Source organism: Lampetra fluviatilis, chromosome 11, assembly GCF_964198595.1.
Source record: "Lampetra fluviatilis chromosome 11, kcLamFluv1.1, whole genome shotgun sequence".
Classification (NCBI taxonomy): domain Eukaryota; kingdom Metazoa; phylum Chordata; class Hyperoartia; order Petromyzontiformes; family Petromyzontidae; genus Lampetra; species Lampetra fluviatilis.
This window is the reverse complement of record NC_136285.1, coordinates 2,138,195-2,275,420: the sequence shown is the minus strand read 5'-3', so window position 1 is coordinate 2,275,420 and position 137,226 is coordinate 2,138,195. Positions and strand designations below refer to the sequence as shown.

At 46.7% G+C, this 137,226-nt stretch overlaps 1 protein-coding gene across 5 annotated transcripts; it reads left to right on the top strand.

The window, feature by feature from the left end:
• The first annotated feature begins 27,617 nt into the window (after positions 1 to 27,617).
• AASS (aminoadipate-semialdehyde synthase) lies at positions 27,618 to 84,747 on the top strand. Of its 5 annotated transcripts, none has more exons than XM_078860789.1 (25): positions 27,618 to 28,223; positions 29,069 to 29,107; positions 36,133 to 36,363; positions 38,815 to 38,991; positions 40,032 to 40,116; positions 41,584 to 41,651; positions 42,347 to 42,493; positions 42,918 to 42,996; positions 44,422 to 44,549; positions 45,983 to 46,146; positions 47,523 to 47,645; positions 49,429 to 49,540; positions 53,150 to 53,212; positions 54,148 to 54,215; positions 59,032 to 59,153; positions 68,246 to 68,375; positions 69,153 to 69,263; positions 72,195 to 72,303; positions 75,162 to 75,302; positions 75,688 to 75,855; positions 76,497 to 76,592; positions 78,772 to 78,881; positions 80,176 to 80,264; positions 81,140 to 81,316; positions 82,523 to 84,747. In XM_078860789.1, the coding sequence occupies exons 3-25, from the start codon at positions 36,151 to 36,153 to the stop codon at positions 82,636 to 82,638; spliced, it is 2,796 nt and encodes a 931-aa protein (XP_078716915.1). In that variant the 5' UTR covers positions 27,618 to 28,223; positions 29,069 to 29,107; positions 36,133 to 36,150; the 3' UTR covers positions 82,639 to 84,747. The 5 variants fall into 5 exon arrangements, with proteins under 5 accessions (XP_078716915.1, XP_078716916.1, XP_078716918.1 ...); XM_078860790.1 differs by having other exon boundaries at positions 29,069 to 29,206; XM_078860792.1 differs by lacking the exon at positions 29,069 to 29,107.
• The last annotated feature ends 52,479 nt before the right edge of the window (positions 84,748 to 137,226 follow it).

Below are 137,226 nucleotides of genomic sequence, written 5' to 3'. Positions count from 1 at the left end.
AATCCCAATGCTGAAAAATTATTGGAAAATGCTCAATTGGGATTCCACACAGCAGCATTACCACCCCCCCCACTGAGAAAAAACTTTGCAGGACCTCCTGAACAAGAGTCTTGAGACTCGGATAAACTTTCCCAGGGTTAAAAAAGCATAATATGTAAATCTACGAAGAGATGTACTGATATATTCTTTAAATAGGGCCTTAATGAAGAAATTGTATTATGGCCCAATACATGACAAACGTAAGTGTGCACTGAACACATTGAGAAAATAATTTTCTCTTTACATCTGCCATCATTGATGGTAGCAATGGTATCTGTATGTCACGTACAGTTAATATAATACTTTTTTTCAACGTACGGCAAGATTTCCCAACACAGGTGTGCTGCTCACAAACAGCAGGAAGGCACGACTTGCATCATCCCGTGCGTGCACATCGTCTAATCAACACAGCGCAGGTACAATTCTCTCAGCCATTTCGAGACCACCAGCTCAATAGCTGAATGAATGTGGTCGTATTGTAGTGTCATCGCATGACATGCATGCAAGGTATGTTGAGAGGCGTTCTGCTGTTTGTAAGCAGCACAGTTTTGCGTGATGTTAAATATATTTCTTTTCAGCCTGCACGACGCATTTATTTTCCGAACATGCAAACAAACATTCTCTGATAACACTGGTCTAAAATTTCTTAGACGTCGTCTGCTTCAGAGATGAAATGTGCTGTTTATTATGTATTTTGACGTGCTGAATTCAAACATGACAACGGAAACAACTGATTGGCTACTGTTCCCAATGTATTTACGTTTTTAAATTTTACGTCTATGTATATTGTGTAGATAGTAGAGTTTTACTCATAAATTGTAAACCTATGTCTTTTTATGTGTTTATGGTTGCTTTACATGATAATGTCACCTGTCCTGTTAATGTAACACTTAAAAAAATCAGTTAAAGGGTTATATAAATAACATGTATTATTAAAGAAAAGACAAACAACAATTATGTATAAATAAGTGCATAGTTTAGTTCTTATTCAGTGTCTTCTCGGCGCTTCTTGTCTTGTTTCTTGTATGTTGTGTGACATTGAATGAGTCACTGTAGCGCGTGGCGCTGGGAGATTGGTAGACAATGGAATTATGGGTAGAAGCCCGTTCTACCAGTTGGGCCCGTGGGCCAAGCCCGGATCCTTCTGGGGGATCCAGAAGGGTGCGTGGCCGAGGGCGGAGCCTGGCCATGCTGGGGAGAATAAAAGGCGAGCTCCAACTCATAGTAGGGGCTGCTGCCGTTAGGAGTGGAATTTGTCGTGCTGCTGTTGACGTGGTCCCGACCCAGTATGGAGTTATCCCCTATGGCTGTGAGAGCCGGAATAAACAATAGGGATAATGCCTCCTACTAGTGTCTCTGAATTAGTACACTACATATGCATTAAATGGAGCATCTCTTGTCACTGTCCAGCAATAGTCTGCAAGCATTGATGGGCTCCATTTGCCCTGAAAGCGTTTCTTCATTGTTGCAATATCCTGATGAAATTGCTTGCCATGCTCGTCGCTCACTGCTCCGCAGTTCGGTGGGAAAAAATCGAGATGAGAGTGCAAAAATGTATCTTTAGTGGCATGTTGCAACCAAAGCTTTTGTATGCCTTGAGGAGTTTTCCACCAACTCCTTGCAGTTGTCTGCCTTGTTGTTTTCAAGAAAAACTGTTGCCACTAACTGGAAGGCTTTTCCATGCTGCCTTTTCCTTGTCACGCAGTGCGCTGTCAAATGCATAATCTCGAAGAAGTTCACGAATCTGAAGACCAACTAAAACACCTTACTTTATCTTAGCTTCACTTAACCTTAGACATTTTCCACGGAGGTACTTGAAAGCTGCTTGTGTTTTGTCAATGGCTTTGACAAATTTCTTCATCAGACCCAGCTTGATGTGTAAGGGTGGTAACAAAATCTTCCTTGATTCAACAAGTGGTGGATGCTGAACACTTTTCCTCCCAGGCTCCAAAGACTGTTGGAGTGGCTAATCTATCTTAATGTAGTGGGAATCTCTCGCATGACTATCCCATTCACAGAGAAAACAGCAGTCCTTTGTGTATCCAGTCTGCAGACCAAGCAAGAGAGCAACAATCTTAAAATCGCCACAAAGCTGCCACTGATGTTGGTCATAGTTTATGCACCTCAAAATTTGTTTCATGTTGTCATATGTTTGCTTCATATGGACTGCATGACCAGCTGGAATTGATGGCAAAACATTGCCATTATGCAGCAAAACAGCTTTAAGACTCATCTTCGATGAATCAATGAACAGTCTCCACTGATGTGGATCATGAACGATGTTGAGGGCTGCCATCACACCGTTGATGTTGTTGCAGGCTACAAGATCACCTTCCATGAAGAATAATGGGATAAGATCCTTTTGACAGTCACGAAACATGGAAACCCAAACATCACCTGCCAGGAGATGCCACTGCTGCAGTCTGGAGCCCAACAGCTCTGCCTTACACTTGGGTAGTTCCAAATCCCTGGCAAGGTCTTTCAGTTCAGCATGTGTTATGAGGTGTGGTTCAGAGGAGGAGGATGGGAGAAAATCGGGGGCATGTGACCTTGATGGTTCAAGACCAGAAGTGTCATCCTCTTCCTCGTCTGACTCAAGTGAGAATGATTCTGGTGCATTAGGAACCGGCAGTCCTTCTCGGTGGAGTACTGGGCGTATAGCTGATGGCATTTTTGGATAATGCACAGTCCACTTTTTTTTCTTTGACATACCTATCCCAATTGGAGGCACCATGCAGAAGTATCAATTGCTGATTTAATCTGTTGGCTCTCTCCAAATCATTGGCACTGCAAAAGGCATATATTTCCTTTTCCTCTTCAACCACTGGTGAATATTTGTTGCACAAGTGTTGCAGAATATGCGTGGGGCCCACATCTTGTCCTGATCTCCAAATTTGCAGCCAATAACCATAGTGGTTATACTGTGCTTTTGAGATGCAAAAGTCACTTAACCACAAACATAGCAGAAGTTATCTGCTTTGTTCACACCAGTACGAAGCATCTCTGCTCACTTTGGCTCAACAGAAATGTGTCTCTTTGCAAAATCAAACACTGATATATAAGAGAGCACGACACTGCATGATTTCTAGAGCTGATATAAGGCAATTTATTCAGCAGAGGGAAGTAAGCCTAGTTATGATTGCATCATCCATAACTTCTAGGAATAATCCATAATGTATGATGCAATAGCAGGTCCAGATTGCATCCTTCATTGTTTTGCTTAAAAAGCAAGTACTGTCCAAACCCAGTCATATATTTATTCATAGATCCAGTGAAATATTTATTTTTGTCATCTCTGGTTTAAACTGAGATCCCTTCCTTTTAGAATTCACTTATCCTCCGCCATTCCCAAGCCAAGGGTCGTATATACTGACCCAGCAGCATATCTTGAAAACTAGAGCCAATAACTAATTTTAAGCATCATTTTCATTCTCAGTGACCCAGAATTAGTAAAGTTGGACTACATTTATTTCGGAAGAATTTTGGCTGTCGACCAGTGTAACATATGCATTGGTCTTTGAAACTAATTGGCTTACACCAGAGATAGACAGCCTTTTGAGACTGGCAAAAAAGTCCCATATATATACAGAGAGTGTTGGATTTTAAATAAATGTACTGCGATTTTAGATGCACACAAGATACAAAACCTGTCCAACCTGAAACTAATACTCGTTAATGACTCTGAAAAAAAGATGCAATCGTTGTAATGATTTGCATACATTTTTCAAAGTTTTAATACAAATGCTTAAACAAATTTTTTCAAGTCCACAGCATTTGAGGAAAAGTTATTTCATTTCTATACGCTTATGCTATTGTTCATAATCAGAAGCACAGCAAGTAAGCTGATTACCTATATCCACTTGGATTTTTAAAAATAATTCTTCTCATATATGTTTTTTTTTCTCAGGAACTTCACTTTCATCCGACAACCTATGGTCGGAACTTTGCGTGCCACCGATACATATGTAATAACACAGCACTAACTGCTGTCCAGCAGAAGCAACTGCGGTGGACAGTGATTGCAGAACGTTTAGAAAAATCAGTCCAAAGACAAGCAGCATTTTTGTATTCTTCATATCCTTGTGGCAGTGATTGCCAGTGAATTCCAATTCATATTTTTGATGGTGAGATCGTTTTCATCGGCCTCTTTCTCAGCTCGTGATTGTTCCAGCTGCATCAGATCCTCATTTGAGAGGTCCTCACCATGGCACTCAAGCGATTCCACCGCGTTGTCGAGTCCAGTTTCCCTCCGCCACGTGGAGGGATTTCCCTGCAAAAAATGGCTCAAGGACGTCAATAGAGGTGAATAATATTATTCCATTATTTGTTTGAATACGGAGACAGTTGGAATTTTCTTGTTAATACATATTTATTTTTGGATGCCATGCTCCTCTTGCAATTTTCTTCAGCAGATATTAGTTCCACTGGAACAAAATAATATTGGTATTTACCATTACCTGCGTTAAGTGGCAGCAAATCTGTTTTTGGCAGGGACACCAAATCCCTCCAGGAGTGTTGAAACAGCCGGGAAATTCAATAAATTATTTATAGTAAGAAGAAATTGCCCTAAAGGCATTTTTTACCTGCTGCTTTTTCTCAGCTGGTGTCTAATACAGGATTTTTTTTGAAGGCACCATCGAGAGGAGACTTGAGGAAGAAATAAACGCATAGGTTCATCAAATTATTTGATTGCTGGGAAGAGCTTTGTGATGTCATCAGCATCGGTTGCGTCACGCTGGGTGTAGCTTATAGAGGGTTTCCCACCTTGAGGCAGAATGTCGGGGCAATCTCTATTTTAAAAGGGACTGAGTAATTGGGCCATTTAATCCGAGAAATGACCACGTTTTCCTCATTATTATATACCTTTATTTGTTCATAAATGGGCAATGGTTAATTAAGATAATCATGCTAGCTATCTAACTTTTTACTTTCGGGGCAGGTTCAGGCAAGGAACCTTTCAGTGGGTAGTGATACTATAGTGAAGGGGAGAGGCAGACTTCATCAAGCGGCTCGGCAGACAGTGGTGTAGTGGATACGCGGGGAGCCAATGATGAGGAGCCAGAGTGGAAACTGGCCAAGCGGCCGGCGAGATACCAACAGGTGGCTGAGTAAGTGGTGGCTGAGGTTTGGCAACTGCTCCTAAATTCATGGTTTGCTTATACAAATATTTTTACTACTTTAGTCAAGGTCAACTGCATAATTTTATCTCAAACGAAAACACTTCATCCTGTGGTCATTATAAACACATGTTTTTTCGAATAAGAAAAAAAGTTAAGTTATAAGCCCTGCTGGCAATTGCTTGCTCACTCCACTGCTGGTGGAAGGACCTTCACTCGAGTGGTTTAGACTGTTCCAGGGGGCATTTTGACCTCAAATTCAATGTCGACCACACATTCTGGGAAGAGGTGGGTGTACCCATGCTTTACTCATCCACATGCGGTATCTGCCAATCGACTGTGGTATACCCGTTTATATTGCTGGTTGGACCGAGGTGGAATAAACATTCCCATTGTTTCAACTGCCACGCCATGAAATAATCTGGAAACCTTTGGGTCGCAAGTCGTGAGGGCTCGGTTATTACACTCCTCAGATAATTGAGTTTCACCCACACACCAGCCCTAACAGAGATGCCCCCAGACAAAACATAAATAAATGAGCCAGCACAAGGATTTTGAAAATGTACTCAATACATTTTCGCCCGTGAAAAATGCTGAAGTTTAAAAAGGCGAGACGATAGAAAATAAGAAATGTAACTAGATACCTTTTGTAACAACTGAACAATACACTTAATTTAACCAGGACCAGACTAGCCCGTATTGGAGGAGTACTTTTATTCTAGATAAAGAAAAAAGACAACATGGTCCTGTATGACACACGCATCACGTACGTAGAGTCCCAAAACCACCAGGCACAATGTGGGAGGCCCCCACAAGTCTTTCCAGTGCTTTCCAGAATATCGATGCACATTTTGGATACTCCAACAGGGGCTCAGCACAAGATCATCGGACCCGTGCAAAGTCTCATCCTCAGCACTTCCAAGAATGCAGCTTGGGGTAAGTAGATCACGTGGACAGGGCTGAGCTCTGGCTGATCAGACCCTGAAAAAAGACAGTGCTTTTCACATCACTCACGGGTCATACATGTGGGACTCCGCACAAGCTGATCAGACTGCCAGGGCAGCTCTCCTCCAGTTTTCCTGTGCCTTGTTCAAGATAAACTGGAAACACAAGTTGAAAGAAGATCCAGGAACACTCCAAATGGAACCACCGATCAAGGAGTGGGCAGGGGTATTATAAGACAACTAGGAGCGAGCCATCCTTACCCCAGGTCCCCTCCCGTTTGTCACCGTCCTGTGCCTGTTTCAGTTGAGCTGCAAAGCAGTCCCAGAGACTCAAGAAACAAAGTCTCCACTGGAGTGAATAATAAAGTGATATGACTCAAACCTGGCCCTGTTTAAATGCTAAATGTGTCAAATCCTGCTACACCAATGAAAACTGCATGAGCCGAGTTAATATGGAACACATTCAATATTGGCCTGATTACTCTGAGCCAAGGCCTTGCTCTGAACCAAAGGAAAATGTACAAAGATCCTAAAACAGAATATAATCTAGGTATCTACCTGATACAAAGTGTATTAACAAGAAAGTATTATTGCTGTCTACCTGATTCTCTGAACAAGGGAAATGTTACAGGGTAAGTCAATACAAACTATTCTCCAGGGCTGCCTAACACTCTAAACCGTGAATTAATACAAGTTGAGTTCTCATGGACTATTGTCCAGAGCTGCCTGACACTGATCCGGGATTCAATACAACACGAGTCCACACCGGACTATTCTCCAGGTCTGCCTGATAGTTTGAACTGGAAATTAATACAAAGTGAGTCCACATGTACTATTCCGTGGTGGTAAGATGTTAACTACCTCGTCTGGTATACAGGAGGTCGCGGGTTCAATACCAACCCTGACGCCTGTATATTTAAAGTTTCCAAGTTCTCCCCGTGGTTGTGTAGACTTTCTTCCGGGTCCTACCGTTTTTCCCTCCACATTTAGATTCAGCGACTTTGTTGAGCTATCATTTTAGACCAGGAAAATGCATTTGACTCAGTAAACACTGATGCACTCATTCAAGCTTTGACAAACCAAGGACTGATCCAAACCATTTATAATCTTGGAACTGCATCATGCGCTTGATATGGAACTGACTCACCAGAGTTGGTAAATTAAGCACCAACTTTTTGGGAAGTCAAAATTGCATGAACCATCCCATAGGAAGGTAAAATTTCTTCCACTCTGCTCTTTGGAGCAGACGATGTCCCCAATTTTCGTCCAGGTGATATATTTTTTCCCCCAAAAAATGTGTCGCATCAAACATCTTGTAGCCTTTGAGTTTTTTTTTAATATTTTGTCAAGATATAATTTTGGCCCTCTGACTTTTGGCGATTGATACTCCGGTACACCGTTTCCAGATACTGTACCGAATTAACGTTCTCTGAAGTTTATGACAGCAATGCCCCCACATGGTGAAACCTTTGCACTACATAATCCTGGACAATAATGTGAAACAAAACCAATCGTTGGTGATGCCTCGTTGGCAGTGGAGCACAGGAACAGTAAAAAAACACTCCAATAACACTGCCTTAAAATAAAATATAATATGCAACGTTTTGGGCAATTAACATTCCTTTCTCTTTAGTTGTGCAACACTCCTGAAGGACCCTGTCGTTGCTCTGCCTGCTGCATTTTGTTGTTGATACGCTCACGCAGCATGCATCCTCCCGTGTAAAATAGTCGAGCAACTGGCGAAACGGGAGCATCCATGTAACAAAAAAAATAACTTGAAATCTACGTGACATGTCCATTCTCAAAGATGCCGGTGACCATGACCTTACATTTAGCCCTGCCCATGATATTATTCCAGAACTTAATAAGCTGTCTTCAGATTTTTGTACCGTTCATTTTCCCAGTCAAAACAACAAATTCAGTCTTGTTTTCTCATTACATGTCCAAGAAATCGAACTTGACTTTTTTTTTGGTTCTTTCGATAAAGTCACGTGGAAAGAAATAAAATAATAATAGAATACGAAGTTTCGATTGCAACACAAGCAACCATCAGGTACAAATGAATGAGAAAACAAACATAGTAAACTTGGAAATATAATGCAATACAACACAGAGAGTCGGCCAACAAAACAGTCAATACCCCACCTGGTTGATTACGTTCTTCTAAAGATTGCTAAATTTGAGAGAGAGACAAAACATAGACACGGAGACACACATACAGACACAAGCAGAGAGAGACTCACATAGAGACAGAAACAGAGAGACACATACATAGGCACACGGAAAGACAACTTCTCTGTGTCGAGGTCTTAAATAAAGCAAAGCATTGAAATAAAAATGATGAACGAAGCAAAGTGCCGACTACACCGACCATCTTCTTGTTTACTCTGATCGTAAAAAAAGACAGAGGGGGAAGGGCAGAGGGGGAGTTGTGTGGAATTCCTGCCCATAGGGGACGGACGAGCTGAACAATGGACTGCGAAACAAACAAGCACGGAGCGTTGTGTGGAATTACTGCCCATAGCGGCTGGAGGAGAGAATGGACTTATAAACAAGCACGGTCGAAAGCAAATTTAGTAAAATTAGGAAGTGTAATGCAATGCAACACATAGAGTCGGTTAGCACACAGTTAACGCATAGCCTGGTTGATTACGTTCATCCAATAGCTAAATTAGAAGTTAAGCGTGAAACAAACAAGCACGGCAAACCCTCCCCGTAGAGGTGGTTCAAACTAGATTCAAAGCTTTCGTGACTGCAGAAATTACTCTTTGCATTATATTTCCAAGTTTACTATGTTTGTTTTCTCATTCATTTGTACCTGATGGTTGCTTGTGTTGCAATCGAAGCGTAATATTCTATTATTATTTTATTTATTTCCACGTGACTTTACCGAAAGAATCAAAGAGTAATTCCTGCAGTCACGAAAGCTTCGAATCTAGTTTGTCTATTTTTGTTAATTTACTTTTTGTACCTGCTATCCGCAATACATTTGTGTTACTCATCATTTGTGTTACTCCTCCATGGCATTTTTACATCCTTCTTAAAAGCACATTTCTGTTTATTCTGTTTATTGTCCAGCTTTCACATCCACTCAGAACACACAATATGTAACCGCAGTATTCTCATTCTAGTCGTGAATAATTTATTGTTTTTGGAATATGGATTCCATTTTCTGAATTACATATTTGCCAGTGCTATTCTGTTTCTCTCTGACACACCTGTTATCTCCTGTTTTCATGCGACCTATGAGTCATTTCTCTTGGCTTTCTGACATTTTTTTATCCACCAGGTTTTGAAAAACATTTAGAGTGTGATATTCATATAATTGAACGTGCATATCTTAGGTCATTTATAGTATGCCCACCAACCTATATTTCATGGAACTCTATCTCTCCGAAATTTTAGGGGGGCCGCATGGGTATAGAGTGCACGAGGGAGGGGCTTAATGTTTTTGCGGTACATTTGCGGTGGTTTGTGGTAATTGGGAATTCTCTTTCCGGTTCAGTGTGCCACGAATATCGAGCAAGCTTTAATGTGTGCATTGGAGTGAAAAGAAAATATGCATTGCTTTATCGGACACTGCAAAATAGTCCTGAAGAGAGCTTGCTGTCTGTCTGTCTTGCAGCATTCCTCCTCTCACATTTACTCTCTCCTAAATAGATGAATAACTTTCAATTGGTTGTAAAATATCCACTGCCTTTTCATCTAACTTCACTCAGTCCTAAAATATTTATCTCAAGTCTTGTCATTTTGTGCTTTGGTATAGAGTTCTTACATTCCAAGTTTATGTGCTAGGAGTGATTTTTGTTGCAGACAGTTGCAGGATAAAAGTAAAATGTCACCTGCAGCTCATGCCAGTGTTTATCGGATGAGGTGTTGTCACTCTGTGAAACTCCATCTCTCCCCTCGGGGACATTACCGGTAATACTTCTAGCTCTGGACATGAGTTCCTTAGCAATTACAGCAGTAGCTTTCTGCTGTAATTTAGGCTTTACTACCATGGCCTTTGTGTCACAACTTATCCCACAAGGCGACAGGCAGTGTCAAGGGGATTTACCCATTGCCCTAAATGTACAAGGTGGTCCAGATGTCTTGTGCCCCCCCCCCCGATTAATATCTCTAACATTTGATTTCTTTTCATATTGATTTTTTATTTAAATAAACCTTTCTTTAAAAATATGACGTTTTAGAGAATTAAATGGGGGGGGGGGTCACAAGCCATCTGGACTACACTGTAGATTACCTAAAAAGGATGCAATCATAACCACGTGGTTTCCGGCAGGTGGGGACTGTCAAAAATCATTGTGTAAACAGAAAACGTTCGGTACCCTGCCGACCATGGTGCACCCCGCAAGGCAGCGCTCACAGGCTCCACACCTGGGTAGGCCTCATGGGCGTTCGGGAAGCTGTGAACGATGGTAGACTGTATCATGGGACCTCCTTTGCCAGTACCCAAATATGAGAATAGGTTTCCCCATTTTTCTGGCAACAAAACAGGTGTTGAGATGTTAAAACACCAAACTGAAAACTTTTACAAGGAATCATGTCTGCATTAACCACAAAACTTGTGGTCAGAATGCAAACAAAAAACATACTCTCATAATATATGCATTGTCTTTGAAACTGATTGGTCCACACCAGAGACAGCTTTTTTTTGCCTAGTCCCAAATGGTGTTAGACCAGAGGACGCCAAAAAGGTGCCTTTGTTGTAATTACTGGCGAAACGTCGTACTCAGATTGTAAAGTTGTGGCTTGGCTCCCCAACACACCGGTGTACTGTACTAGTGACGAATTGGCATGTTTTGTTTACGTGACAACTAGCTTACTAGTTGGCTGTGTCGGGTGGTGGCGAGTTTAATGACACATTTATATATTTACACGATCTAACCCAAAAAAACTATTATTGGTAAAATGTTTTAGTTAATAAAATGACGGATATCTAAACAAAAATGCACAACTCAGTACATAAAAAGAGATGTAAACATGTTTTATTAGCAAAAGAAAGCCAAAGAGAAAAGACACTATCAGCAGAACCATCAACCAAATGCACCAGGATCTCTCCATTGATAAAGTTAGAACAAATCCTGCAGACTGAGCAGCTTTTGCCCCTGTGCCTCCCCTTTCTGGTTTACGCCCACTCTGGGCCCTAACTCCCTGATTTGTTACCGATAGGGGAGCGGTCGTACGGGGTTCGCCAGCGCCATTTACGTGACCCCGACTTTCCCGTTTCACCCCTCCCCACCTCCCTCACACGCCCGCTGTCAACTTTTGAGTGACTCCCAGCGTGAAGCGGTCGTTCACACGGGCTTGGGCACTGCCATTTCCATACTTCTGCTGGGGACCGCCACCTATTCGATCACATTGAACCTCGTACATTAGGAAAACACATAGTCAGGCCTCCAACTTGGAGTGAATTGACCAAAAAACCTTTGAACGGCGGTCCTAGTGAATTGACATCAGGGATGTCACTGTATGGTGCCGGCCTGTGAGGGCCACGGCACGCGATGCACTGTCATTGCGTACACCCCGTAGGAGGGGTGTAATACCAGCCCTAGCGGGGCTTGGCGTGTGCTGGGATAGCGCGGGCACCATGCATAGCGTGTAGTGCGGGTTTCCACAGGGGGGAGTAGGAGAGGGTCAGCCCAGGGGCAGGGTTGCCCCGGGCCATTGCACTCTGGTTGACCCCGCAGACACGTGATCTGGAGTTTCCACAGAGAGGCCCCCAGGTGGGGCAACTAGGGGGTGGTCACATGTCCGGAGAGAGCTCTCAAGAGGGATTGAGAGGGAACTAGAAGGCTCCAGAAGGCAGGCGGGGCCGAGGGCGTAACAGCCCCCACCCGTGGGGGGATATAAGGCGGGTCCCTGAGAGGGACCGGGGTCGCTGCATTCTACAAGCTGAAGCTCTACGTCCTACAAGCTGGCAGCTCTACAGGCATCAACACGTGGTCGGGACCCGAGTGAGGGTCAGACTCTTCGTAGCTGTAACTCCACCGTATAGGCTAGTTAGCTGGGTGGTCACCACCCTAGGTTGTATCTGGTGAAGGGGCAGTTACCCCTTTGTGTTACGTGTTGATGCTACAATAAATGTGTTGCCTCTAAAGAACCACGTCTGCGACTCAGTTTAACTCACTACACTAACATTAACACACAGAGGGAGAGAAAGAGTGAGATAGAAAGCGACCCACAAACAACATATCTCCCACATTCCACTTATCCCTCCGTAGTCCGAGGTTCCTTTGTCCCCTGCCATACCGTGTACCCATTTAAATTTGTGTGGCTACGATAGCAGCTATGGGTGTGCACATAACCTCTTATGGCTTATGTTAATATTCTACCGCTGCCACCCCCTGGCTGCCTGCCCCACCCATATCAGCAAGTAACGTGCAGGGTTTAGCACAAGGCTTCACGCATATCGGCTTTGGGGGTGCTGGCAAAACATCATGACATACGTTATGACCTGCTGGTGCAAACATCACATTTCCATTTGGAGTACAGTGTTGGCAGGGATAATTCATTTTGCAGTGAATAGTAAAGTAATATCCCTATATCTGTGACCATCACGAGAATAATTGGCAGTAAATAACAATACAGGCTTTATATAATGTACCGTAGCACCAAATGGACACCATTATTCGTTCAACAATGAAATTTGAACCAGTTTGTGAAACATTTTATGTAATTATGTATCTCTGTAGCTGATCGCATGTAGTCATACACATGCAACTACTTGGGGGGGGGGGGGGTGGAAGTTACTGTACAGTACTGTACTTCGAAACAGTATTGTTTTTTTATGTTTCTAATGAACGACATTTGTGCATTTTGGGGCCAACTTAAGTGTAAAGGCAGCAGAAGCATCAGCAGGGCCAGGAGGAATTGTAAAAGCACACAGATCAATGTCGACTCTCGTAGCACAGCTGACCAGGAACAACTTCCACTCGACTCTTTCCTGACCAGTTCATTTTCCCACTTGATTTTACAAAATAATAACTTATCCTGACACATTTCCAGGTAATCGGATCCATTATGAGAAACCAATAGCTTTCTAGCAGACCAGGTTCCGATCCTCATTGCGATCACCATTAATTAATTATCACAATTTAAATGAATTGTCACAATTCAGAGTTGCAATTCGATTCATTATTTTAGTATTGCCACCCTGTAAAATAATGAATCGAATTGGAACTCTGAATTGTGAAAATTCATTTAAATTGTGAAAATTAATTCATGGTGATCATACATTTTAAAATGCAAAATTCAACTAAACTATTTTATTTTACCAGATAAGCTGGTAAAATGATAGCTCAATGAAGTGATAGCTCAACGAAGTGGCTCATGATGTGGACATTTCTAGCAGCAAAATACTCTTAAATGTAATTCCACATGGCTTCTTATGCAAGACCAAAAGTGACATTGCATATGGCCATCCATATGGAGTGAACAGCATATTGATTATACTGTGTAACACAAAACAAATTTGTTCGTGGGTAGTAAGTGTTATTTCTTAATTGCTTATGCCTCAAAAGTACAGAAAATGGCTATTATTCCCCACAAACTTTGCTTTTGTGACCAGGACAGATATATGTTTAAATGTACCTATGTTCCAGAACATTGCAGATTCAGTGCTGAGTAAACTAGTAACTTTTAGAACATTCTAGACCTTTCCAGTAATATAAATAGTTCAGTTTAGTTCCAACTGCCTAAGTGGATACATATCTGCATTTTTTCTGAGATGGCATCAAGAGACGGCAAGCATCCAGCAGACGCATTTTGCTATGTCTGCGGCCAATTTATCAAGACAAGAGTGAAAAAGTACTCTGTGGAAGCATCTGCTAGATGTGTGAGGCCTACAAGGCATATTTCGGCATGTCTGTCGGGGATCAAGACAAACCCTGGGCACCTCATTTCACCTGCGAGAAATGCCAACAAACTCTGGAAGGTAAGATGGACAATTGTTGCTTGGAATTTTACGTTATAAAATTTGTTAATATATTTCAAATTGAAAAAGTTTCTAATCTTAAAATGTTTTACAATTTTCAATGTTATTGAAAAAATATATCATGCTGTGAGAATCTCTTACACATTAGTCATGGGTGAAATACAGTTATTTTTGTAGGATGGTACAGAGGGGAAAAGATAGCCATGAAGTTTGCGATCTCAAGAATTTGGCGGGAACCCACTGACCACACAAGCAACTGCTACTTCTGCATGGTGAACCCTTCTAGCAAGAATGCACCTGGTATCACGTATCCGGACCTTCCTTCATCCATCGCTCCGGTGCCACACTGCCATGAGCTCCCCGTACCCATTCCTTCGGAGAGAGAACAGCCGTCTTTAGAAGAGAGCAGCAACTCAGAGAGCGAGGAAGACGTCGATCCAGATGACAATTTCAGAGGTGGTGCTGAAGAGAGAAACCCATACTACCCCAACCAAAAAGACCTCAACGACTTGATCAGAGATCTTGGTCTCACCAAGTCCAATGCCGAGCTGTTGATGTCTAGGTTCAAGCAGTGGAACTTGTTGGATGAAAGTGTGCAAGTCGCAGATCAGAGGAAGCGTCACCAACCCTTTTGCAGCTTCTTCACCCGTCAAGATGGGCTCTGCTTCTGCCACAATGTAACCAGTCTCTTCGAGGCAATAGGAATCGCCTGTGTAGTGGTGGTGTTGACGCGCGCCGACTGTGACAGTGATGGATCACGGGGCGGCACGGGGTGCGGGGTTGGGCACGCGTTGTGGGCGTGGTATGGACGCGCGCGCCGGGAGTGACGGATGACGGGGCGGTGCGGCGTGGGTGGTGAGGCACGCTGAGATGTGGGAAAACAGGATTGTAGCCAGCGCCCAGTGATTGGTCAAATAGGATGGGTGCTCTCAGCGACGTCCGCAGGTGGGGTATAAAGGGGGACACGCGAGAGCACTCGGGGTTGTTGACCAGTTGAAGATCGAAGACGGAGTTGAAGACATAGTGCCCCGAGACCCCTAGTCCCGCTGTCCTTGTAGGGACCGGGGCCCTGTGTGGCTCGGAGGCGAGACTGTGGGACCCGTGGTCCGACGCCCACGTGGGTCGGGACTGGGGGACCCACAGTCGAGACGGACACCCCGGCAGGGTGTGTCCCGAGTAGCTCAGTGGGCGTTAGTCGCCAGAGTAGCTAAGTGGGTGTTGGTCACCCGAGTAGCTCAGTGGGCGTTAGTCGCCAGAGTAGCTAAGTGGGTGTTGGTCACCCGAGTAGCTCAGTGGGCGTTAGTCGCCAGAGTAGCTAAGTGGGTGTTGGTCACCCGAGTAGCTCAGTGGGTGGTTATACCCGAGTAGCTCAGTGGGTGTTAGTCGCCCGAGTAGCGGAGTGGGTGTTGGTCACCCGAGATACTACAGTGGGTGTTAGTCACCTGTGAAACGAAGTTGGTGAAATAAAGAGTGTGCTACCCGTGAAGTCGTCTCCCGCCGAGTTACTACTTTACAACTGGCGTCAGAAGTAAACCTGTCTTCAAGAAGAATGGATACTAGGAAGACTACCCGTACCCACGAGCGAGATCGGGAAGACGACAGCGTACCGGAGACACCAACCTCGGGAGGAGAGGACGAGGAGTTGCCGCCGATGCAGCACTTCGCGGCGATGGCCGACGCTCAGCTCGCCTCCGACACCAGCCTACAGGACGCGCACTCCCGCCTGGCGGAGTTGCTGCTCGCCGCCGCTGCAGTTTTGGCGGAGATCTCCGTTCCAGCGGGCGGAGGGACGGCTGCGGGGTTGGAGGAGGCGGCGCGGCTGGAGGGTTCCCGCCAGAAGGCGCTTCGCGCCAAAAGTTTTGAGGTTGGCGCCGTTTTTGAGGGACCGCCATTGTTTGGCGGGAAGCGGGGACACCACGTGGCCGGAGATCTCCACTCAGCGCGGCCCGCGTCATCGGCGCGCGCCGGAGCTCTCCAGGGTGCGACTGCTGACAGAGCCGACATTTTGTACAACCACAGTGGCGCGGGGGAAAATCGTTCCGACGACGACGACGACCGAGTCCTCCAGCAACGATTGCCCGCGCTGTCGGCGTTCAAGGCAGACGGAGGCGACTGGGGAGCCTTCCACCGAAGGTTCCTCGCACATCAAGAAATGTCGGGGTGGTCCGACACCACTGCCCTGCGCGCTCTGCCAGCGATGCTCGACGACGACGCGCTTGCAGCCTTCACATTGGCCCCAAGGTCGTCTCGCTCAGCGCTCCAGGCCGCGCTACACCTGATGGCTAAGGTGTTCGGCCCGCCCTCGACCTGCCGCCACCAATTCTACGATCGGCGGAAGGTGGTTGGGGAAACAACGCTCGCCTATCGCACGGCGCTGCTCGCCTTGGCGGACGCAGCTTTTCCCCGCATGGACAAGGAGGGGAAGGACGCCATGGTGACGGAGCAGCTGCTGGCATTGGCCCACGAGTTGGGAGTCCCCATCAATGTGGCGGACGAAATGGATATCTGCTCCCTGGCGATCGCCACGAGTATTCACGCGTACGAGGTCCTCAAGCGAAAGCCGACGGTCGTCTGCAAATTGGCGGGGAACGCGGCATTGGCCGCCACGATCGCCGAGCCTCAGCCAGCTGCGGATCGGGAGCAGGCCTTCGCTGTATCGCGTCCGGGGGAGTGGAGAACGGGAGGTCGTTCACCCACACGTTCATCCCGCAAGCTGGAGCAACCGAAACCTACGACGTCCCTCGTCGTCTGCTACAACTGCGGCCTTCGGGGTCACGTCGCAGCCGGGTGCCGGGCCCCGCGTCAGCGCGCCACGGGACCACGTCGGGACGACGACTAGGCCCACAAGTCATCCCAACTAAACCCGGCAAGTCGCGGCACCTCACACGCCCGGTCCACATACGCGGCACGTTCGGGTCGCCGCTTGGCGGTGGGGGGTCCGCGGCTGGGTGCCGGGGGTTCACTTCGGCGGGGGGGGTCCGTACACGGCCCGCAAGCAGTCGAATGGTCCGAATTGGCCCACAGGATAGTGGCTGCGTTGGCCGGGTCGTCCGTGGTAACGGGGTTTATTGACGGGGTTGAGGTCCGGGTGCTTGTGGACACGGGTGCGTTCGCCACTATCATTTCGGACCTTATTTATAACATTCTTCCCGTCCAAAGTCGACCCCTTCTGCCTGTGGACGTGCCATTTTATGCGGCGAATGGGGGATCCCTGGGGATCATCGGCCAGATTCGGGCGACTATTTGCATTGGTGACATCAAATTGGTGGGCCCTATTTTTGTATCATCATCGCTGGCCATTCCTTGTTTGCTAGGTACGGACTTTTTGTCCAAAATGCCCATCAAAATTCTCATAGATCAGGCCTGCATTGAGCTTCCGTCGGGACGGCGGGTTGCGTTCTTGACAAGCCCTACCAAAATACGCACGGTTTGTGCGACGGTGCAGGCGCTGGCAACTCAGACTGTACGGGTGCCCCCGGGATCGCAAATGTTGGTACCCCTTCGGTTGAGGAAACCACTCGGGGTGGGTGCGGGGGCACAGGGAGTACTGTTGGGGCCGTCTAACAGGGCCAAAAGGGGCCTCGACTTGGCGGTAGCTCAAACCATGGTGAGAGGGGACAGTGAGCCGTTCGTAATGGTCCTGAATACGGGGTCGCGGCCGGCCATAATTGCGCAGGGAACGGTGCTGGCTCACGCCGCGCCGCTACCCGTTGAGGAACAGCTCGTTGCTCACGCCGATTTCAGTGTCGAGTCGCATCCTCCAAGTGATGAGGGGACAGAGTGGTTGGACTCGTTGTGTGCCGGGTCTGCTAACTTGTCCAAGGTGCAATTGGGAGCATTGAGGGGTTTGCTACTCGAGTTTGCTGACGTGTTCAGCAGACATAAGTACGATATCGGCTGCACAGACCTGTTGCGCCACCACATAGCTACGGGGGACGCGGCCCCTATTCGACAGAATCCCTTCCGGCTCAGCCCAGCCGAGAAGGAGCATGTGCAGTCAGCGGTTAATGATATGTTGGCGGCCGATATGATTTCGCCCTCTTCTAGTCCGTGGGGTGCTCCTATTGTCCTAGTTAAAAAACAGGACGGGTCTTTGCGGTTCTGTGTCGATTTCCGCCGCTTAAACAAAATCTCGATGGCGGATGCGTATCCGCTCCCCAGAATGGATGAGTCGCTGGATGCCTTGGCGGGAGCACAGTTTTTTTCCACACTCGATCTGCTTTCCGGATTTTGGCAATTGCCCCTCGATAACGAATCTAAACCTAAAACCGCTTTCCGGACACCTGGTGGCCTATTTGAATTCAACCGTTTGCCCATGGGCTTACATTCCGCTCCCGCCACGTTCCAGAGGCTCATGGAATTGGTTTTGTCGGGCCTCCAATGGGACACCTGTTTGATTTATCTCGACGATATCATCGTTTTCAGCCGGACTTTTGAGGAGCACCTCCAGCGACTGAGAGCGGTGTTCCTCAGGATGCGTTCCGCTAAGCTTAAATTTAAACTGGCTAAATGTTTTCTGCTTCGGGAATCGGTCAGGTATTTGGGCCATATCGTGAGTCGTTCAGGGATCTCGACAGACCCTGCTAAGACGCACTGCGTCGGCTCATGGCCAACGCCAACCTCGGTCACGGAGGTTCGCAGCTTTATTGGATTCGCCTCCTATTACCGTCGTTTTGTCAAGCAGTTTGCCACCATAGCCAGGCCCCTGCACGCTTTGACGGCTAAGGGTGTGCGGTTTCACTGGGGGGCGGAAGAGGAGGCTGCGTTCTGCTCCCTTCGTGACGCCTTGGTGCAGGCTCCCCCCTTGTGTTACCCCGATTTCACACAACCTTTTTTGCTTGACACGGATGCCAGCAACACGGGTATCGGGGGAGTGCTCTCACAGGTGGTCGGGGGGGTTGAACGGGTGGTCGCCTACGGTAGTAGAGTTCTTTCCCCCGCCGAACAACGCTATTGCGTGACTCGCCGTGAATTGTTAGCGATTGTGTTTTTTACACAGCAATTCAGGCCGTATCTTTACGGCCGTCATTTTACGGTTCGTACGGACCATGCGGCTCTCCAATACGCTATGCGGGTGGCACAGCCATCGGGCCAATTGTCCCGATGGTTGGAGGTCCTTCAGGACTACCAATTCACAACGATTTACCGCAAGGGATTACGACACTCAAATGCGGACGCCTTGTCGCGGTTGCCACCGCGCACGGACTGCGCATGTTTGCTGGGATCGGCGCGGTGTAAACCCCCGGTCGCCGACCCCGCGGGAGTTGCGCTCGCCGCCACTGACACCGCGGGTGTCGACGCTCCCACGGGGAGGGACTCGCTGTTATCGTTGCCCCTCATTGAGTGGGGCCGTCTCCAAATGTCCGACAGCTCCCTACTTACGCTACGTCGAAAAGTTGACGCTCCCGAGGTAGGGGATGCGCGGGTCGGTTCCTGGGTGTGCAGACAGGGCCTCTTGATGAAGTGGGACAACATGTCCCTGCGTCACGTGCTCGTTGTGCCTGTTGCTATGCGGGGTAGGGTCGTTCTGGCTGCTCATGAACGACTCATGCATCTGGGTTTTCACAAAACGCTCGCCCTAATCCAGCGAGACTATTATTGGCCGGGGATGGGTAACGACGTGGCGAACATTCTTAAGGGATGCGTAGGGTGCGCCCAAAGAAAACCGCCACCATTGGCGGCTAATCCACCGCTGCAATCCATTCAAGTTTCGCGCACAAACGAATTGGTTGCGTTAGACATCTTGGGGCCCTTTCCTGCTACACCGAGGGGAAATAGGTTCCTGCTGGTTGGCGTAGAGTACTTCACCCGATGGCCCATGGCATGGCCACTCGCCAACCAGTCGGCTGCAGCGGTGGCGGACGCCTTCGTCCAGGGTTATGTTTTGGACAAGGGCGCCCCCGAACGCTTGCTGACGGATCAAGGAAAGAATTTTTAGAGCGTTTTGTTGTGCGAGGTGTGCGACCTGTTGGGTACAAAGAAAGTGCGTACTTCCCCGTACCACCCGCAGACTGACGGGATGGTTGAGCGTCTGAACAGGACGATTACGTCTATGCTGTGCCAACAGGTCTGCGACGATCAGGTTGATTGGGACTTACAGGTGCCGGGGGTACTCGCGGCCTATCGAATGGCCCCTCATGCGGCGATGGGGTTTTCCCCATTTTTTCTTATGTATGGGCGGGAGGCCGATCCGGCCATGGACGTCCAACTGGGGATTTCCCAGCCACGTGCAAAATCAAAATTGGCAGACCACATCAAATTTAATATCGCCAAATTGACTGAAGCGCGGGAGGCGGCGAGATTGAATTCGCGGTCTCGGCAAATCGCGAACGAGAGATTGCATGGATGGAGGGTGCATACGCACAATTGGAAACCAGGCGATAAGGCCTGGCTGCATTGTCCACATGCACCGTTGGCTACGTCCCCCAAATTGTTGAGACCTTGGAGGGGACCGGTGGAAATTGTGCGGGTTGCACGACCCCAGAGTATACAGATTAAATGGGGAAAACGCCGTTGGTACGTGCACCCCTCCCGACTGAAGCCCTATGCGGCACCGTGTGACCCCGTTCTGTGCCGTAACGACCGGGCGTGTGATGTGACCGTCGACTCGGGGAGGGATGTGTCACAGGCTGATCCTCACGTGTCTCCACCTGACCCACCCCCAGGTGTCTCGGGCCTGACGGCGGCTGACCGTCGGGAACCGGAACCCCGCGGCACGCGCGGGTCCCCGATGCCTGGCCAATGTCTTCCTGAACTGCCGGCACCACTGGACGGTCAACCGCGTCTGGTGCCGTACGACGGACCGGCAAGGCGGACTCGGGCTAGGGCACAACACTTTTCAGGAAAACATTTTTCAACACCGAGCTCGCCCGGTGTTCCCCCTCTGCCGGGGTAATGTCCCGTTCTAGGGACGCTCGGAAAGAATGGGACGCTGCACGAGTCGGAAGAAAAAAAAAAAATGGGGAAAAAAAAAAAAAATTATTTTTCTTTTCTGCATACACATTTGGTATTGTCACTCGCCGGATTGTATATATTGTTCTGTTGTTGTAGTGGCATTGGTTGATGGTTGCGGATGGCAGTGTTCGCGTTGTGTTGTGTTGTTACGTTGGTTGTTGTTCTTGTTGTTGTGTTACGGGGCACACAGGGGGGAGAGGGTGTTGTATATTTTTATAGCAGCCGGGTCGGCTGCGAGCTTTGTGGTAGGGGGTGATGTAGTGGTGGTGTTGACGCGCGCCGACTGTGACAGTGATGGATCACGGGGCGGCACGGGGTGCGGGGTTGGGCACGCGTTGTGGGCGTGGTATGGACGCGCGCGCCGGGAGTGACGGATGACGGGGCGGCGCGGCGTGGGTGGTGAGGCACGCTGAGATGTGGGAAAACAGGATCGTAGCCAGCGCCCAGTGATTGGTCAAATAGGATGGGTGCTCTCAGCGACGTCCGCAGGTGGGGTATAAAGGGGGACGCGCGAGAGCACTCGGGGTTGTTAACCAGTTGAAGATCGAAGACGGAGTTGAAGACATAGTGCCCCGAGACCCCTAGTCCCGCTGTCCTTGTAGGGACCGGGGCCCTGTGTGGCTCGGAGGCGAGACTGTGGGACCCGTGGTCCGACGCCCACGTGGGTCGGGACTGGGGGACCCACAGTCGAGACGGACACCCCGGCAGGGTGTGTCCCGAGTAGCTCAGTGGGCGTTAGTCGCCAGAGTAGCTAAGTGGGTGTTGGTCACCCGAGTAGCTCAGTGGGCGTTAGTCGCCAGAGTAGCTAAGTGGGTGTTAGTCACCCGAGTAGCTCAGTGGGCGTTAGTCGCCAGAGTAGCTAAGTGGGTGTTGGTCACCCGAGTAGCTCAGTGGGTGGTTGTCACCCGAGTAGCTCAGTGGGCGTTAGTCGCCCGAGTAGCGGAGTGGGTGTTGGTCACCCGAGATACTACAGTGGGTGTTAGTCACCTGTGAAACGAAGTTGGTGAAATAAAGAGTGTGCTACCCGTGAAGTCGTCTCCCGCCGAGTTACTACTTTACACCTGTAACTAGAATGAGTGGCGCCACTTCATTGACAGTTCATCCAGGAGCCTCAAAGTCGTGCTGCTCCATAATGGTAACAAGTACCCGTCTCTTCCCCTGGCTCACTCGGTGCACCTCAAAGAGGATTACAATAGCATCAAGACCTTGCTGGATGCCTTGAAGTATGATGAGTACTGCTGGGAGGTCATCGGATACTTCAAAATGGTGGCATTCGTGATGGGTCTCCAAGGCGGTTTTACCAAGTTTCCCTGCTATCTTTGCCTTTGGGACTGCAGGGACACCAAGGCACACTACCACAGGCGGGACTGGCCACAGCGGACCGAGTTCTCTGTGTGGGATGAACAACATCAAGTGGGAGCCACTGGTGGACCCCCGGAAGGTGCTGATGCCACCACTGCACATCAAATTGGGCCTTATGAAACAATTTGTCAGAGCTGTAGATAAGGAGTCGGCAGCCTTCAATTACCTTCAAGACTTCTTCCCTAAGCTGTCTGAGGCAAAGGTCAAAGCTGGTGTCTTCGTCGGACCACAGATAAAGAAGATCCTGGAGAGCAATGAATTCCCCCAAGAAATTCACTAGTAAGGAGAAAGCGATTGGAACAGCTTTGTCGCAGTGGTTCGTGGCTTCCTGGGCAATCACAAGGTCGAAAACTATGTAGAGCTGTATTATTTGGGTCTTTCGGTAAAGTCACGTATATAGGTTAAAAAAAACTCTTCCCGATGATGAACGCTTGTGTTGCAATCGAAACGTCGTAGTTTTTTGTTATTTTCTTTGAACCTATCTACGTGACTTTACCGAAAGACCCAAAGAATATGAATTCCTGCAGTCACAAAAGCTTTAAGTCAAGATTTATGTTTAAGCTGGTTGAGACTCTGGTGAAGAACTACGGCACAAAGGGCTGTAGGATATCCCTTAAAGTCCATATCCTTGATGCTCATTTTGATCAATTCAAGAACATGGGAGCATACTCGGAGGAGCACGGCAAGCGCTTCCACCAAGATATACTGGACTTTAAACGCCGCTACCTAGGACAGTATAACGAGAACATGATGGGAGACTACATTTGGGGGCTGATTCGTGAAAGTGATTTACAGTATAATCGTTAATCTCGAATAACTACTTCTAAATCTTTTGTAGTAATTTTGTATTACTTTACTATAAATACATGTTAATTTTGATTCATATGTTATTTTCTGACTTTATGTGAACGAAAAAACACGCAGAGCACAGTATAAAATGGCCATTGTACTGCACTTCTATGCCCCCATGTCTGCAATTCCCATCTTCAATCTGCACTGACCAGCATGGTGATGGATAGGAATGGCATGTGTGGCATGGGGATCTAGGTCTGGTTAATTTTGGATATTTAGGGGTTTATCAAAGACCTTTTTTTCCAAAATCATAAGAAACAATATATAGGACACCAAAACCACTATCAGGCAACCAGGTAATGTCTTTCATCTAAATATTTTATTACATGAGAATATCAATACGAATTAGTGCTGCAGGTCATTACTTGGTAGCAAACTTTTTACAACAGAAACGTTAAGCAAAAGGCACCCGACCAACGCAAAGAAAACACTGCACCCACAGAGGAGGCGAAGGTTACGTAAGCATTCACTTAAGAGTGGCTTTATATACCTTGGTAATGAGCATCAAATGTGCTTTCTTCATTAAAAGTTCTAAGCTTCATTCTCATCATGTAATATGAGCTACTGAGACAATATACTTAGCGCAGTTCGTGCACCGATTCCACATCCGCGATGATTATGATGCCGGTTATGCAGCCAAATTGCACATTGCAGCTTTTCATCTCTCTCTTGATGTGCTGGCTTTATTCGCCAAGGTGCGGCCCCAAGACCCCCCGGCACGCGGTCGAGTGGAGGACTCCTCTTTGGCGCAGATGGTCTGCTCGTCGCACGCATCTTCACCTTCAGATATCTTGCCGTTGTCGTTCTCGGTGCCTCGCACAAAGATGACTTCATTGCACGAGAACTCTTGCCATGTCACCTCTCTTCATGTTAGTATGTACGTTTACGATACACTTGTTAAGCATACGTCTGCCATTTACTTCAAAATTGCTTTGTAAAAAAGTTACCATGGCGATAATTAAGGTCGCATGGTCCAAAAACAATATAAAGCAATATCAAAACGAAAAGCTAGCCAATCCTCTAAATAAATTTAAAAACATACAGGTTAACAAATATCCAGGATCCTTATTTATTTCACAAATAAATATCTCTAAGCACATTCTTAAAGTACGTAATGCAGGCATGGTACTTTCAAAACTGCTTTCAACTTTTAAAGCAGTACTCATTTCACAAACCACCATGTGTATGGAACACACTAAGAATCAATGCTTTTACGACTTAATGAGGCAGAAGTTGCAACATATGTGGTTTAGCTATATTAGGATATAAAATGTCTGATAAATGATCTTGCCTTAGTACAAAGCAAGGCCGTAATTACAATTTATTGGAGGGGATACATCCCCCCAATATTCAAATATATTGCTATAGAAAATATTTAAAAATAATAATTGCTATGCTATGTAAATAAAAACAACAATTTGCTAAACCTTGCCCACAATATCTGGACTTGTCTACATGTAACAATGCATAGATTTATTTTTTTATTATTATTGTGGTTATGGTTGTAATCTCTTCATCCCTAATCTCTGCCATCCCATACAATGAAACAAGAAAAGGTAAAAAAAAAGAAAAAACAGAGCAATGTAATACAATACACTATTAGACATTATTGTCAAAAATTAGCAAAAAGTCCATCCCATGTGTTAGTGCATTTTTAAATATTTTAGGCACGAAATGGGTGGAAATGTGTTTTCAAATTTAGATAATAATTTTTTTTTCTGGGGGGGACCCCCAGATCCCCTGAAAGATTTGGTCCCCCCCAATGTTGACTCCATGGCTACGGCCTTGGTACAAAGGACTGTTGTGCCCACTGAGCCTGCAGTATTATTGGTTTAATGTAGTAACTTGGCGGGAGACGACTTTACGGGTAGCACACTCTTTATTAACACCAACTTATATTACACGGGTGGCTAACTGCAGCCTAACCCACGTAGTTCCCCTGGCTACACCCACACGGGCTCTTACACCCGTAGCTTCTCGGAACCCACCCGGCTGGGGTGTCAGTCTCGACTCTGGGTCCCACAGCCTCGTCCCACATGGACGTCAGACCACGGGTCCCATAGTCTCGCCTCTGAGCCGCACAGGGTCCCGGCCCTTACAAGGACAGCGGGACTAGGGGTCTCAGGGCCCTACCTCTTCAACTCCGTCTTCGATCTTCAACTGGTTATTAACTCCCCGAGTGCTCCCGCGCGTCCCCCTTTATAGTCCTCCATGCGGACGTCGCTGAGAGCACCCACCCCAGTTGACCAATCACTGCGCGCTGCCCACGATCCTATTTCCCACATTGTGTCAGCGCGCACAACCACGCACCCCGCGCCGCCCCGTGATCCATCACTGTCGGCGCGCGTCAACACCACCACACTCGATGTAGTCACACCCGGCGCGCTCACACACACGCCCCCCCCTTGTCAGCGCGTACCGCCACTACATTGGCAATATATGTTGCACGTTGAATCCTCCTTCATTCTATTGACTACTTATAATCCATTATTGAAACTCACGAAACATTCAGATTATCTGAGTTTTAGCTTAATTTCATTACACTTAAGAGATTTTCTTCCATCTACCAAAAAAGTCGACAATTATGACCTTGATGACGATACCAGGCCTGGGAGGAAACTCAACTCGTGTTACAAGGAATGCAAAGATTTTTTGAATGCGCCTGTTTTCCAGAGAGTATTTTTTCCACAAGTAACATTTTTATTAAGACATCACTTATTGCACGTTTTAACTGTGTACACCATCTGAATGTATTCTTGACGTATATGCTTAACTAGACTCACTTAACTCCAACTAAATTACAGCATTGAATGAATGTTCAAGCACCCATATTACAGCGAGGCCATCACCCAGCAGTGGATTGACAAAAGGACTGTACATGTACATGCTTTTTCTTTCTTATGGATTCATAACAGCAGATGAGAGATGTCTCGCATAGACGAACCAAGGGGCCGATGGATCGGCTCGCCTGGCCCTGAGAAGGACTTTTGTTGCCAGGCTTGTTATTTCTGCTGTAACCCGGAGGTCAACTGGCAACGTACGGTTTCCTTAGCGATGTCATTCGTATGAACTTCGTTGTAAACTTCGTTCGTCCACCCCATGTACATGCTGTTTAGAGTGCACTGTCTATCATATTACTTAATCACACTCTTTGTTCTGGTGACCACCCATCCCGAATGACAGTGCGGCCCTTGAGCGGGACCTCTACCCCCATAGTTTCCCAACTCCACATAACACATTTATACATTTCCATGTGGGACTGGGTTCGAGGGCACCCTGCGGGCAACTCTACATTTAAAATGAGAGAAGTCACTAAAGTACTTAATTAGCTGTACGGTGCGAAACATTCATTTTCCCATTTAGAATATCCAGGCAAACTCACATTCCCCAACTTGCTTTTTTGAATGAGCACCCTGCTGTTAGTGTTGATGCTTCTTCTCTTTCACAGCATTCATTCTTTAATTTACTAAATAAACATCACCACGATGAAGTTGGTGCATCCCGTCGTGGACCCCCCGGTAACCCCGTTTCGCCGTCCTAGATTGCGATTTCTGTTCGCCGCGCTGCGGCGCTCGAACAATGGTCGAGATGATTCACCACAGTGGCGAGATGTTCTTGCCCTCGGCTGGTACGCAGGAGCGCGTCTGTTCGATCCCGACCCTGACGCTTGCTGGATATTACTTTGGAGTGCACGTTTTCTCTCTCTCTCTGTGTGGGGAGCGGTAGTGCAGCGGTTAGCGCAATGCGCTACGAACCTGGCGACCCAAGTTCGACTCCCGCTCACGGCCAACACCGGTGACGATCTGAACCGGTCCTGGGCCTCCCCTAGGTCGACTCAACCTCAAATAAGTACCTGGTGTGATGTATGAGCATCGGCACTTGGGAGTCAAAGGCGGCCGGCCGTGGTGCTGGCCACCCACCCCCTCGTGTCCCGTGCATGCCTTCATAATAGGTGCTCGCTAACAGCACTTGTCCCAATAGTTTGTTAATACTATACGGGGACCTTTGTCTCTCTCCCAGTGGTCGTGTGGATTTTCTCCGGGTCCTCCGAGTTTTCCCCTCCACAATCATAAACATTCGACTCCAGTGTTTGAGAGTTATAAACATACGTTTAAAACATTTAAGTTATAAACACGCGTTTAGAGTCTTTGGCTCCTGTAAATGCCCACGTGATAAGCCACTTCGGTGAGCAATCGTGTGGCCAGATCGCTTCTAAAACAAAAAGGAGAGCTATATAACTCAGTGGGCCTCGACCGGGTAAGATAAAAACATCGCTTTGGTTTATTTATGATTCGCGTGTCCCCTGGGAGGCGACGAGTACGACAGAGACGCGGCCACCCAAAGCCGTCGTGAACAAGGGGCGGGTACACGACCGCCACTGGCCATTGGACACGCGTCTGGCAGTGGGCAAGGGCAGTGGGCAATGACAAAGAGAGCAAGGGCATTGATTAAGGGCAGCACCACGGGCAGGATGGCGGGGATGAGCGGCGCTGTGAAAACAAAGAGTGAGTGTAAGAGCTTGTATGTACGTCGAACTTCTTTCGCACCATACGTAGCCAACTGCGCTTAATCGGAGGTGCGGGGTAAGGACAACACAACCGGCTTGGTGGACACGTCTCGGGGTTGTGGATCGTGTGGAGTAAGACTGGTTGAGCGTGGTCAGTGTCATTGAAGACTGTCAAGGTGGCGCAGCTCACCCGGCCGCAACAGCCTCCTCCACCCAGAGCCTCATCCCCCGCCACCCTCAACCACCCTCGCCCGACTCCTCGCCGAGCCACGGAGTCGAGCTCGAGCCGCGCGCCTCCCACTCGCCAGCCCCGAGCCAAGCCCCCCGCAGCCGCCTATCGCGGCCGAGTGCCGCCGCCACCTCCTCCCAACCCTCCCACGGGGAGCTGAGTCCCCGCCCCACGCCCCCAGCCCCACGCTCCCAGCCGCGCGGGGCCACGGCGAGGGAGAGGAGGAGAGAACGAGGGAGCCGAGGAGGAGCCGAGGGGGTTCCAGCGTGGCCGATCACGCGCGGTGAGGATGGAGCCGCGTGGCTGTCCGTGGTTCGGGTTGGTGGGACGGGCGCAGCTCCTGTGCAGGAGGAGTGAGGACGTCTTCGGTGTGGCTGTGGTGTCAACATCGGGGGGAGGGGGGTTGTTTTTGCATTACCGGTAACCGAATGGGAGCAAAGAAAACTGATTACGGCGAACTCGCATGTCGTGAGTTGTGCCTGCGAGGGGAGTCGGTGTGAACATTGTGTGCCGAGAGCGGAGCTGTAAGTGCTGTATTTGTTTAATTTAGAATGTTCCATAGATAATCCTGTGAGATGGGGGTCGGGGTCTCGTGAGATGAGGCTCTCGTGAGATGGGGGGGGGGTCCCATGACATTGGGGGTCCCATGAGATTGGGGGTCCCGTAAGATGGGACACTTCGCTCGCCAGGCAGGGGGTGCAGGGACGAGGCGCCTGGTTCTGGGTACCCTGTGTGACCCGTGTGGAGCAATCGGCAGCAGCAGCAGCGCCTGGTTGCCAATCCACTGCCGCTCCTGCGCGCAGAGTACAGTGATAGCGGGGACCGTTCATAGACAAACGCCTTCTAGGCCGGCAGTACATCGGGTGAGACTCGTTCTCGCACTCGACGCACGTGCGCCTTGACATTCTCTGCACGGGGGCTGCTGGGGCTATATTTAGCCTCCACAGTGCGTGTGGAGGCACCGCGGAGCGAGTGTGACGATGTGTGGAGGAGGAGATACATATGTGGAGTATGTGACGATGTGCGGGAGGGTGATGATGTGTGGAGTGTGATGTTGAGCGTCATTGGTGAACCGTGCTGTGCTCTTCTCGCCTCCTCTGCCGTTCCACCCTTGTCATCTCTCCACAGGTTGAGAGCTGTGTGCGTTCCCTGATCCTTTAAACAGAGGTAGGGGAGCACTGCCCTCGCCAGTAGCTAGCACACGCACACACAGCAGCCACTTAAGCCGCAGCAAAAGGAGGGGGACCCCTCCTTGCATTGACGGAGGTGACTGAGCGCACACAAACATGCAAAAAACGCCGATTTTCCCGGTCAAAACGATTGCCCTGTAGTTCCCGATCAGTGCAGCTCAGGTGCTTGTTGGTGGAGGATAAAATATCGTTTGTGGGACGCTTTGAAGTGGTGGGTCTCGTGTGCCAAATAAATGAATGTCGGGTTCGTTCCCCATTGATTGCCTTTCGATACGTTTGGTGTGTGATGAGTGATTACATGTGTAGGGGTGTTAGAGAGAGAGCCTGTTATGCATGGCAGCTTATGGCAAACAAACACAGTGGGCGGGGCTACGTGAGTGCACGGGGAGGTGCTCTCTACGACGTCCGCGCCAGGCACCCCGGGGGGGGTTGATTCGGAGTTATGATCCCCCGGGGCCCCACCCCTCAAGGGGGGGGTTGGGTATAAAAGGGGATGTGTCGGAGGGCTCGAGGAGAATGTTAAGCTAACCAGTGAAGACTGAAGACGTCTTAGCTAGAGCCCTGGACTCCCCTGGTTCGCCGTCCTTATCAGGGCCGAACAGGACCGAGCCAGCGGCGTGGTCCCGAGATCCAGAGCCGGTGCTCCTGTCAGAGCTGGTCTGGGACTCAGGGTACCGGGCCCGACTTACCAGTGTCGGGCCAGATAGCCTCCCCTAGCCCGTTAGTGGAGGACTAGGAGGCAGGCTAGGAGTAGCTAGCGCATGTATCCCCAGCTAGCCGGGTGAGGGGGCCGATACCCCCTCTAGTGTTGTATGCCACAACCGTGCTGTGTGAAATAAACCCGTGTGCCTCCAACTCCGGCGTCCAAGAGTCGTGAACTCTACTACACATGAAACCGGCGGGACAGCATTCCTACAGGGTGTTGTATGTACGTGAAATTCCACCGTAGACACCGCGCAGTGTGCACGGTGTACATGAGCGAGCAACAGGGACCATTCTTGCCAGCATCAGAATATAAGAATTGGTTTTACTCTTTCTGAAGAGAAAACAGCGAATGGTAAGTCGACTTATCACTTGCTGTTTTCTCTTCTCTTAGTGTTTCATTCACTTTATGTCAGTGTCTTGTTCAGCTATAACTACAGCATGTTTAACATCAACTTCCACTATCAAACGATTCGTACATGTCCACCGAGAATGCTTCGTTTCACAATTCCCGTGGGTAATTTGCCTGATCCCACATATATTTCGACCTCGGTCAGCTGGCAACCATTGCATGCATGCCTAGTTAACCATCAAACATTGAATAAGTAACTATGTATTAAAAGGGTTAAATCACGATGTGCCCCTCTGCAAGGACCATGTGTATTGCACCCTGCTCGACATGGATTTGCGGAACAAATCAGCTGGCAAACATGGCACATATGCCAAATGTTATTGGTATTAAAAAAAAAGAAACATATATTTTTTGTAGTTAAGGGGTTATATCTCTTTGAGCCCTCTGATTTCCTATGAGTTGGTCATAAATGTAAGCAGATCGCGTACACAAGTCAACTCTCCATCTGGCCGCTGCTTGCTGCACATTTTCACTTTACAACCTCTCACCTCACCTCTCAGACCTCCACCCAGGTTTCAGTGAAAGAGGCCCAATTGATTGCTATCGATGTGTAACCTTCGAATAAGCAATCAAATACCTTGTGCAACTTTCTAATCGCTCCTTTACTGCATATGAAGATATATCATGCATACATATTCACAATTCGTACTCTTTTCTTATTCAGTTTGAATTTTCCCATTATAGGGACTCAAATTTAAAACGTTTCCCTTGACCTCTGTTATTTATACTACTTTGTATATCCAACTGCACATTTTATATGATTTGTTTTGGGTACAATATATGTAAGCAGGTCGTGAGCAATAAACCATGTAACATGACTACAATTTACTGCACAATTATTATTTTTAACTGCCTTAAAAATGATTTGATTTAACCAACTGAAATTTTATTGGCCCTTGTGTTGAATTCATAGCTATTTACATATTAACCAATAAATGCAAAAAGAGCTCAACAGGACGTGGGCATTTGAGAACACGAGTAACACCGGAGTTATTGTGTCTGTGTGTGTCTTCGTGTATGTATATGTCTTTTGTCTGTGTGTGTCTTCGTGTATGTATATGTCTTCTGTCTCTGTGTATGTCTCTCCGTGTCTTCTCCATGTCGTGCACCACCATGTATGTGTGTCGTGTCTCCGTGTCCATACATTTGTGTCTTTGTGTGTCAAATATCGGAGGAAGAAGCCACCCCCTGTGAGTGGGTGGCTGATGTGCCATCTGTTGAGGAACACGAAGATTAGTCCAGAGTCTGAGACCAGGAAAGTTCCAGGCAGAGTTGATCTCCCAAGTGAATTGCTGAGGGAGGGTGGCTATTCTGCACATCCTGCTCTAAATGACAGTTACAACTGTCTGGACCACAAGATGGATTCTGCAGGATTGGAAGGGTTCCCTGGTGGTCCCCCTCTTGAAGATGGGGGCTGCACTGATTACAACAACTACCAGATCATCCCCCTCCTCAGTGTGCCGGGAAAGGTCCTGGCAATTATTCAACATTGTCTTGACAAGCACGCTGAGGATAGATGTGTGGAGCCCCAATGTGGTTCCAAATCTTGGGCTGTCCTACAATGATGTCATATTCTCCGTTCGTCTGCTACAGCAGGGGTGTATGGAATTTTAACAGAAATTACATCTCTGCTTTATTGACCTGGTCACTGCCTATAATTATATCAATAAGCAAGGGCTCTGGGTTATTCATGCTGTTGGGGTCACGGATTCCCTGCTCACGATCATTAAGGATCTTCATGGTGGTGGTCAGGTCCAGAGCACTTCCTATTCACCATACCCCTACGCTATTTAACATATTATTTGATCAAATATTTCAAAACTCTTTCCATGGCTCTACCGGAGAAATTACCATCTGCTACGGTTTCAATGGAAGATTGGAAAAATTAAGATGGAAGATTGTGATTGATGCCCAGGTGCGATCAAGGAATGGCAAAATATACACATCCCTTATAGATGGCTACCCTGTTTAGATATGTTCAGAGAAGTGGCCCAATGCAAATGAATACTTTCAAATGCAACGCTCATTGTTAAAATTACATTGATACGTTGGCACGTGTAGCATCTTTGCCAGTTGCTTTGACTTCCAAATCCACGTTGGACTGTACAAAATACACGTGGACCTTGTAGAAGAAACGTCCCTGGTTTTCACATGTACATACAAATAAGTGGCCCAATGTGATTTAAACCCTTCAATTACAAAGTTACTTGTGCAACTTTTAATCAATAGAATGGCATTTGCGCCATGTTTGCCAGTTGATGGCACCCTCAAATGTCTGTTGTCAGGCAAATTATGCATGTAACCTGTAGAGTGAATCATTCTCTATGGGTATGTAGGATTCACTTGATGGTGGAAGTTGGGTTTAGCCTTAAATGTGTGGTGTAGTTGAGGCTGAATAATACACTGAAAAAAGAAGAAACAGTGAATAAATAAGAAGCCAACTTGAGCCTCATGATAAGCAGTTTCTTTTTAATGCCTTTGCTGTACGGTACTTGTGCTAAACTGTTTATGCCTCTTGATGAAGATACATTGTCTTAACATGGCTCTTTCCCAGTTTTAAAGGACCTGTATCTGTCAGCATCTTCCTGTCTGTATCTCTCTGTCATCTTTCCCTCCCCATCTTTGTGTTGCTATGTCTTTGCTTCTGGCTCTCTCTGTGTCTGTCTGTCTCTGTAATCTCTCTCAGTGTCTCACTCTTTGTCTCATTCCATCCATTGGCGGAGCCAGGATTTTTAGGTAGGGGGGGGCAACCCCTCCAGCAATGAAACATGATAGGAGTTGTTAGTAAGTAAGGACTTGTCCCTTGCTTTTTATTCGATGCGTGTGTGGCGATGGCGCAGCCATCGATCGAGGGTCGAATTCGAACCGCGTCGTGTGATCGGCATCGCGCTCGCTGAAGGTGAATGCCTTCAGGGAAGTCGTTTACTGTATACGCAACTGCGCACAATTATGTGAGTCACTTATAACTGCTTTGCCGTTACTTATTGCCAATTATGGACTCAGACTATTGTCCTATCATCTCAGAGTCCCTGGCACATAGTAATATGCTACACAGTGGCAGTGGGGATCGCAAAATGCCAATTTATTACTAATAAACCCCAATGATCCGATCGAAATTACGGATTTCGATCGTATGGTTTTGCTTTTTGCATTGAACTATTGTCCGTTGTCTAATAGAGGGGGTCCTTGTCCCTGTACACCTGGCAGTTCGCCAGCATTGGTTTAAACGGGCCTGGTTCTGCTGGTGGTGGACACTCGATGTTAAGGCCGGTCTAGAGTTTACTTCTATTAGGCCAATATGCTGCTGAACAAAGTGACTCAGAAGGCTGTGTGGTTGACGGGATGTGTCAAAGACATTTTTATCTTGTGGAGAAACCGTTATGGAAAGGAAGCTTATTGTCTGCTTATTTATTTGTTTTTTCTTTGCAACGATCTGCAACAACATAAATTCATATAATAAATATCCTGCAATAAAGATGGAGGAACTCATTCCTAACCACCGTTATGAGCGGAGTGTTAGCAAAGCTTATGGTAACACGCCAGTGTCCAGCTTACGTGCCAAGAACTGCTCGAGGTTGCAATGCTACAGCTTTTAGTGAACACAGCCCACCAAGTGGGTGACGAATCATGTCACTTTCCTTCCATGGCACCATGGCACCATATCCACAGCTTAGTGAATTCGAACAATGTGTGAAGGACACAGTTCAACCAAACAGCCAGAAACAGGGTTGTGTACTGTGACATTAGACTCACCTGAATAACAACAACTATATTATGTACCTCTGAGGCAGGTACTGTACTAAAAGGTTAAGTCAAATACGGGAGCTATTAATGCAATTGTGGGTATTTATATATTTTTTTCAGGCTCCTTGAAGAAGAAGGGTCACATCCAAAACGTTGAGATTAATTTTTTCTCAGCGACAGTGAAGACTTCGTTATTGTGTTCATTTATTTATTTTGATATGAACCCAACCGGACAGTCTTTACAGGGGTACCGTATTTTCCCGCATATAACCCGTGGGGTATACCACTTTGTACAAACAAAACAAGACCCTGTGGGGTATATGGAGGTGTGGGCTATCCCTTAAATATTTTACACGTGTGACATGTCATAACTCGTTTAATGTTTTCATGGTAGGACTATCCATTATGCAATACTTACCTTTGACTAAAGCACTGCTGAATAAACCACTCACACTAAAATTGCACATGTTATTACGTTTTTAATGATTCGAATTGTTTGTACAATGAAACGACAATGTTTGAAGTGGGCGCACTTTGTTTACCGTAATACTTTCAGTGGCTGTAGGGGGGTGCGAAAGTTTCAGCTGAGGCTATGGATTGCACAATGGGAAGGGCCTTAGCAACCGTCTACCAGACGTGGAATCATAATTGCTGAGTCCCTTAGACCGCTGCTATAAGCTGAGCACTATACAGTCGCGACCATAAGCTTTGTTCCAAACTTCCAATGGCCTTGTTGCCAGGAGGCAATGGCGTTACTGTAGTGCCGCTGTTGTCTGCGCAGTGCGCAATCTACCAGTGCTAAAACTGTACAGGGGTAACAACCGGTCCAGTAGCTGTAATATGGTGAGGTCGAATGCTGGTAAGCCTAACAGTACGCTTACGGTACTTATCTACCAGTTATGTGTTACTTATTTATTGGATATTTACTTTTGTTACTTATTTACTGTTTTAAGTTCACTCGTATCCGGTTAGTTTGTTTTCTTTGTGCATGTTATGATTTTAATGTTAACAATTGATAGTGGAATGTATTACATATGTAAACTTCGTATTAATATGATGGAATTAAGCTGCGGTAACGACGTTAAAGATATGAATGCATGTGGGGTATATGGAGGTGCGGGCTATCTGAAATTTGTTTTACACAAAACTCTATTTTTGCGGGGTATATGCGTCTGCGGGTTATATGCGTCTGCGGGTTATATGCGTATACGGGCTATATGCGGGAAAATACGGCATATGTGAGAAGCAAACGCGCAACGAACCAAAGTATTGCGTGTTTGGGTATGATACCTTTAGGGGGAGGTTTGATCCACCATCCCGCCCCCGTGGGGGCGGCAATCGTGTGTCGCGGATTTATCAGAATTAGATATTTATTTATACTGGAGGAATAATAGATCACGACGTTGCGATCACAACACAAGCAATCGTCATCAGGTGGGACAACCACAGCAAGACAAAACTGGTGAAGTCGGCCAAAACTGCCTACTGCCTACTTCAGCAGTTTTGTCTTGCTGTGGTTGTCCCACCTGATGACGATTGCTTGTGTAGCGATCGAAACGTCGTGATCTATTATTTTTATACCTACGTGACTTTGCCGAAAGAACCAAAGAGTATGGATTCCTGAAGTCACGAAAGCTTCAAATCAAGAGTATACTGGAGGAATACGATGAGCTATAAAGCTCTTTTTCACAAATGTTCTGTAGGGGCGAGTCAGAACGTTACATGTAAAAGGAGGAAGAGGGAAGAAAGGCAGGGGGGTGGGGGAGATAATATAATCCAACAAAATCGAAAAATAAAGGAACAAACGCGATGTCTCGGTCTACCAACAAGTTTTCCCTTGGGAGCAACGATCATTATGCATTTGCGTGAATATGGTTGGGTATGAAGTCCGTCCCCCACCCCGTTTGTCTGGCTATTCATTGAGCCTTGAAAACCTCGTTATTGATCAACTGTATATTGATTGTCATTTATTTAGACATAACGTACATGTGCAATTCGAACGTTCAGCGGATGAATTTGGGGTATTAATTTAGAATTGTGCGGCACGGATTATTTCAGTTCGTAGATGATTAATATAACTTTGCAAGATGGTTTTTGGATTTACATTGACTGCATCTCCACACACTCCTGATTCGCCTTTGCAGCAGAAACCAGGGGTGAAGATGTGGCGCAGTCTCCAGTTTGTCAATGGCACTGGTGGCCGGCGCCTTCTCTCCCAGCAAACGCGGCACCAGCCCGTGTTGGCGATTCGCCGGGAAGATGTCAACGTGTGGGAGAGGCGAGCGCCCCTGGCTCCCAATCACGTGGAAATGTTGACTGCCGCCGGCTATACAGTGTTGGTACAACCTTCTAACCGCCGGGCCATACATGCCAATGTGAGTTTACGTGATTTTCCTCTGTGAGTTTGAACGTGTGGAGTGTTGTCATCGAAGATATGGAACATCGCCACTTACATCGTCACTCCAATACATTGCTAATTGTTATGCCCGGTAAATATGTTTTTGTGTCCACGTATCCTAGGACGCATCATAATCTTTTACACTGTTCATTGCGAAACTCGCCACACAGCTCACAAATAAGCGTGCCCAGATCTGTGTAACTGTAGTGCAAGATTCGAAATGATTTTTTTTAGGTTTAATTGAAAAATAAGCTGAGCTCAATAGACATTACCAAAAATAAACTTACTAAGAATAAAGAAATGTTAATGTGTCCCTGCATACTACTACAATGAGTGTCCTTGAATTAGATTAAATGAGTACCACTTTGTGAGGAAGGAAAAGGAGTGGTTGTCCCTTTGAGAGTCTTCGTTCCTCAACTGTCGCCTGATATGATTTGTTGGTGGGTGTTCTCAGCAGTGACGTCTATAAATATAACTTTGGTGTGGTGCCAAACCAGCTCTCTAAACTGCTGTCATATTTTGAGGTGGTCAGGTGGCTCAGAGGTCATAATTCAAAGCTGATAGCACCGAGATTCTGTGTTCGAATTAGGCCTCGGCAAGGTAAGGTAATTTACCCTTTTTACCGGGTAAAAGGGTAAAGGTGTCGACATGCCAAGGGGTAAGGTAAAGGGTAGGGTAAAGGTATCTTGGAAGAATTACCCGGTAGGGTAAAGGTAGTGCGAAGTATTACCCGGTAAATACGGTACCTTGTTTACCGCTAAAAGCTCCGTGGCGCAGTCCGTGGCCTCCATTTAATAAGTAATATTTTTTAAAACTTTTTTTTAAACACGCTTTTATGAAATGTACGAGTAATGGCAGAACTCCACGACTCCAGGAAGTGGCCCCCGAAACTTGCCATAACGTAAGGGACCGTGGTGATTTACAGCCAACGTCAGTTGAGCGTGGACAATTAGACCCAAGCCGAAACATAACATATAAAAAATAATGTTTAAAAATATAGATTTTTAATTATAGAATATAGTATTGCCATCAGTATGACATAATTATACCAAGTTTGCAGTCGATACCACATTAGGAAGTGAGTTAAAATTGAGTTACAAGATTTGAGGATACGACGATGACGACAACAACGACAACAACAATGACAACAACGACAAGCATGTAAAATTGGAATCATCGAGAGTATTCTATATGAATAAAGCGCTCTACCTAGCATTTACCATTGTAAACCTTTTTCATGTGTAGTAGTACCCTAGTAATTACCAGAGGTGTGGACTCGAGTCATGTGACTTGGACTCGAGTCAGACTCGAGTCATGAATTTGATGACTTGCGACTCGACTTGGACTTGCATAACAATGACTTTGTCCCACCTATGAGATGTGGACTCTAGTCATGTGACTTGGACTCGAGTCAGACTCGAGTCATGAATTTGATGACTTGCGACTCGACTTGGACTTGCATAACAATGACTTTGTCCCACCTCTGGTAATTACCCTGTAATCGGGTAATTTGTATGGGGTAAGGGTAAAAGGTAGGGTAAAGGTAAGCTCGTTGCTTTTTACCTTTTACCTTACCTGCTAAAGGGTAAAAGGTAGGGTAGAGTGATTGTATTGTGGTAAGGTAAAAGGTAGGGTAAAGGTAGGCTCGTTGTTTTTACCTTTTAACTTTTACCTTACCTTGCCAAGGCCTAGCTCGAATTCAGGCAGCCAAGCAATGTTTTAAGTACCCTGAGAGTGCCCTGTAATCTGAGAACTCATGGCTCGGCATAAGAATTTTGGGAGAGAAAATTCTGGTGAGAGGTCGAATCATCCCTCCTGGATCGATAACATTTGTAACATTTTATGGGAAGTCCACAGTGCGAGTCACACCCCTTCAATAGACATGTCGACGACTGGCTCATGGATTTAAATAGTAGATGCAAACCGCCCCAGTTTATCTTTTTCCCTTAATTGCAGCTTGTTGCATTTGAATCCTCACCCGATGCTCCTTATATTTCACAGTCAGCCCCTGTGCATCTCTCTCTGTCTCTCATCGATGGCTCTTTTAAAATGTTCCCGTGGTGCTTCTGGTTCTGCTTGAGCTTCGCTAAGGTTTACAATAGGTGAAACCCTTCCCCCAATGTTGACCTAAAGACATTTATCTTACTTTTAAAGTCCTCAAATTTGTTTTCAGTGTTCACTTCCATCTCTAATTTCGTTTTACTTCGCAGCTTTTCTCTCCATTTTCGAACATATGCTCTGGACTCTTCTGTATATAAATAATTCAAGTCCCAGTCTTAGAATTTGATGACATTCATGTCATTTTTTATCAAGTTTTCTGTTGGAACTGGACATTAACATGCTTAAAAGAACACGTTTTTTTGTGCAGATGGGGAGTCTCGCAATCGTTGGTCATTGTAACTGTCTCCACATATCTCTGTCCCTCCAGGATTATGTGAAGGCTGGAGCCATTCTGCAGGAGGACATCTCGGACGCGACCTTGATCCTGGGAGTAAAGAGGCCCCCGGATGGCAAGCTGATCCCTCACAAGACCTACGCTTTTTTCTCCCACACAATCAAGGCGCAGGAGGCCAACATGGGACTGCTGGAGGAGGTGGTTGCAAAGGTAAGAAACGATCAATTCACAAAGGGAGGAAAAGGTGCAGGCCTGAAATATCTTGCACATGCACCTGCTGCCAGAAGGGCCTCCAGCTCTATAAACCAACTCTAGAGGGTATTTTGCCTACATTTTCACGCTGGCCAGATGTCTTGGAAGAGGCAAGGTGTACCCACACTTCACCCCACCACACGCCTTGGCTGTACCCATTGAACATATTGGCAGTACACCGGCATAAAAAAAAATCAAATTTTGGCAATAAATATTTACCTGCGATTTGCAACCCTGGTCAGAAAATTTTGCGGGGTGCGTCAAAATCAGTTCTCGTGATGTAGAAGCAGTCGAAAGATAAATGCTACGAGTGGCTGAACACAAAGCTTCACAGTCTGTTGCCGTGTAGCACCCAGCCTGATGACAATTGGCTGCTCCGTGTTCCAAAGGCGAGATTTGACTCGTGCCCTAGACATGGTCGGACTTGTTCCTCGATTCATTTCCGAAATAATTTCTTGGTGGCATCAAAAGATTACGACTCCTGGTGCCACACGTTCAAATGGGAAAGCAGCTGCAACTTCTGATGGAGAGTCTGCAGCTCACTCAAGGGCAACAGCGACATCGTCGGACTATTTTACGAGGACCGGTCTGTTGTTATGCTGCAACGATGTACCGCCAATATGTCCATTTACACTGCTGGGTAAATACAGGCGGTGGGGGGGGCATTAAAGAAGCTTCCCCCCCCCCCTTGTTTCAACTGCAACGTCAGGAAAACGAACCAGCGACCTCTGGATGGCAAGTCCGGTGTGCTCACTGTTCGTTAGACCAGAGTAGAACCTCGAAAAGGCGCTTTGCACAAAATTGGGGACGTGGTGAACACCGACAGAGTATTGGGAAGTGATGTCTGTGAGACACATAGCAGGTAGGAGTGATACAAATTAGGGAAGTTTCGAGCGATGTGCCCACCACCATCTCTTCTAGCGATGTGCCCACCACCATCTCTTCTTGCGACGTGCCCTACTCAGACCATAATATAATGATGTGGTTTCGCTTTGCAGGGCATCCGCTTGATTGATTACGAGAAGATGGTGGACACCAAAGGAGTGCGTGTTGTGGCCTTCGGCAAGTGGGCTGGATTCACAGGTAACGCCCATTGCGGAGATTTTTTTATGCACACCCATCTCATTTACCTTGAGGACTTTACGAAACGGATTTCAGTCTTTTCATGCTCAGCGTGTCTCGACAGGGTGAACGTGATTGTTTTTTATTGTATCTGCATCTTTTCTTTGTCGGATTGGATTGGGGGACTTGGAATGACTGCAGATCTAAATCATCAGATCGTGGCCCAAATCAGATTGATTTGCTGCAAGGAATTTTAATTCATATTGGAGAGTAAAGAATGTAATGTTTGTTTGGGAAGATGATATTTAATTTGAAAAATTATTTTTTTACCCTTTCTGGCAATAAAACAGGTGTCAAAATTCTTGCTCTTTGTCTAGATGTTCAAACACCAAATAGATACATTTTTCAAGGAATCAAGACTGTATTAACTGCACGTGTTTATGGTGAACATGCAAATAAGCATGCTCTGAAAATATATGCATTGTCTTGAAACGGTCTGGCCTACACCAGAGACAGCCTTCTTTATGGCCTAGTCTCACCAGTATCAGACCAGAGAACACCAAAATGCAAACATTTAGAAGACAATGCACGTATCAGAGCATTTATATCATGAGTTGAGTAGTTATATCATGGGATACTGTGTCATTAGGGTGATTTGAAATTTACCGTGGTTTTCTGTATTGTGAAGCTGCCTATGATGTAATCGCCAACCGACTAAATCTGCTGTTTTGCTTTTATGATCAAAAATTATAATGTCAAAATGTGTCCCGTGTGCGTGCCACCTGGGCATGTGACAACTGGGTATGTGCCACCAGCACGCCATCGTGCCTAAACCCCTCCCACCAAGTTCAAGTTCAAGTTCATTTATTAGGTATAGCCCTGTGAGCCATTCAGCTCTTGAATCGGGTGCAACCGCAACAAACAAAAAACAAAAACATGAACAAAAAACATCTTAAACCCGCAACTCTGCTCCACCACCACGCCTTCCCCTCCTAATAACTCTCCAATTACCTGCCCCCCCCTCATTGTTCTTCCCCACCTGGCATCACTCTATTAATTAGCGACATATCTCCATGCAGCTTCTGTCCCATCGCCCTGCCGTTCAACAATTGTGCGCTCGAGATTTCCTTACTTTATTCTGCACACACTTCTATTTTCCTTGCGCCCCAACTGTCTTCATAATTTTCTTCGCCTGCCTATTATCCCAATTACTCATACCCCTCGCTGCAATGTGGTGAAACGCTTGCATTGCTATGTGTATATATTTTATTATTGTACAGAATTTTCTATTGTGACCCACCCCTACTGGGCATCTATGAAAAATAGCTTCATAGCTAATCGGATTCCTCCAGGATAAATAAAGATTCTGATTCAATGTTTAAGTTTAAGTAGTAATGTGATGGCGCTTTGAGTGGCAGATTTGTGCCAGAAAGCCGTAACGTGTGTAAGTAGAAATAAAATTGACTTGACTTGTTGTTTGTGCACCAGGCATGATCAACATCCTGCATGGCCTGGGCCTGCGCCTGCTTGCTCTGGGACACCACACGCCCTTCATCGTGAGAATGTTGCACACGCACACACCGCTCAGTAATCTGGGTACAGGAGAGGGGATTTTGAATATTGGCATGCACATGTGGTCATGGAACAGACCAGCACCAGTGCTTTCACTTGTCGATCCTGGATGGAGCAGTTAAAATATACCCACAAATATACCCACAACCTGAGGATCATATATAGGAAGAGCGGGTTGATTTAATCTATAAACAAATAGTGCCAGGCATCAATAAAACGAAATCATTATTGGTGAGGTCAAGAAGAACATTCTTGGGAATTTGTTTCCGAATTATGAATGAGTAGGTACAACTTTAAAAAAAATCTAAATTCCACTATTAACTTGTAATAAAGAGAACTTTACTTTATTGTGGTTGAGCTCACTCATTTTAGAATCAATGAAATGCATTATTTGGTCATACTGCTGCATTCGTAGTGGTGCACAAGCAACCAAAGACTCAACACATAGTTCCTAACTTAAAACATATATAACATGCAACGTTTCTAGCAATGACCCTTCTTCATAGCACATCAACGGAAATGCAGGTTTTCTTGCATCAAGAATCGCACTATTGATGTCACGACAACGGTAATGTCACATGCGGAGCGATCGTACTTGTGTGCTGGGGGAATGCATGTTGTTTTAGCGCAAGCCCCTGCATTGATGTCGATGTTGTGTGTCGCCTTGTGTCTGAGACAGCACATTGGCATGGCGCACAACTACAGGAACAGCAACCAGGCCATCCAGGCAGTGCGTGACGCCGGTTACGAGATCGCGCTGGGGCTCATGCCCAAATCAATCGGCCCCATCACGTTCGTGTTCACCGGCACCGGCAACGTCTCTCGGGTGCGACGCACATCCCAGCATCTCGTTCCTCTTTGTTTCAAGTGTGCTTTGATGGGTGGTCACATATTTATATATATACAGTTGATCATCGATTAATTATTCGGCGTGCAATTATCCGGCTTACAACATTATCTGGCGGTCCCGGGCCGATCTGGCGAAATCGGCAAAACCGCTCCAAAGGCTGTAACCAGTCCGGCGATCAGCACCACGCGCGTGACAAATAAAGTATCTATGATTGATTTCGTTGTCCAATATTACATGCAGTTCATTTTACACACTACATACAACAACTTAAACAATGAAAATACTGCACTATGTACATTTTTCATGAATATTAACTACAGTAATAAAAACAGAAAATATATACAGCGCGATCCGCGCCGTGCGTTCATTGGTTGGTGCTGGCATCGGTTCCGTTTTGCAGGGAGCCCAGGAGATCTTTAACGAGCTGCCGTTCGAGTACGTGGAGCCCTACGACCTGAAGCACGTGTCTCTCAAAGGAGGTGCGAGGCGGATGGGCGACGATAGCGATGTCGCTGCTTTCCGTTGCACTTGACGATGTGTGATGCCGCCCTTCCCGTTCTGTGACTGCGAACCTTCGATTATCTCACTTGCAAAAGACATGACGCGGGAGAGTAACAGCGGTAGTGTGAGGGAGTAACAGAAAGATGCTGTAAATGTTTGTGTATCCACCGCAATGTGAACACTTGGTGCTGAAGATCGTAACTTGGCAAGACTTGTTATAGACAGAACGGGTCTCCGACTTGGGTGTCGGATCGCAATCGTCTCTTTTGGTAGTTTTAAGCCAGTTGAGGAAATTCCACATTGCTTATAGAGGGAATCATTCTTTCCCAACGATAGCCACTGTTCACCTCGAACAAAATGGTACTTATTTTATTAACCTTGAGTCGACTGCTCAACTGGGATGTAAACTCACAACCCTGCGAGTCACATGTTCCCTTTCCCCCCCCCCTCCCCAGGGGGAAAGGGAACCTTTCCCCTTACACGGTCCCCCTTCCTGCGCTCCGTCTTCCGTGCCACAGTTAACTCGAGAATAAAGAACCCCACCGCACCTCCTTCACATCTTCCGTGCTGCCGCATAAGTTTTGTTACTCTGCAACGAGTGTAAATTAGTATTACTTTATTATTATTGTAGTACAAAAAGCAATAGCGCAACATAGAAGTGTTTTAAAATGTAATTATTTTCTAAATATGACGGACTTTGGTTCCTAATGGCACATACCTCCTAAGGGCATATTTACTACGTGTGCACGGGCATATGTGAGAACCTGCTTGACAATTGTTTTCTAGGACTCGCACTCGTTGACATTCTAATGCAAATTATATCACGGTGGCTTTAATGTGCATTATATAATACATTAGTGCTTTACTAAAGCCTCAACGTCTAACCAAGCCTTATGGTGTATAAAACAAGAAATCGGGATGAGGTTTGCATGCTGGAATGAGAGGTGTGATGGCCACTCGGAATTGTGGGAATCCCATGCTGCCCTGCGACTGTTACCGATGTTGTACGTGCAGAGTGGCCTGCTCTAACTGGCCGCCGTTAATGAATCAAAGAACGGCCTTTACAGATTTCATGGCAGTGATGCAACATTGCAAAGTCATGGATTTTACCCTCATCAGAGGTCATCAGCCCGGTGTCGCTGTGCTATCCCGCTGCTCCAGGTTGTGCAGCACCTGTTGCGCAGTGTACCCAATTGGAATTGCATTTGCAAATGGATTGCTGTTAGCAGATGATGCTGCTCACTGAAGGGTCCACACATTTGGCCTCGGTTGGGAAAAAAAATGCATTTTACAGCATTTCAAAATATAGGTATCGCTGACGCAGTGCAGTAAGTGATGTCCACGTTGTTTCAACAAGGAACTTCTACATGTGGCCAATTTCTGCTCGTTTGTGCACGTGGCAGATTCACGCAAGGTGTATGGAACAGTGCTGAGCCGACACCACCACCTGGTGCGCAAGACGGACGACATCTACGATGCCCAGGAGTACGACATCTACCCAAAGCGCTACACCTCCCGCTTCAACCAGCAGGTATGGGCACCGCAGTGGCGAGATGTTAACTACCTCGGGAGGTCGTCGGTTTGATCCCGACCCTGATGCCTGCTGTATATTTGGAGTTTGCATGTTCTCCCCATGGTCACGTGACTATTTCTTCAGGTCTTCCGGTTTTTCCATCCATATTTATAAAAATGCGTATTAGAGTATTTGGCTGCTATATATTTCCACGTGATAAACCACTTCGTTGGGCTATCATTTGTGGCCAGGTCGCTTCCGAAAAAGAGCTATATAGCTCAGTCAGCATTGCCTGATAAAATAAAAAAAATAGTTGAGTTCAAAAATGCCCACAACCTTTACATGAGAATGCCTCCACCAAGACTTGGACATGTGAAGACCTGCAACCTGGCCACAAATGATAGCTCAATGTAGTGGCTTATCATGTGGAAATTTATAGCAGCCAGATACTCTAAACGCATGATGATTCTAAATGTGGAGGGAAAAAACAGAGGACCCGGAGGAAAATTCATGCGACCATGGGGAGAACATGAAAACTCCAAATATACAGGCTCAGTGAGCATTGCCTGGTAAAATAAAAAAATAGTTTAGTTAAAAAATGCCCACAACCTAGACTTTACATGAGAACGCCTCCACCAAGACTTGGACATGTGAAGACCTGCAACCTGGCCACAAATGATAGCTCAATGTAGTGGCTTATCATGTGGAAATTTATAGCAGCCAGATACTCTAAACGCATGATGATTCTAAATGTGGAGGGAAAAAACAGAGGACCCGGAGGAAAATTAATGCGACCATGGGGGGAACATGAAAACTCCAAATATACAGGCATCAGGGTTGGGATCGAACCCACGACATCCTGTGTATACAAGGCGAGGTAGTAAATATCTCGCTACCGGGTGGCACCCTTGCTGGGGTTAGGGTTGCTTTCGCATTGAGTCTGAGGGTAAGGAGCTCTTCTTGTGTTTCACTCGAGTTTTCAAGGAACTATCTTGGCAGAGGTAGTGGTGGATCACACCATGAGCACGGCTACCCGAGTTTCATTCCCAGCCACAGCTAACAAATGGCGCTTGATACCTGAACTGGTCCTGGGTTTCCTCTCCACCAAACCACAGAGACCAACAGGCCTTGATCCAACAGTGGATTGACAAAGTTTATTGTTATTACGATTATTATTACCTTGGCAATTCGGGGCCAAGATGGTGGGGAGAACACCTCACAAGGCGAGGGCGCTCGGAGCTTTGGTGAAGCAGTTTGCAACAACAGGCACGGAAAAAAGAGAGGCACTTTCAGTGAGCTCAGGAGGTGGATGACCAGATGGGAACTGGGATCGATGGATTAAGATGAGCGTGCAAAAGGACACCGCGGGAGAAGGGGAGTCGTGGTTGCTGTAGCGTCACTGGGGAAGAGTTGTCCTTGTCGACGTCACCACTGTGGGTTGACCTTCCCAGATTGCCCCGTACACGACGTGCCTGGTGAATGGGATCTACTGGGACCCGGACACCCCTCGGCTGCTCAGCAAGGAGGATGCCCAGCGCCTCATGACCCCCATGCACCTGGCAGAGGGCTCCGAGGCGGACACCTTTGTCAAGGGCTGCCCCTACCTCCCGCACAGGCACGGACGCGGCAGCACATCCGCACGCAGCATGAGTGCCGAGCGGCGCGGTGACTTCGAGGCACCCCAGGGGTGGATGGATGGAGCCACGGCACTGGTGTTTTTACTGTCAGGTTTTGCGTTGACCTGCAATTCACGACGTCTGTTCGCCCCTAACTCAGCGATCAACCGCCACAGAACCTGGCAGCTAGACGTGGCCGATTCATCGATTTAAAATACAGGTAGTCCCCGACTTACGATGGAGATGTGTTACGACGACCCCATCGTAAGTCGAAAATATCGTAAGTCGAAAATGGCCTAGCCTACCCAGGAGTCTTAAAGAATGGTGATAATTTAGCAAAACAGAGCAATTTACAGTACTGTACTGTATAAACTAAACACTGTATGTATTTATTAATTACAATACTGTATTGCACAGTAAATTTTAAAGTAAAAAACAAGGTAAATTCTTAGCCTACCTATATGAACTGCAATTTCATAGAAAGTTTTTTCAAGAAACAATCCTATCTGCTATAAAAACTTTTAACATGCATTGAACACCGAGACAACTTAACTCCGTCGACCACTGGTGAGAGTGAGGCATCACACAAGGCAGGAGATGCGTACAGTACATCCCGGCAGCGTCCCAACGTACAGTGTCGTACCTCATACGCTGCTGCGTTTGCCTGCCGCGCGAAATGTAAAATATGTTACAATTTTGTCATATCGCCATCGTAAGATCGAAATATCGTAAGTCGGACCATCATAAGTCGGGGACTACCTGTATATAATTTACACTTACGATGCATGCGTCATAATCACGCCTGTGATAAATGTTCGTTTCTCTCTCCAAAAAGAAGCCAGGGCCCATGTCGCCATATTGAGAATCCTCTGCAGAAGGTGGGAGATAGCCTCTGCGAGTGAGACCAAAGGAACCTAAAGGGGGGCGCACAACCAGAGCGTGGGGTAGTGACGCTGGGAGTAATTGTGAACTTCTTCCCTGGCACTAGTTCCTATAATGATGAGATGCTCTCTGTGTGACGAGGTACAGTGAGGGTTTCTCTTTGCCTCATTCTTTGGGCAAATGTAACAGTCTGAATGGTGTATATCAACAGTCATCCATGACTTAGGTAAGGAAGCCTCAACAATTGTTCTCGAGTCCTACATTTCCATTTTTGGCAATTTTTGGCATTTTTATTAGTGTTTTTGCACGTACAAGGACAGTGGATTTACCAGAGAAAATCCATGCATGGGGGAGGTGACACTAAAAATGCACAATTTTGGACCTGTCATCTGAGAGGGCAGTGATATAGTATGCTATTGATTTAGATATTTCTGTCCAAGGCATTGTCTGAGGGTGCTATGAGGCAGTGACCGAGTGTCCTGTCGGCCGGCAGGTTCCTGGCCATCTGTGACATCTCAGCGGACCCCGGCGGCTCCATTGAGTTCATGACCGAGTGCACCACCATCGACGCGCCCTTCTGCATGTACGACGCTAACCAAAATTTCCACCACAACAGGTCAGTGCTTATTTTTTTTATTATTATCATGCTTGCTTAATTCCAGCAAAGCCTCACCGAGTCTCAACACTCTGCTTCAGGATGGTCGTGCCAAGTTTTTCTTATAGGGATGCGATGTTTCTGTGTGTAGTCCTAATTGAGTAATTTGCAGGTAATATTTCAGCATTGGGATTTTTGGCCAACACCAGTTACAGTGTACTTTTTTTTTAGCTATGGGAGGAAACCGGAGAACCTGGAGGAAAATGATACAAAGGCAGGGAAACAACATACAGACTTCACACACAAAAGGCACCCGAGTTAGGATTCAATACCTTGCTGGTTTCGTCAAGGAACATGAACCATCACGCGTACTCCGGTAATCCTTGCAGCGGGTTTTGGCTAGCCATTGAACAAAGACGGTCACCGCATCGCGCGCTTTCGGATGCGCTTCTGCGGGCATCTGGAAAGCTCTTCCTTCTGATATTAGAAAGCCACTGGGAGCTATGCGCTTTTAAATCTAGATTAAAAACTCATTTTTTTATAACTGCTTTTTGAGTTTAGTGTGTTGTCCTTCCCCTGCACCTCCGATTAACACGGTTGGCTACGTACGGTGCGAAAGAAGTTCAACATACATGGGTGGCAGCAACCAGCGCTCAGGCATGGAAGGAGTTTCGTACAATCCTGAGAGATAACGGCCTCAGTTCTTGGTCTTTGCATTGATTTCAGGCCTCACATATTTTCCTGCCCATGGCATTGTGGTTTCCAGTTGAATTGGCCATCCTGGCCACACCTTGCTGATAAAATGCAGTCAAAGTGTAAACCAGTCCAAGCAAGTGCTACACTAGGAGGGCATTAATCTTGACTGCCCACCAACCAATATATTCAATGTTACTCGCCTTTAATGGTGCAAGAGTGATTGCTAAAATTATTTAATGCAAACAACAAATCAAGTTCCTAGCTCTATATGATATGTATTGTAGCAGACTGCAAAAAAGTGGAGCATGTCATTCCTTGGGAACTTAATTATTTGTCCTCAGGGCTTTTAACGATGCGTGGTTTAATGTGACTTGCTCTGGAAAAAAACAGTCAACATTTTCTGTCATGATCTCTCTACGCCTAGCAGAATATCCACAGCTGGGTTGAGAACTTACATGCACAAATTATTTCCACCACAAATAATATGTTGCCTGTGGCCATGAGTGGAATGTTTAGCGTAGGCGTGCCATGATAACAGCAGAGCTCATTAGTCACACGGATGAGGAATAACGCCGTGAGTGCTTAATTGAAATCCGTACTTCCATATAGGTTAGAGAAAGGCTGATAGTCTGTTCGCCCACTGCTAGATGAAGGCATCCCCACACGATGCCATTTATGCGGATTGTTTGACCATACTTTTCACAGTAGGCGGAGATGTTGCTTTGTGTTATCCAAATTGAGTACATTTTGTATGATTTTTACAATTTAGCAAATTTTCACAATGACGTCGCACAAGGACGGCCTCTTCGTTCATAAATGACGTCACGGGATCTTTAACACCATTAAGCAGACGGGGCGCACTGCTTATGGTTAACAAGATGCAGTAAAAACCAGGGGCAGTCTGTCGCATTGGAACCGCGAACTCTGCAACAAACGGCGAACGCGACACCGCTGGCCCACACCACCGCTGGCGCCCCACGAGCCATGCACCACTGAGTGCTGAATGTTACGACTTGACATCAGATCACACTGCGTGTGCTGCGCGTGCCGGGTACTGAACGGTACGACTCGACGTGAGATCACGCTGTGCTGTGCGTGTTGGGTGCAGTGTGAATGAGGATGGAATCCTCATCTGCTCCATCGACCAGCTGCCTGCACAGATGCCCGTGGAGGCGACGGAGTACTTCGGAGACCGGCTATATCCGTACATTTTCCAGATGGTAATTATTATTATTTTTTCACACAAGTGCTGAGCACAGGGCCAAAAACGTCAAGCGTTCAGCAACAAACCGCCAGATCAAAGTTGTAAACAGATAAGAGTGTAACACGTTTCTTGAATTGAGCAAGGTTATTGTTATAAAAGCTTGGAAAAATTGACGACGGGAGGAGGGAATTCTAAAGTGGAGCAGTGTGAGGGAAGAAGCAGAATGAGAAGTTTTGTGATGTGCAGTGTGGTGAGTGAGTGTGTAGGTGAATGTGTAGGTGAGTGAGTGTGTTCTCAACATGGGTGGAAGAATCGATTAGTGAAGTTCACGGGAATGGTAACCATGGTAGTAGCTACATAAGAGTGATAAGGTGGTAACTGATCACCGGTGAGAGTGTGGCTGAAGTGAATTGGTGAGTGCTGGATCATCAGTCACCTTTGACTGCTGATTTGCTGAGTGCAGCTGGGTGCTCCGTCCCAGGCAAGGTACAATACCACCCTTACATAACAGCATTGCAGCAGCTCTCACCAAGAACCTATTTGCTTGGTATGGCGTTCACAAGCAGAGGCACCAGTGGACATGTAACGTGTGCACTGATGCCTCTTAATTGTCACTTTGCGAGGTAATGATTTGATTCATCAATCGATCCATTCTCATCTCTTTTGTATCGTTGCTCATGTTTTCTGTATCATGTTCATTGTTTTGTCTGATTCATTAGCCTAGATATAATGTTACCGTAAAGTTTGCATCAATTTCAAACAATTATCAATTTTAATAGATGGATGGACGAATGGTTACATTCCTGGTCCTCACAATAATGTTGATATCGTTGTCTACATATCTAGTGAGTCCAACTGAGTCGCAGACGGTGTCTTGGGAACAGCACGTTTTATTAAACTCATAGCACAACATACTCCAGGCTATAAACACAACATACTCCAGGGCTATTAACACAACACACTTTTGGGTGGTGACCACCCAACTAACCACGCTACGGCAGAACTAGACACGGTTCCACTATCCCGGTCCGGACCACAAGCTGGGTTCCGGACCGCTGGGCTGGAGGCTTCTTCAAGCTTGACGTGGATCTCCTGCCTCTCCAACAGTAAGAACCCAGAGCCCCTCTCAGGGCCCCCCTTATATCAGGCCAGGCTGGGGCTGGCTCTGCCTCTCGCCCAGCCCACCTTCTCGATCTCTCTCGCCCTTGCCCGAGGGCTCTCGAGAGTTCTTCTTGGACCATGTAACCACCCATTGGCCCCCTCCACCGGTGCCCCCCCTCCAGTATCATCCAGTCACATATCCTCAGATCAGCCAGAGTATCATGCCCCCAACATAACCCTAGCTGGCTGACACTCTGTCGCTCAACGGGAGCCCGCACCGCACGCTGTGCGTGGTGCCACCGCACTTAACCAGCGCTCACCCAAGCCCCCACTAGGGCTGGTACTACACCCCGTGTCCGGGGTGTACACACAACAGTATACAATAGACATCCCGCCGTGGCCTCGCAAGCCCGGCACCACAAAGTGACATTCCCAGTCACTACACCTACACACTGAGATATATAACCAGACAAGCGTTCATTGCAACCAGAAGTCTTTTTCAGAGGAGCCCTCCAGTTAAATAAGTACAACAGATAGTCTGCAAGCTCCATCTCGTAAACAAAATTCTAAAATTGCCATTTAACATAAATGTGAAGCACAATTAAGAATAGATATAAAAAATTGTAATTAGATACAATTCGTACATTATATGGGTGTCTACATTTTTTTAGGCAATGTTCCCATTCGTAATCACCAAATGATATTTCAGACTGGGGTGGTAATGTTTTTCAAGTTTCAAGTTACATTTTGTGTAACCCAGGTGTCAGCTCATGAAACAGGCATCTATAGACTCATTTGCAAGAGTGGTGACCTCAGTCGCCAACATGACAAGAGCAGTAACGTTAGAACCAAGTACAACAACAAAGGAAGCAAATAGAAATCGAAGCAAAAACCGCCCGCTTTACAGAAGAACTCAGAAAAAGGGTGCACAAACATAACACTAGATCAAATGTATTTGTAGTGACAAACGTTGGCTCGGACAAATTACTTGAAACAAAACCTTTCATAGTAAAATTCATTTACAGTAACATTCAAATATTGCTTGCGGTAATTATTGCATGAGTAGGTAAACACGCAGGAATTTGTGACTTTGTGAATGTCTTTGTTAAACATTTAAAACATTTCAGGCTCTCTTTTTTTGATCAAAAAGGAAAAGAAAGCTAGACGTTAAAAGTTCACATTCAGGGGCAGAGTCGTTTTTGGTCAGGAATGAAAAGAGCTGTGTACGCTATGTTGTGTGAATACATTCTAAACTGTATATATCGTTGGGAGTCTGGGCGGTAGCCAACTGCAATGCTTGCTGTGCCAGCTCTGAGCAAAAGGCATTTCCTCCCTTGGCATTTACCCAAGGACCAGGAGGAATGAAGCATCAAATAAATATGTGGAATGCGTTATATTTTAACACCGTGTATTTTACACTCAAGTGGTTTATATAGCAGCAGACTTTGCAAGCTCGGTTAAACTTGTTTTGTGCGAAACGGAAGGGTGTACGCAGGCTGGTGGCCGCGTTCTTGTGCCAGGATCTACTGCGGGTACCCGGCCGCCTGTCCTCTTACCCCAAGAAGCAAAGTTTGAGCATTAATGGGCTCTTTGCACGGGGTGAATATATGGCCTGGACCATGCGCCGAGGCAGAAATGGAGCTGTGTTTCCCCAAATACTGCTCTCCAAGGCGGCACCGAGCAATTTGCCAACCCTCAATGCTACTTCCTGATTTCTGAAAAAGAAATAACTGCTAGGAAAGCAGCCAAAATTCCAGCAAGATGAGTGGTACTAGTTAAAGAGCCGGGCTTGTTTAGAAAAATATATATAATTTAATATAAGGGAGTTTCATATTTATTTTTTGTCTAATCACATTACTGTTACACTTTTGCATCAGTTAGTTTCACAGTAAAGTAATCCGCCTTTCAGTAATGTCACGTATGTATGTATTTTGACTTCTTTCGCACCTTACGCAGCCAACCGTGCTAATCGGACGTGCGGGGAAAGGACAACAAACTAAATACAAAAAGCAGTTTTAAGGAAATGAGTTTTCAATCGGAATTAATGTTCTTGTGAGTTACATTACTGGTTCATGGCACATGTACATTCTTAAACCTGTTAATGGAGATATCTCATTGGGCATATGTTGTAATTTGTTCTTATTACCGTTTTACAAATAAGAAGACGATGACGATTATGTTGATTTAGTGGCGAAAGTTTTAAGCTTATTGTGTGCAGACAGGTGAGAGATCAAGAGGCCATTCATGAGTCTCATTTGCGAGAATGACCCAGGTCACCAAAATGATAAAAGGCAAAAAAACTAAATAAAATACACCAACAGTGCAAACATAAAAATCAGAACAGAAAACACAAACGTGTCTCATGATGAATCACAAACACTGTACAAAGACAGACCACACTGGTTTTTCCAGTGGTCTGTCTTTTACAAACAAAGGTATTGGCTGTCAAGGTGGAGCGTGAGTGCGGTAGGCTGCTACTATGTGCTCGCTGATCCTGGTGCCGTGCCTCTCTTGTCTTCGACAGCTGGCTTCGGACGCTAACAAGCCCCTGGAAAAACAGACGGAATTCTCTCCTGCAGTGCGAGATGTGAGTAGCTTCTCATGCCATGACATGCTGATGAGCCGGAATGAGTGAGAAGACTATGTTGTCTCCATTTCCAAAAGGCCCGTTGCCTCAATAAAAAAACAACTCCCCAATATTTGTCATTGATTGAAGCCAGCGGTTCTCAATTTGTGGGGCGCGCCTCCTTGGGGGCACACAGGCTGCAGCATGGATACCGTGCAGGAGTGATTTAAAATGTAAACTTATTTTATCAGGTAAGGTCCACTGAGCTACATAGCTATTTTTCAGGAGCGACCTGGCCACAAATTATAGCTCAACGAAGTGGCTCATCACGTGGACATTTATAACAGCCAGATACTCTAAACGCACGTTTTTAAATGTGGAGGAAAAAAACAGAGAACCTGGAGAAAAATCCACGTGACCACAGGGAGAACATGCAAACTCCAAATAAACATGCGTTGGAGTCGGGATCCAACCCTCAACCTGTATACCAGGTAAGGTGGTTAACATCTCGCCACCGTGCACAGGGGACTTTAGCACCACATTGTGGCAACAAAACACACCCTGATATACAACATGAAACACATACCATTTGAACAGCGCATTGACGTGTCATCTCTCTGTGTATTGTGACCTTAGCTACTTGGGGAAAGGGGGGGCGTGGGGGCATGGGACCACAACCTGCTTCCGTTCCTCCCTTAAAACCAATCTCTTCTACCTAGCCCGAGGGGTTGGGAACCTGCGGCTCCGGAGCCCCATGCGGCTCTCTAATGACTGCTTAATGACGTTAGTCACACGCACACATGGGTTACCGGATGTTGCCATTAACACTCCACGAACCTTGTCTTTCTCTTCCAGGTTAAAACAAAGAGCGCGCAGCTTAACCTTGAATCATTGTGGAATAATTACACTTGAGCTACAAGGCCGTTTTGGCCTAACTTGTTTTGTCTCATTTCCAGGCTGTCATTGCGTCAAACAACAAGCTGACACCTAAATTTGAATACATAGAGAAGCTACGAGACAGCAGGTGAGCGTTGGGTCACCACCCGTCCGTCCCAACATCGGTGCCCAAATTGTGGGAACTGGTTCTGGCAAATTTCCCTGCTTGTCTGTGGTTTTCTGTGCCCTCCGTGCAGAAACTGCCAGCGTTGCAAACTCCACAGAATGTTCAGATGTGATTTGCATGGCTGGCACTATTTAAAAATAAGACCATCATTATCGTGGTTATCACCTCCTTTCTAGAATGCACTTTCCTGTTGATTGTTCTGACACAGAGCAGGCTCCATTAAGTGCCAATTGGTTTTCCTCATTTAAGTGATGCGTCACATTTTCACACATTGCTGTTCTGTTGGTGAAGTCGTGACAAAGCAAAGCTGGAGAGAGGCAGATGCACAGCTGGGTGGTCGTCACACTTAATTATTTTTACAATGACTTCCTGTAGCAGTGACTGTGTAAAGCAGAGGTCTCAAACTCAAATTACCTGGGGGCCGCTGGAGGCAGTATCTGGGTGAGGCTGGGCCGCATCAGGTATTCCACAAAAAAAACTTTGCTAAAAAAATCCAAACTTCTCAAATGTCATTACTAACAGTTATTTAACTTCAATGGGTTCTTCTGAACATGAATAGAATATTGAAGAACATGAACGGTTCTTCTGAACATGGCTTCTCTTGCCTACTTCTTGCTGCCAGAGACCTGGCAGCGCTTCCTCTCACATAGCTGAGCCACATTTGGCTTGAGGGAGGAAGCAGTTGAGACCCTCAGTATGGCTTGAAGATGATCATCAGTAAGTCTGGACCTGTACTTGGACTTATTGAAGTTCAAGGTGGAGAAGAGCTTTTCACACAAAATGTGCTCCCAAAAAGGCACATGGTCCGCTTGAACATTCGGGAAAGCTCAGGGAAGCTGGGGTTCAATTCTCGCAAAAATTGCCCAAGCTTGTCTTCTTTTCCACTCACCTCCCTGAACTTGGCTTTGAGGTCAGAGTTGCACTGCAGGTCAATGAGCTCCATTTGAAGCACAGGAGGGGCATCTTGCACATCAAAGGAGAAGGGATCCGCAAAAATTTTAAAAGTGGCTCTGTGCGTCTTGAAGTCTGCAAATCTGTGATCAAATTCCTCCTGTAGCCTCAAAATGGCATCAACATACTTCTCACCACTGAATGGTGTGCCTGCATTCAGGAGGGCCTTGCATGCTGGGAAATGGCAAAGGTTTGTCTGAGAGAGCTGGGCTTTCCATAACACAAGTTTTGTGGAGAATGCTCTCACGTTGTCATAGGCAGCACTGACGAGCTGCCCCTGGCCTTGTAACTTCTTGTTCAGTACATTCAGCTCATGCGTGATGTCAACAAGAAAAGCTAAGTCCATGAGCCATTTGGGATCACTTAGCACAGGAACAGCCACCCCATCCTTCTCCATGAAGGCTTTCACTTCTGTTTTCAACTCAAAAAATCTCTTCAAGACGTTTCCCCTGCTGAGCCAACGTACCTCGGTGAAGTAGAGCACATCCTCATATTCTGACTCAATTTCCTCTAAAAAAGTACGGAAAATCCGGTGCTTTAAGCCCCTGGATCTGATTTGGTTGATGCATTTCACAACAACAGACATCACATTGTCAAACTTCAGGCATTTGCTGCAAAGGGCTTGCTGATGGATGATGCAGTGCAGAGCAATGGCCTTCTCCACACCCTCCTCTTCTAGTTTTCTTTGAACAAGTGCCACCAGTCCATTTTTCCTCCCTGTCATTGATGGCGCTCCGTCGGTTGTTATTCCAACAAACTTCTTCCATGGCAAACCGGCATTCACAATGGCATCACACAGCTGGCAAAATATCTCCTGAGCGGTGGTGTGGCCATGCATTGGAATTACTGTGAGCAACTCCTCCATCACTTCAAAATTGTCATCAACACCACGGACATATATTGTGAGCTGGGCAGTGTCAGTGATGTCTGAACTCTCGTCAAGAGCGACTGAGTATGCATTGAAAAATTTGGCTTTCTCACGCAGTTGATCATAAATGTCACTTGACAGGTCAGAAATGCGCTCTGCCCCGGTGTTAGCAGAAAGGCTGATGTTGCTAAACTGACCTTTCTTTTCCGGACAGACTATACTTGCAGCGTGTAAGATGCACTTTTTGATAAACTCGCCTTCTGTGAATGGCTTTCCTGCCTTAGCAATCATCTCACTAACTACGTAGCTTACTTCGACTGCTGCATTATTCTCTTTGGTTGCTTTCTTGAAGACATTTTGTTGCCTCAGTAGACATGTTTTAAGATTGGCAACCCGGTTGGCTCTCTCAACTCCCTGGTATTTTGCATACTCCTCAGCATTTCTAGTTGAGTAATGACGTTTGAGGTTGTATTCCTTGTGCACCGCAACTTTTTCTGTACAAATAAGACACGTCGGGGTGCTCATGTGCTCAACAAAGAAATATTGCATCTCCCACTTTTCCTGAAATTGTCTGTGCTCGTCACCAACCTTTCTCTTCACTGCAGGCTTTGAAAAAGACATGATTGGGGTTGTGTGACAAGATATATATTCATTCCACTTGCTGTCGCTCACGCAATAAAGTTTCAGTCAAGTGTTTAGCCAACCAGCGACGCACGGAGACGTAATTTCCGCAAATGCACTTCAATTCCGCTTTTTCCGGTAACAACAGGTGCGTAGATTATGGGGGGGGGGGGGGGGTAATACGTTCCCATCAGATTTCGTCCCCACACCCCAGTCACAGGCAGACACAGCTGTAGCGGCTGCTACTATACACGCTTCTCTGTTCAAAGCACGGGGATCTGAGCCGGGATGAGCTGTGGATCTGCGCTTTGACGCGCTCCGGTGCGCGCACAGTGGAGAACCGAAAGAGGGAGAGGAGAGGACTATATGAGGCAGCGTCATTGTGTGACCACGGGGTTCAAATGCTGCTGGCCACTGTCGGGGCTTTCGCTGCCTTCAGTCACATCATCACATTTTTCTATACATTTTTGTGCTTACTTTGTGCCGGCGTGTTGGCTTGCCTGCGTTCCGGGACTTATTTGAGCAGATCCGGTACCTCTCGTATCGAAAAAAATATGAATATTAAAAAAAGTTTTTAAAGAAATGATTAAAATAAAATATAACAATATAATGTAATCACTAGAAAATTACGGAGCCCCTGTTGACATCGGTGGATGAATTACTAATTTGTGGCCACGCAATAACAAGATAATCTAATAAGTTATATATATAGCTTTCTTAACAACAGCATCACAATTTCATAAAATAATAGCAAATGCAGACTTCTAAGATGAACCAAAATAATTATGCACATCGTCATGTACAGTCTGTGGCTCGGTGCGTAAATGTCACCACCAGAGGATGAGGGAATTTAAATCATAAAAATTCATCCACACATTTCAGGTGTAAATAATAATGTAAAACAGCCCAGACTGTAAAATGTAGATATTAGCTCAATGACGTGTAAATAATAATGTAAAACAGCCCAGACTGTAAAATGTAGATATTAGCTCAATGACGTGTTATAAACTGCTGCGGTTTAGAATAATCCGTCTGCGTAAAGAAGCTCCCAAAACCTCACAGCGCAGCGTGTGCGTAAAGGAGCCGTGGTGTCCCTTGAATTTGCCTTCAATTTAACAAATTGTGTGTGTGTGTGTTCCGTTCGTTTTCTCCGCTGGACACAGAAGTCGCCTTTGCTCAAGATGCCACTTTATTAATCACTGACACAGACTGATACCGTCACTGCAGTATAGCCTAAATAAGTCCCACTGCAATGTAAGTGGCATGTGTGTGCTGTTTTAAGCGTCGTTTTACGTGTGTTCCGGGACCTGTGCTCGTCGTACCTGCACTGTCATATGTACTTAGCGTTCCGGCACCTTGTGATTTACAAATGAAGCACAGGATACATCATGACCTGCGCGAAAGAGGGCGGAAAACTATGAATTTCACCCTCCTGCTCTCCGCACATCCAAAGCCACTCTTTTCTCTCCCGGCTCTCTCTCTCTCACTCTCACACGTACACAAACACACACACACACGACCCCGCCCCCCATATCACTCACATGCATGCCGCATTCACTGGACAGGCACACAGTAGGAAACCAGAACATCATAACATTGTCCCACACGGCAGCTAACAGCGGGGTTGCTACAATATAAAACTCGCGGGCCGCACTAACATTAAACTTTCATATTAAGGTGGGGGCCACAAAATATCGTCCCGAGGGCCGCAATTGGCCCGCGGGCCGCGAGTTTAAGACCCCTGGTGTAAAGTAAACACTGATTTCATGTGGATGAACGAGTTCCTGCATTAAAATGTCAGATTTACACCAGTGGGTCGAACTGCCAACTGACATGAGCACGGCCCATTGCTCGCTTTGGGTATGGCAACAACTTGACTTGTTTACCTTTATGGGAGTAATACTGTTAGTGGATACTTGTGTTCATATGACCTTAGGCTTGCTCACGTGTGCATGATGTGTGTGCGTTCGTGCACAAGTAATTCCTTGTTGCGAGAATCTTGTACATGCGTGTGTGGGGAGTAGTGCTGTGGTTAGCGCACCGCACTACGAACCGGGTGACCTGAGTCTATTCCCACTCGCGAACAACACCTGTAACAAATATCTGGACCTCCCTTAAGGCGATTCAGGCTTCAATGAGTACTGTACCTGATGCGGTCTGTAAACATCAACATTGGGGAGACAAAGTAGGCCGGGCTTGGCGCTTGCGTCCCTCCCCTTCGTGTGCCATTCCTGCCTTAATAGGTGCTCACAAACAGCGCTTGCCCCAACAACCTGTACGATTCGAGAGAGACCTTTGTTGTGCGTGTGTGTCTTGCTGTATCATGTGCGCATGTAGAGCGAGGGCGCGCATCCTGAACGTGGCTGCTAGCAAGCGCGTGCTGGTGCTGGGCTCAGGCTACGTGTCTGGCCCCGTCATCGATTACCTGACCCGAGACCCAGACATCGCCGTCACTATCGGTACCAACTCTATCTCCACCCTCCGTGCTCGCTGCCACGCTCATAAACCTCGCCGCACGCTCGCCATGTTACAATTCCCACACTCAATGGGAATTGTTGTCCTTCACTTGCACCCCCGATTAGTACGGTTGTCTACGTACGGTGTGAAATAAGTTCAACATACATACATCCATACATACGAATAGAACATTGCCTTCCACGTCACTCTGTGCTTGGTAAGTATGAGGGACAGGACCGGCACTAGGGGGCCGCTGGGCTGGGTGGCCCCTGCACCACCAAACGTCCTTGTGGCACCACCCACGTTTGCTGCCCAGTTTAGGGCGCTTACTTCAATCGCATAACATACTAAATCATTACGTGTCACTTTTATGTTTCACAGAAAGGGTGAAACGAGTATATTACTGTTAGGGTTAATGTTTAGATTTAAAGCTTTCGTGACTGCAGGGATTCATCTTCTTGGTTCTTTCGGTAAAGTCACGTAGAAGGGAAGTAATAAAATAATAAAAATAAAACATAATAAAATAAAATAATTCTCACGACGTTTCGGCTACAACGCAAGCAGCCGTCTTCAGGTGAAGAATGAGACACTACCAAGCTAGGAGCTTATATATAAGCTGGGTTGGAGGTGGAAGAGCGCCTTAACAAAAGGAATGTGCATATGAAGAGGAATTTAGCATATTCATGGGAAATGCGTAGGAGGTGGGTGGGGGGGTTTCATAGTCATTATGCCCATGCATTATGCAGGATCAACAGCACCAAGGGGGGGTGCAGGGAGTAGCATTAACAAAGGAAAGGAATGTTAATAGTATGTAGCTGCAGTTACTAAACAACCACGTAGAAAACTAAAGTATAAACTACATAAAAAACTAAAGTATAAACTGCATAGCACCATCAGTATACTTACTATACTCTACAATAAGCTGAGTTACTAACAGCAAGTAATACATTACAATTCTACGTCGTAAAAATTATATAATATGCTTCCATCTAAACTTTATTCTCTTACATCACACGAGCATACACCGTACTATATACTGCCATAGATAAACCCAACATTAAATTATATACTGTATTGCTATAAACCACCTTATACATTTTAATATAACACTATGTATTATTCTACTCACCCTAATGTGTATCACACTGCTAAATGTTTACTATACAATTACGATACTATATATTACTTTGTACATTGTGTAGGGGTGTTAGAGAGAGAGCCCGTTATGCATGGCAGCTTATGGCAAACAAACACAGTGGGCGGGGCTACGTGAGTGCACGGGGAGGTGCTCTCTACGACGTCCGCGCCAGGCACCCCGGGGGGGGCCCCACCCACCCCTCAGCGGGGGGTTGGGTATAAAAGGGGATGTATCGGAGGGCTCGGGGTTCTTGTTAAGCTAACCAGTGAAGACTGAAGACGTCTTAGCTAGAGCCCTGGACTCCCCTGGTTCGCCGTCCTTATCAGGGCCGAACAGGACCGAGCCAGCGGCGTGGTCCCGAGATCCAGAGCCGGTGCTCTTGTCAGCGCTGGTCTGGGACTCAGGGTACCGGGCCCGACTTACCAGTGTCGGGCCAGATAGCCTCCCCTAGCCCGTTAGAGGAGGACTAGGAGGCAGGCTAGGAAGTAGCTAGCGCGTTTATCCCCAGCTAGCCGGGTGAGGGGGCCGACACCCCCTCTAGTGTTGTATGCCAGAACCGTGCTGTGTGAATAAAACCCGTGTGCCTCCAACTCCGGCGTCCAAGAGTCGTGAACTCTATTACATCTGGTGTCAGAAGTGAAGATCTACGAACATGGACACGCGCCGGACAGCTCGAGTCAGGGTACCGGAGGGGGAGGACACCGTTGCAGTCGGGGAGCCCGGGACGGCTGAAGAAAACACGGAGCAGTCGGGGTCGGATGCGTCCACACCGCAGCAACAGGAGAATGGAGAGCCGTCGACAGAGGGGCTGAGGCAGGCGCACGCTAAGCTGGCGGAGCTGCTGTACGCCGCTGCCGCCATGCTGGACCAGATCACACAGCTGGGGGCTGCTGGACCGCCACGGGGCGACGGCAGCCGGCGACCACAGCGCCTTCCCGCCATTTCGACGGAGCACCACTTTAAAAATCCCGCCATCGCCGCAGCTGCTGTTGAGGGCGTGGCCGGGTTGAGCATCGAGTCCAACGGCGGGCATACAGTACCTGCCGCGTCATCACCAACGGACGGCACGTCACCACGGGTGCGACCAGCGATGCCATCGGTTGTTCGAGCTGCGGCACAGCCGGGTGGGGGAGACGGAGTCGCGGCACAGCCGGGTGGGGGAGACGGAGTCGCGGCACAGCCGGGTGGGGGAGACGGAGTCGCGGCACAGCCGGGTGGGGGAGACGGGGGAGTGCGACCTTCCGCGGCAGCCGCTGCGTTACATCAGCGGCTACCTCCACTCAAAGAATTTGTGGGCGAGGAAGGCGACTGGGGCGGCTTCCAGCGGCGCTTCCTCGCTCACCAGGAAATGGCGCAGTGGACGGACGCCGAGGCTCTCCGCGCGCTGCCGGCACTCCTCGACAGCGACGCCCTTGCCACTCTAACATCGGCACCGAAGGAGAGGCGCTCCACGCTGCAGACGGCGATGCAGCTGCTGGCTGCGGTCTACGGTCCGCCGTCGGACTGTCGCCAACTCTTTTACGATCGCCAGCGGGGGGCAAAGGAGTCGCCCCTGGCGTACCGCACAAGCCTCCTGGCACTGGCGAAGGCGGCCTTTCCACGGATGGACATCGAAGGTGTCGACGCCATGGTCACGGAAAAGATACTCCTGCTGGCGGACGACTTGGATATCGTCATCGTCGCACAAGACGACGCGGAGATGTGCTCCCTCCAAGTGGCACGACTCCTCCACGCAAACCTGCTCGCACAACGACGGAAGGCCAGCAAGGCGGCGAGCGGGCGTGCCGTGGCTGCAGCCACCCTCCCGGCGGAAGAGATTTGTGCCATCGACCATCAACGGCAGCAGGGAGCGGGAGTACGGGCGGACCGGGGCGGTTCGGGCCATCTCGACCATCCATCGTCTTCGCCAGCGCTCCCGCGCTGTTACAACTGCGGCATCCGGGGCCATGTCGCCTCGGGGTGCCGCTCTCCTCGGCAGCAGGGGACGACACCTCGACGGGACGCCGGCCCTCTTCCCAAGCTCCGTCATCATAACCCGTCGAGTCGCGGCACCCCTCATGTTTGGCCCACGCACACGCCCGTCACACACTCAAACACCGCAGCGAATGGGGGGTCGATATCGCGCACCATTGCACCAACACGCACCACTCTGGGTACTCATATTGAACCCAGCCAGTGGTCCGTGTTGGCTCATCGTGTTGTAGCCGCATCATCGGGGTCGTCTGCCGTTGTGGGGCACATCGACGGGGTTGAGGTGCGCATCCTGGTCGATACGGGAGCATCGGCGACCATTATTTCGGAATTGATTTACAATATTCTCCCTGTCCAGAGCTGTCATTTGATGCCCATTAACGTGCCATTCTATGCTGCTAATGGGGGCTCACTTGGCATCATTGGACAAATTCGAGCCAAAATTTGTATCGGGGATATTAAATTGTCTGGGCCGATTTTTGTTTCCTCCTCGCTGGCGGTTCCGTGCCTGCTGGGGACGGACTTCCTGGCCAAAATGCCGATTAGGATATTAATCGACCAGGGATGCATTGAGCTCCCATCGGGCCGACGCATGGCGTTTCTGCCATCCCCCGTTACGAGTCGGACGGCGTTCGCGACGGTGCCGGCGTTCGTAGATAGAACGGTGCGCGTTCCTCCGGGGGCACAAATGTTGATTCCTTTGAAACTTCGGCGGCCCTTCACTAAGGGCATTGGGGCCCAGGGGGTTCTGCTGGGGCCGTCTAGGGCCGGGGTTAGTGGACCTCATTTACTTCCGGCCCAGACCATAGTAAGAGGGGACGGAGACCCCTTCATCGCGGTCCTCAATGTGGGCTTGCAGACGGTGGTGGTCCCACAGGGGACCGTGCTTGCTCACGCAATGCCGGTGCCCTGTGAGGAACCCGTCGCGAATCACGTGAGCGCTGTCCCTGCGCTGCGACCACATTCGGACAGCGATGAAGGGTGGCTCGAGGCGCTTTGTGCGGGATCGCCGGACCTGTCAAATTCAGAGCGTCAACAGCTTAAAACACTACTGCGGGAATTTTCCGACGTTTTCAGTCGGGACAAATACGATTTGGGCTGCACTCATCTGCTGCGTCACCATATTGATACGGGTGACAGCGCGCCAATACGCCAGAATCATTTTCGGTTAATTCCCGCCGAAAAGGACCATGTCAAATCGGCTGTTGGTGACATGTTAGCCGCCGACATCATTTCTCCTTCCACCAGCCCTTGGGGAGCGCCGATCGTCCTAGTTAAGAAACAGGACGGCTCGTTGCGATTTTGCGTTGATTTTCGGCGCCTTAACAACATTTCGGTGGCCGACGCATACCCGCTCCCACGGATGGACGAATCGCTTGACGCCTTGGCGGGAGCGCGATTCTTCTCCACATTGGATTTACTTTCGGGATTCTGGCAGCTTCCTCTGGACGATGATTCAAAGCCTAAAACTGCTTTCCGTACACCGCACGGCCTGTTCCAATTCAACCGGTTGCCGATGGGACTCCACTCAGCGCCGGCAACTTTCCAGCGGTTAATGGAATTAGTTTTGGCTGGATTGCAATGGGACTCGTGCTTGATTTATTTGGATGACGTTATCGTCTTTAGTAAAACATTTGACGAACATCTCGTCAAATTTTTCCAAAAGATGCGGGCTGCTAATTTGAAATTCAAACCCCAAATATGTCATCTGTTACGCGAATCGGTGCGTTATTTGGGACACATCGTGGGATGCTCAGGTATTGCTACCGATCCCGCCAAAACGCAGTGCGTCAGCTCCTGGCCGACTCCCACCTCGGTGGGAGAGGTCAGGAGTTTCATTGGCTTCGCGTCCTATTACCGACGGTTTGTCGCGGATTTTGCGACGATTGCGAAACCCCTACACGCTTTAACGTCAAAAGGGGTTCGGTTCCACTGTGGACAGGAGGAGGAGGCTGCTTTCCGCTCCCTTCGGGACGCTCTGGTGAAAGCTCCTCCCTTGGTTTACCCCGATTTTTCTAAGCCCTTTTTGCTTGACACCGATGCGAGCAACACGGGTATTGGGGGCGTGCTTTCCCAGGTGGTTGACGGCGTGGAACGGGTGGTCGCGTACGGTAGTCGGGTGTTGTCTCCTGCGGAGCAAAGATATTGTGTCACCCGTCGGGAACTGTTGGCAATTGTCTATTTCATCCAACAGTATCGCCCATATCTGTACGGTCGGCATTTCACCGTCCGCACAGATCATGCGGCACTACAGTACGCCCTGCGAGTTCAACAACCATCGGGACAATTGTCTCAATGGTTGGAGATTCTCCAGGACTTTGATTTTGAAACCACCTACCGTAAGGGCGTTCGCCACACCAATGCGGACGCTCTGTCGCGCATGCCAACCACCTCCGAATGTGCATGCCTCCTGGGGTCTGGACGTTGCAGGCCTCCGGGGGACATATCGGTTCCGGTCTTGGCGGCCGCCGACGACGACGAAACATTGATTACTAATTCGATCGCACAACAGGGAAAAGATTCCCTGTTGGGGTTGCCCGTCACTGAATGGGGGCGCCTCCAGATGGAGGATACCTCCCTCCTCGGGTGGCGTCGTCGCGTCGGGGGTGCTGCGCGGGGGAGGGGTGATGCCGACGCATGGGAGATGGTGCAAGGTCTGCTGATGCATTGGGACGGGAAATCCCATCGACACCGGCTGGTGGTCCCTTCTGGGTTGCGGGGAAAGGTGGTGTGGGCCGCTCACGAGCGCCTCCTACACCTGGGGACCCAAAAGACCCTCGACTTGCTCCAACTTGATTTTTTTTGGCCAGGCATGACGAGGGATGTCGGGGATTTATTGGGGTCATGCCCTCGGTGCGCGCAACGAAAACCGCCGGCACGGGAGTCTAACCCACCCTTGCAATCAATCAAAGTATCCAGAATAAATGAGCTTGTCGCGCTGGATATTTTGGGCCCATTCCCCGCCACCCCCAGGGGCAATAGATATTTGTTGACTGGTGTGGAGTATTTTACGCGCTGGACTATGGCCTGGCCCCTTGCCAATCAGTCGGCAGCAGCCATCATGGAGGCCTTTGTTCAGGGATATGTCCTGGACAAAGGTGCTCCGGAGCGGCTGCTGACCGACCAGGGCAGAAATTTTTCCGGCAAACTACTCCAATAAGTCTGTGAGCTCCTGGGCACGAAGAAAATTCGTACCTCCCCGTATCACCCGCAAACTGACGGGATGGTCGAGCGTCTGCATCGCACCATCACGTCAATGTTGTCACAGCAGGTTTCGGACTCACAGACCGATTGGGACCTGCGAATTCAAGGGGTCTTGGCGGCATACCGAATGGCCCCCCATGCAGCTACGGGATTTTCCCCCTTCTACCTCATGTACGGCCGCGAACCTGACCCGCCTGTTCGTGCCCAGCTGCAGATCCCCGCGCCGCAGAGTAAAACTAAATTGGCTGACCATGTAAAATTTAATCTGGCCAAATTAACTGAGGCACGGGATGCTGCCATGCAAAACTCTGACCGCCGTCAGAAAGCGAATGAGCGGCTCAGACTGGGTCGGGCGCACATGCTGCAGTGGAAGCCGGGGGACAAGGCATGGCTGCACTGTCCGCAGGTGCCACTTGCTACCTCCTCTAAGCTGGTGCGGCCGTGGCGGGGCCCTGTGGAGGTGGTCGAGGTTTTGCGACCGCAGTGCGATCGCATCAAATGGGGGAAGCGGCGGTGGTTCGTGCACCCCTCTAGATTAAAACCCTTCGTTGCGGTACACATCCCCACTTCACACACGCGTGGCCAAACATGTGGGGGGTCGACCGACTCACTGGGTCCGTCTCCGTCGCTCTCACCTAACGCCTTGCCGGCTGTGCCACCTCCAGGTGCATCAGGAGTGACGGGCTCACGCCCGATCACCCCTCCTGGGGATGCCAAGGGTCACGCGGCGTCGGATGAGGACTCACTCCGAGATGGACAGTTGCCACCTGACGGTCCGCCACCCGGGGTTACCCCGTGTGAGAGGCCCGCTGCAAGGACGCGCGCTAAAATGCGCAGACTGTTGTGAGGCCGGAAGATGTGTACATAGGTTGTGTTCATTGTGTGTTGTGTGGGTGGTGTGTTCCCGGCTCATTGGATGTACATATGTTGGGTTCGCCATGTGTTGTGTGTGTGGTGGGTTCCCTGCAAATTGTATATAGGCTGTTTTTACGGAATTCGTATTTATTCGGGGGGGGGGGGTGCGTCGGGTTGTTTTCTCTTCTCGCTGTTGCGTTCTTGTTGTGTTCTTGTTGTTGTTCTTGTTATTGTTGAAAAATAGTGAGGCACACGCGCGGTCAGGGGGTAAATGCGCTTTTATTGTAATTTTTTTTGTATGTTGGCAGCCGGGACGGCTGCAAGCTATGCGGGGGGGGGGGGTGATGTAGGGGTGTTAGAGAGAGAGAGCCCGTTATGCATGGCAGCTTATGGCAAACAAACACAGTGGGCGGGGCTACGTGAGTGCACGGGGAGGTGCTCTCTACGACGTCCGCGCCAGGCACCCCGGGGGGGGCCCCACCCCTCAGCGGGGGGTTGGGTATAAAAGGGGATGTATCGAAGGGCTCGGGGTTCTTGTTAAGCTAACCAGTGAAGACTGAAGACGTCTTAGCTAGAGCCCTGGACTCCCCTGGTTCGCCGTCCTTATCAGGGCCGAACAGGACCGAGCCAGCGGCGTGGTCCCGAGATCCAGAGCCGGTGCTCTTGTCAGCGCTGGTCTGGGACTCAGGGTACCGGGCCCGACTTACCAGTGTCGGGCCAGATAGCCTCCCCTAGCCCGTTAGAGGAGGACTAGGAGGCAGGCTAGGAAGTAGCTAGCGCGTGTATCCCCAGCTAGCCGGGTGAGGGGGCTGACACCCCCTCTAGTGTTGTATGCCAGAACCGTGCTGTGTGAATAAAACCCGTGTGCCTCCAACTCCGGCGTCCAAGAGTCGTGAACTCTATTACAATTGTATTAAGCATATAAATGTTATACTATTTGTTATTATACGCTGTACCATTGACCGTCATGTCAATGGGTGAGTCGTGGGGGGAAAACTTGCAGCGGAGCAAAGAATCCATTCCCTGCGGAGAATGCAATGCCAGTGAGTGGAAAGTCACCATAAACGTGAACACAATCAGTTAAGATCCGAAATGGTTTATTACGTCCTTCCAATGATTGCTAAGCCAGAATCCATCTTCTCGGTTAAAATTGTCTCTGTGTTTGTATATGGGGATCGCCTCATGAACGAATCTCTCATGATAGCCAGATGGCTTGCAGAGAACCTCTGTCTTGGAGAAGTCAATGTCATGTGAGCCCACTGAGTTGTAACCCAGCTTATATATAAGCTCCTAGCTTGGTAGTGTCTCATTCTTCACCTGAAGACGGCTGCTTGCGTTGTAGCCGAAACGTCGTGAGAATTATTTTATTTTATTATGTTTTATTTTTATTATTTTATTACTTCCCTTCTACGTGACTTTACCGAAAGAACCAAGAAGAGGGTTAATGTTATTGCTGCTTCCGGAGAGGGGATCCTGGGCTGGAGTGGGGATCTGAGGGGTCCTCCAAGATTGTCGATCTGGACACCTGTGTGGTCAATCCCTGGTCTCTCTCTCATGTTGGGGGCCTCTCGTGTTTACTATCGCCCAGCCTAGTGCATGTTGTGTTTACCTGGGGACCATGGATCATATTTATGTTGTGTCTCTATGGTGTTCTCGCTGGTTCGTGTTGTGTCTGTGTGGTGTTTTTTCTGGTTTGTGTTGTGTTTACCTGGGGTACCCTGGATCGTATTCATGTTGCGTCTCTGTGAATTTCTCGTCCCATTTTGGTGTTAAGACGTGGCTCGCATACAAATAAATGATAATTAGTATTATTATATTCCACAAGTGTGGCTTACAATGCAAAATGCTTTGCGGCTTTGTGTTCAGCGCCGCGTAGTCTAATGCTGAGCTGTGTGCCCGTGCGCGCGTGTGTCCCTGCGTGCACAGCGTCCAGCCCCGCGTGGCAGGTGAGGGAGATCTCCGAGCGCTACCAAAACACCACGCCGGTAACCATCGACGTCGGCAAGGAGCAGGAGAAGCTCTCTAGTCTCATCAAAGACCATCACCTCATCATCAGGTGCCGTCATTTCTCTGACCCCATATCCCATCTGGACCACTTGTCCCCCGCACGACCCCCCTCCAGGTTACCAAGGCCACAATGCCAATCAAAGTGCTGTTGTTTGTAAATGTTGTGATGAGTGTGTGGTGTAAGGCATTTGCTTCATCTTGTGTATCCGCGAATGTCGTGTTAGTAAGGTGTTTCACGTTGTGTATCCGTGTGTTTCATCACCACAACATGGAGCTGACATTCCCCGCATGCATTCTAGATTTCTCCTGCACGGTATCCATGCTGCAGCCTGCGGCACCCACTGTGTTGGTGAACTGCTGTGGTGTGCTGTGCTGCGTACGTTTCTTTTTTAATGTGTCCGTGGAGCATTGTGCACTTTTTGTGCTGCAGTGGCTGCATTCTGATTATTTATGGGACCTTTTTGTTGCCAGTATCCAGTTTTACCCCAAGCATGTTTGTGCGTATGTTGAACTTCCGTGCTTAGCAGAGGTGCGGGTGAAGGACAACTAACTAAACAGAAAAAGCACTTTTAAAGAAATGAGTTTTCAATGAAGATTTTAAAGTGCATAGCTCCAGTGGCTTTCTAATGTGTGGTTAATGCAGACTTGATGCCTTGTGATAAGTGTCTGTTTGTTATTCTTGCCTGAAAGGGTAAAGACTGTTCTTTTTTCGTCACCTTTATTATTATTATTTCACGAGTCATGAGTAAATATGAAGCTTCAATGGCCGTTGGCTCCGACCGCTCTTGCAATCGCGTGGGGGACCTTGTTTTGTTTGTCGCCACAGCCTCCTACCATACACCATGCACCCCATGGTGGCTACGCACTGCATCGAGCACTCGGTGAACATGGTCACGGCCAGCTACACATCTCCCGCCATGAGGGACCTGGAGAGCAGGTGTGCAACCGATGCCATGCGCCCGTTCACTCACTCGCTCCTCGCTCAGTTTCACCGCACGAGCACTCGGGAGGCCGCGATAGTCTCCCAAGCGAGAGTGACTACCCGGTTTATAAATAAATGTGATTCTTTCACCTGTGTCGTGGACCCCACCACCACACTTGCAGGTCACAATGCTGTTGGTTCCTTGCTCTTTTGCCCACGCTGCTGCACCTTGGAATTGTCTCCCACTGTCTCTTTTCCAAAGCTTTTATTGCCTTGCTCAATTATAGAAACGTGTGAACGCTATATACCTGTTACAACGTTGATGACGCTGTTTAAAAAAATCTAAACATAACACTAACAATTATACAAATATTAACGTCCAACTTTTGGATGATCCACTGCTGGATGAAGGTCTCCCCATGTCATGACAGTCATGAAGGTTTTTTGTTCATACGCTGGGCGGTTTGTGCTCATGAAGGGGAGGCCCAGGGTTGGTTCTAATTCTACCGATCTTAGCCGTGATGGGAATGCAGCTGAATTTGTCACATTCATAGTGCAGTGCACAATCCTCTGCACCACCATTCCGCCGCATCTAGTTTCACGAGGCAGTAATCGCCGATGATGATCGTAAAGCGCATCCATAACTGCATTTTACAGTCGTGGACCCCTTCATTTCATAGTTTAAACGTGGCCATATGTAACGATAAAAGTAAAGTTGCCACTGCTGTGTGAACAAAGGTGAGGGGATTTAATAATCCTGCAACTGTCTTTGTTGTATAAGGTGCCACGATGGAAAGATGTTAGCTACCTCTCCTGGTATAAAGGAGGCTATGGGTTCGATCCTGACCTTGACGCCTGTTTATTTAAAGTTTGCATGTTCCCCCCATGATCTCGTGGATTTTTATCCGGGTCCTCCGGTTTTCCCCTCCACATTTAGAATCAACATGCATTTAGAGTATTTGGATGCTAGAAATGTCCACACGATAAGCCAGCTCATTGAGCTATCATTTGTGATAGCCAGGTCACTTCTGAAAAAAAGAGCTATAGAGCTTGGCACGTTGGGCCTTACGTGGTAAAATGAATAGTAAAAAAAAATGTTAAAAGTAGTTTCAACTGCTGCATTGGGAAAACTGAACCAGGGATCTATGGATTAGCAGGTCCAGTGTGATGACTGTTATACCACGGCACTGTCCAAGTCTTTGCGGAGGTGTTCTCCATTTAACTTCTAAGGTTGTGGACATTTTTTTTTAGAGGACCCTCGCCCAGTGCCAGGGTTAATGGTTTTGTTTAACGAATGTACACAGGGAAGATAACACTGAAACTAATCTTGGTATCTACCTGATACTTTTGAGAAAGAAACATATTACAAAGTGAATTGACAATAAAGTATTCTAGCTGTCTAGCTCTGAACAAGGGAAATGTTACAAGGTGAGTCCACACAAACTATTCCCCCGGGCTGCTTGACACTCTAAACTGGGATTTAAAACAACGCTAGTCCACACAGGACTATTCTCTCGGTCTGCCTGATAGTTTGAACTGGGATTTAATACAAGGTGAGTCCACATGTACTATTCTCTAAGGGTGCCACGGTGGCAAGGTATTTACTACCTCGCCTGTATAGCCGGTGTGGGCTTACCTGTGATGAATCGCACGTTTAATTGTGTACTCTGCAGTGTAGGGCTTTCGCGACCGATATTATCCATAATACAGGATTTTTTTGGGGTTATTTTGCGTCAATAAAATCTGTCGGTAACGCCACCACCACCAGACACAGCCAATTTGTAAGGTTTGTCACTTAAACAAAACGTACCAATGAGTCACTAGTTCAGCACACCGGTGTGTTGGAGAGTCAACATGCAAAATTTACAATTTGAGTACCATAAAGTTTTGCCGGTCATTACAACTAGCATCATCAGACACCTGCCAGAATTTAGGAGAAATCTTCCTCCAGTTTCGGTCTTAAATAGAGGGATAATACGATGTCATCACCTATGAGCCAATCAAGGGCGAAGACCAGAGGAGGGGGGGGTTAATGTTTTCAGATAAATAAAAATAGATATCATCATGAGACCTCCTTTGCCAGTACCAAAATATGATAATAGGTTTTCCCCAGGTGTTAAGATGTTAAACACCAAACTGAAACCTTTTACAAGGAATCATGTCTGCATTAACCACAATGCTTGTGGTCAGAATCCAAACAAAAAACATACTCTGATAATATATGCATTGTCCTTGAAACTGATATGTCCACACCAGAGACAGCTTTTTTTTGAGCCTTGTCTCAAACGGTGTTAGACCAGAGGCGTCCTCTGGTTTGACCAGAGGCTCAAAAGAAAGCTGTCTCTGGTGTGGACTAATCAGTTTCAAGGTTTCAAGGACAATGCATATATTATCAGAGTATGTTTCTTGTTTTCATTCTGACCACAAGCATTGTGGTTAATGCAGACCTGATTCCTTGTTAAAGGTTTCAATTTTGTGTTTTAACATCTTAACACCTGTTTTGTTGCCAGAAAAAAGGGGAAAACCTGTTATCATAAAATAAATATCTATTATTGGTTTGGTTATTCACAGTTAATTAACATGCATAACGTATGTGCATTAATGTATGTACTTTATATATGTGCATTAATAATGTACATTCTTGACTTAAAGCTTTCTTGACTGCAGGAATTCATATTCTTCGGGTCTTTCGGTAAAGTCACATAGATGTATGTGCATTAATGTATGTCATGTAGATAGGTTCGTTACCGAAAGACCCAAAGAAAAATGTACATTCTGCCGTGAGTCTGATGACAAGGTGGATTTTTCAAAAACCTATCTCCAATATTTCGACCACACCAATGGCAGCATCCCTATGGCATAACGTTGAGTCCCGTTCACTTTCTTCCCGTGGTCTTGTGCGCCAGTAGCTGACGGGGAACGTGGGATGCGTGTCGTCTCTCTCAGTGCCCAGAATGCAGGCATCACGGTCGTCAATGAGGTGGGGCTGGACCCTGGCATCGACCACATGCTGGCCATGAAGTGCTTTGATCAAGCCCGGGAGATGGATGGCCAGGTATGGGCAATGCTGAGTGGTTGCCAATAACCATGGTGAGAATAGACGTCTAACAGTAGATGTGTGGGTGGTTTCAAAGAATGGGTTGAGAATACAGAATGCATTACCAGGTGAGAAGTGGGTATTGTACACAGTGGAAATGTATATATTCGGTGTTTGGGTCTTCATGTATATTTAGTGTGTCCTAATAATTATCGACAATGATAAAAAAAGCAGCGAATCATGTGCTACAGTTGTATGGATGGATGTGGATGTATGAGAGCTACAGTGAGGGAAAAAAGTATTTGATCCCCTGCTGATTTTGTACGTTTGCCCACTGACAAAGAAATGATCAGTCTATAATTTTGATGGTAGGTTTATTTGAACAGTGAGAGACAGAATAACAACAAAAGAATCCAGAAAAACGCATGTCAAAAATGTTATAAATTTATTTGCATTTTAATGAGGGAAATAAGTATTTGACCCCTCTGCAAAACATGACTTAGTACTTGTTGGCAATCACAGAGGTCAGACGTTTCTTGTAGTTGGCCACCAGGTTTGCACACATCTCAGGAGGGATTTTGCCCCACTCCTCTTTGCAGATCTTCTCCAAGTCATTAAGGTTTCGAGGCTGACGTTTGGCAACTCAAACCTTCAGCTCCCTCCACAGATTTTCTATGGGATTAAGGTCTGGAGACTGGCTAGGCCACTCCAGGACCTTAATGTGCTTCTTCTTGAGCCACTCCTTTGTTGCATTGGCCATGTGTTTTGGGTCATTGTCATGCGGGAATACCCATCCATGACCCATTTTCAATGCCCTGGCTGAGGGAAGGAGGTTCTTACCCAATATTTGACGGTACATGGCCCCGTCCATCGTCCCTTTGATGCGGTGAAGTTGTCCTGTCCCTTTAGCAGAAAAACCCCCCAAAGCATAATGTTTCCACCTCCATGTTTGACGGTGGGGATGGTGTTCTTGGGGTCATAGGCAGCATTCCTCCTCCTCCAAACACATGGCGAGTTGAGTTGATGCCAAAGAGCTTCATTTTGGTCTCATCTGGCCACAACACTTTCACCCAGTTGTCCTCTGAATCATTCCGATGTTCATTGGCAAACTTCAGACGGGCATGTATATGTGCTTTCTTGAGCAGGGGGACCTTGCGGGCGCTGCAGGATTTCAGTCCTTCACAGCGTAGTGTGTTACCAACTGTTTTCTTGGTGACTATGGTCCCAGCTGCCTTGAGATCATTGACAAGATCCTCCCGTGTAGTTTTGGGCTGATTCCTCACCGTTCTCATGATCATTGCAACTCCACGAGGTGAGATCTTGCATGGAGCCCCAGGCCGAGGGAGATTGACAGTTCTTTTGTGTTTCTTCTATTTGCGAATAATCGCACCAACTGTTGTCACCTTAAATTTCGATTTAAAGCTTTCGTGACTGCAGGGATTCATCTTCTTGGTTCTTTCGGTAAAGTCACGTAGAAGGGAAGTAATAAAATAATAAAAATAATGAAACATAATAAAACAATTCTCACGACGTTTCGGCCACAACGCAAGCAGCCGTCCTCAGGTGAAAACCAGGTCTGTCGAGGTGACAGCGTCAGATGCTGTTTTATTATTTTTATTATTTTATTACTTCCTTTCTACGTGACTTTACCGAAAGAACCAAGAAGATGTTGTCACCTTCTCACCAAGCTGCTTGGTGATGGTCTTGTAGCCCATTCCAGCCTTGTGTAGATCTACAATCTTGTCCCTGACATCCTCGGAGAGCTCTTTGGTCTTGGCCATGGTGGAGAGTTTGGAATCTGATTGATTGATTGCTTCTGTGAACAGGTGTCTTTTATACAGGTAAAAAGCTGAGATTAGGAGCACTCCCTTTGAGAGTGTGCTTTTATACAGGTAACAAGCTGAGATTAGGAGCACTCCCTTTGAGAGTGTGCTCCTAATCTCAGCTCGTTACCTGTATAAAAGACACCTGGGAGCCAGAAATCTTTCTGATTGAGAGGGGGTCAAATACTTATTTCCCTCATTAAAATGCAAATCAATTATAACATTTTTGACATGCGTTTTTCTGGATTTTTTGTTGTTGTTATTCTGTCTCTCACTGTTCAAATAAACCTACTATTAAAATTATAGACTGATAATTTCTTTGTCAGTGGGCAAACGTACAAAATCAGCAGGGGATCAAATACTTTTTTCCCTCACTGTATGTGGGTATGTGTATAAGTGTGAATAAAAGTTAGCACAATACAGGACACAGTCCATCTGCCAGTCATCTCAGTCCATTAACCCATGGAACCTTGGTCTGTCTCGTGACCTCCTGTCAGCAAGCCTTAAACACTTCACATGGCCTTGGAGTGCACCTAGCCTGGCAGAAGCGCCGTGGGAACATCACCACATATCAGTGTCGAATGGCCGTTGTTGTTGTGTGGGGAGCAATAAGTGTAGTGGTTAGCGCACTGTGCTACTAACCCATCTCCTCAAGATGGATTCCCACTCACGACCAATAAGTGGAGAATATTTGAACTTGCCCTGGGCCTCCCCTACGTCGACTCTGCATTAAATAAGTACCTGGTGCTGTGTGTTAACATCAGCATTGGGGAGACAAAGGCGGCTAGGCTTGGTGTTGGCTACCCTTCCCCTCGTGTGCCGTGCCAGCCTTCATAGGCACTCGCTAACAGCACTGTTAAGGCTGTACGGGGGATCCTTGTCTTTGTTGTGATGTGCAGCATGTGTGTGAATGTGAAGGGGTGTGTGTTAATCTGTATTGGTCCTCATAGATGCTCGCTATAACAACACTTACCCCAACAGTCTGGTAAAGGCTATATGGGTAGTCTTTGTAAATCTATATCTGTGTGTGTGTGTTAATGCGTGTCTTTGTAGGTGGAGTCATACGTGTCATTCTGTGGGGGCCTCTCGGCACCAGAGTTCTCGGACAACCCTCTCCGCTATAAGTTCAGCTGGAGCCCACGCGGGGTGTTGCTCACCTCCATCAACCCCGCTCGCTTCCAAAGACACGGACAGGTGACAGCACGGAGCGTAGCGCAGGGATCGATTTAAATTCAGGATGCTTCGAAAATCAACTTTGCAAAATACCGGCTGAATTTTTTTTCTTTTAGTTGGCCCAATTACATCGAGGAAAAAAAATGTACATCCGAATATTTTGAGAAATGCAGGCCGCCATAGTCATGTGATCACCGCTGCGCATGACAGGGGTGGAGTTGGAAGAGAAGAGGTAGGGGTTGCAATGGTGGGGGAGCACTGGAGGGGGGAGCTGTGGCAACAGGAATCCCTTCCCAAGAGCACATGGTGAGGGAGAGAGACAGACAGGGGGCGAAACGGACACACACACAGAGACCAAGGATGGCGGTGCCAAGCACCGCACGTCATGTGCGCTGTGCCCCCACAGGTGGTGGAGATTCCAGCTGGAGGTTCGGTGCTGGATGCGGTGGAGCCAATCGACTTCATGCCTGGCTTCAGCCTCGAGGGAGTGCCCAACAGGGACAGCCTGAGCTACGTCAAGGACTACGGGGTGCACGACACTACCACGTTCTTCCGAGGCACCCTCCGCTACAAGGTGCGCTACGTAGACGCGAGTCCGTTACGATTCACATCACGAGCGTCACATCCATGTATCGCACGTTATGAGACGGTGCACAAGAGGCTGGTGGCCGTTGCTCATCCTAACATATCACGTCTGACTCGCATGGAAATATTTCCACCTCATCCACTCCCTCCAGCCTTTCCCCTCACATACGTGGGTATCCTCCACGAACTCCACTTTCCTCCCACAGGCAAATACAGGAATTGGTCAAATATCCCAATGCAAGATCCCCTTGAAGGGAAAATATTGAGACTCAGTGAGGTTTTTTTGGATGAATATAAATGACGTCACGGTTAGTGTAATGGTGATCTATTTTGCGTATCTTGATAGGCAGAGAGTACGTTCCACGTTTGTAAATTGTACGAATACGTTGTGTGAATGCAGGTCCGCATCGTTAAACTTTTTTTCCTTAACACAGTTGCTGAGCACAGACCCAAATGCCCAAAACGTCATGTGGGCCAGCAACATCAGAGTTGTAACAGATAAGCGTGAACACTGTTTAATTGAATTGAGCAGGGTTATACGAGCTTGGGTAAAGATATGATGGGAAAGAGAGCTGATACGTTGCTGTGTGTTTGTGTGGATGTTTTTGCTTGTGCTGTGGACGAGTGCAGGGCTATTGCAGAGTGGCCAAGGCGTTTGTGCAGCTGGGGCTGATCAGCACGGAGCCACATGCGGCCCTGCAGCCCGGGGCTCCCGCTCTCACTTGGGTGCGTAGCACAAACACTTTACCCTCTTTAAAATCATAACTATAATAATAATTACATTCGTATGGCGCTTAACGCTTTCCCTTTCCGAGATGTTTGCAAGTTGCAGGAAAGGGGATGTCCTGTTCACCTCTGTATTTCGGAACACGCAAGCGGTTAACGTTAATTTTATTTAAGAGAGGCATGGCGCCGCTGTTTTTAAAGACATTGTACTCACCGCATAGAACTGTAGCGACACAACCGCACTCTGATAGCTGGTGCCAAACTGTGCCACACGCCCTCCCGCATGGTCTTTTAATTTCGATTCCATTCAGCATCGATTCCGTTCCAATGACGTACACATACGTAATCAGAACGTAATCAGAAGAAACACGGGAATGGGTTAAAGGCCTCAGAAACTCAAAGCACTTTAAAACACATCTCATCTCAAACATTCAAACAGCATCCCCCCGCATTGGCAGCTGTCCCGGGGTGGCACAAAGTGGCTATTGGCACCTGGACTGTAAATAGGCAGTAGCCTACCATTAGGGGTGATGATTGCTGCTATGTGTAATCCCAATTGAGAAATTAGTAGGTTTTTTTATATTTGGAAAATTTGGACCCCGATAGAAGGCCATGGCACACATGGCCTACTCGTCTTGAATTATATCAGGGGGTCTTTATTGACTATTGTAAAGCAGCAGGGTGCATATTTTATGCTTAACACAAAGCGGTCGCCGCTTCAATGCATCATGCTCCTCCGCTCTGCTCCTGCTCCCCTGCCACCCCCCCCCCATCGTTATCTTTTATCTCGTTATGTGTTGTTGTAAAGCATTATGGATAAAGGCATATAATACATAGGACTACGTTCATTGTCTTCACTTATAAATATATATATTTAGTCCCATTGGCCTAGTGTAGGGGTCAGCCATTTTTTTTAATTTTGTAAAAAAACCTCTTTCAAAAGCTGTAATGTGTGTGAACACTAGACAGTGGCCTGTAATAAATAAGGTCACGAAGCAGTCTTTATTGAGCTGCATGCGGCTCCGGAGCCACAGGTTGCCGACACCTGGCTTTTTAGGCCAATGTCGTCCAGCGGCAAACTGGACCGGTCTCGACTTCCTGGGTGTCATCAGCAGTCAGGCTTGTTAAGCAAATGCTGCTGGGTAACATTATGCTGGAAAACCAATCGCTCTAAAAAATATATATGTGGGTGTGTAAATAGAGGAAGGAGTTCTGCCCAATATATTCTCTCTCATAATCAACGTTTTTGGCTTAGATCGCGTTATTTATAAATGTGTTGTAACCCTCCACCACCCGACACGGCCAATCAGTAAAAAAGTGTCACGTTGACAAAAGACAAATAGTTCACTACTTTAGCCCACCGGTGTGTTGAAGCGTGAAACCACAACATTTACAATCTTTGAGTATGACGTTTCGTTGGTAATTGCATCTCCCTATTGTACAGGACAGCAGGGTGACGCAGTGGTAACACTCGTGCCTCGCAGGAAGGGGCTGGATTCGATTCCCGACTCGATTGCCGTTGTGTATGGAGTTTGTATGTTCTCCCCCTGCTCTGCATGGGTTTCCTCCAGATTTCTGTGGTTTCCAAAGCAAAAAAAAACCTACAATGAGAATAGATCTTCCCCTTTTTTCTGGCAACAAAACAGGTGTTAAGATGTTAAAACACCAAACTGAAACCTTTTACAAGGAATCATGTCTGCATTAACCACAATACTTGTGGTCAGAATGCAAACAGAAAACATACTCTGATAATATATGCATTGTCTTTGAAACTGATTGGTCCACACCAGAGACAGCTTTCTTTGGAGCCTAGTCTCAAAAGGTGTTAGACCAGAGGACGCCAAAAGGTGTACAGCCCAAAGACAATGCACTATCAGAGTAATGAGAGCTCGGTGTGAGCAGCTACATCATGGGGCCTCCTTTGCCAAGTACCAAAATATGAGTATAGGTGTTCCCCTTTCTTCTGGCAACAAAATGTAACTGGCATTAGCCAATATATACCAATGCTGAAAAAATACCTCAAAATCACTCAATTGGGATCGCACAAGGCAATGTCGCTCCCTACCATGAACCTGGCAGGACCCTCCTGAAAAAGAGTCTTGATGCTCTGCAAATCTTTCCTGGGTAGACGAACATCATAGCGACACATGCCCGCGTGTGCTGTGTCTGTGTCGCGCAGAGGCAATTGATGTGCTCCGTGCTGGGCGTGGACGAGGGAGGGGCGGCCCTGGAGGAAGCCGTGCTGGCTCGCCTGAGCGGCAACGAGCAGAGTCTGCGTGCCCTGCAGCAGTGAGATCAGGGCCCTCGCGCCCAAACACGCACGCAGAGGCCTCACGAAGCCGCTCCACAGCACGGCACCATACCTGTCAACCCATATGGTTTACCTGTATTCTTGTACAGGGAAATTGAGTTTTCAGGTCCATACGGCATACAGCCGCTTCAATACGGGCAAAAGAATGTGTCTATTTGTGTTTGTCCCTTTTGATGGGACTTTCTAGGATGAACGTTAATATTTATATGGGCATGGGTGACCAATAAGGTCTGAATTTGTCTGTAATAAGGTAGGCACTAATAAGGGCTTGACAGGTATGCGGCACCGATGCACGCCAGGGGGTTATGCTGAGGGAGAGTTCAACGCATGTGATCAGAGAACAATCGCAAATCACGGTTACCAAAATGACTGCCTGAGAAAGGCAAGTGGGCATGGGTAGGACACATGATGGCCATTGGACAAGAGTGGTAACGGAATGCCTATAACTACACTTATCACAGTGCTTCGTGGATTTTCTATAGACATGAACAGTTAATCTTCCCCAATTAAAAACAGTAACGAGTGTAATTGGTCAAACAGCCCTGTAGAGTACCCTGCTGAAAACGTCTTGAGGTTCAGTGAGGCCTTCCCAAGTAAATAAAGTAAACATTGTTACTATCAATGACTATTCGACTTAAAATTACACTGGCCAAACTTTGAAATCTGGTTTAATGCATATTACTGTGTCTTTACAGTACCATATGTCTGCTAATGTGAAGTAAACTCAACTGCATTGTGTTGCCAAGTCAAAGCAAAGTATATTCATGCTCAGTAACAGTACTGGGGTCTTGCTCACCTCTACTGGCAGCCTGAGCAAGAGGTGACATAATTCCATATTGAGCTGGCAGGAGTTTTTACAGTTATAGTCTTCTGGAACATCTCAAAATGAGAAGAGAAGTAGTGCTTACCTGAGTGATATCACCTCCAATTAGCACGGTCGGTTACGTATGGTACAAAGGAAGAACAAACATACATACATACAGAGAAGCAAAGACTGAGATGGTCCAGGTATGCGGTGAGGAATGGGCTCAGTTCATGTTGTGAAGTCTTTGATAGAGGGAGAAAGCGGGCAGAATCGGGGAGACGACGAAAGAAAAAGCCTGTCAGGGAAGGAGTTGTGAGAACGGAACAAGGCGTGGCGTTTATGGGAGCGAGCAACAGAATGGAACAAGCTGGCAAGGAATCCAGACCTCAGGTGCTCGGAGTAAACAGGCATAGGGAGGGAAGACCAGGACAGGAGCCATGAACGGATTGTGCTTGGTGCTGTTTCAGGTTGGGGCTGCTGGGAGCGCAGCTAGTGAGAGAGGCCCCCAGCCTCGTCGACGCCTTGGCCGCCCACCTGGAGGAGCGGCTTTCCTTTGGTAGGGCAGTTTGGGGCGCTGCTGTGACGAGATGTTAACTGCCTCGCCATGGTATGCAGGAGGTCGTGGGTTTGATCCCGGTCCTGGCACCTGCTGTATATTTGTAATTTGTATGCGTCTCCCTGTGGTAGTGTGGATTTTTCTCTGGGTCCACCGGTTTTCCAACCACTTTTGGCTGCTAAAAATTTCCACGTGATAAGCCACTTCGTTCCTGAAAAAGATCTACATATCTCAGTGAGCCTTACCTGGCAAGATAAAATAAAACATAGTTTAATAGTTTACAGCTGAATTTCATTTGTATATATTCCACTCGGGATGCCATTCCCTCTGGGGGGTGAAAGCTGCCCGTTCTATTGCCGTGTAGCACTCGGTGAGTGGGGAGCAGACAGCCGAGTGAGCAGCGCGGGGAAGGTGAGGTAAAGATCGAATGCGATCCCCAGTGTGCGACGAGCAGTCCCTGCCTCTACCCTCCTGGAGTGTGGCCTCTGGTGGCATTACAACATTGTCCATAAATATTCCAAAGATTATCACTTGTGCACATGCGCTAATTGCATGCATGTAACATATAAATATATAGCAAGCCAGAGGGTAGTATTATGTAAGAGCAGATTGTGGAGGTCTGGTGTCAACTCTGAAACAGTTGCAGGATTTGGCATAAGCAAAAGTGCAATGGCATTGGCCATGATTACATATTTACTATAAAGTAAAATTTAGCTCCAAAAATGAAATATGTCGCACAAAATAGAATCAAAATTACGTTTGCTGACTTTGGAAAGCGCAGGGATTTGTTCAGTTATCAAGTCGATGCTGGTAACGCCGTCCGATAGAGGTCGTGCAGTGGTGCTGAGCAGTGGCGGTGCGTACGGCGTGCGCAGGTCCTGACGAGCGTGACCTGGTCATCCTGAGGAACGAGGTGGTCGTGCGCCTGCCCACCGGCGTGCGTGAGAAGACGGTGGTGAACCTGGTGTCCTACGGAGACCGCGACGGCTACTCGGCCATGGCCAAGACCGTGGGCTACCCCTGCGCTATCGCTGCCAAGATGGTGCTCAGCGGTACAAGGCTCAAAGCTCGCTCTTGCGCACGCATGCATGCAGGGTCCCATGCACACGATGGCGAATGTCCCTCCTGGTGCCAGTGTTCAGAAAATCGTGCCACTGCCTCCGATAGCAAGGAGGCAATTTTGGTTAATTTCATCAGGATATGAATCCAGCGCTTAACGCTGTTAATTCGTTTGACGGCTATGCAATACTCAGTGCTGTCGCTATTCCTAGTCCGGGATATATCGAGCAAGGTGCGATACCGGAAGTAAGCATAGCTCTAGGTAGAGTGGCAGGTTATATATATTTAAAAAAATGAGGGAGTATTGGATGAGTCAGCAGAAAATTCAGTATGAGCTGGCACATTGGCTGAATTGCTCAACTCCTTGCCCTGCTCAGATGATAAAATAACTTTGAGATATAAAAACACAACGATTTCCACATTGGCAACTCTATAAAGACAACACCAGTTGGTCAGACCTGTGGTGGGAGAGAAAGAATGCATTGCTTTGAGACATAAAGGCACACTAACACCTCGGCCTATGCCATTAGAATAACTAACAATTGGCATTGTGTCAGTGGTGAGAACGTTTCCAATTAAATTGACTAGGAGTTTCTTCATAATGTCAGACGTTTCATATGAAGCCTTACAGCTCCTATGGATGGAGGACCAATGCCATACCCAATGTTTGAATGTAGTGAGACAACTTACAGTTGTACAACTAATGTGTGCAGCGGCGATTGGCAAACTCCAAGCTTTTTAAGGACACGCAGAGCCCAATACGTGTTTTACAGTCCTCTGCATTCACATGTAACTTTGCGCACATCCATTGATTTGTTCACATGGAGAGACAAAGCCACCGAGGTGGAAAGCCTGGATTTACCCAACCCTGATTTACATTTAGACTAATTTTGCAATCAACAGATCTCTCACAAAACATGCGTTGTGTACAACATTGTTTCCCAACATATGCTATAGGGATTACAGTGACATGGAAGTAAACTAATAATGGAATTCCAGGCCGCCCTGGACACCCATAAGCATTCGTTTCACACACACAGCTTGGTGCTGAGACACAAGTCAAGACTAGCCAAAAATGGCTCTTAACCCTAGCAACCATCAATATATAATTACTGTAGGCTGACGGATGAGATGTTGTTTACCGGTAAAGATCTGTGAGTGTGTGATGCTCTGACACGTAGCCCCCTGTATGACTGCAGGAGAGATCTGGGAGAAGGGCATGGTGATACCTCTAAAGCCTCGCATCTACCAACCCCTGCTGGAAAGAATCCGTGCCGAGGGCATCATCTACTCTGACAGCACCACTGTCCAGTAGCGCCACCGAAATCCCTCGCGTCACCACTCCCCCAGCGCCACCATTCCCCCAGCGCCACCACTCCTAGCGCCACCGCACTCCACCAGCACCATTTCGCTTTTTCAACTATTCATTTTCCAAGTGTCAGCAACTCTTCCCAGTTATGAGTTGTCTCTGCTGTGAATGTTCTGCTCACTTAATGTTTTGTTTTTATGACTTTACAGTCATTTTGTAAACGCTAAATAACGTTTTATTTCTTCTCAAACAATGGGACAGAGCTTAAATCTATTGATGGCCCTGAGTCAGTTGAGGAAATTCCATATCTCTCCCTGTGGTAGCATGGATTTTTCTCCGGGTCCACCGGTTTTCCCTCCACTTTTAGAATCGATGTATTTGGCTGCTCGAAATTTCCACATGATAAGCCACTTCGTTGAGCTATCATTTTGGCCAGGTCGCGCCTGAAAAAGATCTACATAGCTCAGTGGGCCTTACCTGGCAAGATAAAATAAAACATAGTTTAATAGTTTACAGCTTAGTTTCATTTGTATGTATTATTCCACTCGGGATGCCATTCCTTCTGGGAGATGAAAGCTGCCTGTTATGTTGCCGTGTAGCACTCGGTGAGTGGGGAGCAGACAGCCGGGCGCATTCATAAAACTACCACTCTTGACTTTTAGTGGTAATAATTTTACTACTCCAGTGCAGTGATAAGCTGAGTCGACCCCTAACCGGGATTTCAACGTGCAGCCTTCCAATCGCGAGTTATACATGCTAACCTAAGTATGGGATTAATATTGCACTAAGTTAAATCCACAGGTCCACTGGAAGTAACGCATACATTTCTGTACCATGGACACACAAAGTCGAATCAAAGGAAGCTCGCTCAATGTAAAATAGGTTCCTTCGGTGAAGTGCTTTTAAAGTTCTACACCAACACCCATGCAATGGGACCAATACCCATGCAATGGGACCAATAATACACTTTCATACCTTACCCTTCGAACAGCTTCATGAATTTGTGAACATTTGGCCTTGTGGTTTTGCGGTAATGTTAGTACAAATATGCATACGTTTTCTTTGCATTTAGTTTTAATACACATTGCATCGAGCGTCGTTACCATATCTTTTGGTCTTCAGAAGCAATGGCAAGCGTGCCATGGTGCCTTTTTCCACCGGGGAGCAGTTTGTGTTTTGTCCACCGGTTGGACCAATGAAGCCTGCCTGACTGAGTAGGAAACGGTTTCGAAATGCTGTATTAACGCATTGTTACAATGGGCAGGAATATGCACGACTTCCTGGATGACTGAAAAGGTCAGCCATAGTCATATAACTGAATGTGTGGGAAGTTGGCTCTATATAATGAGCAGTATAATGCTTTGTAAACTTCACTGTCGTGCGGTTTCCCATTGCACGTGGAAGCAACGGCAAGCATACCAATATAATAAAGGTTTTTTGATTAGATCGCAGAAATATAAATGTGTGGAAACCCTCCACCACCCGACACAGCCAATTAGAGATTTGTCACGTAAACAAAACAAATAGTTACTACTTCAGCCCACCGGTGTATTGGATTTGTTGTGGATTTACTCTCCAACACACCGGTGGGCTGAAGTAACTATTTGGCGTCTTGTTTACATGACAAATCCCTTACTAATTGACTATTGGGTGGTGGAGGCTTTCGACACATTTATACTTACACGATCTAACCCAAAAACCTTTATTATTTATAGTTTAATAACATTTACATATGTGAATAACTTAGCATTTCCAAAACTTTGAAATCTGTATCATGTACGTATTTCGTACATATAACCACGGACACGAGTGCTGTTTATTTTCTAATGCTTGAAGTGCAATTTAACGCTTTGTGTAACCTGTTTTCTATTGCTGTAACAAATCACATGTGAGCAGCACTATTGGTTGTAAACTAGAGAAGCCAAAGTGTGATACAAACACTGCGTGTACATACAGGCCGTAACTGTCCAGTCGGGGATCCTGTTAATGTGGTGGGTACGAAATCCAGTCCAGTACTCTCTTTAATCGGTCACACGTCTCCCCATATGCCGCATGATGACTGCATCGATGCAACAGAATTACACATTTACAAAAATAAAATATAAATTTGTCTGCCATCGTTTCAGGTGTCTCAATTTGAGGCACAACAAATGCTGCCCGACTTGTCTTGCTGAAATGCAGAACATGTTAATACCTGGAATCGTTTCTTCAGAACAGTTTTAATTACACAGATTTGGGAAATTCCCAGTGTGTGGGTTTTCATTCACATTCTCCCGCCTGGCAATGGTGTTGACTGTCCTGCGCACAGGCGAACTGGAAGGCTCCATGAACAGGGCAGAGCAACCCTGCAAACACTCCCAACATTATAATGCCTTTCATGGGGGTATTTGAGAGTTGGAATCTCGCCAAAAATTTGTGAGCATCTTTGGCAGAATAAGACACAAATCCAAAAGGCGTTTCCTTCATGGTGTTATATTTATACACGTGTAGTGTCGTCTCTTCTTCCTTCCTCGAGGCGTGTGTGTGCGTGTGGCGTGCGGCACACACACTTCGTTGGAGACGAGGTAGTCGCGGGAGGCACCGTCTCTCTTTTTATTAGTTCACACCACAAACTCCGGCCTCCTCTCTCTCGGCCACGCTGCTACACTGCCTGGCCCAGACACCACCCTGTCCACATTGCACTGACGGCGTCGACCGAGACAGCCAACTACTGTCCGGCCGCGCAATGATCAGGTGAAGGCGGCGACGACGACGAGACGAGTCCACTTCCAGAACCGAGAGCCCGGAGCTCTCGCTCTCCGCTGCTTATATGAACCTCATGGCAGGACCCCGGGGTCGCGAATAAATGGAAGTCAAAATCGTAATTAATTTTTTAAAAATTTGGCAACTCCGTCCCACCGCGCACAGAAACGCCACGACCCACCTGGCGCGGATCATTCTGTCGTCATGTCGTCCAAGCGCAACGAGGACGAATGCCGTAGTCATAAACAAAACTTTGAAACTTTGATTATCGCATCGTATAGAGCTCGTCGAGAGGAATAGATTGCCGTATCGTTAGCCTTCAACGGACATAAAATGACGTCGCAATGCAGTTTATACGAGAGCCGGGGGCTTATGGGACCCCGGGGTCCCGCCATAAAGTTTCTATTCCCTTCGGCGCGGCTTGGCTCCACCCTAGCTGCACTTCCCTTCTCGAACCCACTAGAGGGTTCCAGGGGCCTCCCTCTGAGGTCTACCGTGACCCTTGCCCCAGTTCCTCCACCCTGCTGGCTCAACGGCATGTGCGCTAAGTGTCCACTGCAGTTACTGCTGATGTACAGGAGTCGGCGCTGTCACTACACACGTGTAATGGCGTTCATTCATGCGGACAACTTCGTCTTTTTCTCCTGTGTAACTTAACTGGTTAGCCTCCCACATGGAGGCTCCTCACGTTCAACACCACGTACTCCCGTCGCGAACTCTCCCTCTTTTGCTCCACTAGCCTATCACGGATGCTCTCTGGCTCCACGAGCCTGGTTTCCGCTGGCCTCTTACTGGAAACTCCGCTAGCTTCTCACCCCGCTAGCCTCACACTGATATCCCGCTCGCCTATTGTCCACTAGCCTATCACACTCACACTAAGGATTCCGCTACCCTCTCCTCCGCTAGCCTGTTACTACAACTACACCTCCAATCCAACCTCGCCCGTGCCCCCAGGTGTGGAGGGCGAGGTCCCGGACTTCTCTGGTCTTGACTTCTTCACTTCTTCCTCTCCAACCAACTCCCCTCCATTGTACTCTTTGGTTTTTTCCGTAAAGTCACGTAGGTAAATAATAAAATAAAATAAATGAAAACAACTAAATTAAATCACGACGTTTCGGGCGCAACACAAGCAGGGCGGGGGAGGGCATGGTGAGTGTGTGGGCGAACTGTGGACTGGGAGGCCACGATGTGAGGAACGGGGTGGGCGCAACGTACGGAGTTCAAACTGAAGCTTTGTAATGCTGGGGGCAGAAATAGATAAGGAAGCTAAGATTAAGCAGGCTTTTGTTATGCTGCCCGGGGGTTAAATTGCGCAAGCTGAAACAACGTGTGGTAATGGTGATGGTAGTGTGTGAAGCTGGGGGTAACAGACTGGGAATATGGATATGATTATGAAAATAAATCTAAACTGGCTGTCTAGCAGTAAACTGCACGGCAGCTAAAGTTTTAACTTGGTTAATTACATCCTTCCAATGATTGCTCAATTTGAATCCATCATCTCGGTTGAAGCTATGTCTACGTTTGTATATCTGGAAAATTAGAAAGGCACAAGTTAAACTTCCATTGCTTCGCACATCCCCTTATATCCCCCTCCTCATTACGAGTCCTCGGGTGACCCTCGTAAGCCAGTGTCCTCCCGGTGTCTTATGCACATGCTCCCCCTCTTATCGCTTCTATCTCTCGCCTTCTTGGCACCGACTCCGTGTTTGCATTTGCAGCCAGCCAATCACTGCCTCTTTCGATAATTGCTGGCGTCTCTGCTGTCTCCCAAGGCCTCACGCTTGCACCTGCTCGTCCTGACCTGACCTCACTTTACAACCCCGTACAGGAATGCAACTGCTGTTTGCAAACCCTGCGCGCATTACGCCACTACACACACACACGTGTATAATGCAGTTGCATATGGTGATGCCGCTCATCCCTCAAGCCTCCATTTACCCGTGCTCTACTGACGTGTCTCTACCAGCCGCCTCCGTCAGATAACCTGATCACTCCATCTTGCTGCCAGACTCTCCAAGTCGTTGTTAATACATCGTTTAAAAAAATTCAGTTTGAACTCGGGGAGAATTGAAAACTTTCGGCTCCCCACACTTCACCTCTCATCTCACAAGTACAAAATCCCCGTGATTCCGATTCTTCAGTGGTTAGAGTGAAGCTGTAATCAACAAGAGCAAAAACCCACGTCTTAAACCACCCACACGGTACGGCTCCTGTCTTGTACCAGGAGTTAATGAAATCTTCTGGCAAAGCGGTGCTGTGGCCGCACTCACTCCATGCCCTCTAGACTGGTCATGCGAGCACGAGTTCGCACCCCCCCCCACCCCTCTCTGTTTCCCTCCCCAGGCCCGTGGGCCGAAAGGGTGGGCGGGGACCTCTCTCCTCTCCAGGGCATGTGGGGCAGAACTGGGGTGGGGGAGTTTCAGAGTGAGCGAGCTTGGTGCTCCTGGGAGCGTGTGAAGATTAAATGAACAGGTCGTCCATAAAGTCCCTGTCAATTTTATTGACAATGAGAAAAATGTAGGGTAAATTATATAACTAGCTAGCAGGAAGTAGCCGGCGTTGCCCGAGCGAAAAATATATTTCAAAACTTCTCTTAAAAACCTTACATATATATACACAGATACTAAGCAATTGTGAAAGCCCAATGGGGCGTTTGTCCATTTCTCCACCAACAAAATTATAAGAGGCTTGCAGAAGTCCAAAAAGTTAGAGAAAGTGGCAGAGGTGGGACAAAGTCATTGTTATGCAAGTCCAAGTCGAGTCGCAAGTCATCAAATTCATGACTCGAGTCTGACTCGAGTCCAAGTCACATGACTCGAGTCCACATCTCATAGGTGGGACAAAGTCATTGTTATGCAAGTCCAAGTCGAGTCGCAAGTCATCAAATTCATGACTCGAGTCTGACTCGAGTCCAAGTCACATGACTCGAGTCCACACCTCTGGAAAGTGGGGGGTAAATAGTTGATCTAAAAGGTTTGCGAAAATTGTCGACCCCCCCCCCCCCTCAGAAAATATATTTACCCCCGCGTAGGTATATATATCTACACACCCTACATACAACAGAGTAAATAGTATCTATTGACTCTGTAGTTGCATCTATTGACTGTACAGTAGTATCGATTGAGCCAGTCGTAGCTACTGACTGTATAGTAGTATTTACTGATTGTAGCAGTATTTACTGACTGTAGTGGTATATATTGACTGTTTTAGTATCTACTAACTCTATATAGCAGTATCTACCAACTCGATAGCAGTATCTACAATCACTACAGCAGTGCATACTGACTGTGGTGGTACCTGCTATGATTACAGCAGTAAATACTGACTGTGGTTGTACCTGTGTAATAAAGGACTTTTTCACTGTGTCTGTCTCCGTTGTCCTTTATTCGGGTTCTTACAACTTGTCCCACACGGCCCTCGCTCAGAGCCTCCCCGCTTGGCAGCTCGACAGCTGCCGTCGCTCCCGTAGCCTTTCTCCACTCCGATGCAGCTCCGCTGCAGGTTTCCTTGTGCAGCCCTTCAGCTGCTCTCACTGCAGCTCCACCGCTGCTCCCCGTTCCTCCCATGCCCGGTCACCGCTGGCCGACGGTGCCGAGTCTCACCGCGTGGCGATCTCGCCACTCTCCACCCTCTGCCCTGCGTGGCCTCTCCCTGTCTCTATTCCCATACTCTCCTCCACCCCGCTGGCTGGCGCCGTCATGAGCCCCTCAGCCACCAGGCTGAGGCACGGCGACCACCCAACGTGGTCTCCCCTCTTCACTCCCTCGACTGCTCCCAGATGTCTTCCTGTCTCTCCGCTATAACTTCTCCCCCACGTGACCCTGACTCCTCCCTCTCGGATCGTCACATCCGACCTGCCCATTTACACTCGTATTACACCTGCTCTGATAACAGCAATGCATACTAACTGTGGTGGTACCTGCTATGCTTACAGCAGTGCATACCGACTGTGGTGGTACCTGCTTTCACTATAGCAATGCATACCGACTGTGGTGCAACCTACTTTCATTACAGCAGTGTATACTCACTGTGGTGGTACCTGCGATGCTTACAGCAGTGCATACTGCTGTGGTGGTACCTGCTTTCACTACATCAATGCATACTGACTGGGGTGGTACCTGCTTTCACTACAGAAGGGCATATCTACTGTGGGGGTGCCTGCTATCACTACAGCAGTGCATAGCGACTGTGGTGGTTACCTGCTATCACTGCAGCAGCGCATACTGCTGTGGTGGTATCCTGATATTGCTACAGCAGTGCATACCGACTGTGGTAGGGTACCTGCTTTCACTACAGCATTGCATACCGACTGTGGTGGTTCTTGCTTTCACTACAGCAGTGCATACTGGCTGTGGTGGTACCTGCTTTAACTACAGCAGTGCATACTGATTGTGGTGGTATCCTGCTATGACTACAGCAGTGCATACTGACTGTGGTGGTAGCTGCTATGGTTACAGCAGTGCATACTGTGGTGGCACCGGGTTTCACTACAGCAGTGCATACTGACTGTGGTGGTACCTGTTATGACTACAGCAGTGCATATCGACTGTGGTCGTACCTGCTTTCATTCCAGCAGTGCATACCGACAGTGGTGGGACCTGCTATAACTACAGCAGTGCATACCGACTGTGGTGGCACCTGCTTTCATTATAGCAGTGCATACTGACTGTGGTGGTACCTGGTTTCAATACAGCAGTGCATACTGACTGGTGGAACCTGCTTTCACTACAGCAGTGCATACCGACGGTGGTGATCACCTGCTATGATGACAGCAGTGCATACTGACTGTGGTGGTGCCTGCTATGATTACAGCAGTGCATACTGACTGTGGTGGGACCTGCTATGATTACAGCAGTGCATACTGTGGTGGTACCTGCCGAGGCTGGATGGGAAGCTTTTCAACCTCGGATGTTTCTGGGCAAAGAAGTAACTGACCACAAAGGACATCCACAACCTGCAGTTTTCGGGTGATTGCTGCATAGGGACTCACTCCATGCAGGACATCCAGACGACCCTCGATGTATTTAACTCTGCATATACGAGACTTGGCTTAACCTTGAACATCACCAAGACAAAGGTCATCCACCAACCGGCCATCCGACCAGGCAAACATCACCCTGACTATTTATGTTGATGGAGAGGCCTTTGAATATATGGAGTATTTCCCTTACCTCGGTAGTTATCTCTCCCAAACGGCCACCATCGACAAGGCACCAGTGCTGCCTTCTGCAAACTGCCCCAGTGTGTCGTCAATAACAAAGATATGTGCAGAATAACAAAGCTGTGGTGCCACGCCCTCAAAGCCACTCTGCAGGCGCCGCAACCTCCCCACCTGACCCCCACACTGAATACACACACATCGCACACACGTAGTGTCCTGATGTTGGGTCGTCTGGCAGTCGGGTTTTAATCCAAGGATTCCTCTGGAGAATGTCCAATGGTTTTCCGATGCCAGGAGATTGGCTCGACCCAGCAGGACAGTTTACGTCGCAGTGCCCCTGAATCGGCTTAATTCCTGAATGCAGGGTGCACAAGAGTGAAAAGTGCGGGAAAAGAAAACAATAGGTCGGGGGCACTAAACTACTGCTACTGCAAGGAAACAAGCACAATTTGCCGCGCGGTATCACGTGACCCAGGTCCTTGAAAGTTGGATATAAAAAGGTGAGGCCAGGGAACAAAAAAAGAGAGTTCATCTTCAACATCTTGGCCATCAAGAACCCCCTGCTGTCCTGCCTTCTTCAACCGCTCGCAGCGCCAGTGAGTCCAGCTACGAGGTATGTGGTCGGACGCTTGAGTGATTGAGAGTGTAGACAGCAGTAGGCTAAGGTTTTCTTGCAAGATACTACCCCCGGGTAGTGCCGACTGGGCAGCTTACTTTAAGGGATTGTGGTTTGCGCTGAGAATAAAAGTTAGCAGAAAGCATATGTGGTGTGGTGTCTGCGATTTCTGTCTGGAGCGACTGCGTGTGCAAGCCGAGTCCTCGGTAGCGGTGGGGGAACGCGCGGCGAGAGTGAATGCGGGGTGGTGATCGTGGGATCACCACCACGTTTGCGCGAGTGAGGTAATCGCGCAGGTGTGAGTGCACTCGCGGGCCCCCTTTTGTTAGCGGGGCCGCAGTGTGCACGGGCGTGCGCGTTAAGAGTTAATCGCATGCAGGTGGAAGCTGCGGTATGCACGACCGTGTGTTTTAACCCCGTGCGTCTCCTAGGCCAGCAGCACGAGCATGTCCCTCTGAGTGGGCGCTAGCGTTGGGGGTCCCATCACTTGTTCGGCGGGGGCCCGGCAGGTGGAGGAGGGAGCGGAACGGGCGGACTTCGCGCCTACTAGATTACCGGGGCCATTGTCATCCCAACGCTCCATTACTGCAACGAAACGTGAAAACATATCGGCGCCACGTCACTGCGCTTGAGCGCTTCCATCAGCACTGCCTCCACCAAATCCAGGGAACCAAGTGGGAAGATCGCTGCACCAATTCGAGTGTGCTCCTCCAAGCTGACACCGCCAGCATTGAAGCAATACTTATTTTAAAAAATTCAGATGGACTGGCCACACACACTCGCTCGGTCTCACACTCTCAGACTCACACACACATGCACTCACATTCTCAGACTCACACACACTCACTCTCACACTCTCAGACTCACACACACTCACTCTCACACTCTCAGACTCCCACACACACACTCTCACACTCTCAGACTCACACACACTCACTCTCACACTCTCAGACTCACACACATTCACTCTCACACTCTCAGACTCACACACACATACACTCACCCTCACACTCTCAGACTCAAACACATACACTCACTCTCAGACTCACACACACACACTCTCATACTCACAAAAACACTGACTATCACACTCTCAGACTCACACACACACTCAATGTCACACTCTCAGACTCACACACACATACAGTCCCTCTCACACTCTCAGACTCACACACACACTCGGTCTCACACTCTCAGACTCACACACACATGCACTCACTCTCAGACTCACGCACACAAACTCACTCTCACACTTTTAGACTCACACACACACTCACAGACTCACACACTCACACTCTCAGACTCACACACACATACACTCACTCTGACACTCTCAGACTCACACTCACTCTCACACTCTCAGACTCACACACACACACTCGCTCTCAGACTCACACACACATGCACTCACTCTCAGACTCACACACGCACACTCACTCTCACACATTTAGACTCACACACACACTCACTTTCACACACTCACACTCTTAGACTCACACACACACACTCACTCTCACACTCTCAGACTCACACACACACTCACTCTCACACTCTCAGACTCACACACACACTCACTCTCACACTCTCAAACTCACACACACATACTCACTCTCTCAGACTCACATACACACACTCACTCTCACACTCTCAGACTCACACACACACACTCACTCTCACACACACACACTCACTCTCAGACTCACACACACACACACTCACTCTCACACTCTCAGACTCACACACACACACTTACGCTCACACTCTCAGACTCACACACACACACTCACCCTCACACTTTCAGACTCACAGACACACACACTTACGCTCACACTCTCAGACTCACACACACACGCACTCTCACACTTTCAGACTCCCACACACACTCTCAGACTCACACACACATACACTCACTCTGACACTCTCAGACTCACACACACACACTCGCTCTCAGACTCACACACACATGCACTCACTCTCAGACTCAAACACGCACACTCACTCTCACACATTTAGACTCACACACACACTCACTTTCACACTCTCACACTCTCAGACTCACACACACTCACACTCTTAGACTCACACACACACACTCACTCTCACACTCTCAGACTCACACACACACTCACTCTCACACTCTCAGACTCACACACACTCACTCTCTCAGACTCACACACACACTCACTCTCACACTCTCAGACTCACACACACACTCACTCTCACACTCACACACACACACTCACTCTCAGACTCACACACACACACACTCACTCTCACACTCTGAGACTCACACACACACTCATGCTCACACTCTCACTCAAACAAACACTCACTCTCACACTTTCAGACTCACACACACACTCACCTCTCACACTCTCAGACTCACACACACTCACCTCTCACACTCTCAGACTCACAGACACATACACTCACTCTCACACTCTCAGACTCACACACACACACTTACGCTCACACTCTCAGACTCACACACACTCACTCTCAGACTCACACACACACTTACGCTCACACTCTCAGACTCACACACACACTCACCCTCACACTTTCAGACTCACAAACACACACACTTACGCTCACACTCTCAGACTCACACACACACACTCACTCTCACACTCTCAGACTCACACACACACACTTACGCTCACACTCTCAGACTCACACACACACACTCACCCTCACACTCTCAGACTCTCACACACACACACTCACTCTCACACTCTTAGACTCACACACACATACACACACTATCACACTCTCAGAATCACACACACACTCACATCTCACACTCTCAGACTCACACACACTCACACTCTCAGACTAACAAACACACACACTTCCTCTCACACTCTCAGACTCACACACACACTCACTCTCACACTCTCAGACTCACACACTCACTCTCTCAGACTCACACACAATCACTCTCACACTCTCAGACTCACACACACACTCACGCTCACACTCACACACACACACACTCACTCTCACACTTACACACACACTCAATCTCACAATCTCGGACTCACACACGCACACTCACACTTTCAGACTCCCACACACACTCTCAGACTCACACACATACACTCACTCTCACACTCTCAGACTCACACACACACACTCGCTCTCAGACTCACACACACAAGCACTCACTCTCAGACTCACACACGCACACTCACTCTCACACTTTTAGACTCACACACACACTCACTCTCACACTCTCACACTCTCAGACTCACACACACTCACACTCTTAGACTCACACACACACGCTCACTCTCTCAGACTCACATACACACTCTCACTCTCACACTCTCAGACTCACACACACATACTCACTCTCACACACACACACTCACTCTCAGACTCACACACACACTCACTCTCACACTCTCAGACTCACACACACACACACTTACGCTCACACTCTCAGACTCACACACACACACTCACCCTCACACTTTCAGACTCACAAACACACACACGTACGCTCACACTCTCAGACTCACACACACACGCACTCTCACACTTTCAGACTCCCACACACACTCTCAGACTCACACACACATACACTCACTCTGACACTCTCAGACTCACACTCACTCTCACACTCTCAGACTCACACACACACACTCGCTCACAGACTCACACACACATGCACTCACTCTCAGACTCACACACGCACACTCACTCTCACACATTTAGACTCACACACACACTCACTTTCACACTCTCACACTCTCAGACTCACACACACACACTCTTAGACTCAAACACACACACACTCACTCTCACACTCTGAGACTCACACACACACTCATGCTCACACTCTCAGACTCACACACACACACTCACTCTCTCAGACTCACACAATATCACTCTCACACTCTCAGACTCACACACACACTCACGCTCACACTCACACACACTCACTCTCACACTCACACACACACTCACTCTCACACTCTCAGACTCACACACACACGCACTCTCACACTTTCAGACTCCCACACACACTCTCAGACTCACACACACATACACTCACTCTGACACTCTCAGACTCACACTCACTCTCACACTCTCAGACTCACACACACACACTCGCTCTCAGACTCACACACACATGCACTCACTCTCAGACTCACACACGCACACTCACTCTCACACTTTTAGACTCACACACACACTCACTCTCACACTCTCAGACTCACACACACTCACACTCTTAGACTCACACACACACACTCACTCTCACACTCTCAGACTCACACACACACTCACTCTCACACTCTCAGACTCACACACACACACTCACTCTCTCAGACTCACACACACACTCACTCTCACACTCTCAGATTCACACACACACTCACTCTCACACTCTCACTCAAACACACACTCACTCTCACACTTTCAGACTCACACACACACTCAACTCTCACACTCTCAGACTCACACACACACACACTTACGCTCACACTCTCAGACTCACACACACACACTCACCCTCACACTTTCAGACTCACAAACACACACACGTACGCTCACACTCTCAGACTCACACACACACGCACTCTCACACTTTCAGACTCCCACACACACTCTCAGACTCACACACACATACACTCACTCTGACACTCTCAGACTCACACTCACTCTCACACTCTCAGACTCACACACACACACACTCGCTCTCAGACTCACACACACATGCACTCACTCTCAGACTCACACACGCACACTCACTCTCACACATTTAGACTCACACACACACTCACTTTCACACTCTCACACTCTCAGACTCACACACACTCACACTCTTAGACTCACACACACACACTCACTCTCACACTCTCAGACTCACACACACACTCACTCTCACACTCTCAGACTCACACACACTCACTCTCTCAGACTCACACACACACTCTCACACTCTCAGACTCACACACACACACTCACACTCACACACACAAACTCACTCTCAGACTCACACACACACTCACTCTCACACTCTCACTCAAACACACACTCACTCTCACACTTTCAGACTCACACACACACTCAACTCTCACACTCTCAGACTCACACACACACACTCTCACACTCTCAGACTCACACACACACACTCTTAGACTCAAACACACACACACTCACTCTCACACTCTGAGACTCACACACACACTCATGCTCACACTCTCAGACTCACACACACACACTCACTCTCTCAGACTCACACAATATCACTCTCACACTCTCAGACTCACACACACACTCACGCTCACACTCACACACACTCAATCTCACACTCACACACACACTCACTCTCACACTCTCAGACTCACACACACACGCACTCTCACACTTTCAGACTCCCACACACACTCTCAGACTCACACATACACTCACTCTGACACTCTCAGACTCACACTCACTCTCACACTCTCAGACTCACACACACACACTCACTCTCAGACTCACACACACATGCACTCACTCTCAGACTCACACACGCACACTCACTCTCACACTTTTAGACTCACACACACACTCACTCTCACACTCTCAGACTCACACACACTCACACTCTTAGACTCACACAGACACACTCACACTCTCAGACTCACACACACACTCACTCTCACACTCTCAGACTCACACACACATACTCACTCTCTCAGACTCACACACACACTCACTCTCACGCTCTCAGATTCACACACACACTCACTCTCACACTCTCACTCAAACACACACTCACTCTCACACTTTCAGACTCACACACACACTCAACTCTCACACTCTCACTCAAACAAACACTCACTCTCACACTTTCAGACTCACACACACACTCACCTCTCACACTCTCAGACTCACACACACTCACCTCTCACACTCTCAGACTCACAGACAAATACACTCACTCTGACACTCTCAGACTCACACACACACACTTACGCTCACACTCTCAGACTCACACACACTCACTCTCACACTCTCAGACTCGCACACACACACTTACGCTCACACTCCCAGACTCACACACACACACTCACCCTCACACTTTCAGACTCACAAACACCCACACTTACGCTCACACTCTCAGACTCACACACACACTCACTCTCACTCTCAGACTCACACCCACACACTTATGCTCACACTCTCAGACTCACACACACACACTCACCCTCACACTCTCAGACTCTCACACACACACACACTCACTCTCACACTCTTAGACTCACGCACACATACACACACTATCACACTCTCAGAATCACACACACACTGACATCTCACACTCTCAGACTCACACCCACACACTTACGCTCACACTTTCAGACTCACACACACACTCAACTCTCACACTCTCACACTCACACACACACTCACTCTCACACTCTCAGACTCACACACACACGCACTCTCACACTTTCAGACTCCCACACACACTCTCAGACTCACACACACATACACTCACTCTCACACTCTCAGACTCACACACACACACTCGCTCTCAGACTCACACACACATGCACTCACTCTCAGACTCACACACGCACACTCACTCTCACACTTTTAGACTCACACACACACTCACTCTCACACTCTCACACTCTCAGACTCACACACACTCACACTCTTAGACTCACACACACACACTCACTCTCACACTCTCAGACTCACACACACACTCACTCTCACACTCTCAGACTCACACACACACACTCACTCTCTCAGACTCACATACACACTCTCACTCTCACACTCTCAGACTCACACACACATACTCACTCTCACACACACACACTCACTCTCAGACTCACACACACACTCACTCTCACACTCTCAGACTCACACACACACTCACTTTCACACTCTCACACTCTCAGACTCACACACACACACTCTTAGACTCAAACACACACACACTCACTCTCACACTCTGAGACTCACACACACACTCATGCTCACACTCTCAGACTCACACACACACACTCACTCTCTCAGACTCACACAATATCACTCTCACACTCTCAGACTCACACACACACTCACGCTCACACTCACACACACTCACTCTCACACTCACACACACACTCACTCTCACACTCTCAGACTCACACACACACGCACTCTCACACTTTCAGACTCCCACACACACTCTCAGACTCACACACACATACACTCACTCTGACACTCTCAGACTCACACTCACTCTCACACTCTCAGACTCACACACACACACTCGCTCTCAGACTCACACACACATGCACTCACTCTCAGACTCACACACGCACACTCACTCTCACACTTTTAGACTCACACACACACTCACTCTCACACTCTCAGACTCACACACACTCACACTCTTAGACTCACACACACACACTCACTCTCACACTCTCAGACTCACACACACACTCACTCTCACACTCTCAGACTCACACACACACACTCACTCTCTCAGACTCACACACACACTCACTCTCACACTCTCAGATTCACACACACACTCACTCTCACACTCTCACTCAAACACACACTCACTCTCACACTTTCAGACTCACACACACACTCAACTCTCACACTCTCAGACTCACACACACACACACTTACGCTCACACTCTCAGACTCACACACACACACTCACCCTCACACTTTCAGACTCACAAACACACACACGTACGCTCACACTCTCAGACTCACACACACACGCACTCTCACACTTTCAGACTCCCACACACACTCTCAGACTCACACACACATACACTCACTCTGACACTCTCAGACTCACACTCACTCTCACACTCTCAGACTCACACACACACACACTCGCTCTCAGACTCACACACACATGCACTCACTCTCAGACTCACACACGCACACTCACTCTCACACATTTAGACTCACACACACACTCACTTTCACACTCTCACACTCTCAGACTCACACACACTCACACTCTTAGACTCACACACACACACTCACTCTCACACTCTCAGACTCACACACACACTCACTCTCACACTCTCAGACTCACACACACTCACTCTCTCAGACTCACACACACACTCTCACACTCTCAGACTCACACACACACACTCACACTCACACACACAAACTCACTCTCAGACTCACACACACACTCACTCTCACACTCTCACTCAAACACACACTCACTCTCACACTTTCAGACTCACACACACACTCAACTCTCACACTCTCAGACTCACACACACACACTCTCACACTCTCAGACTCACACACACACACTCTTAGACTCAAACACACACACACTCACTCTCACACTCTGAGACTCACACACACACTCATGCTCACACTCTCAGACTCACACACACACACTCACTCTCTCAGACTCACACAATATCACTCTCACACTCTCAGACTCACACACACACTCACGCTCACACTCACACACACTCAATCTCACACTCACACACACACTCACTCTCACACTCTCAGACTCACACACACACGCACTCTCACACTTTCAGACTCCCACACACACTCTCAGACTCACACATACACTCACTCTGACACTCTCAGACTCACACTCACTCTCACACTCTCAGACTCACACACACACACTCACTCTCAGACTCACACACACATGCACTCACTCTCAGACTCACACACGCACACTCACTCTCACACTTTTAGACTCACACACACACTCACTCTCACACTCTCAGACTCACACACACTCACACTCTTAGACTCACACAGACACACTCACACTCTCAGACTCACACACACACTCACTCTCACACTCTCAGACTCACACACACATACTCACTCTCTCAGACTCACACACACACTCACTCTCACGCTCTCAGATTCACACACACACTCACTCTCACACTCTCACTCAAACACACACTCACTCTCACACTTTCAGACTCACACACACACTCAACTCTCACACTCTCACTCAAACAAACACTCACTCTCACACTTTCAGACTCACACACACACTCACCTCTCACACTCTCAGACTCACACACACTCACCTCTCACACTCTCAGACTCACAGACAAATACACTCACTCTGACACTCTCAGACTCACACACACACACTTACGCTCACACTCTCAGACTCACACACACTCACTCTCACACTCTCAGACTCGCACACACACACTTACGCTCACACTCCCAGACTCACACACACACACTCACCCTCACACTTTCAGACTCACAAACACCCACACTTACGCTCACACTCTCAGACTCACACACACACTCACTCTCACTCTCAGACTCACACCCACACACTTATGCTCACACTCTCAGACTCACACACACACACTCACCCTCACACTCTCAGACTCTCACACACACACACACTCACTCTCACACTCTTAGACTCACGCACACATACACACACTATCACACTCTCAGAATCACACACACACTGACATCTCACACTCTCAGACTCACACCCACACACTTACGCTCACACTTTCAGACTCACACACACACTCAACTCTCACACTCTCACACTCACACACACACTCACTCTCACACTCTCAGACTCACACACACACGCACTCTCACACTTTCAGACTCCCACACACACTCTCAGACTCACACACACATACACTCACTCTCACACTCTCAGACTCACACACACACACTCGCTCTCAGACTCACACACACATGCACTCACTCTCAGACTCACACACGCACACTCACTCTCACACTTTTAGACTCACACACACACTCACTCTCACACTCTCACACTCTCAGACTCACACACACTCACACTCTTAGACTCACACACACACACTCACTCTCACACTCTCAGACTCACACACACACTCACTCTCACACTCTCAGACTCACACACACACACTCACTCTCTCAGACTCACATACACACTCTCACTCTCACACTCTCAGACTCACACACACATACTCACTCTCACACACACACACTCACTCTCAGACTCACACACACACTCACTCTCACACTCTCAGACTCACACACACACACACTTACGCTCACACTCTCAGACTCACAAACACACACACGTACGCTCACACTTTCAGACTCACAAACACACACACGTACGCTCACACTCTCAGACTCACACACCCACGCACTCTCACACTTTCAGACTCCCACACACACACATCTCTCACACTCTCAGACTCACACACACATACACTCACTCTCACACTCTCAGACTCACACACACACACTCACTCTAACACTCTCAGACTCACACACGTACACTCACTCTCACACTTTCAGACTCTTACACACACACACTCACTCTCACACTCTCAGACTCACACACACTCACTCTCACACTCACACACACTCACTCTCACACACACACACACACACTCTCACACACACACACTCAATCTCACACTTTCAGACTCACACACTCTCAGACTCACACACACACACTCTCACACTCTCAGACTCACACACACACTCAGCTCGGCGTTCAGGGGGGGGGCAGTTGGATGAGTGGGCGTGTTAACCTTCCCCCCACCCTCCCCGACATCCTCAACCCCCTTAACTAGCGGCCCCTCCCCCTTGCTTAGGTACCTCCCCTGACCCCCCTTCCCTTAGGCCCCTCCCCTCTCCGTACCCGGCAGTAGGTCTCCACCAATCAAAAAGCTGTTTGTATTATATATTTATTATGCACGACAGACAGTCAGACAGACAGACAAAAAATCCCTGGTGAGCAGTGTGGAACATTGTTCCAACCTGTATAACTTTTTTTCTATCGACGTGACTTTACCGAAAGAACCATAGAATAAGCCTGCCAACTGTTCTAGCTGGATAGTGCCGCCGACGATAGACGGTTGTGTGTGTAAAATATACAGTGTACACACACATAGGGTGCGTATGGTCACCATTGTGTCTCCAAACTGCGTCACTACACATTTATAAATCACCTCACCTACCCCTGTGACATCGCCACCTGTACATGACAGCATGCCAAGAAACTGGAGCGAAACACAAGGGAACGTGCGGCCGAAAACCCCCACAACTAAAGACACACCCAAGGAATAAAAAGACCACCGTGTATGTACGTAGACCGCCTCTTTTGCACCATACGTAGCCAACCGTGAGGTTCAGAGGTGCGGGGCAAGTGTCCCATGAGGTGGCGACAATCCCCTTACACGCGAACAGACACGGGGGGGCCACTGCGGTCAGCTACTTGGTGACCAGCACCACGCCGGCGGCCCTTCGTCGATGTTTACCACACCGCAACAGGTACTCATGTTGAGGCTGAGTCGACCTCGGGGAGGCCCAGAACCGATTTAGATCAAAGTCACTGGTGTTGGCCATGAACGGGAAACGAACTCGGGTCGCCAGGCTTGTAGCGTCGAGTGTGAACTGCTGTGCATGCGCTCCCCTGCCTGACACGCAGACTCTCAACAGCGCTGGCTGCTGGCCAGCAGCTGGTGTCAGTGTAGTAGGTTCCAGGAGACTTGGACGACGTAGTTGGAGGCACACTTATTTATTAACCACAATGTACATAACAGGCCGAGATGTACAACACTCGAAGGGGTATCGGCCCCTTCACCCGTCTAACAGGGAGATCACACAATCTATGTCACGGCTAGCCTACTCCTAGGTCCTCCACTACAGGGCTAGGGGAGGCTAGCTAACCCAGCTCTGGTTAAGCTGGGATTACGGCACCCTGAGTCCCCAGACCGGCTCTTCCAAGAGCACCGGCTCTGGGCTCTTGGGGCCATGCCACTGGCTTGCCCTGGTCGGTCCTGAGAAAGACAGCGATCCAGGGGAGTCCCAGGGCCTATCTAGCCGGTCTTCTTGCTTCGCTGGTTAAGGCTGAACACTGAACCCCGAGCCCTCCGGCTCACTGCCTTATATAGCAACTCCCCCACTGAGGGGTGGGGCCGTGGGGGATCCCAGCGCCGTGTTAGCCCCCCAGGCTAAACGGTGCGCACGTGGATGTAAGCACCTCTCGGCGTACGGGCATAACCACGCCCAGTGTGTTTGTTTGCCCTCCGTAACACCTCTACATCACCCCCCCCCCCCTGTACAGCCCGCAGCCGTCCCGGCTGCAACAAAATCACAATAAAGATGCATCCCCCCAAATCCGTGTGTGCCTCACATAATTAACAAGAACAACAACAACAATCAACAACAACAACAACAAGAAAGAGAAAAATAACCCGACGCACCCCCCCCCCTTCCCCCCCCAGAATAAATACGCCGTCCTGTAAAAAAAAAAACATATATACAATTTCCAGGACCCCCCCCCCCACCCCGCGACCCCCGCAAGGGCCGCACAAGTGGCCGATCTCACAAAAGTCTGCGCGTTTTGGCGCGCGTTCTTGCAGCGGGGCCGTCACAAGGGGCAACCCCGGTTGGCCCAGTGGTAGGTGTCAACAGTCCGGGTGCGAGAGTGTTTGGCTTTGCTGCTGAGCGACCCCCGACCCCCCCGGGAGGGGTTGGCGGTCGTGAGCATGTCAATCCTGGTGCACCTGGAGGTGGAACAGTCGGTGGCAAGTTAGGCGAAAGCAGCGAAGTCGGACTCCGGGAGTCCGTGCCCTCGTCGAGGAGGCCGCTCTCCGTTCTTACATTTACATGCTAATTTCTCACATTAACATCACTAGCCCCGCCCACTTCTTTATGACATTGGGCTACACCCATTTTAAACCTTATAAAACAGTCTGCCTCAGCAGCAGATCATGCTTTCCCACCTGATGGCGGACGCTTGTGTTGCGCCCGAAACGTCGTGATTTATTTTATTTTATACCTACGTGACTTTAATCTTAATTTTAGAACTTTCGTGACTGCAGGAATTATTATTTGTTTATTTCGGTTAAGTCACGTCTAAAGATAAAATAATGAATTAAATTAAATAATAGAATACGACGTTTCGATTGCAACACAAGCAATCATCATCAGGTATAATGAAATAGCGACATAAAATCTAACCAGAAAACTATAGACAGACATATTAGCAGACAGATATCACCAAGATACATAGCGAGAGCAACACAGGTAACAGAGAGGGGTGATCGTCTCTGTGTGGTGGCCTTAAATAGACAGAGGGGGGGGCGGAGGCAGAGAGAGGGAGGAGGGTTAGAGAAAAAATTAGCATATCAATGAGTGGTCAACAGACGTGGTGCTGCGAATGCGATGGCACGGCAAGCAAGCCTGAAAATCAGGAGAAGGACACACTAAAATTAAATAACCTAGTAAAAATCGAAATGTAATGTAATACAACACAGAGGGTCGGTCAACACACAATTAACGCATAGCCTGGTTGATTACGTATTTCAAAGATTGCTAAGTTAGAATTTAAGTGTGAACAATCTAAAGAGAGGACACAGGCAGAGAAAACAAGTCACCGAAAGAACCAAAGAGTATGGAATATCACGTATAATAATAAAAAGCCTAGTATTAAATTATAATACTCAGTTTACCATTGATCTGCAAATCTTGACAAGCCAATTTTACTTATCAAAAGTTAAAACTTCACAACATAACAAATAAGTATTGAAGCAATTTAAATGCACATGTCGACTTGATTATGATATGAAAAATAAAAAATTCGGTGGACCCCTCACATGTTTGGCCACACGTGTGTGTGTGGTAGGAACATGGGGCGCAACGAACGGTTTCAACCTGGAGGGGTGCACGAACCACCGACGCTTCCCCCATCGGATACGCACACATTGTGGCCGCAAGACCTGCACCACTTCCACGGGCCCCCGCCACGGCCACACCAGCTTAGGCGAGGTCGCCAGTGGTATTTGGGGACAGTGCAACCATGCCTTGTCACCCGGTTTCCACTGGAGCACATGTGCCCGACCCAGCCTGAGCCTCTCATTCGCCCTTTGGCAGAGTTCTGAATTCTGGATGGCCGCCTCCCGCGCCTCTGTCAATTTAGTGATGTTGAATTTGACATGGTCGGTCAATTTTGATTTAGCAGGCGTGGAGATCTGCAGCTGAGTCGCGACAGGTGGGTTAGCCTCGCGGCCGTACATTAGGAAGAAGGGCGAAAATCCGGTCGCCGCATGAGGAGCCATTCTGTATGCCGCCAAAACCCCCGGAATATGAAGGTCCCAATCGGTCTGGGATTCAGAGACCTGTTGGGACAGCATAGACGTGATAGTCCGATGCAGACGCTCCACCATCCCGTCAGTTTGCGGATGATATGGGGAGGTACGAATTTTTTTCGTTCCCAGGAGCTCGCATACTTCGTGTAGAAGTTTACCCGAAAATGTTTTACCCTGGTCGGTCAGCAGCCGCTCCGGAGCACCTTTGTCGAGGACGTAGCCCTGGACAAAGGCCCCCGCGATGGCTGCTGCCGACTGGTTGGCGAGGGGCCAGGCCATAGGCCATCGCGTAAAATATTCTACCCCGGTCAATAGGTATCTATTTCCCCTAGGTGTAGCGGGGAATGGGCCCAGAATATCAAGCGCAACGAGCTCGTTAACTCGGGAAACTTTGATAGACTGCAATGGTGGGTTGGACCCCCACGCTGGTGGCTTCCGTTGCGCGCACTGAGTACACGACCCTAAAAGATCATCCACGTCCCTTGCCATGCCCGGCCAAGAAAAATCCAGCTGGAGCATGGCAAGGGTTTTGTGAGTCCCCAGGTGAAGGAGTCGCTCGTGCGCAGCCCACACCACTCTACCCCTCAATGCGGAAGGCACCACCAGCCGGTGGCGGCGGGATCTCCCATCCCAATGCATCAAAAGACCCTGAAATAACCCCCACGAGTCGACATTTTCGGCCCCCCGACCAACTCCCCCGATGCGACGGCGCAAAGCGAGGAGGGAGGTGTCCTCCATTTGGAGGCGCCCCCACTCCGCAACAGACAACCCCAGCAAAGAATCCCTCCCTTCTTGCTCAATAGGACCCGCAATCGGAGGCGCATCAGTGGCGGCCGCAAGGACCGAATCAGAGATCACATTCGGAGGTCTGCAACGCCCCGAACCCAGGAGGCAAGCGCACTCGGAGGTGGGCGGCAAACGCGACAGAGCATCTGCGTTCGTGTGGCGAACGCCCTTACGATAAGTAGTTTCAAAATCGAAATCTTGGAGAATCTCCAACCATCGAGACAATTGTCCCGATGGCTGTTGAACCTGCAAGGCGTACTGCAGCACCGCATGATCTGTGCGGACGGTGAAATGTTGACCGTACAGATATGGGCGATATTGCTGAATGAAGTAAACGATTGCCAATAGTTCCCGACGGGTAACACAGTACCTTTGTTTCGCCGGAGACAAAACCCGACTGCCGTACGCAACCACATGCTCTATGCCCCCAACAACCTGCGAAAGCACGCTCCCAATGCCCATGTTGCTTGCGTCTGTATCGAGCAAGAAGGGTTTTGTAAAGTCAGGATAACTCAATGGCGGAGCCCCCATTAGGGCGTCCCGGAGGGAGTGAAAAGCAGCCTCCTCCTCCTGACCCCAATGAAACTTGACCCCCTTTGATGTCAAGGCATGTAAGGGTTTCGCAATTGTAGCGAAATCAGCGATGAACCGTCAGTAATATGACGCAAATCCAATGAAACTCCTGACCTCCCCCACCGAGGTGGGAGTCGGCCAGGAGCTGATACATTGCGTTTTGGCGGGATCTGTGGCAATACCTGAGCGTCCGACAATGTGACCCAAATACCGCACCGATTCGTGGAGCAAATTACACTTCTGGGGCTTTAATTTCAAATTAGCAGCCTGAATTTTGAGAAAAACGGCACGCAACCTCTGGAGGTGTTCATCGAATGTTTTACTAAAAACGATGACATCGTCTAAGTAAATTAAACATGAATCCCATTGCAACCCAGCCAGGACCAATTCCATTAATCGATGAAAAGTTGCCGGCGCTGAATGGAGCCCCATCGGCAAGCGGTTAAATTGGAAAAGGCCGTGCGGCATACGGAAAGCAGTTTTAGGTTTAGATTCATCATCCAGAGGGAGCTGCCAGAACCCTGACAATAAATCCAATGTGGAGAAGAACCGCGCCCCCGCCAGGGCATCAAGCGATTCATCCATCCGAGGAAGCGGGTATGCGTTGGCTACAGAAATCTTGTTCAGCCGACAAAAATCGACACAAAACCGCAATGAGCCGTCGTGTTTTTTAACTAAGATGATCGGCGCACCCCAAGGGCTGGTAGAAGGGGATATAATATCCGCAGCTAAAATGTCGTCTACGGCCGATTTGACATGATCCTTTTCGGCGGGACTCAACCGAAAATGATTTTGGCGGATTGGCGCACTGTCACCCGTGTCAATATGGTGTCGCAGCAGTTTAGTACAACCAATATCGTATTTGTTTTGACTAAAAACGTCGGAAAACTCGCGCAGGAGGATTCGAAGCCTCTCACGCTGTGAGTCGGACAGGTCCGATGATCCCGCACAAAGCGCATCCAGCCACCCCTCATCACGGTCCGAATGCGGTCGCGACGGAGGAGCGGCGCTCACCTGACCAATGACCGGTTCCTCACAGGGTACCGGCGTCGCGTGCGCAAGCACGGTCCCTTGAGGAACCACAGCCATTCGCGATCCCACATTGAGGACCGCAATGAAGGGGTCCCCGTCCCCTTTCACAATGGTCTGGGCCGCTATCAAATCGGGTCCGTTGACCCCGGCCCTAGATGGTCCCAACAGAACCCCCCGATCCCCAACGCCCTTAGCAAATGGTCGCCGCAGCCTAAGAGGCACGAGCATCTGAGCTCCCGGCGGTACGCATACCGTCCTCGCAACCAGCGCCTGTACCGTCGCAAATGCCGTACGAACAGTAGCGGGGGAGGACAAAAACATCATACGTCGGCCCAACGGGAGTTCGATGCAACCCTGGTCGACCAAGATACGAATTGGCATTTTGGCCAAGAAATCCGTCCCCAACAGGCACGGAACCACCAGTGAGGAGGAGACCAATATCGGGCCGGATAATTTGATGTCCCCAATACAAATTTGCGTGCGGATCTGTCCGATAATGCCCAGCGAGCCCCCGTTAGCAGCATAGCATGGAACATCAACGGGGAGCAAAGGACAGCTTTGAACGGGGAGAATGTTATAAATTAAATCGGACACAATAGTTGCCGATGCTCCCGTATCAACTAAGACCCGCACCTCAACCCCATCAATATGCACCGCAACGACCGACGACCCCGACGACGCGGCAACAACGCGATGGGCCAACTCGGACCACTGGCCCGGTTGGAACGCACTCCCCAGCGTGGCACGTTTCGGCGCGACGACAGGCAATTTTTGACCCCCGTTCATTGCAGTGCGTGAGTGTGTCACAGGTGTGTGCGTAGGCCAAACATGTGGGGTGCCACGACTCGCCGGAGTTTGCTGGTGAAGCTTGGGTAGAGGCGCGACGTCCGGCTGAGGCGTCGCACCGCACTGTCAAGGAGCCCGGAATCCCGAAGCCACATGGCCCCGGAGGCCACAGTTGTAGCAGCGCGTGAGCGCCCCAGACGGCTTGGGCTGAACCTGGCGGCTCGGTCCGTCCCGAGCTGGTCGTCCCCCGGATCTCCACTCCATCGGGCGATCCACAGCGCAGACCTCTTCCAATGGGAGGGTGGTTGCAGCCACGGTATGCCTGGCCGCCGCCTTGCTGGCCTTTTGACGCTGGGACAGCAAGTTAGCGTGGATGTGCCGCGCGGCCCGCAGGGAACACATCTCTGTGTCGTCTTGCGCCAAGACGACAATGTCCAAATCGTCCGCCAACAGCAGTATCTTCTCTGTCACCATGGCGTCCACCCCTTCCTCGTCCATCCGAGGGAAAGCCGCCTTCGCTAGGGCCAGGAGAGCGGTGCGGTATGCCAGAGGAAATTCCTTGGCGCCCCGCTGGCGATCATAGAACAGCTGCCTGCAGTCAGAAGGTGGTCCATAGACTGCAGACAGGAGTTGAAGCGCCATTTGCAGCGTGGCGCGCTTCGCTCTTGGCGCCGAGGTGAGGGTATCGAGGGCGTCACTGTCGAGCATCGCCGGTAGCGCGCGTAGTGCTTCGTCATCCGTCCATTGTGCCATTTCTTGGTGAGCGAGGAAACGTCTTCGGAAGGCTCCCCAGTCACCGTCTTCCCCCACGAACTCTTTGAGAGGTGGTAATCGCTGCTGTAACGCGGCGTCTGCAGCCGTAGATCGCGCCCCGTCGTTCCCGCCACTCCGCACAGTTTCGGCTGGAAGGGTGGGTGCCATCGGCGGTCGCTCTTCTGGTGACGCGCCGGCCGCTATTGACGATGTGGCGGCTTCTGGTTGGCGAATGTCGGTCACCTGACATAGCCCGGCCCCGCCCTCAGCACCCACTGTACTGATGGTGGCAAATCCGACTTCCAGGCCCGTAGAAATGGCGGGAACTGGCGTCGCGTATCGTCCGTCGTCACCCCGTGTAGCTCCTCTAGCCCCCAGGCGAGTGATTTCCTCCAACGTGGCGGCTGCCGTGTAGAGTAGCTCCGCCAGGCGGGAGTGAGCCAGCCGTAGTCCGTTAGCCGACGGTCCCCACCCGTCCTGCCGTTGCGGTGTGGGTGGACTCGGCCCCGGTTGCTCGGATTCGCCCTCCGCAATCTCGGGCTCTGACTCGGCCGAGGTTTCCTCCTCCCCCGGTTCCCTGGTACGAGCCGTCCATCTTGTATCCATCCTTAGAAGACCACTTCTGACGCCTGTTGTAGTAGGTTCCAGGAGACTTGGACGACGTAGTTGGAGGCACAGTTATTTATTAACCACAATGTACATAACAGGCCGAGATGTACAACACTCGAAGGGGTATCGGCCCCTTCACCCGTCTAACAGGGAGATCACACAATCTATGTCACGGCTAGCCTACTCCTAGGTCCTCCACTACAGGGCTAGGGGAGGCTAGCTAACCCAGCTCTGGTTAAGCTGGGATTACGGCACCCTGAGTCCCCAGACCGGCTCTTACAAGAGCATCGGCTCTGGGCTCTTGGGGCCACGCCACTGGCTTGCCCTGGTCGGTCCTGAGAAGGACAGCGATCCAGGGGAGTCCCAGGGCCTATCTAGCCGGTCTTCTTACTTCGCTGGTTAAGGCTGAACACTGAACCCCGAGCCCTCCGGCTCACCGCCTTATATAGCAACTCCCCCACTGAGGGGTGGGGCCGTGGGGGATCCCAGCACCGTGTTAGCCCCCCAGGCTAAACGGTGCGGATGTGGATGTAAGCACCTCTCGGCGTACGGGCATAACCACGCCCAGTGTGTTTGTTTGCCCTCCGTAACACCTCTACATCAGTGCGCCCAGCTGACTCCACGAGGGGTGGGGGAGGCTCGGTGACGACCTCGTGGGGGCCGCAGTGGGGGGAGCTGCTCACTCGACTCCCCCCTGGCGCCCTCTGGTCACAGCAAGGGACTCCAGGGAGAGAGAGAAGACCACTCAGGTTTGCTCGGCGTTCAGGGTTTGCGTGCAAGGGAGGAGGACGTTTCTTTTCTGGATACCCTTTGAACAGAAACAATTGACAATTGATGATCGATTAAATTGTCCGGCTGCTTCCAACGTTATCCGGCGGTCTCAGGGCCGATCCGGCAAAACCGCTCGGCACCATGTGCGTGACAAAAAAAGAGTCGCTAAGCTTGATTTCAGTATCAAACATTACACAGAGTATAAATTATACACTTCATACGATTTAACAATGAACTATATACATTGTTTCGTGACTAATAACTACCACAGTAAATACAATAACTTTGTACAATCGGATATTTTTGTCGATTTGCACGTCAATTTTTTTGCCAATTTCATATACAGTAGTAAAACATTTTAAATACAAAACTGTTAAGAATATTATTTTACATTTGTAACTAAAAAATAAAACCATGGGGCGCTCGTTTAATATTTTTATGCATAATGAGTTGCTTTAGAATTTTAGAGTTTGATAAAAGTTTATTTGCATGATACAAAGTGTTATTTAAAATATTTTTTTGTATAAGGGCAAATGTTGATAATGATGTCATTTAACTTTGCGATGAAGTGTAGAACATTTACAAGTGTTTTGAGGATAATTCTTAATTCTGGATCACTAGCTCTTTCTACTCGTATCCGTGTTGAACTGATTTTTTAAGAACAGTTCACTGCAAAGTCATCCAAACAATCGTTTTTCTTTGTTATGTTTCGCCTTGGGTCTAATTGTCCACGCTCAACTCACGTTGGCTGTAAATCACCACGGCCCCTTACGTCATGGCAAGCTTCGGGGCCACTTCCTGGAGTCGTGAAGATCTGCCATTACTCGTACGGTACATTTCATTAAAGCGTGTTTTTTAAAAAGTATTTTTAAATATTACTCATTTAAGAACAGTTGACTGCAAAGTCATCCAAAGTATACCCAAACGCATTTTTTTCTCAACTTCCTATGGCAACTTCTATTCTTGGTCAGAGTATATTAGTCCAAGGGAAGTACATAAATGACATGTGCATCTAATTACTATATATATTTAAAAATCTTATCTTTGCTTATCCGATAATATAATAAAAGCATAGTAGATTTGTTTGCAATTATTTACAAGGCATTTGTCAAATATTTGTAATTGTAATTATTTTAGCTATTTTTTATGAATGTTTCATTTTTCATATCATAATCAAGTCGACATGTGCGTTTAAATTGCTTCAATACTTATTTGTTATGTTGTGAAGTTTTAACTTTTGATAAGTAAAATTGGCTTGTAAAGATTTGCAGATCAATGGTAAACTGAGTATTATAATTTAATACTAGGCTTTTTATTATTATACGTGATATTCCATACTCTTTGGTTCTTTCGGTAAAGTCACGTAGGTAAAAATAAAATAAATCACGACGTTTCGGGCGCAACACAAGCGTCCGTCATCAGGTGGGAAAGCATGATCTGCTGCTGAGGCAGACTGTTTTAAAAGGTTTAAAATGGGTGTAGCCCAAAGTCATAAAGAAGTGGGCGGGGCTAGTGATGTTAATGTCAGAAATTAGCATGTAAATGTAAGAACGGAGAGCGGCCTCCTCGACGAGGGCACGTACTCCCGGAGTCCGACTTCGCTGCTTTCGCCTAACTTGCAACCGACTGTTCCACCTCCAGGTGCACCAGGATTGACGTGCTCACGACCGCCAACCCCTCCCGGGGGGGTCGGGGGTCGCTCAGCAGCGAAGCCAAACACTCTCGCACCCGGACTGTTGACACCCACCACTGGGCCAACCGGGGTTGCCCCTTGTGACGGCCCCGCTGCAAGAATGCGCCAAAACGCGCAGACTTTTGTGAGATCGGCCGCTTGTGCGGCCCTTGCGGGGGTCGCGGGGTGGGGGGGGGGGGTCCTGGAAATTGTATATATGTTGTTTGTTTGTTTTTTTACGGGACGGCGTATTTATTCTGGGGGGGGGGGGGGTGCATCGGGTTATTTTTCTCTTTCTTGTTGTTGTTGATTGTTGTTGTTGTTCTTGTTAATTATGTGAGGCACACACGGATTTGGGGGGATGCATCTTTATTGTGATTTTGTTGCAGCCGGGACGGCTGCGGGCTGTACAGAGGGGGGGGGGGGGGTGATGTAGAGGTGTTACGGAGGGCAAACAAACACACTGGGCGTGGTTATGCCCGTACGCCGAGAGGTGCTTACATCCACGTCCGCACCGTTTAGCCTGGGGGGCTAACACGGCGCTGGGATCCCCCACGGCCCCACCCCTCAGTGGGGGAGTTGCTATATAAGGCGGTGAGCCGGAGGGCTCGGGGTTCAGTGTTCAGCCTTAACCAGCGAAGCATGTAAATTTAAGAACGGAGAGCGGCCTCCTCGACGAGGGCACGGAAGTGGCTATGTTAATGTGAGAGATTAGCATGTTAATGTAAGATCGAAGAGTGGTGCAACCCAAAGGCATGCGAGTGCAATCCAAAGGACATGTGAGCATGAGAGTGCAATCCAAAGGCATGAGAGTGCAATGCAAAGGACATGTGAGCATGAGATATCTAAGAGAGAGGCACAGAGAGAGAGAGAGACGCACAGAGAGTCCGAAATAACAGCTGACATAGGCAGGTAGGATGGAAACATCACAGTCAGTTAAGACTTTACTTGGTTAATAACGTCCTTCCAATGATTGCTCAGTTTGTACCCATCTTCTCGGTTGAAGTTGTGTCTGTGTTTATATATCTGAATGGCTTCATGAACAAATCTCTGAAGGTAGCCAGTAGGTTTGCAGAGTACCTCCGTCTTGGAAAAATCTATTTCGCGTGAGCCCACAGCGTTAGAACAATGATCAGCAACGGCAGAGCTATTGGTCCTACCGTGTTTCAGATCTGCCTTGTGTTCATAAACGCGGTTCGAGACATGTCGTTTCGTTTCCCCAATGTAACTACTGCCGCAACCACAACTCAGTTTGTAGACACCAGGGTATTGCATGTCAGGAATAACATCCTTTATAGATGGGAATAAATCACGGATTTTGTGTACTGTTTTGAAATTAACCTGGATCTTGTGTTTGTTTAAGATTTTGGAAATATGTTTGGTAACCCCTGCTATGTATGGTAAAGTGATGGTTTTGGTTGGATCCTCAGAAGGTTGTCTCCGCATGGCTCAGGAGACAGCTTTACGGATTGTAAGGTCTGAGTATCCGTTCATCCTGAGGGCTTGGTGTACGTGCTCTAGCTCACTGGCTAGGTGGTGCTGGCCGGAGATGCAACGGACCCTATGGTGTAGTGTTTTGATGAGGGAAATCTTCTGGGCTGGATGGTGGTGGGAGTCAGGCTTTAGATAGGCATCCGTGTGGGTGGCTTTCCTGTAGACCGAATGTCCCAACGAGCCATTAGGTCTCTTCTCGATCAAACATCCAGGAATGGTAGCTTGCCATCCTTTTCCACTTCCATGGTGAATTTGATAGACGGGTGTATGAAATTGATGTGGTTGAGAAATTGGTTCAGTGCTGGCAAGCCATGTGACCAGATGACGCCACATGGCCTGCCAGCACCACAAGCATCCGTCATCAGGTGGGGAAGCATGATCTGCTGCTGAGGCAGACTGTTTTAAAATATTTATTTTATTTTATACCTACGTGACTTTACCGAAAGAACCAAAAAGTATGGATTCCTGCAGCCACGAAAGCTTCAAATCAAGAGTGATATTCCATATCACGCATATTCTACATTCCCTAGAACCTTACACCTTACCTTTTTCTATTGATATCAGATACCACTCCCTTCATATTGTGAGACTTTTGTTTACAAAGGAACGCTACAAGCCATTTCATATGATACTTTGTTGCAACTATTCAAAAGCTAAATATTTGAATTTTATCATGGAATAGTTTTGCTGATTCCAAACATGCTACTAACATATAAAACCATCTCAACTAACTAAGTAGCATAATGAGATTGGTAATAGCAAATAGAGATAGCCCTGCTATATATTATTAAAAATCTTATAGTATTTTGTTATGGTATTGCGTACCATTTGTTGATAACTTGCTTTAGCTATTCTTGGTCATCAATGAAGATAATAGTGATATGAAAGGAGCGCCCCACGGTTTTATTTTTTAGTTACAAATGTAAAATAATATTCTGATAAGCTGGTGACGGCTGATTTTTTTTTTAACTTTTTAGTGCACTTTAAAATAAAACCGTTGTTTAAAAAGAAAAAATTAGGAGTTTATTTTGCAATTTGTAGTCTTTATTTTAACAATGAATTTTTCACAAGGAATATTGTTTAATACTTTTTTTAAATACTTGCAAAAAACAGACTCAGTAATTACCTTGATGTTGTTGGCAATGTACTCAACCATATTTGTGGGTATAAGATGTTGACACACAAATCGAGTTTCTTTAATCTGGTTGATGATTTTTCATTTGATCAATTTCTGCTAACGCTTCATTATTGCATGATGTCTTTCCGGTTAGTTTTCGGTTGTCCAAATCTTCAATTCGAAGTCTATCCAGCGAACGAACACGACTTAAGACAACATATGCTTGACCTGCTTTGATGAGCTTTGATCCCAAGTAAACGACTGCATGATCCTTGCATTTTGTCCACTGTCGATGCCCATGATATAATTAGTGGCAGAATTATTCGTTCAGCTGTACCATAGCCACGATTAGCAGGGAACTGAACTGATTTCGCCTTAATTTCGTGTGTGCCGTCCTTGCCAAAGTCTATTTCAACAATTTTAGGTATTTGTCTTTCGTGCAATTGTGCACGACTAGGAATAGGCCAAGTGATTTTGTGATATATCCAATTGCACCATTTACAAGTCCTTTCGAGACATCAATGTTGGATCTTAACATGACTTTGGCTCCTATAAATATTATCAATTCACGTGGCAAGCCTCCAGTCTTATTGATGTCCTTTGGAATCATTGTGTTTATTTCCATATTTGCAACATTTCTCGTGGCATCCACTAATTGATCTTATGCTGTTATTGTGTACATAGGGGTCTTGCGATCTCTGAAATATTGAAGCACTGCTTCATTATGAACATGAACTTGATTATTCGTTGGATAGATTCGCAGAGCTTTATCTATGGCAAACTCTCCAATTGTTTTTTGAAGACGTCTGCTTTTCTCCAACTCGCAGTGCATTCAATACATTGATGAACGTATTATCACCTTGCTGTCTCATATTTTCTTTAAGCTCGCACAGTGAATAATCTCCATAGATGAGTGGCTGGTTTTTGATTATATGGCTGATCATATATAGGAGTGACAGTTGTGTTATTCGGTATAACTGGAGGAAGCTGCATCAAATCGCCAATGAACAGGACATTGATACCACCGAAGAATGTATCATACTTAGTCTTCAGTTGTCGAAGACGCATATCAATCATGCATAGCATGTGACATGAGACAATTGATATCTCATCGATGGTGATGCATTCAATGTCCTTCCATTGTAGTCGCATGCTTCTTAAGTAATGTCCGGTTAATGGTGACATGGTAGCGCTTCGACCATCTCTTTGAAAAGGCAATTTCAATGTGGAATGAATAGTTTATCCACCGATAAGACACGCAGCGACTCCAGTTAATGCACAGACTATTACAGCTTTCTTTGCAAAGCAACGATTGATTAGATTTTTCAACAATTTCAGTAGGAATGTTTTGCCCACTCCAGCTCCACCAGTGATGAAGACTCTTAAGTGATCACGAGAGTCTTCACTCTCAGGGTCTTTATGCAATTGTATGTTAATGCTTTTAATGACCATTCTAAACATTTCTTGTTGTCCTAAATTCATTGCTCTACGTGCCGATTGGAATTGTTCTTCATCCATTGGCACATCTGCCACCTCTTCTTCATCTTCCATTAGAACTGCTATAGCTTCTTCGAGAATGTTGAGTGCATGAACTGGATTTAATGCATTCTCCAGTTGTCCGTCACGTTCACGATGCACTTCCATATGGTCACTCATCTGTTCGAGCTGTTGTTCTTTTGGCAGAAATGCTTCCTTTGCAGTATAAAATCCTTGCAATAGCTCTTATTCACTTCTGTATGGTTTGCATTAAACCAGAAGGCTAGAATAGTAGTTTTCAGGATCTGTTGCAACCACAAAGTATGGCACTCTAACAACTGCTGGAACATTTATTTTCAGCATTTTTATTCTATCAGTGAGCGTGATAATCTCTCTTCATATGCATCTTCATCGATATTAACTTGAAGTTATTCTTGTGCTTTTGCGTGGTTCAAACAACATAGCAAACTCTTCCAAGCACATATCTTCATATTGCAATGGTCGCTTTTCGTATCGTTCAAAAATGTTGGCACAATATCCAGATGCCTGACCTTCGTTGAATCTCAACACTCTGTATCGCTGCTCAGGTTTTCGAATATTGAGGAAGACACATTTTATTGAACTCGCTCCAAGGTTGAGATGACGTAATCGGAATACACATTCACTAGCTGAAACCTGTCGCTCCTTTATTATTCTCATGCAGATCTTGAACAGTTTGCGCGACACATCATTTTTTCATGTGGAATTTGCTGTATTGCTTGTCTGATTCCTGGAGAAACTCTGTAGGTTCAGATTTTGCAATGTACTTTGCAATGTAGTATGCAATTGACTCATTTGATCCGCATGGCTGGATGTCCATATTTCCTTTCCAGAGGTTGAGTAGTGTAGGATTGTAATTGTTAATCAATCCGTCTTCGTATCTTCGCTTCAGCAAGCATATTCGACCACCATTGCTCATGAAATCATCAGATGTTTCAGAGACGATGCGGGTTTCAGCACAAACTTGTCGTGGAAATTTGAAGCGGTACGATATTGATGAGTCCTCATCATTCTTCTTGCATGTGTTTGTATGATGGTGAACCTGACACTTTGTGCTGCCATATTTTCTTGCATTGCCTCTCGCAGATGTGGTGATTAATTCTTCTCGCATTCCTGGATCGGTAATGTAATTTTTCAGATTAATATCTATGATGTTGATGGTGAATTAAACATGTATTGATCCTGTTGATCGTTTGCAGATTCGTTCAAGTTCTTCAATAGTGTCACACTGACATTGCCTGCCAGTGCACCTTTCTAACCACATGAATGTGCATCAGTGAAGTAGTATTTGTCATAGTAAGGCATAATTCCTAGTGATTTGGATCCTGTTATTAGTACGCCAGCCTGATGATTTGTAAACAAATCATTAAATGCATCGCCCAAAGTGATTCCTCGTGAATCGCCTTCATTGACTGAGTCTTGTAGACTTACAACGAGTAGTGTTTCCTCAACATAAGCTATTGAGAATGAGTTGTTGAACATAATGAAGTCGTTTCTTATGACATCGAAATGTTTTACTTGCAGATATCCATTTGCTGTCATTGGATATCCTAGATTCTCAAGCTTGGCCAATCGAATGGTTTCATACATTTCATCACCCGCTATCACGTTCAATATGTTTGTGGTCCATATGCTTGGTGGCAGTATAGCAGTTCTTACAATATTTGCCAACACCATTGCACAACATTGAACACCTGCATTGCCCCATGTAAACACATCTTTATTTGCTTGATGCCATGCAGCGCGACCAATTCTAGATCTTTCATTGATTGGCATGTAAGCATTTGCAGGTTCTTGCGGCTGATTTTGCTGCACTGGTTGTTGCGCAGGAATAGCAACTGAATGTACATCAGTGATGTTTGCTTCTTCATTGATTGTTACATCCCGATAAAGTGGATTGTTTCGAATTAGCCAATTGAGTGCATTGTAATCTTGTTCACGATTTATAGAGAATTCGCGTGTGAAGTTGAGATTCTCAAGATGTTTTGTGATTACAACCATTCCAGTATTATCTACTGCTCGTGGAAGTGTGTCACTAACTTCAAAGATGTCCATAGCAAAGAGCACTGCCTGTCCACGGAAGCCATATTGACCAAAGACTCCACTGAATTTAATGATCTTCACAAATGGTATAACTGTTGATAATAGACGTTGTTCTGGCTGTGTTAAGACTATAATCACATCTGGAATTTCACGAGGATCCAAATTATTCCAGTGAGCTTTTAGCGGTGCAGCTCTTTTGTTACTGCTGATGTGTGTCTTGCAACGAGAACACATTTCCAATGTTTGCTTTGATGACAATTCGGTTCGTAGATAATGCAATGCATTTTCATTACGTTGTACTCTGTAAATCTGATTTGGATATCAGCGTTTGGTGCAGACTTTACAGATTTTATCGCAGAATGTATTGATTGTATTGTCAAATGTTGTCATGTCAGCATTGAGTGCTTGAAGACGTTGCAATTGATATTGACGATTTTGCTTTAATATGACATCACGTGCTTCAAGTCTTTCTGCAATTGAATAGTGACATGTGTTCACGCACAGATTGCAATCGACCATCACGAGCTTCTGTTGTTTCATGATTTCTTGATTGTATGTGATGTTCACGGTCTCGTTGCAATCGGACGTTACGTGCTTCTGGTGTTTCATCATTCAAACGATCATGTCGTTTGTCAATTCTGGCGCACTTTGCCTCTTCATCTTCATTAGCACGCTTTTCTTGGTACTTTTGCTGATCCTTTTCTAACCGTCGCTTTTGTTGCGTTGCAGTTTCGTTTCGATGTCTCTTTCCATGATCTGTTGTTTAGCATTTGTCGTTACCATAGTTCCTTGTTTTTTGTTTCACTTGTTGGTTTCCATTATTGTTGGCACGAGTATAGGACAAATGACGTTGGGTGAAAGAGTGGCTAGTAATTTTTGATAAGTCGGGGCTTGAACTCATTACCTGAGAGTTGAATATTTGAATATAAAAGTCACATTTCCAAACCTCAACCAACTTATCAAGCACAGACAACTCACTCTTAAATATGCTACAGTTTAAAGCTCTATATAAAGTACCAACAATCTTCATTGGAAAAAAATACAAATTTCATACCCGAGAATTGAACTTTTGAGTTTTAGATCGAAAGGCCAACTCTCAACCGATTTGTCCACCACAACGAGCTTAATTTTAAAATGTAAATGGATAAAACATCAATATGAATGTTAAGAGTTCACTTTAAATGGGGTTAGTGCAAAAATGACGTCACTGACCCTATCTATACATTGTTCCATTGGATGCACTACATCATAATAAACAACTTTTGTAAAGACAACAAAGCATTGCATGTGACTGTTTACCTTAAGAAAGTAAAAATTAAAAAAATAGTACAAAAAATATGTTCGGGGCGAGTTTCGAACTCTCGACTCCTACGTTGGTATTCATATCTTTTTTTCACAAAATCTGTTTGCAAAGCACTCTTGGAATAAGGATTCCATACAAAAGATTGAGTGAAACGAGGCAAGTAATTGATTAATTGATGCCGATTTAGATTCAGGCATGCATTGTCTCTGGATTTGAATATGTGTGCAAAATTTGGGATCGATGGACAACGGGAACTGGACGACATTTTGATTACAGGATTTGACCAGGACATACAAACAGAGGAATGAAGTTTAATAACTTTTTTTCACAACTTCGTTTAACTCACCCTCGACAAGTACGTCAATGATGTGGCGCCTGCTCCCACATCAATGCTTATGTAGGGGTGTTAGAGAGAGAGCCGTTATGCATGGCAGCTTATGGGAAACAAACACAGTGGGCGGGGCTACGTGAGTGCACGGGGGGGGTGCTCTCAACGACGTCCGCACCAGGCAGCCCGGGGCCCCACCCCTCAGCGGGGGTTGAGTATAAAGGGGGATGTGTCAGAGGGCTCGGGGCAGAATGTTAAAGCTAAACCAGTGAAGACCGAAGATCGCCTAGCTAGAGCCCTGGACTCCCCTGGGACGCCGCCCTTGTCAGGGCCGCGCAGGACCGAGCCAGCGGCGTGGTCCCGAGAACCAGAGCTAGTGCTCTGGGACTCCGGGTACCGTAGCCCGACTTACCAGTGTCGGGCCAGACAGCCTCCCCTAGCCCGTTAGTGGAGGACTAGGAGGTAGGTCAGAGATAGCTAGCAGTGTATTCCCAGCTAGCCGGGTGAGGGGGCCGATACCCCCTCCAGTGTTGTATGTCCGCGGTTGTGACAACTGTTGCGGAATAAATACGTGTGCCTCAACCCCGGCGTCCAAGAGTCCTCAACGTTATTACACTTACTTGAATGAATTACTTTATAAATGATTCTTAAATGTACAACTTTTGTTTGTGTGGAGTGAGGGTGCCCGTAACTCATTGACATGGAGCAGGCGCGCCTGAGACACGTGGCGCCTGCTTCTTGGGCGAGGCGAATCAAGAGTTTCGGGACCGTGGCGTTTTTGACCTACAAAATATATATTTAATTAAAAAGGCGTCCATAAAAATAATTGCTTTAAAGGAGGCAATTAATTGATGCCGATCGAAACGTCGTGATATTTTATTATTTTTTATTTATATTATTTTTATTATTTTATTATTACTTTTCTATCTACGTGACTTTACCGAAAGAACCATAGAATACATGTTTAAGCGGGTAAAGCCCACCGACATATGAGCTTTTTCAAAAGCGATTTGGCCACAAATGATAGCTCAACGAAGTTGCTTATCATGTGGACATTTATAGCAGCAAAATTACGGAAATACTCCAAACGTATGTTTTTAAATGTTGAGGGGAAAACCCCGGAGGACCCGGTGAAAAAATCCACGTGACCACGGGGAGAGAGATGCAAACTCCAAATATACACGTGTTCGGTTGTAATGGGATTAAGGTGATGAATTATTCATACTATTGTGATACAGTGACGTTTAACTCATCTTTATTTGAAAGTCGGTCAAGTCGGTAATTAAATGTCTTTAAATGTAATCTAGAGATTAAAACTACACACGTGGAGTGAACTGCATATCTGTCAACCCCTTATCATTGCCTACCTTATTACTGACCAATTCAGACCTTATTGGTCACCCCGTGCCCTTATAAATCTCAACAGTCATCCTACAAAGCCCCATCACAAGGAAGACACGTCAACAAATAGACAAAAAAACATTTTGTTGCCCGTACTGAAACGTATGTACGCCATATGGACATGAAAACTCAATTTCTCTGTACAAGAATACGGGTAAACCGTATGGTATGGTTTACCCGTATACAGTTGGCAAGCTCTCTGACAGCTCAGCAGCCCTCACACCGTACAAGCCGAGGTGAAAGCTACACGTGACTGGGGGTTAATGACTGATTGTTGTTAATGAGTAATTGTCACATTGGAAGTGGAGTGCAAAGTGCAGGAGTCAAGTGGTCGGGTTGCTGTGACAGTGACTTGCAGTGTCAACTCCGCGAAGCAGGATTTAGGCCTAGAGGTAATACCTTGACAAGTCACTACATTTCGCGACCAATTTTATCCATAATGGGGTTTTTGGGTTAGATCGCCTATAAATGTGTCGTTTAACCCACCACCACCGAACAGCCAATTAGTAAGAGTTTGTCACGTAAACAAAATATGCCAATTCGTTACTCTCCAATACATCGGTGTGCTTTACTAGTGTAGTGAGTCCAACTAAGTCGCAGACGTTATCTTGGGAGCAACACTATTTATTCCGCATTAACACGTAACACAACACAATCTACACTCGGGTTTCGAATGCCCATCTAACCACGCTACGGCTGAACTAGACATGGTTCACTATCCCAGTCCGGACCACAAGCTGGGTCCCGGACCGCGTGGCTAGAGGCTTCTTCTCCCCGACGTGGATCTTCCTGCAACCACTTAAAGAACCCTGAGCTCCTCATGGAGCTCTTAGCCCCACCCACCTTCCAGGCTTCTGGAGCTCCTTCTCAAATGTTCCCAAGAGCCCCTCGGGACCACGTGACCGCCCCTCGGCCCCCGTCCACTGGTGGCCCCCCTCCAGTATTGTCCGGTCACGTGACAACAGGTCAGCCAGAGTGTCATGCCCCAGAGTAACCCTGGCTGGCTGACGCTCCCTCTCGCTCCCTCACTGGGAGCCGGCACCGCACACTGCTCGCGATGCCTCCGTGCTAACCAGTGCTCACCCAACCACCGCTATGGTTGGTACTGCAGCCCGTAACCCGGGCTGCCCGTAATGACATTACCGGCAGTGACTTCGCAAGCCCCGGTACCATACAGTGACGAGTACAGTCACTACATAACCCCCCCTACAGTGAGGGAAAAAACTATTTGATCCCCTGCTGATTTTGTACGTTTGCCACTGACAAAGAAATGATCAGTCTATAATTTTAATGGTAGGTGTATTTGAACAGTGAGAGACAGAATAACAACAACAAAATCCAGAAAAACGCATGTCTAAAATGTTATAAATTGATTTGCATTTTAATGAGGGAAATAAGTATTTGACCCCTCTGCAAAACATGACTTAGTACTTTGGTGGCAAAACCCTTGTTGGCAATCACAGAGTTCAGACGTTTCTTGTAGTTGGCCATCAGGTTTGCACACATCTCAGGAGGGATTTTGTCCCACTCCTCTTTGCAGATCTTCTCCAAGTCATTAAGGTTTCGAGGTTGACGTTTGGCAACTCGAACCTTCAGCTCCCTCCACAAATTTTCTATGGGATTAAGGTCTGGAGACTGGCTAGGCCACTCCAGGACCTTAATATGCTTCTTCTTGAGCCACTCCTTTGTTGCCTTGGCCATGTGTTTTGGGTCATTGTCATGCTGGAATACCCATCCATGACCCATTTTCAATGCCCTGGCTGAGGGAAGGAGATTCTCACCCAAGATTTGACGGTACATGGCACCGTCCATCGTCCCTTTGATGCGGTGAAGTTGTCTTGTCCCCTTAGCAGAAAAACACCCCCAAAGCATAATGTTTCCACCTCCATGTTTGACGGTGAGGATGGTGTTCTTGGGGTCATAGGCAGCATTCCTCCTCCTCCAAACACGGCGAGTTGAGTTGATGCCAAAGAGCTCCATTTTGGTCTCATCTGACCACAACACTTTCACCCAGTTGTCCTCTGAATCATTCAGATGTTCATTGGCAAACTTCAGACGGGCATGTATATGTGCTTTCTTGAGCAGGGGGACCTTGCGGGCGCTGCAGGATTTCAGTCCTTCACTGCGTAGTGTGTTACCAACTGTTTTCTTGGTGACTATGGTCCCAGCTGCCTTGAGATCATTGACAAGATCCTCCCGTGTAGTTCTGGGCTGATTCCTCACCGTTCTCATGATCATTGCAACTCCACGAGGTGAGATTTTGCATGGAGCCCCAGGCCGAGGGAGATTGACAGTCAAATACTTATTTCCCTCATTAAAATACAAATCAATTTATAACATTTTTGACATGCGTTTTTCTGGATTTTGTTGTTGTTATTCTGTCTCTCACTGTTCAAATACACCTACCATTAAAATTATAGACTGATCATTTTTTTGTCAGTGGGCAAACGTACAAAATCAGCAGGGGATCAAACATTTTTTTCCCTCACTGTATGTAGCTTCCAGCTATCCTGGCTGCTAACTCCCCCCAAAGCAAGAAACCGATGTAATTTAACAGAACAACCAACCAGTGTGCTCCAACAACATAAGGCAATAATAAAGAGCCCAACCTAACTGTACAATATATACACATGACAACAACACACAAAATAACAAGCTGTTGAACTGAAAACCGCGTCGCACAGAATCTCAACAATCAACATCTCCCACCCACAACGTGTAACAAAGCTCGTGAGCTCGATGGCGAGCAGGATCAGCCAAATACTGGCCATGACTCACGTGAGCGCGAGAGCCCATGACGGTATGGGAGTGTGCAATGTGCGGGATCACACAAATCGAGTCTTTGAACGAGTCCGTGATGCCAGTCCTCCAGACCGGTTGGGCTCGACCACCTTGGGAGGGCCGGGGGGAGCAAGAAACCGACCCGACGAAGCCGGCTCCTCACACAGAACAGTAGGCCGGGTCATCGGGTCATTGGCCTTCCGAGCACGCGAGGCCGACACATGCGGCTGCGTGCGAGGCATCAGATGTGCGGCACCTGGGGGCGGAACAGAGACACTCTCCTGAGGACCCGCATCGGCAGACGCACGCCCCAGCTCGTTGGGCACACCCGACACTCGGCCCCTTCAAAATGGAGATGAAAGAAACTCTTGAGTAGAACACCACCAGAAAAAGTCCACTATCTGACACCACTGTAATAAGTGGCTCCAACACGATACATAAACTCAAGGTATTTATTAAATCTTCAGTACAGCCACTTTCGCTGCGGATGTCGACCCGCTCTCGTGGCTGCGCTGCCACGTGCCACGAGGCTGGAGGTCGAGCCGCCACGTGGCAGGTGGAGATGGCGGGACAGCAGCGGCGGGGAGCTCCTCGGAGGCTAAGCCCCGCCTCTGGCCACGCTCCTCCTGGAACATTCGAGAACGTTCCAGAGGCTTCCCTGCCAGACCCGCCCATTCACCTTTCCCCCAGATAGAATCCCTAATCTGGATAATACTGTATCAATCTGTAAATGTAACCCCCACAATAATGCAGATGTCGCTCTCTTATTACATATATAAAAGGGAAATTTGTGAATATGTGTGTCTGTTTGAAATGTTTAGCATACTTCCCGACATGCAACAAACTTGAAATTTTGCATGTAGGTAGTTTCCAGACTGGACACCATGCGAAAAGTATAAAAATATACTTTATTATTTGGGGGGGGGGGCACAGTAATGGATATATTTTGCGCAGTCAGCTGTGACGTCACATCTGTGATTGATGTCACCCGCATGCGGAAGCGTTACGCAGTCTGCCTGCTGATGTCACGCATCCCCCCCCCTAACCCTCCGTGGGTAAAGTGCCATACAAATGTATTGCAGGTCTAGGGCGTTATTCGTGCAGCATTGGTTTATTATGAATCGTTTACTGCCGTACGCACCCAGAAAGTTGTGTCTGCAGCAGTTCGATTCCCGCTCACGGCCACCACCGGTGACGATTATTTAAGCCTAGGTCGACTCAGCCTCAAACGAGTACCTGGTGAGGTGTGTGAACATCGCCACTGGGGAGACAAAGGCGGCCGGGCGTGGTGAATCCAAGTCCCAGGCGAAGCCGGGTAGTAAAGCTAGTAATCTATATATATCTTCTTGGTTCTTTCGGTAAAGTCACGTAGAAGGGAAGTAATAAAATAATAAAAATAAAACATAATAAAATAATTCTCACGACGTTTCGGCCACAACGCAAGCAGCCGTCCTCAGGTGAAGAACATGTCTGTCGATAAGACAGAGTCTGAATGACACGTCCTAGGCTTGGAGCGTCTATTTAAGCTGGGAGGGAGTAGGAAGAGCGCCTTGACAAAAGAATTTGCATATGAAGAGGAATTTAGCATATTTATGGGAAATGCAGGAATGCGACTAGTGCTACTTGTGAAATGCGTAGGAGGTGGGCGGGGGGTTTTCAAAGTCATATTATGCCCATGCATTATGCAGGATTAGCAGCATCAAAGGGAGGGGGTAGGGGTAGCATTAATAAAGGGAAGGAATGTTAATAGTATGTAGCTGCAGTAACTAAACAACCACGTAAAAAGCTAAAGTATAAACTACATAGTATCATCAGTATGCTAAATATACTCTCAATAAGCTGAGCTACTAACCGTAAGTAATACATTACAATTCTAGGTCGCAAAAAATATAATATGCTTCCAGCTAAACTTTTAAAACTTGTTTCTTACATCACACGGGTCTATCCCGTACTATATGCTGCCATAGACAAACCCAACATTAAATTGTATACTGTATTACTATACACTACCCTATGTCTTAGAATAATACATAGTGTAATATTACACTATGTATTAATCTACCCACCCAACTGTATACCACACTGCTGTATATTCACTCTACAATTACGATACTATATATTACCTTATACATTGTATTAAACATTACACTTTAATACTATTTATTATTATACATTATGCTATACACTATACCATTAACCGTCGCGTGAAAGGTACTAAGAGGAAGCAACGAAATATGTCAATGGGAGAGTGGTGGTAGAAAGCTTGCAGCGGAGCAAAGAATCTATTCCCTGCGGAGAATACAAGATATATAGTCAATGTCAGTGAGTGGAACGCGGTCTGAAAGTTACCGTAAACGTGGACACAATCAGTTAAGATCCGAAATGGTTGATTACGTCCTTCCAATGATTGCTAAGCCGGAATCCATCTTCTCGGTTGAAATTGTCTCTGTGTTTGTATATGTGGATCGCCTCATGAACGAATCTTTCATGGTAGCCAGATGGCTTGCAGAAAACCTCTGTCTTGGAGAAGTCAATATCATGTAAACCCACTGAATTGTAACAGTGATCTGCCACGGCTGAGGTGTTTGTCCTACCGTGTTTCAAGTCTGCTTTATGTTCACGGATGCGGTCCGAGACATGTCGTTTGGTTTCTCCAATGTAACTGCTACCACAGAGGCAACTTAGTTTGTAGACGCCAGGGTACTGTATGTCTGGAACCACATCTTTTACAGATGGGACCAGATCACAGATTTTATGTACTGTGTTGAATCGGACCTGGATCTTGTGCTTAATCAGGATTTTGGAGATCTTTTTTGTGACCCCAGCAATGTAGGGTAAGGTGATGGTCTTGAAAGGCTCCTCAACAGGATCCTTCTTGATGGTTGGAGTGATGGCTTTGCGGATTGTGTAGTCGGAGTAACCATTAGCCTTAAGAGCTTGGCGTACATGTTTGAGTTCACTGGCTTACTACTCAGATAGTGGTGCAACGCAGCGCACAGCGAGGCCGAGACAGTGGCCATTAAAGAAAAGATTAACTGGTCAAAAAAAGTTCGCCATTAAAAAACCATAACCAGTCAAAAAATGGCCTGTAAAAAAATAAGTGGCAATCAAAAAAAATCACCAGTTGAAAAAGAGTGGCCATTAAAGAAAAATTTTAATGGGTAAAAAAAGGGTGCATTAAAAGCATTTTTAACGGTCAAAAAATAATTTGGACAGTAAAAATTTAGTGGCTGTAAAAAAATGTTGAAAAAGGTGGCCATTAAATAAAAGATTAACTGGTCAAAGAAAAGTGGCCATTAAAAAAACGGATCATTTGAAACAGTGGCTATTAAAGAAAACATTGGTAAAAAAAAACAGGGTCCATTAAAAAAGCATTGACTGGTCAAAAAAATGTAGTCAGAAAGAAAAATAAGTGGCCATGAAAAAGAAGTGACAGGTTAAAAAAGAATGGCCATTAAAGAAAGAATTAACTGGTCAAAAAAACAAGTGGTCATTAAAAAAGGGTATTGAACGGTTGAAAAAGAGTGGCCATTTGACCATTTGATATTAATATTTTCTTTAATGGCCACTCTCATTCAAACGTTCACTTTTTTTGATAGCTCTTTTTCTTTTTTACTGACCGGTTGAAACAGAGTGGCCAATAAATTAAATATTAACTGGTCAAAAAGAAGTGGCCATTAAAAAAGAAGTGACCAGTCAAAAAATGATTGCCCAGTAAAAGTGGCCTTCAAAAAAAGTGACCGGTTGAATAAGAGTGGCCATTAAAGAAATGATTGACTATTAAAAAAAGAAAGGACTCAATTTTTTTGAGCCATCAGTTTTTTTTAATGGCAACTGTTTTGTTGACCGGTCACTTTCTGTTTAAATGGACATTCTTTTTTTACCATTTAATATTTTATTTAAAGGCCACTCTTTTTCAATTGATCATTGTTTTTGATGGCCCTTGGTGTGGACCAATCAGTTTCAAGGACAATGCATATATTATCATAGTGTGTTTTTGTTTGCATTTCGACTGCAAGTATTGTGGTTAATGCAGACATGAATCCTTGTAAAGAGGTTTCAGTTTTGTTGCCAGAAAAAAGGGGAAAACCCTATTATTATATTTTGGTACGGGCAAAGGAGGTCTAATGATGTAGTCACTCGTTTTTGATGGCCATTAACTTTTTTTTACTGGCCAATTATTTTTTGACCAGTCATTTATTTTAATGGTCATTCTTTTTCAACCGGTCACTTTTTCTGATGGCCATTTATTTTTTTACGGGCCATTTTTTTGGATCGTTCACTCATTTTTAATGGCCACTTATTTTTTGACCAGTTAATCTTTTTTATCATGGCCTCTCTTTTTTAACCACTTACTTTTTTACTGGCCACTGTTTTCTTTTATTGCTCACTTTTTTATGGGCCTTTATGTACTTTCTTTTTTTTAACCTGTGAATGTTTTCTTTCATGGAAACTCGTTTTAACCAGTCAGTTTTTTTGATGGCCAGTAATTTTTTTACAGCCCAATTTTTTTGACTGGTCTTTTTTTTTTTAAATAGCCACTTTTTTCGACCATTTCATATTTTTTAATAGCACCTTTGTTCAACCAGTCACTTTTCTTGATGGCCATTTTTATGGGGCGGTTTGAAAATAGTGGCCAACAAAGAAGAGATTAGCCGGTCAAAAAAAAGTGGCCATTTAAAAAGAAGTGACCGGTCAAATACATTTCCCAGTAAAAAAAATAAGTAGCTATAAAATAAGTGACAGGTTGAAAAAGTGTCCATTAAATAAAATAATAAATGGTCAAAAAAAGTTTGCCATTCTAAAAAAGTGACCGGTCCCAAAAAAAGTGGCCATTAAAAAAACGATTGACTGGTCCAAAAAAAATTGGCCCGTAAAAAAGTTAAGTGGCCATCAAAAAGAGTGACCAGTAGAATAAGAGTGGCCATTAAAGAAATGGTTGATGAGTAAAAAAAAAAGGGCCATATTTGTTTTGGACTCATCACTTTTTTCAATGGCCACTGTTTTTCAACCGGTCACTTTTTATTCTTAATGGCCACTCTTATTCAAACAGTCACTTTTTTTGATGGCCATTAACTTTTCTTACAGGCCAATCTTTTAAACATCGTTCACTCATTTTGAATGGCCACTTTTTTTTTACCAGTTAACCTTTTCTTTCAAGGCTTCCCTTTTTTAACCAGTCATGTTTTTTGATGGCCACTTACTTGTTTTACTTGCCACTGTTTTTTTTGACTGGTCACTTTTTTTATGGGCCTTCATGTACTTTCTTTATTTTAACCAGTGAATGTTTTATTTCATGGACACTCTTATTCAAAGTCACTTTTAATGGCCACTAATGTTTTTACTGTCCAATTTTTTTAACTCGTGTTTTCTTTTTTTAAATGGCCACTTTTTTTCGACCATTTAATTTTTTTTAATAGGACCTTTGTTCAACCAGTCACTTTTCTTGATGGCCATTTTTATGGGTTGGTTTGAAAATAGTGACCAATCAAGAAGAGATTAACAGGTCAAAAACAGTGGCCATTAAAAAATAAGTGACCGGTCCAAAAAAATCGCCCAGTATAAAAATAAGTGGCCATAAAAATAAGTGACAGGTTGAAAAAGAGTGTCCATTAAATAAAATAATAAATGGTCAAAAAGAGTGGCCATTAAAAAAACGATTGAACGGCCCCAAAAAAATTAAGTGGCTATCAAAAAGAGTGACCAGTAGAATAAGAGTGGCCATTAAAAAAATGATTGACGAGTCAAAAAAAGGGCCATATTTGTTTCAGACTCATCACTTTTTTTAAATGGCCACTGTTTTTAAACCGGTCATTTTCTTTTTTAATGGCCACTCTTTTTTGACCATTTTCTATTTTCATTAAATGCCACTCTTCATCAACCCGTCACTTTTTTTAATGGCCATTAATATTTTTTACTGACCAATTTCATTCGTAATTGTCCATCAGTTTTTAATCGTCACTGTATTTTTTGACCGGCCAATGCTTTTTGTAATAGCTGCGCTTATTCAAATGGTCACTTTGTTGATGGCCATTAATCTTTTTTACGGACCAACTGTTTTTTTAACCAGTCACATGTTTTTTTTAATGCGCCTTTATTTGACCAGTTAATATTTTCTTTAATGGTCACTCTTCTTCAACCGGTCACTGTTTTGATGGCCATTTAATTTTTTTTACTGGCCAATTTCTTTTGGACCGTTCCATAATTTTTAATCGCCACAGTTTTTTTGATCAGTCACTTTTTCCTTAATGGCCACTCTTATTCAAACATTCACTTTTTTTGATGGCCATGAAGTCTTTTATACGGGCCAATTTTTTTTGGAACGATCACTAGTTTGTCCTGGCAATTTTTTTGTTGATGGTCACTTCTTTTTGATGGCCACATCTTTTTACTGACCAATTTTTTTGAAACATCATCTTTTTTCTAATGGCCATTCTTTTTCAACCCGTCACTCTTTTTTTGTTGGCTATTCAAATTTTTTACTGACCAATTTCATTCACAATAGTCCATCAGGTTTTAGTCGTCACTGTAGTTTTTTTACCAGCCAATGCTTTTGTAATAGCTGCGCTTATTCAAATGGTCACTTTTGTTGATGGCCATTAACCTTTTTTACGGACCAACTGTTTTTTTGACCAGTCACGTGTTTTTTTTAATGCGCCTTTTTTTGACCAGTTAATAATTTCTTTAATGGTCAGTCTTCTTCAACTGGTCACTGTTTTGATGGCCATTTAATTTTTTTACTGGCCAATTTTTTTTGGACCGTTCCATAATTTTTAATCGCCACAGTTTTTTTGATCAGTCACTTTTTCCTTAATGGCCACTCTTATTCAACCCATCACTTTTGTTGATAGCCATTAATATTTTTTACTGACCAATTTAATTCGTAATAGTCCATCAGTTTTTAATCGTCACTGTATTTTTTGACCGGCCAATGCTTTTTGTAATAGCTGCGCTTATTCAAATGGTCACTTTTGTTGATGGCCATTAATCTTTTTTACGAAGCAACTGGTTTTTTGACCAGTCATATGTTTTTTTTAATGGACCTTTTTTTGATCAGTCACTTTTTCCTTAATGGCCACTCTTATTCAAACATTCACTTTTTTTGATGGCCATGAAGTCTTTTTTATGGGCCAATTTTTTTTGGAATGATCACTAGTTTGTCCTGGCAATTTTTTTGTTGATGGTCACTTCTTTTTTATGGCTTCTCTTTTTCGACCGGTCACATTTTTTGATGGCCACATCTTTTTACTGGCCAATTTTTTTGAAACATCATTTTTTTTTAATGGCCATTCTTTTTCAACCCGTCACTTTTTTTTGTTGGCTATTCATATTTTTTACTGACCAATTTCATTCATAATAGTCCATCAGTTTTTAGTCATCACTGTAGTTTTTTTTACCAGCCAATGCTTTTTGTAATAGTGATCCCTCGTTTATCGCGGTTAATGGGGACCGGAACCCCTCGCGATAGGTGAAAATCCGCGAAGTAGGATTGGCCCCCTAGGAATTTCCGTATATGTGTGTGTGGGTACCAGAATATTTAAAATATGTATATTTATTCTTTATATATATATTTTACTTAAATTTATTTAATTATAAAACCTTAATATTATACATTCACTCTCTCTCTCTCTCTCATACGATACGTATTATGGTGTTCTACACTCACCAATGACAGTAGAATCTTGAGACTTGACTCCAGTAATGACGACGACGACGATAACAATGACGATGACAATGACGATGACAGACCTGTGCAGTTCGATGAATGTGATGATGAATGATGATGGTGTTACTTTACAGGTATAATGAGGCCTTTAAATCAGTTCGAAAAATCCGTGATGCACTGAGGTCGCGAAACTTGAACCGCGAAGTGGCGAGGGATTACTGTAGCTGCGCTTATTAAAGTGGTCACTTTTGTTGATGACCATTAATCTTTTTTATGGACAAACTGTTCTTTTTACCAGTCACATGTTTTTTTTTAATGCGCCTTTTTTTGACCAGTTAATATTTTCTTTAATGGTCACTCTTCTTCAACCGGTCACTGTTTTTGACGTCCACATCTTTTTACTGGCCAATTTTTTTGGAACATCATTCTTTTTTTAATGGCCATTATTTTCAACTGGTCACTTTTTTGATGGCCATTCTTTTTTTTTTATGGCCACATCTTTTTAACTGGCCAAATTTTGTTTGACTGGTCTTTTTTTACAGGCCAATTCTTTTCTGGTCGGTCACTTTTTTTAAATGGTCATTCTTTCTTAACCGGTTACTTTTTTTGATGGCCATTCATCTTTTTTACCGGCCCATTTTTTTCACTTTTTTTTATGACCACTTTTTTTTTTACCAGTCAATGTTTTCTTTAATGGCCACTCTTTTTTAACCGGTCACCTTTTTTAATGGCCACATCTTTTTTAATGGCCACTTTTTTTTACCGGTTGTTTTTTTGATGGCCACATTCTTTTACTGGCCAAATTTTTTGACTGGTCTTTCTTTTTAATGGGCCAATTTTTTGTGGTCACTCTTTTTTTAATGGCGATTCTTTTTTAACCCATCATGTTTTTTTATGGCCACATCTTTTTTAATGGGCAATTTTTTTTGACTGGTCTTTTTTACGGGCCATTTCTTTTCTGGTCGGCTACTTCTTTTTTAATGGTCACTCTTTTTTAACCAGGCAATTTTTTTTTATGGCCATTCACCTTTTTTACCAGCCATTTTTTTTTTATGCCACATCTTTTTTAACGGTCACTTTTTTTGATGGCCATTCATCTTTTTTACCGGCCCATTTTTTGCACTCTTTTTTTATGACCACTTTTTTTTACCAGTCAATTTTTTCTTTAATGGCCATTCTTTTTTAACGAGTAACTTGTTTTTTAATGGCCACATATTTTAATGGCCACTTTTTTTTACCGGTTATTTTTTTTGTTGGCCACATTCTTTTACTGGCCAAATTTTTTTGACCATTCTTTCTTTTTTATGGGCCAATTTTTTGTGGTCACATTTTTTAATGGCCATTCTTTTTTAACCAGTCACTTTTTTTTACGCCACATCTTTTTTAATTGCCACATCTTTTTTAACCAGTCATTTTTTTTGATGGCCATTTATCTTTTTTACCTGCCAATTTTTTACGACTTTTTATTTTACCAGTCAATTTTATTTTTACTGGTCTCTTTTTTTACGGGCCACCTACCTCCTCCTCCACCGCCTCCGCCGCCTCCGCCTCCACCGCCTCCACCTCCACCGCCTCCGCCGCCGCCTCCGCCGCCACCGCCTCCGCCGCCGCCTCCGCCGCCTCTGCCTCCACCGCCGCCTCCGCCACCGCCTCTGCCGCCGCCACCTCCTCACCTTGTGTGATGGCCAATTATTTTTTTATTGACCAATTTTTTCTTGACTGGTCTCTCTTTTTTTACGGGCCAATTTTTTGTGGTCACTCTTTTTTTAATGGCCATTCTTTTTTAACCGGTCATGTTTTTTATGGCCACTCTTTTTTAACCAGTCACCTTTTTGATGGCCACTTTTTTTTAACCAGTAATTTGTTTTGATGGCCACATTCATTTCCTAAGCCAATTTTTTTGACTGGTCTTTCTTTTTTATGGGCCAATTTTTTGTGGTCACTCTTTTTTTAATGGCCATTCTTTTTTAACCGGTCATGTTTTTTTTATGGCCATATGTTTTTTACTGGCGAATTTTTTTTGACTGGTCTTTTTTAATGGGCCAATTCTTTTTCTGGTCGGCCACTTCTTTTTTAATGGTCACTCTTTTTTAACCAGGCAATTTTTTTTTATGGCCATTCACCTTTTTTACCAGCCATTTTTTTTTTTAATGCCACATCTTTTTTAACGGTCACTTTTTTTGATGGCCATTCATCATCTTTTTTCCGGCCAATTGTTTTCACTTTTTTTTATGACCACTTTTTTTTTAACCAGTCAATTTTTTCTTTAATGGCCACTTTTTTGGTTGGCCACTTTTTTTTAAACAGTAATTTTTTTTGATGGCCACGTTCTTTTCCTGGCCAATTTTATTTGACTGGTCTTTCTTTTTTATGGGCCAATTTTTTGTGGTCACTTTTTTTAATGGCCATTCTTTTTTAACCAGTCACTTTTTTTTATGGCCACTCTTTTTTAGCCAGTCACTTTTTAGATGGCCACTTTTTTTCAACCAGTAATTCTTTTTTGATGGCCACATTCTTTTCCTAAGCCAATTTTTTGACTGGTCTTTCTTTTTATGGGCCAATTTTTTGTGGTCACTCTTTTTTTAATGGCCATTCTTTTTTAACCGGTCATGTTTTTTTATGGCCATATGTTTTTTACTGGCGAATTTTTTTTGACTGGTCTTTTTTAATGGGCCAATTCTTTTTCTGGTCGGCTACTTCTTTTTTAATGGTCACTCTTTTTTAACCAGGCAATTTTTTTTTATGGCCATTCACCTTTTTTACCAGCCATTTTTTTTTTATGCCACATCTTTTTTAACGATCACTTTTTTTGATGGCCATTCATCTTTTTTACCGGCCCATTTTTTGCACTCTTTTTTTATGACCACTTTTTTTTACCAGTCAATTTTTTCTTTAATGGCCATTCTTTTTTAACGAGTAACTTGTTTTTTAATGGCCACATATTTTAATGGCCACTTTTTTTTACCGGTTATTTTTTTTGTTGGCCACATTCTTTTACTGGCCAAATTTTTTTGACCATTCTTTCTTTTTTATGGGCCAATTTTTTGTGGTCACATTTTTTAATGGCCATTCTTTTTTAACCAGTCACTTTTTTTTACGCCACATCTTTTTTAATTGCCACATCTTTTTTAACCAGTCATTTTTTTTGATGGCCATTTATCTTTTTTACCTGCCAATTTTTTACGACTTTTTTTTTTACCAGTCAATTTTATTTTTACTGGTCTCTTTTTTTACGGGCCACCTACCTCCTCCTCCGCCACCTCCGACGCCTCCGCCTCCACCGCCTCCACCGCCGCCTTCGCCGCCGCCTCCACCGCCTCCGCCGCCTCCGCCTCCACCGCCGCCTCCGCCACCGCCTCTGCCGCCGCCACCTCCTCACTTTGTGTGATGGCCAATTATTTTTTTATTGACCAATTTTTTCTTGACTGGTCTATCTTTTATTACGGGCCAATTTTTTGTGGTCACTCTTTTTTTAATGGCCATTCTTTTTTAACCGGTCACTTTTTTTATGGCCACTCTTTTTTTAACCAGTCACTTTTTTGGATGGCCACTTTTTTTTAAACAGTAATTTTTTTTGATGGCCACGTTCTTTTCCTGGCCAATATTTTTTGACTGGTCTTTCTTTTTTATGGGCCAATTTTTTGTGGTCACTCTTTTTTTAATGGCCATTCTTTCTTAACCGGTCATGTTTTTTTCATGGCCATATCTTTTTTACTGGCGAATTTATTTTGACTGGTCTTTTTTAATGGGCCAATTCTTTTTCTGGTCGAACACTTCTTTTTTAATGGTCACTCTTTTTTAACCAGGCAATTTTTTTTTATGGCCATTCATCTTTTTTACCGGCCATTTTTTTTTTTTAATGCCACATCTTTTTTAACGGTCACTTTTTTTGATGGCCATTCATCTTTTTTACCGGCACATTTTTTGCACTCTTTTTTTATGACCACTTTTTTTTACCAGTCAATTTTTTCTTTAATGGCCACTCTTTTTTAACGAGTAACTTGTTTTTTAATGGCCACATATTTTTAATGGCCACTTTTTTTTACCGGTTATTTTATTTGTTGGCCACATTCTTTTACTGGCCTAATTTTTTTGACCGTTCTTTCTTTTTATGGGCCAATTTTTTGTGGTCACATTTTTTAATGGCCATTCTTTTTTAACCAGTCACTTTTTTTTCATGCCACATCTTTTTTACTGGCCATTTTTTTGGACTGGTCTTTTTTTATGGCCCAATTCTTTTTTGGTTGGCCACTTCTTTTTTAATGGCCACTCTTTTTTAACCAGTCGTTTTTTTTTATGGCCATTTATCTTTTTTACCTGCCAATTTTTAAAATTCTTTTTACGACTTTTTATTTTACCAGTCAATTTTATTTTTACTGGTCTCTTTTTTTACGGGCCACCTACCTCCTCCTCCACCGCCTCCGCCGCCTCCGCCTCCACCGCCTCCACCTCCACCGCCTCCGCCGCCGCCTCCGCCGCCACCGCCTCCGCCGCCGCCTCCGCCGCCTCTGCCTCCAACGCCGCCTCCGCCACCGCCTCTGCCGCCGCCACCTCCTCACCTTGTGTGATGGCCAATTATTTTTTTATTGACCAATTTTTTCTTGACTGGTCTCTCTTTTTTTACGGGCCAATTTTTTGTGGTCACTCTTTTTTTAATGGCCATTCTTTTTTAACCGGTCACTTTTTTTATGGCCACTCTTTTTTTAACCAGTCACTTTTTTGGATGGCCACTTTTTTTTAAACAGTAATTTTTGTTGATGGCCACGTTCTTTTCCTGGCCAATTTTTTTTGACTGGTCTTTCTTTTTTATAGGCCAATTTTTTGTGGTCACTTTTTTTAATGGCCATTCTTTTTCAACCCGTCACTTTTTTTTGTTGGCTATTCATATTTTTTACTGACCAATTTCATTCATAATAGTCCATCAGTTTTTAGTCATCACTGTAGTTTTTTTTACCAGCCAATGCTTTTTGTAATAGTGATCCCTCGTTTATCGCGGTTAATGGGGACCGGAACCCCTCGCGATAGGTGAAAATCCGCGAAGTAGGATTGGCCCCCTAGGAATTTCCGTATATGTGTGTGTGGGTACCAGAATATTTAAAATATGTATATTTATTCTTTATATATATATTTTACTTAAATTTATTTAATTATAAAACCTTAATATTATACATTCACTCTCTCTCTCTCTCTCATACGATACGTATTATGGTGTTCTACACTCACCAATGACAGTAGAATCTTGAGACTTGACTCCAGTAATGACGACGACGACGATAACAATGACGATGACAATGACGATGACAGACCTGTGCAGTTCGATGAATGTGATGATGAATGATGATG

Excerpts from the sequence above, each read along its gene's own strand:
- AASS (XM_078860788.1), top strand. The coding sequence starts at position 30,020 with ATGAAACCGGCGGGACAGCATTCCTACAGGGTGTTGTAT. Across the intron at positions 44,550-45,982 it reads CCTCCCGCTTCAACCAGCAG|ATTGCCCCGTACACGACGTG; the intron begins GTATGGGCACCG and ends TGACCTTCCCAG. Across the intron at positions 75,856-76,496 it reads GAGGCACCCTCCGCTACAAG|GGCTATTGCAGAGTGGCCAA; the intron begins GTGCGCTACGTA and ends GGACGAGTGCAG.